The 127,641-nt window shown below is 53.9% G+C and overlaps 11 protein-coding genes across 15 annotated transcripts; 5 read left to right on the top strand and 6 right to left on the bottom strand.

Annotated features, from left to right (window-relative positions):
• The first annotated feature begins 7,169 nt into the window (after positions 1 to 7,169).
• RNF44 (ring finger protein 44) lies at positions 7,170 to 14,427 on the top strand. The gene is given in 13 exon segments (XM_054389218.1): positions 7,170 to 7,219; positions 7,221 to 7,372; positions 7,375 to 7,599; positions 10,992 to 11,172; positions 11,573 to 11,789; positions 12,292 to 12,459; positions 12,659 to 12,835; positions 13,041 to 13,202; positions 13,288 to 13,412; positions 13,578 to 13,665; positions 13,809 to 13,930; positions 14,017 to 14,116; positions 14,365 to 14,427. Coding segments are annotated over 13 exon segments (1,830 nt in total).
• A 4,058-nt stretch (positions 14,428 to 18,485) lies between these two features.
• On the bottom strand, positions 18,486 to 34,193 carry FAF2 (Fas associated factor family member 2). The gene is made up of 11 exons (XM_054389037.1): positions 34,131 to 34,193; positions 26,819 to 26,887; positions 26,271 to 26,405; positions 25,567 to 25,643; positions 24,426 to 24,564; positions 23,097 to 23,182; positions 22,925 to 23,016; positions 20,809 to 20,986; positions 19,910 to 20,081; positions 19,635 to 19,778; positions 18,486 to 19,191 (listed from the first exon to the last, which is right to left on the bottom strand). The coding sequence occupies exons 1-11, from the start codon at positions 34,191 to 34,193 to the stop codon at positions 19,009 to 19,011; spliced, it is 1,338 nt and encodes a 445-aa protein (XP_054245012.1). The 3' UTR covers positions 18,486 to 19,008.
• Positions 34,194 to 35,081: 888 nt separating this feature from the next.
• CLTB (clathrin light chain B) lies at positions 35,082 to 41,815 on the top strand. Of its 4 annotated transcripts, XM_054389434.1 has the most exons (6): positions 35,082 to 35,266; positions 36,937 to 36,983; positions 38,247 to 38,364; positions 38,659 to 38,770; positions 39,213 to 39,266; positions 39,745 to 41,815. In XM_054389434.1, exons 1-6 carry the CDS (start codon positions 35,083 to 35,085, stop codon positions 39,914 to 39,916), a joined length of 687 nt encoding a protein of 228 aa, XP_054245409.1. In that variant the 5' UTR covers position 35,082; the 3' UTR covers positions 39,917 to 41,815. The 4 variants fall into 4 exon arrangements, with proteins under 4 accessions (XP_054245409.1, XP_054245410.1, XP_054245411.1 ...); XM_054389435.1 differs by lacking the exon at positions 39,213 to 39,266; XM_054389436.1 differs by lacking the exons at positions 36,937 to 36,983; positions 38,247 to 38,364 and adding an exon at positions 37,317 to 37,337 and having other exon boundaries at positions 35,082 to 35,272; positions 38,665 to 38,770; positions 39,721 to 41,815.
• A 1,288-nt stretch (positions 41,816 to 43,103) lies between these two features.
• Positions 43,104 to 44,188, bottom strand: HIGD2A (HIG1 hypoxia inducible domain family member 2A). The gene is made up of 2 exons (XM_054389221.1): positions 44,044 to 44,188; positions 43,104 to 43,771 (listed from the first exon to the last, which is right to left on the bottom strand). The coding sequence occupies exons 1-2, from the start codon at positions 44,153 to 44,155 to the stop codon at positions 43,605 to 43,607; spliced, it is 279 nt and encodes a 92-aa protein (XP_054245196.1). The 5' UTR covers positions 44,156 to 44,188; the 3' UTR covers positions 43,104 to 43,604.
• A 225-nt stretch (positions 44,189 to 44,413) lies between these two features.
• On the top strand, positions 44,414 to 47,485 carry NOP16 (NOP16 nucleolar protein). Of its 2 annotated transcripts, none has more exons than XM_054389160.1 (5): positions 44,414 to 44,520; positions 44,726 to 44,840; positions 45,941 to 46,010; positions 46,758 to 46,864; positions 47,127 to 47,485. In XM_054389160.1, exons 1-5 carry the CDS (start codon positions 44,414 to 44,416, stop codon positions 47,268 to 47,270), a joined length of 543 nt encoding a protein of 180 aa, XP_054245135.1. In that variant the 3' UTR covers positions 47,271 to 47,485. The 2 variants fall into 2 exon arrangements, with proteins under 2 accessions (XP_054245135.1, XP_054245136.1); XM_054389161.1 differs by having other exon boundaries at positions 44,726 to 44,844; positions 45,951 to 46,010.
• A 1,410-nt stretch (positions 47,486 to 48,895) lies between these two features.
• On the bottom strand, positions 48,896 to 50,557 carry ARL10 (ADP ribosylation factor like GTPase 10). The gene is made up of 4 exons (XM_054389340.1): positions 50,372 to 50,557; positions 49,901 to 50,063; positions 49,513 to 49,688; positions 48,896 to 49,072 (listed from the first exon to the last, which is right to left on the bottom strand). Exons 1-4 carry the CDS (start codon positions 50,555 to 50,557, stop codon positions 48,896 to 48,898), a joined length of 702 nt encoding a protein of 233 aa, XP_054245315.1.
• Positions 50,558 to 51,587: 1,030 nt separating this feature from the next.
• On the top strand, positions 51,588 to 58,226 carry KIAA1191 (KIAA1191 ortholog). The gene is made up of 7 exons (XM_054389054.1): positions 51,588 to 51,615; positions 51,705 to 51,895; positions 53,257 to 53,383; positions 55,008 to 55,132; positions 56,251 to 56,357; positions 56,666 to 56,802; positions 57,219 to 58,226. Exons 1-7 carry the CDS (start codon positions 51,588 to 51,590, stop codon positions 57,425 to 57,427), a joined length of 924 nt encoding a protein of 307 aa, XP_054245029.1. The 3' UTR covers positions 57,428 to 58,226.
• A 2,154-nt stretch (positions 58,227 to 60,380) lies between these two features.
• Positions 60,381 to 68,192, bottom strand: SIMC1 (SUMO interacting motifs containing 1). The gene is made up of 10 exons (XM_054389373.1): positions 67,898 to 68,192; positions 65,788 to 66,482; positions 65,325 to 65,545; positions 64,666 to 64,735; positions 64,086 to 64,231; positions 63,446 to 63,625; positions 62,868 to 62,996; positions 61,765 to 61,921; positions 61,607 to 61,691; positions 60,381 to 60,726 (listed from the first exon to the last, which is right to left on the bottom strand). The coding sequence occupies exons 1-10, from the start codon at positions 68,190 to 68,192 to the stop codon at positions 60,509 to 60,511; spliced, it is 2,196 nt and encodes a 731-aa protein (XP_054245348.1). The 3' UTR covers positions 60,381 to 60,508.
• A 138-nt stretch (positions 68,193 to 68,330) lies between these two features.
• Positions 68,331 to 73,006, top strand: THOC3 (THO complex subunit 3). The gene is made up of 6 exons (XM_054389136.1): positions 68,331 to 68,513; positions 69,450 to 69,606; positions 71,578 to 71,782; positions 72,120 to 72,281; positions 72,373 to 72,473; positions 72,808 to 73,006. Exons 1-6 carry the CDS (start codon positions 68,331 to 68,333, stop codon positions 72,969 to 72,971), a joined length of 972 nt encoding a protein of 323 aa, XP_054245111.1. The 3' UTR covers positions 72,972 to 73,006.
• Positions 73,007 to 75,946: 2,940 nt separating this feature from the next.
• On the bottom strand, positions 75,947 to 76,984 carry CPLX2 (complexin 2). The gene is made up of 3 exons (XM_054389284.1): positions 76,954 to 76,984; positions 76,280 to 76,455; positions 75,947 to 76,144 (listed from the first exon to the last, which is right to left on the bottom strand). Exons 1-3 carry the CDS (start codon positions 76,982 to 76,984, stop codon positions 75,947 to 75,949), a joined length of 405 nt encoding a protein of 134 aa, XP_054245259.1.
• A 33,905-nt stretch (positions 76,985 to 110,889) lies between these two features.
• Positions 110,890 to 115,467, bottom strand: HRH2 (histamine receptor H2). Its single transcript, XM_054389237.1, has 2 exons — positions 114,365 to 115,467; positions 110,890 to 110,908 (listed from the first exon to the last, which is right to left on the bottom strand). Exons 1-2 carry the CDS (start codon positions 115,465 to 115,467, stop codon positions 110,890 to 110,892), a joined length of 1,122 nt encoding a protein of 373 aa, XP_054245212.1.
• Between the last annotated feature and the right edge of the window lie 12,174 nt (positions 115,468 to 127,641).

Raw genomic sequence — 127,641 nt, 5'->3', positions numbered from 1 at the left:
CAGGGTGCTCTGACATGTAGCTATTCCTTTGTCCCAGTGGCCTGCACTAATGTCCCCTGACAGGTACCAGCACACTGGCCTGCCCAGTGATGGGTTGCCAGAATTTGTGGGCAGGTGGTGTGTGTGTGTCACCAGTGTGGTGTGGTCGAGCAGAGCTTGCTGCAGCTGTGACTACCTCTGGAATGTGTCCTGGCAGTGGTAGGATGGGAACAATGTCATCTTTCTGCTTTCTTGCTGAGCAAAGGCAGGGGGAGGGATGTGTCTGGAGTGGAGGGAAGAGGTGCAATGGGTGTTGAGTGGCAACCGAGCACTGATCTTTGCTTTGTGGGCAGCGCTCTTTCTGCTCTCTGTTCAGATCTCACTGCTGCTGAGGTCCCTCTGTCTGCTTTCAGGAGCCAGGGGCTTCCCACTGCAGAGGAGAGAGAGGCTTGCAGGACAGGCCAGAGCCATCTGGAGCCCTGGCTGCTCCAGCCACTGGCCTGGCATGCTGGTGAGGGGAAGGCCATGTGTGGCAGGGCAGCAGCAGAGGGCTGAGAAGGGCAGGAAATGGTGAGCCTGAGCACTTAGGTCTCTGTGATGCATCTCTTCTGCTTCGTGCACAGGGAGGTCAGAGTGGTGGTGGCAGCTGCTCTTGGTTCCCAGTTGGTGCTTGCAGAGGGCTCTGTCTCCAGCCATCAGCTGTGAGAGCTGAGCCTTCTCCCTCTTTGCCTTGGAGTGAGTGGAGAGATATCACCCCAGCTGCATGCTGGGCTGCCTTACCTTTAGGGTGATGGCTGCATTTTTGGGGCCCCATGCTGGGCTCTCCCTTCACTGGAGGGGGAACATCACCACTGCCTCTGCTCCTGCCTGATGCAAAATCAGACTTCTGAAGCCATGTGTGGCAGTGACATTCCCTTGAGTGGTGAAACATACTGTCCCTACCTGCCGTGCTGCATGGCTCCCTTTTGCGTAAGGAACAAAGAATGGGGAGAGGAGACTTTGTGAGTCCCCATTGATTTGCTCTGTGGAAGCTGCCTGCTATGTGTTTGTGTCTGCCTGCCTGGGACCAGGGCTCTGTGAGGGGCATTGATCAAGCTGTAAAACTCAGAGCCAGCTAATGAAATAGGGACTATAGATTTTTATTTTAAATGGAAAAGAGTTTAGGGGAGATTTAATTATCCCTGGTTTATGGACCTCTTAGAGGAATGAAATAGCAGCCAGCAGGTAAGGCCTGACCTTCAGCTCGCAGCAGTTCTTCCAGGTGTGTGCAGAGCCAGTGAAGCCCTGCCAGCCCAGGACAGCAGCGGGAAGTGAAGCAAAATCGTTCAGAGCAGGAGAGGGGGAAGTCCTGCTTGTCTTGCCAGGTACCCCTGCTTCCTTGGTGGCAGTATCTGTTAATATAGCAGCAGGGCTGGCCCTGGGGAGATGGGCCCCCAGCCCGAACAGGGTTTGGTGTAAGAAGCTCTTCTTATCCCTGGGGCTTGGTGTCAACCTGTTCTTGCACAGGTGGACACTGGAAGCCCTGTGCTTATTGGGCTGTCTCCCTCCAGGTGTTGTTTCCCCGGGACTGTGGGCAGTGGGCTCTTGCTGAAGCCTGTGTACCTGCACAGAGCGTGTGAAGTTTGTAAATGAGAACTGCAGAGCACTGGGATTTGCTGGGCTTAGCTGTGTGTTGGACACAAGCTGTAACGCTGTCACTACAGCCACTCCTCCTGTGTGCATCCACCTCACCGTCACAGGAGGCTGGCTGCAGGGCACAGCTGGGGACACGGTGGCTGGGCAGCCAGTGGTGAGTGGTGCAACACTGGTTTTCAGCAGAAAAGCCTGGAGCTTTTGGATGCTTTTTTGGTTTTCATCTCTGAATTGAGGAGCTGCTGCATGGCGTTTTCCCACAATCTGTTGGTGAGCTGGAGAAACATGATTTGTCACCTGCTCGGTGTAGGTGAATGGTTGGCCAAGGGGTTTGCATGCCCACCAGGCAGGAGTAGCCCATAGAGTGCCAGTCTGATGTGTCCAGAGGCTACTAGAATGTCTGAAGAAACTGCTGGTGTTTTGGAGCCCTCCCAGAGATCTTCTGAAATTGGTGTGGCAGGAACTTGGGAGAGCCAGGTCCTGAGCCCTGTGGTCATAGAGCTGCAGGAGGATGTTGCATGGCTCCCTGGGACAGGTCAGTTCTGGAGGGGGAGCAGCATGGTTCTGTGCTGTCAGCTCACAAAGTTGCGGGGCACTGTCAGCCTGCTACCTCCCTGTGCAGCAGAGCCAGGGAGTTTATCCTTTCCTTTGCCCTTGTACCTGGAAGTCCTCACCCTTTCAGGCAGGAGCCATTTCCTGGTGAGCATGAGCAGCCCATGGGGCCTTGTGACCAGTACTGGATGTCTGGTTTTTCTGCTGTGAGGTGATTTGGGAGGGCTCCCAGCTTTACTGTGTGCATGGCAGAAGAGGTGAGCAGTGCCCCTGGCAAGCAGTGCTTGTGACAGGCCTTGAGAATATTAATTTCCAGCTGCAGCCTGGTCCCAGGAGACCTAGCCTCACTGGCTGTGGAGCTATAGCTGTGGGCTTTCCTTGGCTACCCTGGAATCCTGTGTTTTAGGATGCCCATGCTCTGGTTCTTTCTCCACCAAGCCTGGCAGTGCTGAACCACGATCCCCTCCAGCAGGTTGTCTTCTCTCTGCTGTGCTGGTGGGACTCCATGAGTGCATTTAATTTTGATCTGAGTGTTGTGTCTTAGTTGCTTTTCCCTCCGTGCCTGTGCTTAGGGAAAGCAGTGAACAATCAAAATCCACTGGCAAGAGCTGTAGCAGAGGTCAGCCAGCTCCTGTGCCCCAGGCTGCTCTGTTGTCACCACACAGTTGTGCTTCATGCACAAGAGCTGTCAGCTTGGAAATCATGTTTTTGCTCTTAAAACCATCCCTAGGCACTGGTGTGGGGTTCTCTGAGTGATGCTCTGGGGAGGTACTGCCAGCAAGCCTCCTTTGCACTTAAAGCAGTGGTCACTGCCCATTTCAGTGCATCAAGTAAGCAGCCTCCTGGCAAATGTTAAATAAAAAAATTTACTAAAGAGGGTAAATGGTTGTTGAAAATCATGAATTTTTCTGAGCTTCTTTCTGAAAATGATCTCTGCAGGTCGTTGGTGTTCCAGCAGGCTTCTTAAAATGCAAAAAACCCACCCAACCCAACTTCCTGACTGTCACCAGTGCTTTCAAGAGATGCTTCATTTCATAAGCGCTAACGAAATTGCTCTTTGCCATCTACCAGTTTCTAGCTCTGCCTCTATCCTTTCACTGGAACTGTGATGCCAGATGCTGCTGCTCTGCCCGAGCCCAGCCACGGAGCAGTGGGGAAGGTGTCTGGAGCCCAGCCCCTTCTGTCTTTGGCCACTTGCTTGGCAGATGCTGTTAACACTGTCTGCAGCTTGTAGAGAGTGAACCAGACTTGAGGGATGCTTGTGGAGAGGTGGCAGGTGAGCTGGGGACTCCCAGGGATGCTTTGGGGGATGGGTGCTGAATCTGTGATCCCTGGGCTGGCTCTGGCCTAGGAGAAATTAGCTATGTTTCGGGAAAAAGATGTCTGAAAGGAGAACTAAAACTTGAAGGGTAGAGGAGTATGGGGTCCTGAACTGTGGTGTCTTGTGGTAGGAAGGGAGGGGAGGACTGGGGAGGCTGCCCACACAGCAGATTGGGGGTGGATGTGGTGACGTTAGCTTTACTCTCCTCACTCAGGCACAGCTAAGCTGTGGAACCAGCTGCTGCAGGATGCCAGGTCAGATAGAAGTGAGCATGGTTCAACATGCTTCTGTCTAGGGGAGAAGATCCTATCCAGGAGAGCAGAGGACACAACACATTGCTTGGTGTAACTGAGCTTCCGAGATACCAGAGCTGGACCCCAGCTGCTTCACCAGTAGCATTTTGGTCGTGCTGTTGAGGTTGTCTCAGTGTTTCCAGGGCAAACAAAGGAAGGTGGAAATTATTTATCCTGTCCTGAGGAAACGAAGGCTTTTGCAAGATTACTGTATTTGCAAGTCTCTTCACTCTGCTCTGAACTTGCTGGATGGTGGTGCAAATTGTGGTAGGTGTCAGGTGTGGTAGCTGTCTCAGTGGTCCTGCTACAGGCTCCAGCTCTCTGGGGGGGAAAATGCTGCTAGTTCTCCCTCTGCAGTGCAGCTCAGCCTTGCTATTAGACACCAGAGAATCCACGTGGGAGAGATCGACAGGAAACTGAGTGTTATTAGTTCCGCTGCCTGTGCAGCTACTCGCTCCTCATGTCAGCATCCTCCACGTGTGTGTGGCTGGAGGCGTTTGACGGGAGTGCTGTCAGTCTGGGGGTGTGAGTGGGTGGTGTGTGATCACAGCAGAGGCGTCCTGCCTCCACTGCCAGCCAGCTCGGCTCCAGCGGGCTGCAGAGTGGGGAGGGAGCTCCCTCCGTCTCCCCAGCGGAGAAGCACTTCAACCCACCATAGCTCATGTTGTTGGGGTGTCCCTTGTCCTCTGATGGTTCTTGGTTGTGTTGGGCCTTGGGTAGAGTGGGCACACTCCTGCTGCACCCTCTTTGCAGCCTGGAAGCTTCTGGGTGCTTTCTGATGGCTTCTTCCCACTTGTTTTCTGGGCACTGGGGAGGTGAGAGAAGGATCTGGGGACTTTTCCTCTCTTCCTCTGTGGATCTGGGGGAGAGGCCAGGGATAGCGTGGAGGCAAGCTGTTGGCAGGCCTTATGTTGGGGAGGGGACAGGGCAGAGCATACTGCCAGTGGGAGCCATGCTCACACCACTCGAATCACCCCAGCTAATCCTGTGACAGACCTGACCTATATATGGGGCAGGGGAGGTGGCACGTCTGTAGCAGCAGATGGTGTCTTAGAGAGCCTGGGCTCGAGGAGACTTTGGCTATGATGCCCCTTGGCTCTCACAAGGGAGAGGATGGGCTGCCTGTTGGCTACAGAGCAGCCAGGTTCAGCTTGAGCAACCCCTGCAGGTAGAGAGCTTTCTAAGGCTGCTGCTTGGCACAGGGTGTCCTGCTCACCCAGGGTGTCACAGCGCTCAGTGGCTAGACTGAGCCCTTGTCAGTGGCCCAGACACACAGTCCAGTGCTGCTGACTGTGGCTGTAGCATCAGAGAAATGTTGCTTGGGCTCTTCACATGGCTCTTTCAGGCAAGGCTCCCAGACCTGGGGAGCATGGTGTTGGTGGCTGTGTGCATGGCAGGCATGGGCTGAGCCATTTCTACGTGCTCAAACCGTGCTTGCAGCTAGATGTGTGGTACCCATCTTCACAGGAGCTGGCCGGGCAAAGCCACACAATGTGGCTGGACCCAGCTCTGACACAGGACCCATACAGCCTGGCTGGGCAGGGAGCACAAGCAATGCCTTGCCAGTGAGCTGTACTCTGTCAATGGCTTATCCCAACACTGTACTGCGAACATCGATAGCTGCTGGCTGTAGGGAAGCTGGTGACGCTGGTGTGGTCAGGGAAGTGCCTGCACAGATATCCACCATCTGTGGTCTCTGCCTGCACACTGGCCAGGATCAGGCCTTGTCCTGGCAGCCTTGGAAAGGTGCGGTGCTGCCTCTGCCCACAAATCGTGTCAAAGTCAAAGTGCTGTTTTCCTCTTCTTCCCCCTAGTTCCCAGCTCTCAAAGCCAGGAGGCTGTAGTGGAGCAGACCTTGAGGGCTGTTGTTCAGGGCTGGATTGACAATTGAGTCCTTCAGCTGGTTCTTCCTGGGGTGCTTGTCTGAGGATGTGGATCTGATCCCGTTGTAGATCTGCCCTGTAACCTGCAGTGCCACTTAACATATTCTGTGTGTTCCCTACCATGAGGTTGGGAACAAGCAGTTGGCTGTGTTGCTGTTGACAGCTGTGGCAGCTTGCCCCAAGATGCACCATGTCCTGGGGCATCCTTGAAGCTGATGTGGTTCTTCCTGTGCACTTGGACTGGGGGAGGGGGAAGAGGTGAGAGCTGATGAGGTGGCCTTTGATAGTGGCCTGGAGGGAGCAGGGTACAGTATTGGGACCAGGAAAAACGGAATCTGACCGCTCATCCCGACGATGAGCCTACTGAATCGTTAAATCATGGCCACTGATCTGAGGTTTTCTTTGAAAGGGGTGATGCTACAAATTAATTAGCTCCCTTTTGGTTGTTAGCACTTTAAAGCTCGGCTGTCGGGGGAGGGCTGGTTTATAGGCATTACATCAGGGCTGCCGGCTGGCTTGCTTGCCTACCTGGGAATTTCCAAGTGTGTGTAGTAACCTGGGGAAGTTTGGCATGGATGCAGCATCTGGCTTTTAGTGGAGCTGCTTCTGACTGGCGTGGAGCGGTGCTGCCAATGACACAGCCTCTCGGGGTGCTGGGGGAGCCGGTGGCACAGCCTGTCAGTGTGTAGCTCCCAGCATCAGCCAGGCAAATCGCTCGGCTGACCTGCAGATGTGCAGGAAATGCTCCGAAAAGTTCCTACTTCTTGTTTAATCCAGAGGAGAGAGCAGGAAGCTTTTCTGAAGCAAAAGAGGATTTTCTGGTGCCCGGAAATTTGAACTGAGATGCCCTGGGAGAGCTGCATGTGCCTGGCAGGCTCACGGTGGGGGCGAGGGCTCTATATGCTGAGCAGGAGGGGAGCAGTTTCTTTCTATCCTCCCGTCCCAGTGCTGGAGGGTGGCAGGAAGCCGAGCTCCTGCCTTCACCTTCCCCCTTGCCCGGGCTTTCCTAGCCACCTGCCAGCATGAGCGTGGTGGCATGGTGCGGGCTGGGTGGGAACGCCCGGTAACACGGTGCTGCTGCTGACCCCATGGCCCACCGGGCTCACGGTGCTGCTGTCCGTACAGCTGTCCTCGCGATCCGCCGGCTCACGGAGCTGCAAGCCCGATGGGACGGTGCCTGGTGGGCTAGGAGCGGTGGTAGGCTGTCAGAGCCGCGGGTGAGCTGCTGCCTTGGCCTGGCCCCGCGAAGCCGTGAATGCCCGTCCCATCGCGGTGAGACGGCGCGGTCGGGACTGGGGCCTGGCCCCTCGAGGGCGGCGGGCCAGACGGTGCCCGATGCTGTCGCTCGCGGTGGCGGCAGGGAAGGTCTCGGTCTGGCCAGGCCGCCCCCAGGCCAGGCACCGTTGCTAGGGGCCCCCTCTCCGTGGAGACCGTCGCTAGGACACCGCCCCCGGGAGGGGGGGAGGGGGGGCACTGCCCCGCGTGGCGGCCCGGCCCCGCGCCTCCAAGATGGCTGCGGAGCGTGACACGCCTGGTCACGTGGGGCGCGCCGCGCTGCCCCCCGCCCGCCCCCCGCCGCCAGCCGCGCGCGCCCCCGGGGCCTCCCGAGTGTTGTGACTCGGTCCGGTGCGTCCCGCCGTCACCGCTGCTTCTTAAAGGGGCAGGCAACGCCCCGCTCCCCACTGGCCTGGCGGCGGCTACCCCGGCACGCCGCGGCGATCCCGCCGCCCCGAGCCGTGCAAAACAAAGAGGCACCGGAAGCAGCGGCGGCGGGGAGGGGGCCGGCCCGGCGGGGGGCGGGAGGCGGGAGGGAGGGAGGGGAGGGCCGGTGGCGGGCGGGGGGGGCAGGCCCGGGCCCGGCGTCGGCGAACAAAGAGCGGCGGGAGGGGGCGGGGGCGCCGCAGCGGCACCGGAGCGGCGGCCCAGGCCATCGCTGCAGGTAAGTGCGGGCAGTGAGAGGGGGCTGGGGGGGCGTGAGCGGGGCCGGGGCCGTCCCTCGGACCCCTGGCGACACCTGCTCTGGGCAGCGGCGGCGGCAGCAGCGGGGCCCGGCGACCGCCTTTGTTATTGCTTTTGTTTGGCGCCGAGCACATGGCCCCGGAGCGGCCGCTCTTAAAGCCACAGCTCCGCGCCCGGCCCGCCACCGGCGGGACTGTGCTGCGGCGGGGGGCGTGGGCTGCCGGCCGGGCGGTGAATCCGCGGAGAGGAGCTGCAGGCTTGGATGCCCCACTGGGGTGCTGTAAGGTGGGATGCCCCGTCGAGGTGCTGCACCCATCGGGGTGCTCCGGGATGTGCCGCTTGCCCCTCTCTATGCTGCCGAACTGGAGACCCCTGAGAGCTGGGCTCGGCTTTGGGGTCGGCCCGCCGAAGGGACTGTGGCTGGGCCAGCGGTGATCCCACTCCCGGGAGGAGTTGGCCGCGGCAGCGTGGGAACGGCGGGGAAGGGGCTGCGGAGGAGCTCAGGGTGCTAGGACGAGGCCGGCGACGGGTAGGATCGGGGTGACAGGACTCCCGGGGAGGCGATAGCGGAGCGGGCGGCTCCCCGGCAGCCCCGGAGCTCAGTTTTGCTTGAGCAGATGGCACCGGGCGTGAGCGCTGGCGCGCTGCTAACTTTGTTCTCGGTGGGGCCCGGGAGCCGCCTCGGCCCCCGCCCCAACGAGGGGCTGCCGAGTCCCCTTCGCTCGGGGGCTGCTGTCGCCTCCGCGGCGTCATGGTGACCCTGCCCGCGGTGCCAGCTGGCTGCCAGCCAGGGCTGCGAGGGAAGGAGCCAGGTGTGCCCGCCTGGGACAGGAGGATGGGTGCCTTGGAGGGGTGTGTCAGCCTCGTGGCTCTCAGCCACCACTGTCTTGGCCAGTAGAGGACATCTGCTTGTTGGAGCATGGGAGGTTGTCCTGGCATGCTGGGAGCCCCGGGGGTCCCACGAACCGGCAAGTCCCTGCATGGTTTCAGTGTCCTTGTACGGAGATGCTCCCAGTCCCCAGGGCCATCACTGCGGTGTCTTGGTCCCGATGGTGCTAGCCAGGTCATGCGGGGCCTTTGTGCCACGTGTGCTCTGAGAGCGAGGATGCAAAACTAGAAGCAGCAACACCTTGGAGAGCTTCTGGGTTTAAAGCCTGGGCTGCTGCTGCACCCCAGCCCACTGTCCAGGCACTCAGCAGCTGGGCAGAGTAGGGGGCAAACCTTGAGCAGTCCTTGAGCAGTCTCTTCCCCAGCAGCAGCTGCCGACAAGCTCAGCCTTTGACTTTTAGATTTTTGTCTTTCCTTTTCCCCCTAAAATGGGGAGAAATTTGTTTTGAGCTTCTGACATGGAATGGTAGTTGGGGGTGAGGTTAAGAAGAGACTTGTGTGTGGCACAGGGCTTACCCTGGTGGCTTACCACTGTGGTTCGTGATACCTGTCACACAGGTATGACATCACAGCTCCTACCTGCTGGGATGAGACACCCCCTCAGCTTCCTCCTGGGCCTGAGCAGTACTTCTTGGGCTCGGGGTGCCCTTCCTAGCTTCAGAATGACTCTGCCATGGGCATCAAGGAGAAAGGGTAGGGTTCAAGAAGAAGCTGCTCGGGGAGGGTACAGCACCAGCCTGCTGGCAAGTTGCATTTAGGGGCACATGGGATGCAGTGCCAATGTTGTGGCTGTAGAGGCTGAGGGAGGTTGGCAGAGGGGCCAGTGGGAAGGTGCCTGGGAGAGGCCTTTCTAGGAGAGGTTGGACACCAGAAGGCTCTGCTACCATCCATGGTGACCTGGACAAGCTGAAGAGCTGGGCAGAGAGTAACCATTATGAAGTTCAACGAGGGCAAGTGTAGGGTACTGCACATAGGGAGGAATAACCTCATGCTTCAGTACAAGTTGGGGGTTGATGTGCTGGAAAGCAGCTCTGTGGGCAAAGATGGAGAGTCCTGGTGGACAACAGGGTGACCAGGAGCCAGCAATGTACCCTCATGGCCAAGAAGGCAAATGGTGTCCTGGGATGCATCTAGAACAGGCAAGGAGGTCCAAGAAAGGTTCTGCTTCCCCTCTATTCTGCTCTGGTGAGGCCTCGTCTGGAGTATAGTGTCCAGTTCTGGGCTCCCCCGTTCAAAAAGGACAGGGAACTGCTGAAGAGGGTACAACAAAGGGCAACAAGATGATTAGGGAACTAGAACACCTGTCCTGTGAAGAAAGGCTGAGGGACTTTGGGCTTTTTAGCTGGGAGAGGGGAAGACAGAAGAGAGATCTTATAAATGCTTATATATAAATGCTTTAAAGGGTGTCAGGAGGATGGGTCCAGTCTTTTTTCAGTGGTGCCCAGTGCCAGGACAAGGGGTAATGGGCACAAACTTGAACATAGAAAGTTTCATCTAAACATGAGGAAGAACTTTAGGTTGAGGGTGGTGGAGCACTGGAAAAGGCTGCCCGGACAGGTGGTGGAGTTTCCTTCTCTGCAGTCATTCAAAGCCATTCTGTATGCCATCCTGTGCAACCTGCTCTGGCAAGAGGGTTGGACTAGATGTTTTCCACAGGTCACTTACAACCCCTGTGATTCTGTGACTCTTGACACACATGGAGCCATGGAAAAGCTCTGTTGGGACCAGGGGACCAGAGCCTGGGGAAGTTCAGACCCACATGCAGATATCTCCTCTGCAGGGCCAAGCTTTGCTAGGGCTGAGGGCCCAACTGTGTGGTGGGAGGGGGGGCTGTGGCATGGGGACACCAGCTAGGCTGGATGCAGGAGGGACAATGGGGCTGTGTTCCCATTGACACCTTGCCTGTGGTTAGAACCGGCCCCCCCCCCCCCCCCATAGTTGGGCAACGAGTAGCCTGGGATGATGTTGCCACCAAGAAACCCTTCACCACTTCTCTGACAAAATCGAGAGCTTCTCTCTCATTCGGTGGTCATGTCTTGCATGCAGTGGGGACAGCCTCTTCCTTGCCCTGCTGTGCCTGGAGCTGCATCTAGTCTGAGGAGGTGGGGTGGATGCAGGTCTAGGTCCTGGATCAGCAGGCTGAGCTGTCTGGGGACAGTGGGAGCAGCACTGGGATGGTTCACAGTCACTGGGGCAAGTGGCAGGACTGGGCCTGGGAAGGGTGGGCCTGTTGAGGGCCCCCACTGTTGAGGGGGCATGGCCAGAAGCCAGGCAGGCTGCAAGCTCCCCCTCCCCAGGATGACCATAGGTGTAGCAGCTGCCCTGGCCTTGTTTGGTGCTTTTCGTCCTTTCCCTCTCCCAAAGCAGGCTGTGGGGAGTGGGCTGGGGTGGTGCTGCCCAGGCCTGGGACTCAGGGAGAGTTTGGGACTCTGCAGCTCTGTGCGTCTCCAGAGATTGGGGTACCATGACCTGCTGTCCTCGCAGGATCCAAGGTGCTGGTGTCTTGCCCTGCCTGGAGCCTGAGGTCCCGCGTGCCCATCCGCTTCCTGACGTCACCAATGCGACCATGGGAACTGGCAGTGAATAGGCGGCCACCCTCTGCCCCTTTTAACCAGCGCCGTTTCTCAGGGGGACCCTGCAGCAGCCCTGACCACCTCCGGCGAAGGTACGGGGTGCAGGGTGATGCGGAGCCCTGTCACGCATGGTGTGTGGGGACACGAGACTGGTTTTGTGATCCTTCTGGGTCAGGCCACTGGCTCCTGAGAGGCTTGGGCAGAGATTGTAGCGGGGGAAGCATGTCCACCTGGCCCACCCCGTGGGTCCCTGGGGAGCAGGGGTCCCTTTTGTGCTGAGAACGCAGTCAGGGGGACACATTCAGGTTGAACAGAGGAGCTGATTATGGAGCTCCCCAGCCAGACCAAGAGCTTGGCCTGGCACCATGTCCTGAGCATCTCACCCTGGGAACTGGGCTGGCACTGACCTGCCTGTGGCCACTCTACAGTGCTGTGCTGCCCCTAGCCCGGGGGTCACTCCTGCTCTGTTTCTCTCCTGCGGTTGCCCCGCAGCCCCCCTGCCAGGCGTCAGTGGGGACGACGCGACCGACCTCTGGCAACCCTGCTAGGCCAGGATGAGCCCCAGCTGCACCCTGCCTTCCCCCAGCAGCCGCACATCCCTGTAGATGAGCCCCGCGCCTACGCTCTCCCCAGCACACCACCACGAATGCTTCACCCGGCTGCTCACCCGCCCCACCAGAACCCATTCATGGTGGATCTGCATGACCAGGTAGGTGCTGCAACCCCCAGCACCCATTCGAAGGGATGTTCTGTGGTGGCCCTGGGCTGTTGTCTGATGTTTTTAAGACATGCCCCTTGGTCCCCTCTGGCCAGTTGCTTGCTGCAACACTCAGCCCTGAGGCTGCCAGTGCTCTTATCCTCCAAGCATTTAGACCCTTGGGTCCTGGTGTACTGGGTATGCCCAGGGTGTTCCTTGTTCCCAGGGGCTGGAGAGAGTCCCTTCATAAGGTTGTTCATATCACCATTGTCTATGACAGCAGTGCTGGATTTGGGGCTGTGCCAGCCAGTGTGCAGGGAGCAAAGTGGGGTCCAAAACCCACTTCACCCCCAGCCTTCACTCAGCCTCGCTCCTTTGGCCATACTTGTGGAATGGAGGTGCTAGGTGGTTGTGTCCCAGTACCAGTGCTCAGCACCCTGCTGTCACCCTGTCAGGATGGGGACAGCTCAGCTAGGGCCCTATCCTGACTGTGTTTTCGGCATCTTGTCCTCAGGTGCACCAGGGACCTGTCCCTCTCTCCTACACGGTTACCACTGTCACGACGCAAGGCTTCCCTATCCACGCCGGCCAGCACATCCCTGGGTGCAGCACCCAGCAGCTCCCAGCATGCTCAGTGATGTTCAGTGGACAGCACTACCCGCTCTGCTGCCTCCCGCCCCCGGTGAGTCATGGTGGGGGACACCCACAGTGCATGCCTAGTGACAGCCTGGGCCATGGGTACCTGGGTCATGTGGGTACCCAAGCCCACTGGAGTGCAAGTTTCTGGAGGAATGGGTTTTGGAGGCCCTAGGGAGGGGACATGGATACAGCCATGAGTACAGTGGGTCTCTAACCCTCATTTTTCTCTCTCTACCCCACAGCTGATCCAGGCATGCGCCATGCAACAGCTTCCCGTCTCCTACCAGACATTCCCCCCCATCATCTCCAGCGACCATTACATTCTGCACCCTCCTCCACCGCCAGTGCCCCCCCACCAGCCGCCCCACATGGCTCCCCTGGGGCAGTTTGTACCTCTCCAAGCCCAGCACCCACGCATGGTGAGTTGTGGTGGGGGTACAGGCTGGGGACATGATGTGCTCCATTGTCCCAACAAAGACAACCCTGGGGTGTTGTCCTGCAGCTCCCATGGGTCTGAGCTGGGGGTGGTGGTGGGAATGCCTAGGGTGCCTCTGTTCTGCTAGTGCTGGGTTGGGGGGTGGTGTAATTTGGGACGTCCCTTCCAGCCTAACTGTTTCCCTCCAGCCTCTGCAGAGGATAGATAATGATGTGGACCTGCGAGGGGAGCAGCACCCCATTGCGGGCTTCACGTACCCCCCATCCCACCACGCTCCCACACTGTCCCCTTCTGTGCCACTGCATTACCTCTCCCATGACCCGCTGCACCAAGAACTGCCATTTGGCGTGGTGAGTCCCTGTCTGGTGGTTGTGGAGGGTTGAGGGGGATGCCATGGGGCTGGCATGGGTCTGAGTGCCCCATCTCTCTCCACAGCCATACCCCCACATGATGCCCCGGCGGCTGAACACCCAGCGGTACCGGCTGCAGCAGGCGCTGCCCCCACCACCGCCCCCTCCACCACCCCCTCCATACTACCCGAGCTTCCTGCCCTATTTCCTGTGAGTACCAGGGGGTAAAGGGTGGGACACGTGGGGCAAGGGTGGCACTGAAGGTGGGGGCATAGTCGTGTGGCATTGGCACAGGTCACTCTACCTCCCTTGAGATGTCAGGGTGGAGGTTGAGGTTTGTGGCTCCATGCTGACTGCTCCATCCTCACCCCTCAGCTCAATGCTTCCTGTGTCGCCAACGGCTGTGGGGCCCACAATCAGCCTAGACCTGGATGTGGATGATGTGGAGATGGAAAATTATGAGGTCAGCTCTGCTTCTCTATGTGGTGACTTGATGGGGAAATTGGTGCGGGGTTTAAGGTGGGCTCTACCAGGGTGGGAAGAGCCTGGAGGGGTGCTGGGGCCATACCTAAGCTGAGCTGAGACAGCCTCTGTGTCTCTTTCTAGGCATTGCTAAACCTGGCTGAGAGGCTGGGGGAGGCCAAGCCACGGGGACTCACCAAAGCAGATATCGAGCACCTCCCGTCTTACCGCTTCAATCCTGAGAGCCACCAATCCGAGCAGACCCTGTGAGTAAACCTGAGGCACAGATGCTGGTGGGGGTCCAGGGACCGTGGCTGCACAGTGGGGCTGTACTGACAGCTGCCTCTCTCAGGTGTGTCGTGTGCTTCAGCGACTTTGAGGCCCGGCAGCTTCTTCGCGTCCTGCCCTGCAACCACGAGTTCCACGCCAAGTGTGTCGACAAATGGTTAAAGGTACTACCCCTGCCTCTGCCTGCTGTGGGGAGTGGGACAGCTTCTTGAGGTGTTGTAGGCACACAGGGCCGTGCAGCACAGGATGCAGAGAGATCAGGGACCCAGCAGCTTGCCAGGCTGGATTGAGCACTGCCAGATGTGGCATGCTGTGGGGTGCTTCTACCTCTTGGCAGTGGGTTAGGAGAGGGCCTGGGTGCAGCTGGTGCTATAGGCTGCCTGCTCACTTGCCCGTCTCTCCTTGCCCACAGGCAAACCGCACGTGCCCCATCTGCCGGGCGGACGCGTCGGAGGTGCAGCGGGAGGCGGACTGAGGCTGGTGGGTGCTGTGCCGCACAATTCGCTAGAGGATGAGGACGCTGGGCCAGGGGTGGGGGCCGCTGCCCGCTGCTAGGGCCTGACCCTGCGCTTACCCCCCTCCCCAAAGCCTCTCCTCGGATATGGTGAGCATTGAGCAGTCCGGGCTCCTGGCCAGCCCTCTTCCTCCCTGCCGGGGCACGGACCCGGCCGGACGCCTGCCTGCTGCCCTCCAGGGGCCCCGAATCGTGTTGTGCTGGAGGCGGGAGGTGCGTGGCCGTGCCCCTCCACGCTCCAAAGACGCTGTTGCTCCATCACTTTCCAGGTCTTTGTACTCTGCTAGGGAATTAGTGATTCTTCCCTATGTCACTTCTTTTCCCATGGTAGGGTTTTTTTCCCCCATTTCCTTTCCTTTTCTGTTGAGGTTTTTGGTTCTGTGGCTGTTTGACTCAGTGGCGCGCAGGCAGCTCTTTCCCTCAGCGTTGCTCACAGAGGACGCAGGGAGGAGGGGGGGAGAGGGCGCCGTGGGTTTGATGCTGGCAGCACCCTGAGCCAGGGTACCAGGACAGCCTCAGGGGCAGCTGGAGGAGGTGGTGGGTGGAGTGCAGCCAAGGTAGGACACCGGCAACCCTGTGGTGTGGCTGTGGCAGGAATGCCTCTGTCCTTGCTCCTGTGCACAGTCTGGCGTGGTCTCTCCCACCTCGGCTGCTCTCGGGCCCCCCAGAGGGTTATGACTGCTTAGGGTCTTTACCTGATGGGAGTATGGTGCTGGCACGGCCCTGGCCCCTCTCCAGTTTCATTCCCCTGTGCCCAGCCAGCACAGCTCCAGGGGCAGGGCCATGTGCAGGCATGAGGCCTCTTGGGGGGACCGTAGCCCCGTCCCCACCGCCATGGGCTTGTGGTGGCCCTGGTATGCTGCCTGGCCCCCGGCTTACGTTGTTTCTCTGTAAATTGAAGCAGCTCCACGCCCCTGTCCTGCTGGCCGGACGGTGCGGCACGGTGCCCAGACAGTGGGCAGTGAGGGGCCGGTTGGGCTGTGGCTGGTGCCCCAGCACCCGGAGCAGGGGATTTTTATCCATAATCTGGTGGTGTGTTTTCAGTGCTACCCCCCGGCCCTGCCCTGGCTGATGCGGGAGGAGCTGTGAACAGTCCCCCTCCCCCACACTGTCATATCCCCGCCCCCGCTCCTGCGGGCCAGGGGGTGTGATGAGTGAGAGGCCGCTGCCATGCCCTGCCATGCCGCCCGGCTCCAGCACTCCCGCGTGGCCGTTGTTTTGCATGATTAATTATCGAGGAGGGTGATGGGGGGGCGACGGCGGGGCTTGGGGGGATGGCCGCCCTCCCCTCGCGGCATGCGTGTTGCCGATGCCTGGGAGCCTCCGTGAGCGGACGCCAGCCCTATGTAAATGTTCACAAATATGCATGCATGTCTGACCAGCTTGGAACGTGGTCTTGGCTACGTCTAGCCGGCTGTGGGGTGAGGGGGGTGGGGAGAGGGGTTTTTGTGCTCAGCTGATACTGCCATGCACTGTACTGCACATGTCCGCAACGCCACAGCAGGACCGTGAGACTTTCAGGGCCGTCCCCGCGGGCTCTGCGCCCCTCCAGGCGGGAGGCGGCGGCATTGGAACGGGAGGGAGGGTGCGCCCGCGGCGGCGGCGTGTGCAAGGGGACGGGGTGGGAAGGGTCCGCTCCCCGCGGGGCGGGGGGCAGGCGGCGGGGCTGGCCCCCGGCGGCAGCGGCCGTGGACGCTGGGGCTGGGCGTGAGGCCTGGGTCCGCACCCGCCAGGTGGGTGGGCGGGCCGGTGCTGCCCGCGCTGCCACGCCATAGGGCCGGAGGGGCGGTGCCAATCACCGGGCTGCTGCGGTAGGCCAGCTCTCTATTGGCAGATGGCCGTGCATCTCCGCCAATGGGCGGGCCTCAAGCAGCATGCCGGTGGGCCGGCACCGGTCTCCGCCCAGCCAGTCAGGCGCTGGGGGCAGCCAGCATTGCGTACCCCTCGCCTCCCTTTCGCTGCCTCTCCGGCGGCCGTCGAGGCCGGAGCTCTCGGCTCCGCGTCCCCGGGCCCACCGCGGTGCGGGCGCTGGCACCGCTGGGCTCGGTGTCCCCTGGGCAGGACCCTGGCCCCCCCTCCCCGTCCCTCGCTCAGTGACAGATAACCAAAGGAGTCCCCGTGCCGCGCGGCGGCCTCGCGCCCCCCGGAGACGCCCCCCTCCCTTCCCTCCCCATGTGCCCTCCGTCCCCCCGCGGTGCCCAGGGAGCCAGGAAAGCCTTACGGTCCTTTGACGGCGACTCGAAAGCTCACAGCTCGTGTGCTGCAGAATTTATTCCAATGAGCAGCTAAAAGTATCATTTAAAAAAAAATTACAAAAAAAATTACAAAAAAATACTAAAAAACAATTATTTAGGGTGTTTGTGATTGCTGACTGCGCTGTAGATACCACTGTTTACCAATGATTTCCTGTGGTGGGATAGTGGACTGTTTACTGTTCTATTATACCAGTCCCGAGGCCCTCTGGTGGGACCCCCTGCGGCTCCCCGGAAGGTGCTAGGACGTGTGTTCTGTGTTAGAAAGTTTTTATATATATATATATATATATAAATATATATATATAATTTTTTTTGCTCTGTTACTTGCACATTTTACAGTTACCTCATTTTTCCCATGTATGTATTTGAAAAAAGGCTAATATATAGAAAAAAAAGGTTCTTAAAGCTCTAAAAGTGTTTGTTTTTTTTCCATTCCATTGGAATCATATTGGTTTTGTAGCATTTAACATAACTAGTATGTTGTATTATATATATGTGTATTATACTGATTGAAATTTTTAACAGATTTGTACTTTTTTTAAAATGAAAGTTGCTAGTTCTGCTTGACCAAGTAGTGCAATCATTATTTTTTTTAATGTTGTGGCTGATTTTGAGAGGGATATTCACTAATAAATGTATGATGTATACCAACGCGCTGTGCCCTGGCTCTTGTCTCAGTGCTGGCAGGCAGGGGCTCCAGGGGTGGGGTGGCCCCTCTGGCTCCCCTGTGAGGCTCAGCCTGTGATCAGGGTTGTCAGCCTCAGGCCCTCCCTGAGCAAGTAGAGGGGAAGGTGCAGCAGCTAGGGGAGCCCTAGAGGTAAGGCGTGGAGGAGACAGGGTGGAAGCTAGGGCAAGCTTGTTGCTCCCTGCAAGGTAAGTACCTTTCCTGGATCCCATCCTGGGTGGTTCCAGCACATCCAGGAGATAGCTTCCCAACCTCCTCCAGCATGCCCTTGCCCAGCCAGGAAAGACAGAGCCCCTCTGCTTCACTGGCTGCATGGGAAACCAAAGGACATCAACAGCCCCAGGCTGGCCCTTTTGTGTTGAGTAGAACATACACAGCCACTGTACATGTGACAGAATGCACCATGGCCTTATTTGGCAAGATGAAGGATCTCTTCTCCCTGCTGAAAACATCATGCCAGGCCCTGGGACTACTAGGAAAGGAGGCTGCCTTGCTACAGCTTGCAGGCTTCAGGGGGCTCCCCACTCCTTTCTGTCCTTTGTGCAGACAAGCAAACATAGCTACCTGTCCTGAACAGAGGACTAGCAGGTAGGGGAGGTGTGTGCTCCTACCCCTCTCTCTTTGGGCAGAAGCTGGGAGTCCCACTCCACAGCCATGACCAAGCCTCTGTGGGGGAACAGAAGCTTACAGATAGCCTGCATGTCTGTTTTTCTACCTCTTAACTTCATCCTGGTGGGCTGACCCAGCCCTTTGAGCAAAACGAGGACTACATCCCTCCTACACCTCCTCACCCAAGCACTTGTGCCATACATGGCACCCCAAACCTGGCATTCCCCTTGCTGCGCACACTCATGTCTCTAACACCAGCAGCTGTGCTGGCACAAAGCCACCAACTCAAGGCCAGAATATGAGCATAACCCCCAAGTGCTGTGAACCAGAGCAGGTGGGACCCCCTCCTTGGTGCAGCAGGGAGGACAGGCAGAAAGCACCAGCGCAGACATGCTAGAGGCAGAGTTTATTACACTACGCAGGCTAAGAACCCTGGGCAAGATCCCACACGGGTAAGAATTGAACCAGCTCTTTATCAAAAAAGTTAATACTATCATCAACCCCATTCTCCTTTGGTCATTACAAAGCAAGAGAAATATTAAAAGAAAGGTATTTATACATAGAGGGAAGCTGAAGAGATTCTGTCCAGCCCTTCCCTCCCACCCCTCTCCTAGCACCTTCAGGTGCCTGGTGGTCTTCTGGCTGTCAGGAGCAGCAGAGTATCAAATCTTCACAAGATGTCAGGGTGTTGGGGTTTTATTATTATTGTCATCAATAAAAGCAATAGTTACCAAGAGCTGCCATTCCTGTTCCTCCCCAGGGAGGGTGGAGGGGCAACACCAGCTCCCCTCCCTCTCTGCCCTCCAAGTGCAGGGGATGGCCGTGTACATGGGCGTGTGAAGACGCTTCCTCTTGCCAGCGCACACGCGCAGCACAGCTGGCACAGGCGATGTGGTCTCTGATCCCTCATTTGTACGCAGTCTTTTAAAAAAAATATTGTATTATAATAATAATATGAATTTCTCTTTCCATTTTGCGCCTTCTGGAAAAGTGTCAATCGTCCGTGAGGTCCTGCACAAAGAGGACTTCCGTGTGGCTGAGTCCAGCCTCTTGCAGCGTGGGTGGGTTGGGCCACTCCTCTGTAGGGAGGCAGGGCAGGACACGGCGAGGGAAGTTGGCCTCAATCTGGAACTTTTCAGGGCTTTCCTTCAAGGAGAACAAGAAGTCGTGGATCACCTGGGAAAGAAACACAGGAATAACTGCCAGGTGGGGGAGCAGCGACACAGCCAGACTGCACCCCTGGCATCTCACAGGGGAAAGTTACCAAATTTGCACCATCACTGCATTGTAGACTGCATTTTCTTAGCATACATGAAACAGGACTTGTCACAGAGCACTTAGGGAGTCCTGACAGTTTCTGGCTCTTCCTACACCATTATTTAATAGGGAATAACAAGAGTCTCACCTTTTCAGAACGGAAAAAAAAGTAGTTTCTTCCATTTTTACCTCTAATGTCTCTTTTCTAAACTGGTGGGGACCAGGCCCCACGACACCCTCCTTACCCAGAACAACTGCCTGCTGAGGCTCTCAGCAGAGGTCACCATTTTACACAGTCCCATGGAGCCAAAGCCACCTGACCCTCTGCTCTGGGAAGTCCATCAGCTCAGCCCCAAGCTCACCGTCAATGACTGTGTGAAGTGGAATCGCCGCTCCACTCTGGAATCGTTAGGCAGCTTGAACACAATCTTGACACTCTCTGGGTCATCAGGATGTGGTTCAGGAGGAAGGCATTCGGACTTCCGCTCCTTCTCCTCCTGCAGTGTCTGCGAAGTAAGTAGGGAGTAGGAGTGAGGGGCATGCACCAAACCGACCTCTTTGCTGCAAGCACTGCTCCTGCATAGCACCTGCATCCCACAGGGCAAAGCAGTCACTACAGCAGGCAGTTTGCTCTCACCTGTCGCCGCCTCTCCTCTGCTAGCTTTTGCTGCTGCACTTCCTCCTCTTTCTTCTTCTTCCTTTCCCGTTCCTCCTTCTTCTTGCGCTCCTTTTCCTGGTCTGCACGTAAGGATGCCAGATATGCTTCGTCTTGCTGCTGCCTCAGAACCTGGGTTTGGTTCCTCTCTTCCCTGTAAAGTTGAGCAGGGAGAAGTCAGGGCTCACAGACACTGAAGTCAAGGCACACAGGCCAGTGGCAGAGCTGGGCAGTTACCACCTCAGACTTGTAGGAGCACACAGATCTGGTGCCACCACAAACTCGTAAAAGGCAAGCTGAATCTCCACAGTCCCTGGCACACAGACTTTCCCAAGGCTGGGTAGAAATTAGCTGAATGCAGACGACTTCTCACCCACTGCAGCTAGACAGAGCGGACAGACAGCACCTAAGCAGTGCCCAGGATTTCTGCCTCATACTTGAGACTCTTCCAAGGTTTTAATCTCCTTCAGGCACTACCAGAAACACAGTCAGAATTCAGGCCAGCCAACAGCCCTCACTCAAGACTGCCTGCAATGCCTCTGCTCCCATTTGTCTCCAGTTGGCTGCTGTCCAGCCTTTACCTGCAAAGCTCCAGCATGCTAAGGGTGTGCTCCAACTGCAGCAAACAGTAGAGCACTTACACCCATCTTCCAGGAGTGGGCCTGTGTGGGCAACATATCCAGCTCTCTGGCTATAGGGTGGCCTGAATTTACAGACCAATGATCCCACTGGGAAGAGGAAAGCCCACGGCCCAAGGGCTGTGTTACAGAATAGGAGATGCTGAGCTATCTGCTTAAAAATGGTGTCTGGAGGGAGGAAGAGGGCAAAGCAGAGCTTGCTTCCACAAGGTCTGCACTTCTGGAGCTCAGGTCCTGTCATACCTTTCCAGGCGTTCAGACACCAGGTATGTCTGGTTGGCATCCATGATGAACATCAGTTGATTAATGAGGTCATCAGCCTGGATGAGGCCTTCTAGCCGCCCAACTACTGTCATCCTGCGGTCCTTCAGCATAATCACGGCCAGAAATGGATATGTGTTCTCTCGCAGAGCCTGGGAGACTGGGAAACAGGCACAAACATCACTACACCTGTCCCATCCAGAAGGGTCAGCAAGGGCTGCAGCACAAATGATTTCCACCACCAGCAGCCTAAGAAAGCATCTTTCACAGCCACTCTCTTACAAGGCAGAAAATTCCTCAGGTTCCATTTTGTTAACTAAATCCTATAAATTAGCAAAGAGAAGAAATGGCTTGGAGCATGGAGACTGAGGGGGCAAAAAACAAGCCTTCAAGCAACAAAAAATGTTCTTTAATTCAAGCAGGAAGCAAGTTGCTCTGAACTTCCCTTCAGAATGGGATAAAAAGCCCTGGGGTTTAACTGCAGGAAAAGAAACACAAATTAAGCACAGGAAAACATTTGCTAAAATGATTAATAATGGCTGGACTCTAGAAGATAACTGTCATGGGGGAGATGGAAGAGTGTCTATCCAAAATCAGCTTATTTCTGCCAGAGGCAGGCTCTATATTAAGGAAGGGAACCAAGCAGATCAGGAGCTTTTTAAGTCACCATTCACCTGTGGCTGCTGACCACCTCCTTAAGACATGCATGGCCCATCACACAACATGGAGCAGTCATTACCAGCAGAGCCCTCCAAACCAAAGCAGAACATCCTGTGGAATTAATGAAATGCCACAATTCCTTCCAGCTCTGCTTTCTAGGCTGTGACTCCAAAGTCACTGCAGCAATGAAACAGCAATAAGTAAAAGAATGTCCCCTTAGAAAGACATTCTTTCATGCTGTTGACAGCTGGGAGCTGAATAATGAAGCCAAGAATGACCCAGATTTAGCACCTGAACTCCTAGCCTCTCCTACCATGAAATAGGAAGGGTCAGAAACAACACAGCTCCATTTGCAGCAAAACCCTACCAAAATGCTGTCAGGCCCAGTATCAACAGCTCAGGAAAGAACCACACTTTAAAGGACTTCACTGTGGATTTTCAAGGATATAGAGACAGGGTGTGGCATAAAGGTGACTGTCTCAGAAAGGGAAAGAATGCACCCAACAAGTCAGTTCTGGCCTCAGGCATAATACAAGCCAGTGCTAAGGGCACAGCTAGATACTTGTTTCTGCACTCAGTTTAATACCTGACTCCCATTAACAAGGCAGTGAAAAGAACCTCAATGCCCACAGCAAAGAGCACATAACTAGGGCTGCCTAGAAACATAAGGATCAGTAGAGATTAGGAGCAGAAAGTATTTCCCTGGGTCCTGATTCTGTCTGGCACAGAGTTGTAGCTGGTGCAGTACCATGCTTTGGATTTAGTGTGAGAATAATGCTGATAACAGACTGATGTTTTAGTTGTTGCTAAGTAGTGCTTATCCTAAGTTAAGGATTTTTCAGTTTCCCATGCTGTGCCAGTGAGCAGGTGCACAGGAGGGCACATGGCCAGGACAGCTGACCTAAACTAGCCTCAGAACATCCTGCTCAGTATATGGGGGGAGCTGACTGGGGGATTGGGGGGGATCTGGCAGGGAGCAGACTGCTGCTTGGTCAGCACATGGTGAGCAATTGCATTGTGCATCACTTGTCTTTTGTTTCTCTCTCCCTTTGTTAAAATTCCTATTATTATATCTTAATTATTATAATATTTTTGTCACTGTCACTATATTTTATTAAACTGTTCTTATCTCAACACTTGAGGGTTTTTTGTTGTTGCTGTTTTCTTGACTCTCCTTCCTATCCCACTGAGAGGGTGGAAGAGTAAGTGAGCAGCTGCCTGGTGCTTTGTTTCTGGCTGAGGTTAAACCACAACACCCTGGCATCCAAACGGGCCCTCTGAAATATCATGTGGACACCAACACACATTTCCCCACGCAATCCTGAAATATTTCTGCTTGCACAAAACCCCAACAGTAGTTTGGAATAAACATTTCTCAGAGAGCATTTGGCTTATGGCAGAGATGGAGATAGGTAAAGCCCAGAAGGGACACACTCACCTCTGTATCCCTCTGGTTTATTGGTTGAGCAAGCCCAGAAGAGCATTCTAGTATTTATGAGGGTGATCACCTCAGGTACACACAGTGTGTTGCTAGGAAATGAGAAGAGATTGCGTGAATGAAACTGCATTGGAAGTGCAAAGATAACTGTTTGGAAAACTCTCCTACCTACCGGCAGAATTCATCTGTGTCTTGATGGTCATCTCCATGAAGATAAACCAACAGGAAGCGCAGCTCCCGCTTGGCATCGTTCAGTGCCTTGGCATAAGAGCAGAGGAGGTAAAGTTACAGGGTCTCTATGCGAGAGACTTGTGGGACACAGCTCAGCAACATTCACATGGGCTGTTACTCTGCCATTAGTGGGGTGCTAATGAAGCAGTATTGGAAGATGAATCTGTCAGACCTTCTGATTAAATCTTCATTTAAAGGGTCTACAATGGTGTTCGTCCATATTCCTTTCAGTATGTGGCCTTGGACAACACTGAACTTGGAGAAAAGCCAGACTTGGCTGGCAGTGAAGATCCCTCCTTCACCCTCAGACTCACAGCAGCCAAGGCTGGGCTTTCCACTCTACCCTCTACAGGGGACAATCTTCAGACCACATTGAATGAAAACATTACTGAAAAAAAAAACCTCAATAATGCTCCAGGCCCAAACAAAACAAAACAAAAAAACAACATCAAGAAATCTTTTCACATCTACAGTCCCTGAATTCTGCCAACCCAAAAGCATTTAACAAGACCACAGGGTAACTGCACAATAGGCTCCCTGTTTCACTGCTACTCAATTTTGGTAGCTTAACCATTTAAGTTTTGATTCCAGGCAAGACTGAGTGGCCTAGAAGAGCTGTGGAGGCAGGGAGCTCCATTGCTGAGCAGTATGGAGTAGGCACAGGCTCCACATTCTTCCCTGGCACTCAGGAAGCGGTGCTGATCCAGACATCTGCTGGGGTGCACAGGAGGAGGCCCTGCCATTGGCCAGGCTGCATAAGAGACAGTACCCTGTGGGATGTTCCTCTTTTACAGAGCATCACCAGCCCAGACCTGACATAAGGAACTCTCGCATCCCATAGTTTCTTCACGGGCTCCCTCTCAGTTTTGAGGTCCCACACCAAGTTCTGGAGTTGCATCCTAATAGAAGCTCAGGCAATCAGTCCGAGTTTGTGGAACAGAAGGGCAGACTCTGGCATACCACATCAGTTTATAAAAACAAAAGCAGGACTACAAAGAATAGCTGTTGGCTACAGAGCCATACAGACGGCTGAGGAACAGTCAGAGCAGCTTTGCTTTCCAGCTTTGCAGGCTTGGCATATCATCAAGCCTGGCAGACACTGTTTTTCCAATCCACTTGTGTGCTAGCTGTCCATCACCCTGTTACAGTTTGGGGACAAACCTGGGCTTGTACATGAAAAACGAATTTTGCCATATAGGCCCTGATACCACGGGGCAAAGTTCCCACCCTCTATCTCCCCAGGATCTATGCACCAACATGTGACACTAACCTGGCTGTAAGTCCCCTGGTAGAAGACAGGGTGTATCCTCCCATATTTTTCCTCAAACATATGAATAAATGAAATAATGTCACCCACTGGGTCAGTGACCCGACTACGAGGATCAGGGCGTATAAAACGCAGAGCAAACCTAGGAAGGAAGCAAAGGACACTGGAAATTCAGTTTTCTTTTCCACAGTCATTCAGTGGTATTCTTAAGAAGGAAAAAAATAAGGTAACAGCTTAGACCCTCGAACATTTACAATCACAACCTAAACTGCCACCTGCTCCTAACTGGTACCATTGCTACAACAGCTCCCCAGTTAAATAGTATCTCACACCAGGCATCAGCAAGTGTCTGAATTCTGTGTGATTAACAGTTTTGATTTCCTCTGAAGCATCAAACTATGCCAACAGTTCTGAGAAATTTAGTCAAAGACAGGCTGCTAAAAGCCATGCGATTTTGTCCAGATAACTTTAGAAACAGCATTTCTGCTAATCCAAGACTAACAATTTCAAAGTGCAAAGAGCTGCAGAAAGGGAATGCTGCAGTAAGAATCCAAGGAAGAGCAAAGAAAATGTCATTCCTCTGAAAAAACTTAACTGCCAGATATCAATGTTTAGTTCTGATGTGCAGGAGTTACACTGAACATTGAAAATGGCTTTAAGAAAAAAAAAAGTAATACAGCAGTGGAAATCGCAAAAAAAAGATGCAGATTGCAGGACTGATGGATATTTACCACCTTTCAACACTCCCTTTTCTCTCTATCAATGCTGTAAGCAGGCACAATGAACTAACCCTTTGGGAGGGTAACAGACAACAGACACCACTGGGGAAAAAGCAGAAGTGTTTTGCTGAGTAACATACAGGGATTAGGACAGGTTAACCTGCTGCCCAGCCCAATGGGACTTTGATTCTGATCAAGCTATTTGCCCAAGAATACTGGACAGTCTGACACTGTTTTGCTCTTTTTCTCTGCAGGAGAATTTATTTCTCACTAAACAGTGTAAGAACTTGACAGAACTGCAGATAAAACCAGTTGAATGCATACATGGAAAATATGCTGTTAGATACAAAGATCTAAATGACAGAGGTACAGCCCAGTGTCAGATAGAGTGTGTCTAGATACAGTCAGCACACAACGGTACTTACCTAAATATATCAAGTAATGTGTAATAGGTAAATCGGAATGGAAGCATTATAAAGTAGTAACCCCATCCTAACAGGCCCTGCAATTACAAACAAACAATTAGAATGGCTTCCATGCCAGGAGGAGTGTCCATCAGGCAGAGCACACGCAGTACCACTGCAAAAAAGCTCAGCAACATTCCATGGCTTTGGACACATCAAACCAGGTTTCAGTGACTAATATGGTTCATTCAGAATTCAACATGACAAGTCTGAAACTGCCATCACTGACTGTTCAAGCAGCAATGCTTTTGCTCTGTGCTAATTTTCCTAACTGCAGCCATCACCAAGTTTAAACGTCTCACACAAATTGTTTTGTGAAGTGTTAATACAAGTAACTGATTCTGTATCAAGTTCATAGACATTTTAGGAGAGATTTAAGAAGAAAACTTAAGTCCTTTGTTCAAATTGATCAAAAAAGCTTTACTACACCAGAGCATGACATTCTATGACAAAGAAGGTCATCTCATACTGTGAATCACACCATGGAGAAAATATCCACAGTAGTAGTAGAGGCTGAAGAAATAGCTCTATGTTTTCAGAAGATTAAAAATGTTTAGAAAGGAGTTAACAGCATACAAAGAAAACAATTCCTTTCTCTGCTTGCAGGTTCTGTTTTTCACAGTTACCCAAGAAGCAGGACAAAATCCTCTGTAAGATAAACTTGCCCTTGGCTGTGGCCTTGAGACAACGTAGCTGTAGATCCTGTGGTCCGCTGTATTGACCTGCAATGGCCGTGATGGAGGAGGATTAAAGACACTTGGGACACCCTCTTGCTCGTTCAGTCGGTCCTGTACTGCTGCCTTTGACACAACAGCAAAGAGAAGTTACAAACATTTACGGAGGGCAGAAAGTATCTATTTTTATCCTTTGGACACTACCATTAGATATTATTTGTCCACAGCTCCAGAGCACTAGATGAGCACAACTCATTTCAGGCTGTAACCACCAATACTCTTTCCTGTGAGGAGAGCCTTCTCCACAGCACCCTACATGCACCAGAAGCTAGTGTGCCCAAGTGACTGTTCAGAGTCCTACCAACTCTGCTGGGTACTTCTGAAACTCCAGATCTGTCAAGATACTTTAATAAAGAGCTACTAGTGTAAATTCAGGGTTTGACAGGTTAAAACTTATTGGTAGGGCCCCTCCTCCCCAGAGAGTACTCTGTTTAATCCAGGTACTTGGAAACTGCTACAAATCTTCTTTGCAGTGGTACCTCTATGTTCCAGTTGTGCTGCTCCAGCGTGTGACGACATTGGTCCATGGACTCTATACCGGTCAAGTCCTAAGGAAAAATAATAAAAGCAGGTGAGTGCCAGGGCAGTGCTGTATTTTTACAACATTTATTTATTTGCAACACATGAGCAGAAATAGGAACTACCACAACACATCACCACATTCTCTTTCTTAGTGCTCTGCTCTTAGTCTAAGAGCACAGCAATCTGAGCCAACCCCAATCCATAAACACAGAGAGGCCTCAAACAGGCCTTTGCACTCTTCCAGCCTGAGCCAAATGAGCCAGCAGTGCTTAAGGTCTATTACAACCAAACTCAGTCAAAAATCTAACATAACACTGCCCACAAGTTCCACTCTGGAAGGATATGCCAGGCTTATGTCCTCTAATGTCACCTCAAAACATCAACTTTGAAGACAGGTAAACAATTTCTGAAAACCCACGATGACCATTACTTCACTCACTGCAAGCATAAATGGAAAACTACAACCAGAAAGAGTCAGGCAGCAGCGAAGGTAGTGTTTTCCAGCATCACAGGGGTTTCTGTATTAAATAAAAAGCTAAACAAAAAAAAAAGAACCTAGTTCAACAGACAGGACCTGAAACAGCAAACACAGTCCAAACACACTGGCAGACCTCAAAGTTGTTGGGCTCTCACATCACTGTTTGGGAAGGCTTATTTTAACCCCGTGCCAATGAGAACTTCTGCACAACAGATCAAACAACTGTATTTGTTTTTACAGAAAGCCACGTCAGCATCTCTAGAACACAGACAAATCTATGCTGAAGGGAACATCGTTGTCACTGTGTCACAGAAACATCTCTCCCCACACCACTCGCTGAAAGATGTTTCAACAGACATTTGGGGTCATACTCCACTCCCACCACCACAGCTGAAGCACTTCCCCAGGAAAACAAAGCCACAAATGTGCTGCCACCACCCTTTTAACAGCCCTTTGGATCAGTCAGTGAAAGATCATTACAGGTGACACCTTTGACAGTGCTGGCAATTTTGAACAAAACTACTGTTGTTTTAAAATTAAAATGAATAAAAATAGTATTTTTTAATAACTGGGCTCCAGAAAGCCAAGGAAACACTGTACCTTCAGAAATATCTAGCTTACATGCAAGACAGCAGTAGCAATGACAGTAATTGTCACAAGCAGTGTAACAAATTCAACATAATGTGCTGGTGATGTAAGGAGACTCTTGAAATATGACAATTTCTCCAGCAAGGTCATTTTTGACAAGAGAACTCCACAGATTCTTGATGCTTCATGCTCTCACCTTGTGGGTTCCTCCAGACCTGTCCCTGTCCTGCTGGGGTAACTACAGCGAGTGAACCAAGCTGAGTGAAGCAGTTGCTTTCCCACTGGACGACTGCACACTGATAGGCAGAGCCAGGCTACAAAGCTCCTGTGAGCTGAACTACACAAGAGCCTTTCCTGTCCTCTGCCTGCTGGTCCCACACATCTCTGCAGCACCCGAGAAGATCTCAGCCATGCAAGAATTTGGCAAGGACAGGGAACTTTGGCTCCCTGTGCCTGTCATACAGCGCAGTGTACCTCCTTCTGCCAGGGGCAGCTGATGATTGTGAACACAACGCAGTGACCTGATACAAATTCTGGTGTGTGGTTTCTACTATACCTTGTGCTCCAATGTATTGTTGGCTATCCTACTTAATTCTGCTTGTCATTCTCCCTATTTCTTGCTTCATTTCCATTTCTTGCTTCATTAACAAGATGACCATTTCAGAATGCATCAATTTTTTTTGGCTATTCCTTTCCCTGCCCCCATTCATACATTCCACACGCTACTTCTACCCGAGTCACACTGTGGACAAATGCCCTATTGAATTTCTGGGCTCAGTTCAAACTTTTGAGCATTTCTTGGCTTCTTTCTCACAAAGTCTCCACAGATCTCTACCTCCTCCCCAATTTACTGTGCAAAAATCACTGTTTCGTTCTGAACCAGACTGTTTGAAGTGTTGATGACATTATGTGACTGCAGTTGCTTAGGAAAAAAAAGCAATTGAAGCCACTGCCTAGTGGTATATAAATATTTATTACAAAGTGCAGCAAGCCTTGCAAGGGAGCACTACAGAAGGGAATTTCGTAGAGAAAATGAAGTTCTCTGAACTCAGCTGCTGCTCTCAGAATATATTTTATCACTCAGCTTCACAATTTAGTTTTAGTTTAACTATCTTTCTTTTAAAGAAGTGCTTCACTCAGTAAAATTTATGTTTTGTATTCTGATTTTTTTACCCCCAAACTCCTACAGAAGGCACTTCAAAGTCCTTTCAGAAGGACATCTTAAAAGGCACCTGTCATTTACTCCAAGGTTTGATTTTACAATGGAGTCACAATGTGTTTATTTTGAAGCCTTGGAAGTTTGATCACCATTTCTTAACACTCTGGCAATTTTGCTGGTGTTTGCAAAATTTACAGGATTCTCAAACTCATTCACACCTCTGTCTCTAAATGTCTGGATTATAGCTCAGCACTAACAAGGCTTGAATGTGAACATCCCCTCTTTTTTAAATTATGCTTTAGCAGTTTTAGGTCAGAAAGCAGCACCAATGTAGCAGCATGGAGAACTATCAAAAAGCCTTTAACAAGCACTGCAGAATTTGCAAAACCTACTGAGCCCCACAGAGACAGACCACAGACCAGCTAAGCTCACCCATTTCTGGCCATTGTTACAGCAACAGGCTCACTGCTGATCAGATCTGTCTTCTACAAGGACACCTCTTCACAGAGGTGAATCTACTTTTTTCTTAGCATCTTTACACATTTGCTCTCAACATGAAGCAGAAATGAAAAATCCACCCCAGCAGCAGCATGCCCTGTGCTCCCACCACTCTTCCGAGCAACAGAGCTGCACTATTAAACATCACCAGAAAATTACTATCTAAAAAGTAGCTTTTAAAACTGAACTTTGAGTGTTACTTTGACATGCTCCATAAGACAGACATGCTACAGTTCCAGGCTATTCCGGAAGATGTGTATTCAGAATAACTTGCACAAAATGTAAGGAACTGCAGGAAGAACTGCAGTTCAGCTGTCAGTTTTGACAACACTTGGTGGTGAACACTGATACTGTTCAGCAGCACTCACAACTATCATTCCTACTGTTATCTCAGCAGCTTCTATGGTCCCTGTGTCACCTTAGTCACAGAAGCAGACTAGAAACACCACATCATTTAACTGTACCAGATCTGGTAAATCCCATGGCTAGATGCAAACTACATTATTCACAGGCAGAACAAGCAAGCATGTTCTTCATATCCTTACAGCAAAGAAAAACAATATCTTCAAATCTGTCACTAACTGCTAGTTTCCTACTCCCTACAGTCTCTCATCAGCTCAAAAAGCATTACCTTACATAAACATAGTAAGTAATAAAAAGGCAAGGGTAAGACCACCACTAATTAAAATTTATCCCATTAAACTAGTGCTGTCAAGCCTTCAAATAAACGTAGATCCAAGCTCAAGGCAGCGGGTAAAATACTTAGAAACCAAAATATTAAATACCACAAATACCAGAAAAGTTCAATACTGTCTTCTCAAACACCACTCAAAGCAGAGTGCTTATCCTAAACCATATTGAAGCTGCTGCTGGATATAATTATTTACATCTCTCACCTTTGTGACTACTTAGAACACTAAAATCTTCTCAGTGCTGAAGTAGAGGAAACTGCAATTCCATACTTCAAAAGCAGAAGGAACACCTGAGTGGACAAAGGTTGCAAACTGGACTATACAAAACCATCCTCTCTGCAGATACACTCGTATGCTGAAACACAGTGCAAGAGATGCAAATCCACAGGGCTAACTGGCACTGCTCTTAATTCCCAACCCACTGCCAGATTCCAGAGAATTATGTTTCCACGGGTGAAGAACATCTGACTTCAAGCCAAAAAAAAAAAGCTTTACTGAGAAGGTTTCTCTGCACATTACAGCAAATGCCTCTGTGAGGGTTTTGATCGATATGCAATACACTGAGCAGGAAAGATGCCTGGAGTTTTTGTCTGCTCCTTCCTTCCTTTCTTTAAATTAGAGATGGTTTCAGTTCTAAGCATTTTGTTTTCCTCAGCTGAAGTCAGAGATGGTATCACGAGTTCTAACTTTTTCCTTTGCCAGTAGCACTCCATTACTTTACATTAGCATATTATAACATAAGACATCAGCCCAAGCATAATGGACACAGATCAATAACAAGATCCTACAAAAGCTTCTCTATTTCTTCCATCTCCCAAATGGAACTGTTACCTCCACAGCTTTCTTAAGCTGTTCACATCATGCTTCTCTCAACAGATGTCAAGACAGACAAGTCTTGACAGATGAAAAATTTAATGCTTTTATTCCTTTACATTAGCCAATGCTTCAGCATAAATGGAGACTGAATGCATGCAGAATTGCTTTGTTGCTTTCATTTCAAGGTTATTCCAATTATCTCTTCATATTAGTACTTTTGTTTTCTTCACTCCATTAAGCTGCTGTACCAGAGTGGCAGTTAACTGCCCTATTCCAGTCCTGTCCCTAGGAAAAATGACGTTACTTGCACCACTCTACCAGCAGAGCTATTCACTACCAAAACACATCAAGCAAACATCAGTGGAATTAATGCAAAGCACATATTGAGACTGTAACCCTGACAGCTTGTGCCACAAACAGGGCAGCAGGCAGAGTTTCCAGCAGCAGGATAAACAGTGTGGGGCAACAGCATCTTCATTCAGAACAGCTGCTGAGTGACTGGCAGTCCACAGCTCTTGCTCAATTCTTCCTTCTGCCTCTCCATTTAACTGCAACACTACTGAAGGCCGCCTGCTACTGCTTACCTAATCTTTTTTATCCCCATTCTCTTTTTTCCTAGTCCACTGTCTTACTTTACTCATTCACAGAAGCACAGAATAGTTTGGGTTGGAAGGGATATTAAAGATCATCTAGTTCCAACCTGTACCTTCCACTAAACTAGGTTGCTCAAAGCCCTTGAACACTTCCAGGGATGGGGCATCCACAACTCTGGGCAACTTGTTCAAGTGCTGCACCGCCCTCATGGTGAAGAATTTCTTCCTAAAGTCTAATCTAAATCTACCCTCTTTTGGTTTGAAACCACTGGCTTGTTGTTTTCTGTGGAAGTACAATGCTCTGCCACCACAAAATATTGTACATATTACTTATGATGGTGCATGACAACGAAAGTGTAACGTTATCTTGGAAAACATTTCAGTGTTTCCTGTCAAGACATCAGGAATTCCCAAATGCCTCACCAGCAAACTGTAGTAGTGTTCTGCAGCAACAGCAACACACAAGTTATTTTAGTGAGACTTAAATACTCAAACAGCGAATCTAGAAAAAAATATTCTAGGTGGAGTGATTTACTCTATCTCAAAGAAACAAGCAGGACCACATACTTGAGTCTCTTTCAACTAAGTGTGATGTACCAAAGGAGAAGGAACCACTAGTGAAGTCTGCCATTAGCACAGCCCTGGTAAAAAGCTAACTCCACATACCCCAGGGAACAGAAAAATAAATACCCCGGTATCGAAGCATTCTGGACTACAGCTTTCATATTAAGCTCTGGATAGTAGCTGTCTTCTAACTGAAAATTTTCCCCCTTTATAGTCTAAGGAGCATTTTCCTCAACATAGCTTTCTCCAGAGCTCAACAGGAAGCTGGACTAAAATGTGAATCTTTTCTTCTGGCTCCTGCTCCCTTCCCTCCAGCCCCCAGCCTGCTGACCATGGCAATACCAGGTAGTATTAGGGAACAGGATTCTTTAGTTTCACAGCTGCCCACAGGGTTTTGAAAATAGCAACAGGGACACTGTTATGTGCAGCTGGTCCTATCTGTCCAGATTCAGCAGATTAATGCACACTACAGTATCTTACAGCAAGAGAACGGGAGCTGGAGGACAGCTTTTGCACACGCACTCACACATATATAGATATACGTGTGAAGCACAAGACAATGGCTTAAACCTCATACACTTAACAGGGAAGTGGTGGTGCTGGGAAAACAATTGTTAACACTATCCTGCCTCCTTTGTCTTTAAGTTAAGATTGTCCAAACAGCTTAACTCATAGTAATGAGATAGAGGGGATGTCAAAAGTTTCTTCATAGCTGCAGTCATGGAAAACCACTGCAGTACATGAGTTACTTCAGGAGGCTGCTGACCCCCCCTTGGCTCTGAAGTAAAAGGCTTGGCAAGTCTCTGGAATGATAAGGAACACTTGCACTTATCTCACTGTGGAAGGCATGGCTGCAGGGTCTTTGAAGTCCCTTCAAACCCTGTAATTCTACAGTTAAATGCCCCACAAAAATGCTAAACACAGCTTTAAAAAAAAAAAAAAGGCAATACAGACAAAACACTGTTGAAACCAAATACTGTATTTGTAAAAGAACTCTGTAATCCAAGGGACACCACATGATGCCCTACAATTCTGAAACAAACCAAAGATATCTGAAGGTAATTTTCATTGACCACTATCTTTAATTGCTTCTCACTGAACAACACTAAGTATTTCAGCTCCACAGCACTGTTTTCTCCCCAGTAATCCACATCTGCAGGTTGTTTTTTTCATTATGCTATACAGCCCCAGGGCCTTGGCAAACCAAAGGTGAAGTGACCTAGCCTATGTTATGCAGCAGGCATCGAGATTAGATCATTACAATCCCCGCTGGCCTCCCCCCAAGCAGGCACTACCAAACCATGAGGGTTAGAAGTAATTTTTTGAGAAACCACATTCCAAAGAAACCCACTGGCCAATCCTCCCAAGACACCAGGAAAGGCTCCCATTCACTGCTAAAGACAAGAAGAGGATTTTTTTCAGGCTACCTAATTAAAATGGCCGGGCCGTACCAAGGAGTTAAGGCGGTTTATTCATCAGTCACTTCCTGCCTCCCCAGTTAGCGATGACAGAACACCATTCCTAATGAAGCACTCAGGGCACAAATAGCACCGGCCGGCCCCATAGTAAACCCTCAGCCCAGGGAAACTGAGCCCCACACAGGAGCTTCACTCGCCCCCGTGGGGCTCACTCTTGTCCCCACCAGGACTAGGGCTGCGTGGCTCTCTCCTCTCGCCCCCACTGAGTCCCGTCCCGACCCGACACCCCCGAACCGCTTCAGGCAGGGTTTACTCCGACTCTCAGTGAGCCCCGTATTCCCGGCCCGGCGCAGGCCGGCAGGACCCCAGCGCCGACACGGCGGGCTCAGCTCAGCCCGTTCCGTGCCCGAGCGCCGCCTCCTCCTCTCCCGCTAGCCGGTATGGGCTCCCCTCGACGCGGCACCTGGAACTGCAGCAGTTTCTCGGTCTGCTCCGCCGTCAGCTCCCGCTCCTCAGGTGCCGCCATTTTGCTGCCGCCTCTGACCCGCCGCTCCGTCACTCTCCGGAACTGACGTCTCCCATTCGCACTTCCGTCCCGGCTGCAGGAGGGGTGCGTGCGAGACGCAGGTTACGGAGCCAGTGGCTGTTTCTTCGTTGCGACCGGAAACGTTCGAGCGCGTTCCGGAGAAAGCCGAAATACTCTTGACCCTATCCGGAAATTCCCGAATACCCTCAACAGCGCTCGACGCTCTCGGGTGTTCCCCATGAGCACGAGAATTGTTCCGAAGTGTGCTGAAAGACGTTCGAAAGTTTCCGGAGCAAGACGGGAGGCGGGTGGTTGCTTGTGTGTGCGGGAGCTGGTCGCGCGAGTGGGGACCTGAAGCCCGACGGGGAACGTGGGCCGAAACCTCAAGAAAACTAGTTGGGTTTGCTGTCACAGGGGAAGCCTTTCAACTACCGTCCGGGTCCTTCCCGGGCACCTCCCGTCCCATCGGGTCTCATGTCGGACAGCGAGGGCTCCACCCAAGATGGCGGCCGCCAGCCAAGATGGTGGCTTGTGAGGGGTCTCGCGCTCGCACTCTCAGAAGCTATGAGTGCGCGCGTGGTCACCCACAGTGTGCGTGCCCCGGCACAAAGGTCCTGCGAGCCCAGACAGAAGCAGTCCCGGAGCCCTGGTCTCTCATTCTCGCCCCGCTCCCGAGCCTGCCCGACGGCCGCGATGCTAGCAGCACGCTGTGGCCCAGCCTGGCGAGGCGTCAGGAGGCGGAGAGCGGACGAGCCCAGAGGCCCGCCCCGCCAGTGATGTCACACGGCCGCCCCGCCTGCCGCCGCAGTGACAGCTCCGCCCGCACCCACTCGAGCCCAACCCAGCCGAGCCGCGTAGCCGGAGCGGGAGCGGGGCGGGTGGGCCGGCCATGGCTGACGACTTCGGATTTTTTTCCTCGTCCGAGGGGGCCGGCGCCGAGGAGGACCCGGCTGCCGCTTTCCTGGCCCAGCAGGAGAGCGAAATCGCGGGCATCGAGAACGATGAGGGCTTCGGGCCGACCGATGGCGAATCGGCCTCCGCCCCTGCCGGTCAGGCTGCCCCGCCGGAATCGGGTGAGCGCCGCGCTGCGCTGGGCGGGCACGGCCGGGGGCCCGCCTAGCTGCGTGCCCTGTGGGCATGGAGGAGGTTTCCTGCCCCACGGGTGTAAAAGAGGGCTGTCCCCACTCTTGCTAGGAGGGTAGGGAGGGATTTCCATCAGGCTGCACCCCCCGTGAGGCTGGGGTTCCCTTAGGATGCACCCCACGGGTGATGGGGTTCATGCTGCAGCCCCAGTGGGCAGGGAATGGGGTCCCCCAGTGGACCAGGCCTGCATCCCAGCAAGGGCTCTCCAGGGCCTGTACTTCATCCCAAAGCACATAGCGGTGGGGTGTCTCAAGCCTCAGTTTGTGAGGTGAATCTTGAGCTGGGACTTGCCAGTTGTGGGATGATCTCTTCCTTGTGTGTGAAGGCTGAGTTCCCTGGGTTGGATGAACCCTTGTCACCATGTCTCAGTAGCCCCAGTGTGAGAGGTACCCAGGTGGAGCTCAGGAGCAATGACAGCCCTGCCCCCACAGAAAGGAGAGCTCTTTAGGATGCAAAATGAAAGGCAAAATGGGGACATTGTGGTCCTAAACCCTGCAGGTAGAAGATGCTAATCCTGATCTTTTGCCTCCAGTCTGCAGGGCAGAGGCTCAATGTCTGCTCTCTGCATGGACTTGGGGAACTTGTCACAATTCTCTGGATCCTTCCCCTAACCCAGGCCCTCAAGACCTCCTTATGCTGGCTGTGGAGCAGTGGTTTCACCTCTCCACATGCAGGGCCATGGAAGGAGATCTGGGCCAGAGAGGTGTTGACGCTGCAGTGATAAATACAGTCAGACAGGCTGGATCTGGGTGTAGTCAGAGCTGCACCTTGGGGGTGAGCACTGTGGGGCTGGCACTTGCCTGAGCCGTGCTGTGGTTGTGTGGCTGGCTGTGCCTGTGGCTAGCTGGCTGGTAAAAATCCTGTGGTCATCTCTGGGGAGAGCTCAGGGCCTTGAATATGACTCCTCCAAAACCTCCTCTCTCCTGGCAGCAGACACCCCTGCATGGGGCTGGCCTTGTGACCCTGGTGTGCATCTCTCTGTGTTCCCCGGGGCTGGGTGGCAGATGGGGCTGTACTCCAGCTGTGGATGTCTATGGGGCCTCATTCCCAGCCCTAACCCTGCAGCTTGTCCCAAGGGCATCTCCCCAGGTGGGTTCTTGAGGACCTTGGCATGCATGCCCGCCCTCCTTTCCTGGGGGAGCATACTGCAGCGTTTCTATGGGCTCTGTCCCTGGCAGGACTGACTTTCCTTCTCAGTTCTGTGCCTCTGGGAACTCAGCCAACAAGCTCTGGGTCAGCTCTCTGCATCCATCGGCAGCCTCTGCCTGACACTTGCAGGTTGAGCACTTGCCTGTGTCCTGCCTTCTGCCTGGAATACTTTCCCTAATCTTCAGATAAGATAAAACACCAGTGAAAACACCGTGAAGACATAAATACCCCAAGAGGCTTGTCTGGGGGAGATGCTGGCTGAATTCTGCCAAGGACGTGAGATCATGGGGCCTGGCCCAGATGTGTGAGGTGGTTGTAGATGGGTGTGTTGGACTGGAATTGGCACAGACAAACTCCCATGAACTGATGTGCTTCATTTTGATGAACATCAACATCCTCTGTGGTCACTTGCAGCTGCCATAGTTGTGTTTTTCTGTTTCTTTTTCTCTAGCTGGTTTCCAGAATGGAGGAGCCACTGTCAATGGAGATGTCTTTCAGGTGAGAGCTCAGCCCCTTTACCCAGCCCACTGCTGCTAAGGGAGATTGAGTGGGCATGAGGCCAGCACTCTGCTCTTCTGCCCCCAGGATTGACCTTAGTTTGCTATGCAGCCACAGAACAGCTGTGGTCCTCCTGGAAAGGGCTGGGTCTCATGGGGGAGTCCTGGCTGCTCTATTCTTACTCCTTTTTGAAGAGAAAATTGGTCCCACCTCATGTGACCTGCCCCAAATGTATTTGCAGGTGTCTTGTACCCTGAAGGAGCACCTAGGCCCTAAGAACAAATGATAGCTCTTCCATTCCCCACAGAAGCCCCCATTCTTCAGCCTGGGTAGCTCCTGGAGGCCCCAAGGGCAGTCAAGAGCATCTCTTGGCAGACACCAGAACCAGGATGATGCTGCGATGGATTGCTTGCTTTACTGATTTCACAGCATCTTCCATTAAACCCACTTGCCCCATTGCCCAGAATGGTTTGTGGGGGCTGCCTGTGGGAGTCTCAGCTCCCTCTGGGAGCCCAAAGTGCACCTGTGCTGGCTACAAAAGTTGTGCCAGCATCTGACAAGCCCTTCAAGCCACGTGGTGCCCAGCTGTGTGGTATGTGCATTGCCTATGCCTGGTTTGTGGGATGATAATCACATCAGGAACAGGACAGACTTAATTAGATTGGGGATCTTGGAGCAAAGCCATAATCTCATTGCTGAGCTTGGTGTCAGGCTGGGCACCCTGGCCAGCAGAAGGTGTTAGGAGCGGTGCTGAGGCAGTGTGGTGCTGGGCCTGGCAGGAGCTGTGTGGGCAGATCAGAGGACTGATGGAGGCTCTTGCCTGCAGGCTGGTGTCCAGGTGGAGCATGGTACCTCCCTTGGGCCTGCCTCTTGCCTGGGCTTCATTCTGTCTTTTGTGACCAAGCCTCTAATGATGGGACCAGGGAAGCCTGTTGCTGGTGAGGAGCATTTCACAAGCCTGGTGACTGTCCTCTGATGTGAGGCCACCCAGAGGGTGTGAGAGCTGTGTTGGCAGTTAGTAGCAAGTCAAGAAGCAGAGTGCTGAGAATTCTTAGTGGGTGACAGGGCCCGAGGCTACAACAGCAGCTTAAGCAGTGCTTCAGGGACAATGTCTCAGATGTCCTAGGCTGTCACCCTCCTTACCTTCTATGTTGGCTTGTCTTGAGCGCTGAGAGTGTGGAGTCCTGCCCTGCTCAGAGCCCTTCAAGGTGGCTGGGCTGTGAGAAGAGCTGGTGCTGATGGTGAGGTGCTCATGTCCCGCAGGAGTCCAATGGTCCCACAGATGCCTATGCAGCCATAGCCAAGGCTGACCGTCTGACCCAGGAACCTGAGAGCATCCGAAAGTGGAGAGAGGAGCAGAAGAAGCGCCTGGAGGAGTTGGGTGAGACCTAAGGCTGTGCATGGCCACCTTTGTGACACCATGTGATGTGGCAGTCAGGGCCCTTAGGGTCCCTCACCAGCAGGTGATCCTGATGCATCACAGAGAGGTGTCTCATACCCCACACTGTGTGGATGCCCCTGCCAGAGATGCACTGTTCTTGGGGCAGTGATGCCTTTCACCCAGTACTTGTGAGGGCTGGGGACAGGCCTGGAGAGCTACAGCTGTCCTGTCTGCTGAGGGGCTACCCAGTAGGTTCCAGTCTGCCTGATGACATCTGTTTTGCTCTGGCCTTAGATGCAGCCTCAAAGGTGACTGAGCAGGAATGGCGTGAGAAGGCCAAAAAGGACCTGGAGGAGTGGAACCTGCGTCAGAATGAGCAGGTGGAGAAGAACCGGGCAAACAACAGGTATGCTGGGGTCGGCATGGCCACAAGGGCTGCAACACAAGCTGTTGTGCACCAAGATCTGCCTTCTTGGGATATCTGGGGGGCTTCTTTCTCCATAACGGAGTCCAGCTCTGCAAGGATGGAGCTTTGCCAGGCATCCAGAAACACCCCAGGGCTTTGAGCAGCTCCAGTGGCTGTGCAGACCTGCCCTGGCTGGGCCCATGCTGGGCTCACTCTGGAATCTTTTTGCCTCCTGCCCCCTACATGGGCCTCGCATCAGGCAGAGTCGGGGCACTGTCTCTGCAGTCCTGCTGTCACTGGCAGGCTTTCCTGGTGCTGTGTATGCTGTGATGAGTGAGTGAGGCTCTGCGGGAGGACGCTAACACCCTCTCTGTTTCTCTCTTTCTAACCCTCTGCCTGCCTGTCTGCTCTGCGCTCTTTCTCTCTGTGCCTCGGGGGCTAGGATCGCTGACAAAGCCTTTTACCAGCAGCCGGACGCCGATGTGATTGGCTATGTGTATGTGCCTCTTACGTATCCTGCCCCCACAGGGTCTGGGTGCTGTGGCCCCAGCACTGGCTGCCCAGCCAAGAGGAGGGGGGATGCTAGGAGATCCTTGGCCCTGGGAGGTCCTGGAGGGAGGATTATGCAGTTGGGTGTCTCTAGATGATGGAGTTTTAGGAGGTGGGTGGAGCTCCTGGAAATGCCCTTGTGGGGGCTGTTTGAAGAGGCAAAGCCCACAGGGTCTTGTGCCTTTTGGAGGATGACTCTGGGGGTGGAGAAGTCTTGGAAGCAGGCAGACATCCCAGTGCCCATGGATGAATGGTGTCTTAGGTGAATGCAGCCCTGAGCATCGAGTGTCTCTGGATCCCAGAGGACACTAAGCTCATCGGCTGGAGCAATGGGACAGGAAGTGGGGACACAAGGGGTTCCCAAACAGAGGGGAGGGTCTCGTTGGAAAAGCTTCTGTCAGTGACAACCCTCAATATCTCGGCAGGGCCTCGGAGGAAGCATTTCTTAAGGAGTCCAAGGAGGAGACCCCAGGCTCTGAGTGGGAGAAGGTGGCCCAGCTCTGTGATTTCAACCCCAAGAGCAGCAAGCAGAGCAAGGATGTCTCACGGATGCGCTCGGTGCTCATCTCCCTCAAACAGATGCCCCTGTCCCGCTAGCTGCCGCCCGGCACAGCCGGGAGCACAGCAGGGCATAGCCGGGCTCACCGAGCCAGGTGGCTTCGTGGGGCCAGCCCAGGAGGGGCCTCATCCTGCCTGCCCCTGCTACCTGGTGCACGCCTCGGCTGTGAGTCACCAGTTGTAACTCTCCCCATGGTTTTCCTTTGCTTAAAAGGTGCATTGGTCTCTTTTTACACTTATTTATTACTGTGGCATTTCCCTAGGAAGCAACACTGGGTGGCAGAGCTGAATTAGCCAGGGAACCCCAGCAGGAGGTTGTGCCCAAGGGCCTGACTGAATGGGAAGGGGAACTCCCCCCACCTAGTGTTCTGCACCTCACCCCTATGCTGGGAATAAATCTGCCTGTGGTTGCAGCATGGCAGTCCTGTATCTGGGCCTGGATCCTAGCCCTGAAAAACAATCCTAGGTGGGACGCTGGGCTGCTGCCTGCCTTTCCCATGGGGTTTAGAGCAGAGATGGTGCAGGGCAGTGAGGGTGGAGAAACAGCGCTGACTCAGCTCCACACTGTAAGGTCCTGCAGGAAGCACAGCTGCAGCGTGATGCTGCCAGGCCAGCAAGGACTGATGAATGTGAGTGTGGACACCCAGGCTGGGCCAGGACTGCCTGCAGTTGCCCCAAGCTCAGCAGAACTCTTTGCAGCCTGGCTTTGCACCCCAAAAAGCTGGCTCCCAGCAGCAGTTGCAGTATCCATGTCCCATCCATCCTGTGTGCCAGGCAGTGGGGTGGTGCAGGGCAGTGAGTGTGCAGGATGTTTTCTGTCCCTTCTCCAAGACCACCAGCAGTGGAGAATGTGGGGGGGCAGGTTTCAGGACCCTTGGCTCTGTTCTGCTCATTCGGATGGGAGATGGAGGTTGTGTGGTTGCAGGGAAGGAGGTAGGAAGATCTAGCTGCTATGGGGGAGGTCAGGCTCCTAACTCCAATCCAGAGCCCCAGGGCAGGACTGGGCAGAGCTCTGGTGCTGGGGCTTGTGCTGCCACTGGAAAACAACCTGCACATTTGTCTGCAGTTGCCCTGTGGCTTCTCTCTGAACACTGCTGAATTTGCAGACCTATGGCAGCGTGGCAAGATGCCTCAGTCCCGCTTGCTGCTCCACAAGGCACACACTTTCCACCCTAAACACCAGCTTTCTCTCTGTGTGGTGGGATTGGCACCAGACCTTCCAACTCTGAGGCACAGCCTTGGAAACCTGCCAAATTCATGGCTAGTTGGAGAGGGTCAGGCCTGCATTCACCCTGCTGTGGGGTAGCCTTGAGCTTGTGCCCCAGATCTGGTTTACCTGGGGCTTGGGAAGAGCTTGCAGCAACAGGCTTGTGGGGACATGGAGCAGAGCCCAAAAAACCATTTGCTTGAGCCTCCCTGCAGAGCCTTCCTCAGCTAAAAAGTGAGTATGCAGAACTCTCCTGCCCTTCAGTGATGGCTCCACAAGTCAGAAAGATCACCTGCTTTGCTGCTGCAGCCCTTGTTGGGTGAATGAGCACCCCTGTCTCTGGGCATGGGTGCAGCAGTGGGCCAGGAAGGGAAATGGATGTGTAGGGACTCACTGGGTGTTGGGTGCTGGAATTGTACCTCCTTGTCCACAGGGCTGATCACTCCCACTGTCCCCTGCGCTCCAGCACGCTAGGTGGCTGTGCTGTGGTGTGGGATGGATGCTGATGCAGGATAGGTTGGGACTCGGCTACCTACCTTTCATGCAGGACAGCAGGAAGCACCCTCTGGCTGCTTCCTGAGGGCAGGGAGCCCCATTGTGCTCTGTCCCTCCAGCCTCCACAGGCAGCAGGGCCCTTGAGTGCCCCAGCTGCCATGTCCCCGTGTCAGGCAGGAACAGCCAGCTCCTGGGGAGCCATGCCCACAGCTGTTCTACATCCCTTGGCTTTGGTATCTGTGACTGTTCAAATTACCTGTTACAATAAACCAACATCTCCAATCCTACAGGGCACTGTCATTTTTCTGCTTCAGCAGTGCACATGTGTGTTTAGGAGAACACCGAGCCTCCTGCAGAAAGGAGAACCACATCCTACAGGAAAAAAAAAAAAAAAAATGAGCAAGGGGAAGGGCCAGAGGCTTTGCAGTAGGCCAGGGCAGCAGGACCAGGGAGCTCTGCTCTGCCCCCAGGGACCTGCCAGCTCCTGCAAGTCCAGTCAGGCTGAGCTGCTCCCATCCGACTGTGCCTGTCTCCAGGCTGCACTCAGATGTGACCACCAGCTGCCTCTCACACCCCTGCCTCAAGCCTGGCTGGAAGTGCCAGCAAGGCAGCCAAAAGCAGCTTCTGGGAAAGACATGCTGAGCAGGCAGCAACTGGGCAAGGCAGGCAATGCTCCAAGCTACCCAGTGTCAAAGTAGAGCTCACCCTGTTCAGCACTGATGTCTTGCCTCCCACCCTTGTGTCTCAGCAGTCAGCTCTGGTAGGCCAGAGCCTTCCCTCTCTTTGCCCAGGCCCAACAGCACAGTTCCCTGGACAGGACAAACCAAGTGCTTGTTTGTGGGCAGTAGTGGTTTTCCCTTTCACCCCATCCTACAGAACTGCCTGTGAGGGCAAAGCTGGCTCAGACAGCTGCAGAGCCATCATGGACCAGGGAGGGCCAGGATGCAGGCAACAACATGCAGACATCCAGAGAGCCTGGAAACCCTGCAGGAACTTGCAATGAGGGACTCCATCAGGATCAGTGAGTGGCCTGTGCCCTGTCCCCTGCTCTGCCTACAGGCACAGGTACAGCCTGCTGCAGCCACACAACAGAGAGAGCCTATGGCCAGCATCCTCCTAGCCCTGTGGCCTTGCACAGGAGAGCAAGGCCTTGTTGCTCACCAAATACCCTCAGTACGATCCCAATGATTCAACACCAACAGTGGGACCTTGGAGCCACCCACCATGATTGTCATGATTCAGGTGAAGCAGCTCCCTCTGGGAAAGGAGCACTTGCTCAGCAGCCAGTTCCAACCCATGTTAAGCAGTGAGCTGTGCAGGAACTGCCCCCCAGCCAAAGCAGCTGCAGCACAACTTGGAGAACACGGCCAGGCCCCACTTTGGAAATGTGAGTTCTCATACTGTTTTCACAGGGAGCTGCATCTTTTGTGTCCTGTTTGCATCACCACAACTTTGAGGCACCCATGTCTGCTCCATTTCTTTCCTGCGTTCTCTTCTAGCTTCTCAATGCTCTGCAGCCTGGTATCAGCTGCAACTCACTTTATTACTCACCAGTTGCAATGAAACAGATTACATATTCTCCCCAAACAGCTGGTCTGATGCTTATGAACTATGTCCTGCCAGGATCAAGCCAGGATCAGAGCTGTTCCTTCCTAACCAGGCAGCTCATTTCTCAAATGTTGATGCAGCACCTGACTAAAGCCATACTTCAGTGCAGACCATGACCCACAGGACACCATTTTATGAGAGGTCTGCCAGGGTGGAGAGCCTTGGTGAAATGCAGCCTCCAGTACTGCAGGAGGATGAAATCTCAGGGATTTAAAAAATACCACAACCTAAATTTCAGGTTAATCACAGAGGTGTATTACCCTTGTTTCCAGTGCTCTGGAACACAGCTTCTCTGACACTGGCTCCACCAAGATATCACAACTGTCTCTAAGAAAACTCCATCTGCAACCAGAATCCACACTGACAACTGGGGCATGAGCACATCATCCATAGCTGCAGCATCTTTCTTGCATGACTTCACTTTCTAGATTTCATGGCTGTGACCACCATTCCTCCCAGGAGGGCCACGAAGGTGAAGCCCTGGGCCAAGACACGTGCCCGCATCATCTGCTGAGACCGACGGATGTTGCCTCTCTTGAAGCTGATCAGTCCATAGGTCAAGACGCCAACAGTGCAGAGGCAGCCTGCAGAGAAGGACAGAGGAGGACATAAGGACACTGAGCAGGGCAGAGGCTGCGAGGACCAGCTTACACCTCCCTCCCGCCTTCCTCACGACCTGAGCGCTGCTGGCTCGTTAAACGACACCTTCAAATAAGCAACATGAACTCGCCGGATGGCAGCCTCCTGGGGCTGGGTTCAGGAGGGGCGGATCATCTGCTCCCAGCCCTCCCCCGTAACCAGCCTCGACAGCCCCGGCCTTTCCTCCCCCTCAGCCCCCACGTCGTCACTCCCTCACCGAGGGGAACCAGGGGGTTCTCGCGGGTCTTGCGCAGGAATTTCTTCCCGAAGCCCTCCTCGCTGAACACCGGCAGACCGCTGGGTTCCAGCGGCGGAGGCCCGGCCGCCATAGCTGCGGCCCGCAGGAAAGGTGACCACCCACGACCCTGCCCGGCTATCGTAGCTCGGAAGTACCTCTGCGCTGCCGGCGGCCAATGGGAAACGACCACCGCTCACTCCCCACCCCTGCCGCGGGGGATGCTGGGGGTTGTAGGCAGCAACGGGAGCACCCAGAGGGCGGAGCGTCGGAGTGAGACTACACTTCCCGTGGTGCCCACGAGGCAGCCCGGCCCAGCGCTCGGAGACAGCGGCAGCAGCGTGGGTTCGCCATGCCGAAGGCGAAAGGGAAAGGCAGGCGGCAGAAATACTCCTACAACCTCAACCGCAAGCGGCTGTACCGCAGTGCCCGCCGCCGTGCTGCCCCTCGCATCGCCTGGTGAGGGCAGCGCCGGTGGCCACACAGCGGGGCGTGGGTCACTGCGTGGGTCAAGGGCGCGTGCGGGGGTGGGCGCCTCGGGTGCCCCGGCGGTACCTGTGCGCGTTCGGTGGGCGCTTGGGGGACGCTTGTCTGTGGCGAGGGGAACAGGCGGTGAGAGTGAGAGCGAGGGCAGTTCGTTATTTCCGTGTCTTTCCTCACACAGCTCGCACATCCGTCATGCCTGGGACCCGACCAAATCGGTGGCTCAGAACCTGGCCGACATGGGCCTGGCCGAGGATCCCAACAAGGCCGTCCCCATCCCTAAGAAACAGCTGCTAGTAAGTGCGGCTGAACGCCACTGGGGAAGGGGCAGAGGGCCTTGGCTACTGCAGATTTTCTGAGGAGGTGGAAGGTAAGGTCTCCTCTGCGACACAGAGGAGGACCACAAAACTGATCAGAGGGCAGGAGCACCTCTCTTGTGAAGAAAGGATGAGAGAGTTGGGGTGGTTCTGCCAGGAGAAGAGAAGGCTCCAGTGAGACCATATTGTGGCCTTCTAATACTTAAAAGGGGGCTTGCAAGAAAGATGGGGATAATATTTTTAGCAGAGCCTGTTGTGACAGGACAAGGGGTGATTGATTTAAACTGAAAGAGGAGACATTCAGACTAGATATAAGAAAGAAAGTTTTTACGCTGGCCCAGGTTGCCCAGAGAAGTGATGAATGTTTCCAAGGCTGGGGCATCCAAGGTCAGGTTGGATGGGTCTTTGAGTAATTTGATTTAGATCAGATGTCCCTGCAAGAGGGTTAGACCAGGTGACCTTTCAACTCAAACCATTCTGTTATGAGGCTGTTCTTGGGAAAAGCAGTGTGTAGAGCAGCCTGCCTTGGAACACGAATCAGGTAGCTCTGGACCAGTCTCTGTGGGTGGATGGGTTTCTTATTTTTATTCATACGCTTTTCTTGACAAGATCCTGTCATGGGAATGAGTTACAGTGTCACAAGAAAATAGTGGGCTTTGGAACAAGTATAAATTACTTCAGTCTCCTGGGAATTGCCGGAGAGAGGTGGGATTGGTAACCCTGCAGCTGAGTTGCTCCTGATAGCAACGAAAGTCTCTTTGTGTACAGCAGTGCCAGCCTGGCTTCAATGTGTCAGTGGGCAATGCTTGCAGGTGAAGGGTGGCCCCACTAAATGTCAGACTTGTTAAAGAAAAACTAAATAAAAAAAGCCAGGAGTGACCTAGTTTGACACATGTCTCTGTTCCACACAGTATTGCCAGCTTAATGGCATAAGTAAGGCTCTGTTTAAGTTAGATGAGATTTCCCAGTCCTTGCAGCCATTGTATAAGCAGTTTGGAGTTTTGGGAGCAATGTGTGGGGACACAGGTCTCTTCTAAATGGAGTTATTCTTGAGTTTCCTTCTTTCTCATTTTGCCCAGGGCATGGAAGTGGAAAGCGATGGACTGGAGCAAGGAAAGAAAATAGTGCGGAAGCCCTATGTAGTGAACGGTCAGTGCTGCTTCCATCCTTCCTTCCAAGCCCAGGGAGTGCTTCACGACCTGCAGCCCTGGCGAGTTTCCTGCTGAACCCTGCTGCTGCCCTTGCATTTGGGTCTCTTCCCAGTCCTCGTGTGTTATTTTATCTCTCATCTCTGTGCTGACAGGCTTCCTTAGCTTGCTGTATTGTACCATGGGCCAGGAAGCCTGTTTTTCAATTCTTGTCCAGGCTTGTGAGTTTGTAGAGGAGTACCCTCTCCCTGGCAGCAGTCAGCTGGGGGTTCCCAGCCAGGCCAGCAGCTCTGCCATTCCCTTGTGTCCTCTGGCTTACAAATTTCCTTTTTTTTATACCTGTGCTTCCCTTTTCACAATATATCTACCTGTTCCCCCAACAGGGGGGCATCAGGGTGACTAGAAACTGTGGCTTCAGGACCTTGTGTGTTGTAGTGGTGGGCTGAGCAGCTCTGAACAGTCACGTTCTGCAGCCTAAGCAGAAAGGCTCCACTCCTCATGGTGCGAGCTGGAGAGGAGACGCAGCACAGGCCTGGATGCTGCAGCCTAGATGAAAGGCTGTTGTCTTGTGTTTTCCTGCACTATCATGCTGGGAAGCAGCACTGTGTTTGTGAGCAGCTGAGCTGTATTGGAGGATCACCTCTTTTCTGCAATACCAGTAGGGCTTGGTCTGGGGAAGAGGCTGGGGATCTCTGAGGTGCTGCTTGCTTCCCTTCCCTGCTTCATGGGATCTCTGTCCTCTCTTTAGAGATGGAATATGAGGCCAGTCTCCCTGAGAAGAAGTCAAACACCCTTTCACGAGATCTCATTGACTATGTGCGGTACATGATACAGAACCATGGGGAGAACTACAAGGTGAGTATTGGCTGTCCCAGATCAAGGAGCACCGAGCCCTGGATCACTCCTGGATCTTCTGCAGGATTTGAATCACTAGTCCTGGATCCTGTTTCAGTCAACTGATTGTTAAGGGGAAGCAGTGCTTTGAAACTTGACCTGGTCCCTGTCTGAGTCAGGCAGTGATTACAGCTGGCCTTTGTGGGCCTTAGGGGTGAGGCTGGGCTGGTTTGGTGTTTACTCTTGGGGCCACTCCTCTGACTTACCTTCTTCTTTGTCATAGGAAATGGCTCGAGATGAGAAGAACTACTACCAGGATACCCCCAAGCAGATTAAGAGAAAAATCAACGTATACAAGAATTTCTATCCTGAAGAATATAAGGATTTCATTGCATCACTCAAGCCAGAAAAGATGGATGTGCAGTAACTGCCCCCTTTTCTCAGATTTGCCTCTAAGTGCAGGCTTGATGTGACCATTTCCTGAACCAAGTGGGGACTGACAAGCTGGTGACAGTCACTCTCAGGCTCAGTGTCTGCAAGTTGAGCTATGCAAATGCTCTGTTGTTGGAGGAAGGACCTCCATGAATCAGAGACAATTATAACCAGGCATGAAACTCTTGGCTGTGGCTTGTAGCATTGGGACTAAATGTATTGTGCCAGCTGCCACACAAAGGTAGTAGCACTTCTTTTGCCTTTTCAAAATAAATTAATATTTCACAGTATCACAGTATATCAGAGGTTGGAAGGGACCTCAAGAGATTATCAGGTCCAACCCCCCTGCCAAAGCAGGATCATCTAGGATAGTCTGCACAGGAACGCATCCAGGTGGGTTTTGAAAGTCTCTAGAGAGGCTCTATTTCAGGCAGGTGTGAGTGTTGTGTTCATGAGCTCTCACTTAGCACCATCCCACTTCCATGAACTCCTGGTGCCAACACGTGGGACATGGACACTGGGTGCTTGTCCCTCTCTGCAGCAGTGGGGCTGGGGACTAGCAGGGTGTTGGCAGAACTTGGGCCATTGCTGATTTCCCTGTAGGCAGCAGTGGTTGGAGTGGAGCCACATGCTGCTTCCTTCCCCTACAAACAAACTTTCTGCCTGGAGCTTGGAAGACCAGGCTGGGGGGCCCTTCCCTGCCAAGTAGCTGAAATCAGAGCAGAGTGGTCAGCCTCCTTTATTGACAAATGGAAGGAGTGAACGGACAAAAGGATTCATAGCAGACTCCACCTGGCAAATACCCCCTTTCCTTGATGTGCTCCCCAGCTTCCATGATAGGTGTTCCAGGACCCAGTGCTCTGTGGCCTGACCCAGCAGCCCCCTGCCTGCAGGTAGGGCATCCTGTGGTTCTTGACACTGGCTCCTTGCTCTTCTTCCTGAGGCAGCTGAGAGTGAGGGAGACCATGCAAGGGGAAATATGTGCTGAGTGCAACTCCTACCAAACAGCCTGATACTGCCTTCATCTTGTAAACAGGGTTTCGAATACAGAGTTTGTGGTATTGAAATCTCTGCTCAGCCCCAGTGGAGGGCAGCCTGAGCTGGTTATTCCCACTGGTGTGGGCTGTACTGGCGGTGCTGCAGTGCAGGCCTGCACTGGCAGCAACTCCTTATGTTTTTAAGGGAGGAGAGCCCATCTCCTGGGAGGAAATGTTCATGGCAGTTGGTGAAAAGGCAAGCTGGCTTGTTCAGTCCCATTCTTTTAAATCCTGCAGGGCTGCTGTGAAAGTGTGGGGCCCTGCCCCGTGCTGCACTTCCTGCTCATCAAGAGGTAAGAGTCATACTTGTGCCTCCATCCCAAGGAAGATTTTGTCCCTGAACTGGGGGAGGCAGCTGCCCTCTCCCTGTGGTCAGAGAGCAGAGCCTGCTGTTTGTGTTCCCTGAGGGCAACTGTACTACATCTCAACCCAAAACTTTGTGGAGTGGCAAACGCCCAGCACTGGCAGTCTGCTACCAGCAAGTCTGAACTCCAGAGGCATCTGCGTAACTGCTTCCATCCTTGCACTATGAAACTCTGAGAAGCCATGCCAGAGGTGGAAGCTTGTCTGCCCCCGTGTGGGCTCAAGGCTGAGAGAGGAGAGTGACCAGCAAGTTCTTCACATGGAGGACACTGTTGGTGGTGCTTAGGCTGGCCCAGGTTGCACTGGTGGGCAGGAGGAAGATCTCCCGCTGACCATTGACTGTGTGCAGGGCCAATTCCTCCCACAGCTCTGCTGTGCTCAGGGCATCACTTTTGTCCTGTAACAGAGAGAGGCAGCTGCTCAGAAGGGGAATGGTGCTGGGAGCCATGCTGCCAGCTGGAAGGGGCCCAGTCCTGCCTGCATGGTCCTGGCAGAGATTGTGCTCAGGCACAGCTGCCTTGCTCTCACACTGGAGTTGCTTTGTGCAGGCTAAAGGGAAGCAGCACAAGGCATGTGCCTGGCCACCTGCCTGGGTAACACATCTCCTCTTAGGGATTTTGCATGCTACTGCTGGGGTGCTGTCCCAAAACTCCTTAGCTGGGGTAATAGCAGCTGTGCCTCTCATGAAGACTGAAAAAGACAGGCCCCAAGAAGTAAGATTTTGCAAGAGCTAGTGGGTTTTGGATATTAGGATTTCCCCTTGGGGCCCTGGGGAGAGACAGCTTTGCTGGGAACAGCTAGAAAGTCATCTGCAGGGGCAGAGAGATGGACACCCACCTGCTTGTTGGCTAGCACGACCAGGGGCAGCCGGGGCTCTGCATCCAGCAACGTGTGCAGCTCCTCACGTGCCGTCAGCAGGCGCGACCTGTCCACCGAGTCCACCACAAACACCAGCACGTGGGCCTGGCTCAGGTAGTGGTGCCAGTATGCTCGCATGTTCTGGCTGCCACCCACTGTGGGAGAGGGGCAGGATTAGGCACTTGCATGAGTGTGAGTGGGTCTGCCACCACCCTGCAGCACTCTGGGGAACCACATCTCTGGTCACCCAGGGTGCTCCCACCACTTGGGATGCTCTGCATCTCCAGCCTGGTGCCAACAGGCAGGGGAGCCTCTAGGCCATGTAAGCTCAGATCTGGGGGACACAGTGGGGCCAGGCCAGACTTACCCTCCAGCAAGTCCATCTCCAGCCCCTCTACACAGAGCTGTGCAGAGTTAAAGCCGTAGGTGGGAGCGATGCTCTTCCTGGCTCTCTGGCTGCAGATGTAGTGTAGGACACTGCTCTTCCCAGCCCCGTCCAGTCCCAGCACCAGCACCTGCCGCCAGGGCACCTGTGGAGAGCACAGGAGGGGATGGGTGGGGTGCCAGTCCTAGGATCCTCTGACTCACGTGCTCGGGGGGATCCCGCTGGCCATCCAGAGCCTCCCCCTGGTGATCCCGACCCCTGGCCACTTTCCCGGCTGGACGGTCCCAGAGATGTGAAGAACCCAGAGGGATTCCGGTCCCATGCCCCGGATCCTCCCCCCTGGGCTCGGGGAGATCCCAATAAGAGGCTCCTCGTATACGGAATCCCGGGAATATCCCAACCCTTCTCCCGCCCCGCGATGGGTCGGTGGTCCCAGCGGGGATCGCCCCTTACCGTGTCACCTGGGGGTTCTCGTTCTCGCAGCTCCTGCAGTTCCCGCTCCCACCAGCCGCTCCAGTCGGTGCTGGTGCCCGCGCCACGGAAGTAGATCTTCCAGGCGATGAAGAGAAGGGAGCCGAGGGCGGCGACCGCAGCCACCAGGGTTAGGGTCAGATCCCGGAGGGCGCGGGACGGAGCCATGCGGCTCCGGCACTGTGCGGCCGCGGCGCAGCTGCGTCCCCGCCGCCGACTGTGTCCCCGGGCGGGGCGGCAGCGCCAGCTGTGCCCGCCCTTGACGTCACTGCCGCATTTAAAGGAGCCGCTCCGACCGTGGAGGAGGGACAGAATGATGGATGGTGACGAGAAGGGACAGAGAGAGAGAGGGATGGAGGAGGGGATGGATGGATGGATGGATGGATGGATGGATGGATGGATGGATGGATGGATGGGTGGATGGGTGGAGAGACGAGGGAAGGGTTGGTGGAGGGATGGTGGGATGTTAGGATGGAGATGGGATGAGGAGGGACAATGGGAAGAGGGAGGAAGGCAGCAGGGCGTCCCTAGCCAGTGTGCTGACACATGAGCCGCCCCGGACCCACACCCACCTGGCACCCAGCACAGCAAGCACCCACGGGCCCAAGGCTTGTGCCCGCTGCCTGTCAAGGCTTGTCACCAGTTCCCCCCAGCGGCGCAAAGCAGCCCGGCCTCAGGCCAGACTCCACTAGGAGCAGCTGCAGGGCCTTTCCTGGAATCTCTGTGCCCGGCTGCCAGCCCCACTGCCGGGGCATCGGTGGGCTGAGCTCCCCTCTGAGGCACCCATGCGTTTTGCTGGCAGAGCTGGTGAACTGTCAGGCAGGAGCAAGCGGCGGGTGTGCTGAGGAGGGCAAGGCCAGGCAAGATCACTGTGGCGGGCACGCCCGGCAGGAATGGGACTTCACAGAACCGGGATACAGTGTGCCCGCAGCGACGCACCAAACGCCGCCGCCCGCCCCCTGCTTGGCCCCGCCCGTTCCGGCAGCCCGCGCATCGCCTCGCGTGGCCTGGACTCCACCTCCCACAGTGCCTTGCGCGCCGCCGGCAGCTCTCGCGCGGCGCTCGCGCTGATAAGGGAGCTCAGCTTAGGGCTGTTGTCGGTAGCTGACCTCCGCTGGCGGCTTCGCTATGTCGCCGCTCGCCTTTGGCTCGCTGCCCCTCACCGAGCCTCGCTAGTCTCAGCCCGCCTGCCGCCACCATGAGCTCGCGGCAACCGGATGCTCCTGGTAAGCCTGCTCCGCTTTCATTCCCGCGTTTCTCCCTCCTGAGGCGGGTAGGCCGCGGCGGTGCTGAGCGCTGCCCTCTCTGTTCGCAGCGCTGGAGCAGGGCGGTGGGGCCCGCCCGGGCAAGATGTCGCTGCCCGTCGGCATGCCCCGCCGGGCTTTCAGCTACGACGATGCCCTGGAGGACCCGGCGCCCATGACGCCGCCGCCCGCAGACTTGTGCGCCAACGTTCTCTGGAAGCAGCCGGTCATCCCTGAGCGCAAGTACCAGGAGCTCTCGAAGGTATGGGCCGGCCGGTTGTCGCGGCGGCCCTGGCTAAGGCGTGCCACTGCAGCCTGGCCCTGCAGACCTGCCTGGCTGATGCACTGCACCGGGCAAGCTGCCTTCCACCTGCTGCATTGGAGACCTGCTGGGCACTGTTAGCCCTCGGGAGATGCCGGGCCCAAGGACCACGCTTGCTGCCTGGCCCTGTTATGGGAACACAGAAGTGTAGTTAAGATCAGGCTGTTTTGGGAGTTTGCTTGCATATGTGAGACTTTTCTGGGTGAAAGAAGAAACAACACAATAACAACAACAAAAAAAAACAACCAACCAAAACAAAGAAAAACCCCAAACCCAACCAAACAAAAAGCTGTAACCAGATATAATTAAACCAGAGCAAAACGATGGACTTATGTTGGATTTGTAAGCAAGTTCCCATGAGAAGTTGTGGATGCCCTATCCCTGAAAGTGTTTAGTTGGGTGGAATAAAGCTTTGAGCAATGTCATCCAGTGCATGATGTCTCTGCATGAAGCATGAGAGGCTGGATTAAATAGTCTTTGAAGATTTCTTCCAGCCAACAGTGTCCCATGAAATGTTTATGCTTTGAGTGCAGGACTAGCAGTTTTAAATTTAAAAGCTGTTTTCTATGTTTGAATTGAAGTTAAATGTTTTTAAAGGGAAGCAAGTAACTCTGCATCCCTTTGAGTTTAACTTCTACCATTTAACATAATTTGGGTTTAAAATCATTCTTGTGGAATGTGCTGAACTTGAAGTTATGCTTTAGTGCAAAAAGCAAACAGACAAGTTGGGGAACTGCATCTCCTGTGTCAGGAGGAGGAGGTCCTTGTTTCACAGGATTTCTTGTTTTCAGGCATTCATTTGTTCTCTGTTGCTGGGGTCTTGTGGTAGAACTATGACCACTAGATGTGTGAAGAAACTGATATAAAGATTGAGGGAGAAAGCACGACGTAAACACCAGCCTCTAACCTGTGTGACTGGTGTTCTGTAAATAGCTGTTTCTGAGCTCTCTGTGGGAGGGTGCTCTTGCCCAGTTGAATTTGAAGTCGAGTTTGCAATTATGAGAATTGAAGTAGATACCTTTTTTTTTTTCCCCCTATTGACCTTTTTGTACTTAAGCTAAGAACTTCTTGGCTTTGGGCCCAGTATGTTTTCAAATCTTCTGTTCGTTGCTAAGGACTGTAAGTTTCAAGCTCTAAACGCTCCTGGGCTGTAGTGAGAGCAGTGCATGAGTTTCCTCTATGGGATGCAGTTTACCTACTAGAGCAGCTTGGCCTTGTGTCTCTGAGTAGTCAAAGATGTGTCTTGGCAAGCTGCTGAGATACTTTCTCATCTTAAACCATACCCTGCTTCTTTCCCACAGATTGAGGAAGGGGATGCTAACATGAATGCACCTGCCATAACTCCTTCATCGTCCACTGAGAGTGTGAACAGGGTACCTGTGGTGAAGGCCAAGGCCACTCATATCATCATGAACTCTCTCATTACAAGTAAGAGCTCTCATCTCTAGTGGGGTGTGGACACCTGTGTATGCTCTACCTTAGTAATGCCTGAAGGGAACTACCAGAGTTCCTGGACGGATTGTGGGTTCAGACCACCTCTGCTCTTGAGCTGTATGACGATCCTTCTAGAAAAAAAACCAAGGAACTAGGGGATAGGCCAAACTTGCTGCCTCTGTTTCCAGGTGCTGGAGGTGGGTGGTGAGGGAGGAGTGCTGGGTACATTGTGTGCTGATAGGATACTGCAGTCCACACCACCTGGACCTGGAGTGCAGAGGTGGCTGTTACTCTGTTTGCTTATTAACTTGCTATTTCTGAATGGCAGATAAAGCTCCAGAGTTAACTGGCGTGGAGAGCTGACATACTGTGCTAATGGAGCACTTGCTGGCAGTTGTTAGTAAACAGCAGAGCAGCTGTCTTGCTAACAGTAACATTTTAAGTGAAAACAAACCTCATAAATCATGATGCTTTAAAATCAAATTGGGTCAGTTGTGTTTGCAGAGAAGACGTGCTGGTTTGCAATGAGGAATTATTCATGTGTTAATCTGTCCCTGCTGCCTCTTCTAGCAGCTGGGATCTGAGCTTCATTCTTTCCTCTGAGCTGTGCTTCCAAAGATGTCTAGATTTTTTTTTTTTTCAGACCAGCATTTTGGTTTAGATATATATTTGCACTATTTCAGTCATGGCTCAAAAATAACGTACACATCAGAAAATAACATCTGGGAATATGAATGGACTTCTGGAAAGCAGTTCCTGTTCTAGTCTAATGGTAAAATGCTAATCTAGTTAAAACTGTGCCAGGCTAAATATCTTGTACAGTAAGAAGTTAGGAGCCCAAACTTTCACCTCCTAGGAAGAACACTCTATCACAAGCTGGAAGTAAGCCAAAGTTCTCTAGGTTTCTCATGCAGTGCAAATAACTTTAACTGCAAATAACTTTAACATTAACATGGGAAGTGTTACCTCTTTCAAAGACATTGGGCTTTTCCAGTAATCTTTGTGCTCTACTTCCTTCTGACTTAATTCCATTAGGGAGTGAACATCTTATGCTGGTAGTGGAGAGGGGAAAAAAAGTGTTGTTTGTTTGCTTTTTTCCAGAACTGAAGTTGATACCATTGCTCATTCTGTATTTGGCTGAAATATTTTACCTAATCTGGGATCACAGGGAGTCTTCAACACCTGTTCTGCAAGGCTGTAATTGTCAGATTAGCTAGTCTGGGCAGCTTTCCAGAAAATTTTTTGTTGTTGTTGCCCAAAACTACTTTTGCATCTAGAGGGCCATTTAAAACCCAATTTATTTGAGTCTCATCCATTTAGAGAGTTGTAATTAGGAATGATGCAGTGGGTAAGATGGATTTAATTACAGATGTTGCATTTGTAATACATCTGGTGATTTAGGACTAATCACTCACTGTTCATTTGACTTAGCCCTATGACTCAGGATAGCTTTCAAGTGAGAATGTTCTTTTAGCTTCTGTCTTGCTGCCTTTATCAACTTACCACAACACATAGGTGTGAATGATGAAAAGAATCTTGTGTTTGGTTACTTAAGTCGCCTTTTTTTCCTGGGACAACTTGTGATGGTGTTTCTGGTATGTGCTCTTGTTCATTCCAGAGCAGACTCAGGAGAGCATTCAGCGCTTTGAGCAGCAGGCAGGCCTGAGAGATGCTGGCTACACTCCCCACAAAGGCCTCACTACTGAGGAGACCAACTATCACCGTGTGGCTGAGGCAGTCCATGTAAGGCTTTCAAGCCCATTGTGTTAAAGAGGTTACCCACTTCCATTTTAGAGTAGCGTTAGCCTTGATAGGTTTGAAAGAAGCCATCTTTTCAAGTGGAAACATCCTGACAGAACCTAGTTTCTTACTCTGCCTTTGAGTGGTGCCTTGCAATTGGCTGTGGCAATTGTTTGTCCCCAGAGAACTTGTGAACAATAAATTTCTGATCTGAAAGTTAGCAGATGAAGTTGGGCTTGGCCTCTTACTGGAAATAAAGACAAAGGTCTTGAATCAACATGTTTCTGATGAGCTTAGTTGACCACGGTGATCTTGCAATTGGAGTTTAATAGCAAACTCTCAGTGTACCTCCACAAGGTCAGTGCTTTGTAAACAGTGTTGAACTGTGTTAGTGTCGCTTGGATAGCCACAGGGAACGTCCTGAGAAGGTGCCTGTCTGGTTGGTGTTTGAACTGTAACTGCCCTTCAGGTGACTTCTTCAAAGTGCATTTTGTCCTGACTTGTAATGACTTGGTTCACATACACCCAGTTCCTGTTTATATGATGGTCAGGAGTACTCCTCAAAATGCAGTTCATCTCACAGTAGTGTTTCCATCCTGTTGGATATGAATTACTTCTCAGGGTCTAGTGCTCCTAGACCCTGTACCTTCTGAACAAGGTGTGGTCTTGCCATTAGTAGAGAACTTGTGGGACTGAAAGCTTTGTCACTCATTGCTGAAGACGAGTAGTTGCTGTGACATTTAGCCTTGTTACTGGGTAGTTGGACTGATGTGTAAGCTGGGTCTCCTGTGTCTTGCAGGTTCCCTGTGAATGCTGATATGGAAGCAGTGCAGTATTGCAGTCACTCTGAATTGCAGAGTGAGCTGTAGCTGTTATTTTACTTCCTCTGGCCTAGAGGATATCTTGAGCATAGACTTCACAAATGCTTGTATCTGACATGGAAAGATGCTCTAGGGTTATATACAAGAATTGCAATACTGGCTTTAGCTTTAGGTGTAATGACACTTAATATCCATTGTCACCTGTCATACAAGCAGTTGTTGAGCTTATATCAAAACTATTTGTTTCTTATTTTATATTTAAGCTCTGTTGCTTCCACATTCTGTTGTCTCTCCTTACAGAAGCTAAAAATGCAGAGTGGAGAGATGACAAAAGATGACAAACAGACTTCTTCTGCTCAGTCCACCCCAAGCAGCACGCCTCACTCTTCTCCCAAGCATAAAAACAGGTACTCTGTTCTGGCAGACCGCTGCATCCTTCACCCCTTAGACAGTCACTCACCGGTTGAGAAAGTTCTTTGTAGCATCTTCCACCTCAGCAGCCTGTAGAAAACCAGAGTGTGCTGTGGATTTGCACTGGATACATCCAGTTGTGGAATTTGAACATAACATATTTTCATCCTGGGTGGTAACAAATCTATTAAGATTGTTTAAATTGCTGCTGCTAACTACGTGTGGAGTTCCTGCCACAGTGAGGCCACTTGAAGTATTCATTCTCATGCCTCATCTCATACATATTAATGATTTTTTTTCCTAGGGGCTGGTTTAGACAGGGGTCTTCTGCTTCTATCTCTGGCCCAGACTTCGCAATGGAAAAAGTGGGGGACAACTTGCCGTCTGAAAGATGGAGTTTTTTTGGACCCAAATCAATCCAGAAATCCACCACTGATCCAGGTATGTCCTCTTAATCTTCTGCCCTGCAAGAGCTAGATGAGTACTGTCACACACCAAACTTGTAATTGTTTCTGGAGCCTTATCCTGCTTGCCTTGTTACTTTCTAGGATCACTTTTGTGATCGTATCATTTCTGTGCATAAACAGGCAAAATCTATGCCAAGAATCTGAAAGTAGAAATAACTTGCCCTGAGCTGCAGTGGAAGGGCAGGATGTGAAGGTGACAGCTTTTTACTCTGCTGATTGGTGAAACCAGGACTGGAAGTGCCAGCCACTGATGTGGAATTATCCTTAGATGAAATGAAGCTGCTGGGTCTAGTGTAGGCTTTCTGCAGTGACACTGCCCATTCCTGGCAGCAATGGAAAAAGGGCTTGGCTAGTTTTTCTGGCTCTTACTGTGATTTCTTCTTTCATCAGGGGGATTTACCATCCAATCCTATAAGGGTGCCCAGAAGCCTTCCCCAATGGAGCTGATGCGTGCTCAGGCTACTAGGATGTCAGAGGATCCAGTCACCTTCAAGCCACCCAAAATGGACATTCCAGTCACAGAAGGGAGGAAACAATCTCCACGTTCCCATAATATCAAACCTCGGGATCTGAACGTGCTCACTCCCACTGGGTTCTAGAAAGAATGCTTCTGGTGTCTTTAGTGAGCTACAGGGTGTCTTAGGTGCTGTTTCCCTGTTGTGTTGTGCTGCAGTAAACTAGGAAAGTCTCCCTTCCAGCTCTTCATCTCAGAAAAGGAAACAGTTGTGACTGTCCTTCTGAAGCCAGTCTTGGAAAAACTCCTGTGCTAGGGCCAAAGTAGTGCAAACCATCTTGTCTGCTGTCTTGCCCCAGTTCAGTCTGCTAGGCTGCACTAGATGTGCTTCCTGGCAGGCTGCACCACAGTAAAAACCTCGAACCGTATTTTGTGGGGCAGGACTGCATGTGGTGTGCAAGCAGGCTGGCTTGCCTACCTGTATTCTGATTGTCTTGTCCTGCTCAGTGCTGAAGTAATCTCAGGAGGATTGTGGTTCTGTCTGGCATATACAGAACACCAGCAGAAAGTTATGAAAACAAGCAAGGACTGAAAACTGCAGCAGTAACTGCCAGAAGAAGTTGCTCTAGGAATGTGTGAGTCAGCTTTACATGTGGCACTGTCTGTTGGTGCCCTTATAGTTCAACACCTGGTACTGCCTTGTTCTTGGAGCTTTATTAATGGAATAGTGATGATTCTAAGATGCTCTTGCTAGAAAGGCAGGGAACAGAATCTAATGACATCTGGCATTAGTGAGGAAGAATTGCTGCTCTTATAACTCCCTGTGTTCCTCCAAAAAGGTGGAAGTGACCAGAGCTGATGTGGCTTGAACCAAGTAATCCTCCTCTCTTTTCTGCAAAACAACACTGTTCTGCCTCCAGATGCTGTGGCACTCTGGTGCCACTTAAGTTTTTTTTTCTGGTAGCACCTTGTGTGAATCATGTAGAAGTATATTGGACACCAGGGGTGCTTCTCAAGTGGGTCATTTTTTAAAACTGGCATTAAATACATTTTTCAGGGCTAGGGGAGGACTGAGATCAAGGCTGGATATGCCTCCCTGCTATGATACAGCTATATGTAATGTTTAGCCTAGTCAGAACCAGTTTCTGGGAAGAGCTAACACTTGATTTCATGAGAAGTGGAAAAGGACAAGAAACTCTGGGCTACAGTATAATTCCTTAAGCATTATAGGCAGTGTTGCTCTGTAATCTTCACCTGTCCTGTGGCAAATGGGTCTCCTCTCTTGATCTCATAACTCTGTTGCAGAGCTCCCTCAGCCATCAGCAGGCTTTGTGTAGTGATGTGGTGGCACAGCAGCCTTGTCTCTGGTACTGGAAGCTTCTCTGTATCCAGGACATTGTGCAGAGGTTACTTAACAGGTGGTAACCATTGAGCTCTGGAGTTGCTGCTGCCTTAAACCAAACATTCCTCTCAGAGGGTGAGGTAGGATTGGCTCATCTCACAAGCTGCTGACCCCTCTGAAGAAGCACGTTTAGTGGCTTTGCATCTCTCAAGCTTCAACAGCACTGCCAGGGATGTGTTGTATTGAAAGTCTCCCACCCAACCGAGCAGTTTTCACTGTCACTACTCATTTGCACCTTGGCAATCAGTCTCGTTTGACATTAATTTATTTGTCTGTATTCATGTTGAACATGTGTGATTTTTTTTTTGTTGTTTATTTGCTTGTTTTGTTTGTTACAAGAAAATAAAACCCTTGTGAATGGAGGTCCTTGGTGTGTGTTAGCACTGGTGAAGCATTTGTGGGACTACTGTGGAGCTGAGGTTCTGCCTAATAAGGGTTTGGCAGCACTTGCGTCAGGGTAAACGTGAGCTCTAACACCCTTGACAGAGTAGGTTTAAAGCCACACTCAGCCTTTTCTTGGATTTGTGTAGGTAAATGTGAAATCTTTGTTTTCTTGAGCTGTTCAAATGGAGATTCTTTGTGTTTCTGAGCCTGCTTCTCTTGCAGCTTGTGTGGATTATGGAGGTGGCACACATGTAGGAGCCAGGCTGATATTTGCCTAGAGGTGTCCAGCTCCTGGTGGTGTGGCCATCTTGCCTTTATTTTCAACTGAAAAGTTCTGGTTTGAGTGCTGTAGTATTTGTAACTGCTTAAGTACTGCTGATAGAGCACATGGTTCTCCTGGGCTGGGGAGGTCTGAGAATTCCCTGTACTCCTAGAATGTTGGCACAACTAAAAGTCATGAAGTAGATACTGAAGCAGGCAGGTACCCAGGTACAGGCTGCTGCTGTAGCTCTTGATTACACAGGCTAATCTCAGTTTAATTTGGAAAGGATGAGAATAAAGTGTGGCTTCTTGGTGGGATTTTCATCCAAATTTCTCCATTGCACCCCATCGTCATTCTTGGGGATATGACTGTCCCTTCCTATGGACCTCTTGCTACCAGGCAGCTTTTTCTTGTCTCATGATCAAAATCTAGTCGAGTTAAAAGGACCTAACTGGAATATACACCTGAATGAGCTCACCGTGTTGGAGGAGCAGCTTTCTAGAGCAGGAAGCACTTGGAGTTTGCACTGTTGGCAATGCTTCTGACTACTGTGTACAAAAACTACACTTTTCCCTAGCTTATGCCTGGAATGGAGGGGAGGTGTCATGCAGATGAGTGGTTTGTTCCACATCTGGCAGCAGGGAAGAGGCTTCCTAAAATAGAAGGAACAAACCACCTTGGGCAAAGTCAAGTGTTTGGAACACAAATGTTCCTCCCCCGAGGACTGTCCAGTGTGGCCTGGGGATCCCTGTGCTGTGAATGCTATCACTGCAGCCTACACCTGCTTTTTTCTTAAATACTATCATACTTTCCTAAACACCACACAAGTGTTTGGGCATTTTGCTTGTTGTGCAAGCTAATGCCAGAGGTTATGGCTGCTTTAGTCTGATGCCCTCCCGAAGTACTGCTGATAGCTCTGCACTTCCTTTAGGCAGGGCTGGCAACACAATGGAAGTCTCAGCACATGTGAAAATAATTTATTTTTTATCATTGTACAAAGTGCCTTGAACTGTAGGATGAGACAGGTTTGAAAGGAAACCAGGTGTTTTTTACAAAGAAATGTGTAAGTGAGTCCACATAGTGTGACACTCGAGACTGCAGCATGAGATGAGGTTTTGATAGGGTTTTACAGAGGAAACATGAAGCTCCCTGTGCTCCCCCGCTGCAGTAGTTGTTTGTCAGGTAGCAGCAACAAGGAACAACTCCTGAAAGAAGCGCAGTTTCTCTGTAATCTGCAGGGGAAAGGGCTGCTCCAGGACCTGCTGCATTCGGCTGATGAGGTTCTGGATCTTCAGCTGAAGGTCCAGTTGGCTGATGTCGTCATCAGCTTGCACCCTGGGCTTGACCTTCTGAATGATCAAATCCATCCGGTCATTGAGTGAGCTCCGTAAGTGGCCTGCAAGAGGAAATGCTGGTGGGAAGAGGCGAGTCACAGGGGCTGCTTGACCTGGTTCAAGGACAGACTGCAGCATGCCATGGTGAGGAGCAGTTGGGAACTGTGCTCATTCTCTCATGGTTATCCTTGATGCTTCTGCACAAGACTAGCCTGGTGGAAGGAGGAACTGTCCTCTTCCTGGAGCTAAGTCTGCACACGGAGAGAGCCCAAGAGATGGGGAGGGAGCATCCAGAGGGCTTGTGGCATCAATTTCTCCTCTAATAGTGGCAGACCCATCAGCTGTCCAGCTGCAATGGGCTTAACTAGGGCTTCAGGCAGAATTAGCAGGCATGTGTGATGGTGGATTCCTCTGCATTCCTCCCTGAAAACCTGAACCCTAGGCTAAAGCAGCTGAACTGGGAAGAGGCTTTTGGGAGTTCTCAGGAGCTTTTTGTGACTCTGCTGCACTCCTGGGGTCAGAAATGCTTCTCCTTTCATTACTGCTATGGGTGATGTTACATGCCTTGTCTGCTAAGCACTGTGTGTGTTTTGGCATTACCATCACTTTGCCTTCTGCTTTTCCTCCTAAGCCATCCTATTCTTCTATCCACTGTGGGTGCAGCTTAGGCAACAGTGGGTACAAAGCACTCCTTATTTACTACAGGAAGTAGGCTATTACTAGAGGCTAAACTTGGCCAGGCAACTTGAGTGCTATGCTTGATGCAACATCACTTCTTTGCTCTGACTGCTGGGAATAGCTACTGGCATGGATGGAGGCACATTATCTTTCTAAGAATCAGTGGCTGTGAGCATAGGAGTGATGAGAAGAGGGATACTTTTGCTCCTCTACTGCAGCTTTTTAATGAGGTTGTGTCTATTAAGGTCAGAACAGGCTGCTTACCCACTATTACATTTTGGTAACTCATCAGCAGCAAATTCAAGTATTCTAGCATCTCATCCCATCTTTGCCATGTTGCTGTTTCATCCTGTGAGACAGTATTTAGTTGTTACAAGAGGTTTTCTCAGGAGAAAAGGCAAAGGAGAGGTGGAACAGGATACCTGGTATGGCAGCAGCACAGAGGAGTAGCTCAGGAAGTGCAGGATCTTGGCCAGAGACAAGGGCAAGGTTGTGGGCACATCACAACTATGCTGGAACAGCTGCTCTAGCAGTTTGCAGCGCAGGAGCTGGCTCTCCATAGTATTTAAGAAAGCTTCCCTGGAAGACAAAAGGGTTTTACTCTAGGGGAGACAGCATAGGCTGACCAGAGACAACTGCTCCAGCATGTTCCTGATCTCAATCTGATGCAGGTATGGGGTATCTGCAAAGGCTGCCCAGTGGCAGAGTGGAAGAAAAACCACTAAATGTGATAAAGACCTTCATTATGCAGCTCAGCCATGGATGTGTTTGTCTTTAGGTCTGACCTGTGGCAACTCAAGGTTGGTATGGTCTGTGAAGTAAGCTTAGCTGCCTCACTTCATCCTGCCCAGCAGCCTGTGTGGGAGTTTCCCATTCCTGCTGACTTGCAGGGAGCACAGCCAAGCAAATGCAAAGTGGGGTCAGCAGCCAGCCAGATCTCTGAGATTTGTCCTGGGAGGAGTGAGTTTGGCTTGACTAGACCTGGTGTGTGCTCAGGCAGGCTCTGCTAAAAGATTGTTTGAAAAGGTTTTCTGGGATTGGCAAATGTGGGTTTGAAATGTCTGTGGGTCTGATGGTCTTGCATCTGTACTTGAGCCAGTCAGGCCCTTGTGCTTTAGCTTCAGATGCTGCACTTCTTAGAGAAGCAAAACCAAAGGATGTCAAGGCAGAGCTGCAGAAACTGCATCATATTATCTGATAAGCTACCCAGTTGCTCCTGGGAGTCAGAGATGTGTTTGCCAGTACTTGACCAGGCTGATGCAGACTGCTGCTTTTCAGACCCTCTTTACAGTTTTAAGGTCCTGCAGCTTTAACAGCTGGGGCAAGCAACTGTTCTCAGACACACCAGCTGGTGATGTTCTGTTTCCATGGGATCTGTCAGTCCAACAGCCATGTGTTTGCTGGCTGGGCCATGAATGAGCCTGCCTGCCTTACACTGTGGTACTTCATGCATCCAGACTTGGATGTACAACGGGAACAAGACTATTGTTCACACAGGTGCTGCCTTGCATGTGGTCTCTCTCACCTTTGGCTCCTCAGAGGAATATTCAATATAAACGGGAATATCACATCTGCAATCTTACAGGAGCTGCAGTTGGGAGATTTGTCCACTTCTACTGCGATGGACAACATCCGCTGGAGCAGGAGCATCACCCTGGGTTAGAGAGACAGCACCAGGAGACATTACCCCTGGCTTACAAGTAAAGCAGTGGGGATGGTGCCTAGTTCAGCCTTGTGCCTTGCAGTGTGGGACACAGAGGAACACAGCAGGCTAGATTTAGTGTGGCTTTTGAATCCGATGCTCTTGGAAGCAGAGCTAAGCCCCAGATAAGCCTTCAGGAGGTCTTGGTTGCTGTCCTGAGTGTTAGTGGAGCAGCACAAGCCAACCTGAGCTGCGGGCCAAGAGCTCCAACCTTGTGCCATCTGCGTGTGGAGGATGTTTACTGAGCCACTTTCCTACCAGGTGAGGAAGTCTTTTGCTCACCAAGTCTATGTCTACTCCAAAGGAGAACCGACAACTGCAGCCTGACTTCCCTGACCTGACAAGGAGGGACTCTAGCTTCTCCCTGACCTGGGCCTAATGATAGGACTTCTGGGTCTTACTTCTGGGTGAAGAAAGTTGGTGGAGCCACCTCTGCATGGGCAGTGCTGGTCAGCTGTGGTGCAGATGAGCTGTGTTTGGCCCTGTCTTCTGGTGAAGAGGATGTAGTTTCTTGAGGCTGCTCCTGGGGCTCGGAGAAACCAACTCCTGTAACTGCTGCAACTAACCATTCAACCACCTCCCTGGGAAAGAAACAGGAATTTTAATGGAGATGGGCCCGGTTTTGCTGCATCCTGACCTCTAGATCCACTTAAAGCTTGAGGAAAGATTCCAAGGATGAAGAATATGTCCCACCCCCTTGCACAGATTAGGTAGTAGCTCTCTTGAGCAGAAGATTTATACACTTGTCAAACAGGACTGCTTCCTTCTCAGTTCTGTCCTGGGCAATGCAAATATGAGCTCATTTCTAGGAAGAGCCTGCTAGCCTGTGGCTGGAAGTACCTTGCATGAGCTCTGGTGGTTTGCTTTTGTAAACTGCTCCTGTTCTTTATACTTGGGCCCTACACTATACGCTTCCCTGTCTCCCAGGCTTGCTTCCTGGAAAGTCTGAAAGCCTGACCTGGAGTCATGATAGGTGTTCCTGAGCCCCTGCTGCTCAGCACCTGCTTAGAGAATAGGGGAGAAGGAGGTGGTGTCCCTTACTTGACGTTGTTGAAGCATGTGTCACACGAAAGCACCTTCTTAGCAATTGACTTCTGTAGCATGCGCAGCCTCAGGTTGTGCTGGAAGTCATCCTCCAGGGTCTGCACCACGTACTGCAGGAAGAGGACCCAGCCAGGGGGCTTCTCCTGAGGGCACATGGAGATGGAATGAACATGGTGACCTGCAGGGTGAGGAGTACCATGGAATTTGGCTGTCTTGGGTATGGGCTGATGTACGACTGAGTAGCTTCAGGAGAGGCTTCCCTGGCTCAGGCAATGCGCTAGGGCTGTAGCCAGACCTGTTCTACCACTAGGGCTATACCCCAGAGAGGATCTGTCTGCTGCTTTGCCTTCTGCAGATGAGACAACCTGCTTACAGCTGTGCAGCAGGTTAGGGAGCACTGTGGATAAATGTGGGATACCCAACTAGCTCCTGCTGCCCTCAGCAGCTGCTGGGACATGAGGGGCATGTTGGACTGGCCCATTCTGCAGCACAGCATGGCCACGGAAGGCCCAATGCTTACCCTCAGGCACCCTGTACTGGATGATCCCTGCCCAAGGTGCCATGTGGTGCCAAGTACCTGGTCCTCCATGGTGTACTTCAGCAGCATCCAGTCCCATCCCACTGTGGCAGCGTTGGCTGGATGGACCCTGCAAGGACAGCACTGTCCATTTCTGCTGAACTGCCCAACTGTCTGCTTGAAGGCATGGCAGCCCCTGGTCCTTCCCCAGCCCCTCCCAGCCTCAGCTGCTCAGGGCCCTGTCCTGCCTTCTCCTCTCCAGGTTTGTTCTCTTCCTTTTTCCTCTCCTGACCACGATTATATTCTAGAAGCACCAGACTGGGGGCATACTATATGGGGAGTCACAGGACTCAAAAATACTGTTCTTCTCTGCCAGAACCCTGAGGGCAGCAGAGGAACTCCTCCAGCCTGTGTTCTCCTGTTGCAGCCCAGAGCAGGTGTGCCTACCATGTCAATCAAGAATGTAATCCGCGCTTCAGGAGCAAGGCAAATGCATCCCTCTGTCCCAGAGCGCTCTCTGGTGTCACAGGCTATCCCTAATCCACCCTCAGACAGCTTAGGCTGTTGCTTGTGCTGATAACAGGAGTCAGGGGTGGGAGCCTCATCCTGGGTTCTAGGGGAAATTGCTCCCTGTTTGGGAGTGTGGACCACAGAAGGTCACCCTTATGCTAGGCAGGCCCCCAGGAGGACCTGGGCACCATGGCAAAGGAAACACATACATTTGGATCTTCATTAGCAGCATGTAGGTGTCCTTCAGCATCTCCTTTTGGTGGGGGTTCAACAGGATCCGTCTGATCAGGTGGGAGATGATTTCTTTGGGGGGATAGTGTTGGCAGGAGACGAAGTCATTCAGGAAATGCAAGGTGCCTTCCAGGAAGTTCTCCTCCATAGTGGTACGCACCATGTTCAGCTTCCCACTGGGAATGAGTTCAGTCTTCTGCTGCATACAAGACAAGGCAATGGGTGAAAGCTGGCTCCCCCTGACACAGAGGAACCCAGTTCTGATGTAGGGCTCACTATGAAGAGAACCACAATAACCAGATCCCAACTGCCTGGAAAAGCTTCCCCCAAAAGGGGGAGGCAAAGCCAGGGGATGCCCCATCTCCATCCTCTACTGCTGGGGCTGCTCTGAGCAGGCTCTGGCTGGGCTTTGCAGCAGCAGCTGCTCTAAACCCTGTTTACCTGATGCGTTTCTCTGTTGGGTGCCACACCTTGCAGGAAGAGGTGCTGGACGCCGCTACTCCTGAAATACTGCAGTTTGTTGAGCCAGGCCTTGCTGTCAGCCTTGGTCCTGGTTGGGGTCACTTGCTGGATTACTTCGTGTGGGGGTAAGTCACCTGCTTCCTGAAAAGGCCCTTGGGCTGTTGTGGGGATGGCTGGGGCAGGGCTTAGCTTCAGAGGGAGCTCACTTTGTTGGCATGGGTGGGGACTGTCTTTATCTGACCCACTGGCTCTGTCACTGCTACTGCTGTCCAGACTGGAGGGGGATGGGGACAGCAGGTCTGAGCCCAGCGGCATGCTGGCCAGAGAGCCCAAGTCACTGTTAAGAGTGGTAGTGCTGCAGTTCTCTTCTGGGCTGCAGGAGGAGCCACGGTAGCTGGAGGTGGAAGAGGAGCAGCTCTCTGCCCTGTCGATGGTGGCACTGGGTTCTGCAGGGTATGACCGTGCCACTGCCTCCATTTCCTGCACTGGGGTGGAGCAGAACTGGGGATGGGACATGTGTGCTGTTGGGGTAACAGGTGCCTGCCTGGGGTCCTGTTGGGGAGGGCTGCATGTATCCTCTGTCAAGTCGATGATGGTGAATCTGCTCCCTGGCACTGTGCTTGTGTCCTCGTAGGTCAGATCAATGATCTCCTGTGGGGACAAAGGGACCAGCACTGTCAGCAATTATGCCATCTGGGTGCCTTGGTCTTCCCTGGCAAGGGAGCTTTGCTATGGCAAATTGTTGCCCCAGCCCACAAGGAAAAAGGGGCTTATTGGCAAAAGCCCAGGAAGAGAAACCATGGGCATAGACCTCCCTTCCTGGCCAAGGGGATATGGCAGCTTGCAAGGTAGCAGACCCAAGCTCTGGTGTCAGTCTGTCCTGACAACAGAGCTGAGCCTGACTGGGGCTTTTGCCCACTCCCTCCAGGGCTCCTTATGGCAAACAAATGTCCTCTGCTCCAAACTCCTTGTCTTGGCCCAGATTGGGCCTGTCTGATCAGCTCCCTTTTGGAATGAGAGAATGCCAGGATCAAGGAATGCCTGATGGGGTGCCCAGGGAGGTCAAGCAGAGTGCAGTGAGTGCTCTTGCCCTAGGGGCCTCTGCCCAGCACTGGCAGGAGCAGAATAGGATCCAAACCTTGATACCCATCCTGCAGCTTGACCTCGTGAGCTGGACATAAGCATCAGGGAACAGAGGCACTTTCACATCCATGGTGTCATGAAGTCCAGGAGCCCTGAGAACCTGGAGACTCCTATCCAGGACTTGGTGGGTGAAGCAGCACCCAAAGCTCCAACAAGGTGCCTGTCTGAAGGACAGCAGGAGCAGGCTGGGGAAGGCAGTTGCGTGCACACCCCCAGGAAGCAGGACACGGCACTGATCAGGATCTCCACGTGCCTGGGAGGGGTCAGAGCCCTTGGAAAACCTGCCCCCTCAGTGTCTCAAATCTGGAATACATTTTGTGGACAATTTATTTTTATCCCAGGACTGCCACTTGCTGCCTTTTCTAAGGAGCTGCAAGCAACCTGGGGAGGTGGCAGATCCCAGCAGGTGTTGTGCGCTCGGGGGAGACAGTAGAGCTGAAGCCTGCCCTGCTTCCAGATGTCCCTGCTGCCCTGGACTCCACAGACAGTTTGAAATCTGCATCAGAACTGGAGCCAGTGCCTGGTGCAGGGAATGAACAGACTACTCCCCCCTGGCCTGGACAAACCATCCCTAGTGGCCTGCTGCCCTGAACAGCTGCTGCCCCAGACCACTGCTGCCCTGCCCAGAGGGTGGCTGCCCTGCCCCTCACCTTGGCCACCCTGTCATGACCTGGGATTGGACCCCCACCGGGGAGCTCCAACCCTGCCTCGAGGTGCAGCTGAGGGGTCCAAGCCATTCGGTGGCTGGTGACCGAGGTCTTCCTGGGGGTACAAGGCCACGGGGGTGGGCCACGCTTGGGGACCAGGCCTCTGCTCCTGGCGAGAGTGTCCGAAAGTACCCAAGGACCTTTTGGGGGAAGCTGGTGTGCCTTTGGGGGATGCGGCTAGGGCCAGGGTTATCCTGTGAGGGACGGGACCTAGGGCAGTGGGCTTCCCGGGAACACACGAGTGGGATCCGTCGCCCCGGGGACGCACGCTATAGCCCTCCATGCTTTCTGTCCCCGAGCGGCTCCCGTTCCTGCCTGCGACGGAAGCGCCGCCATCTTTGTAAGGGGCAGGCGGTGCCGCTCCCGGTGGGTGGTTTCTCCGTCTCGCCCCGGAGGCCGCCGACTCACCGCGGGGGGAGGCAGCGGGCGCCGTGGCGGCGTCTGGCGGCGGCGGCAGCGACGCTGGAGCGGGGATGGTGGCGAGTGGCTGCTTTCGGAGTCCGAGATGCTGATGAGGACAACGTTGTCAGCCATCTTGGCGCCGGGCGGTGGCCCCACCCCGCACGGGCAGGCACTGGCAGCTTTTGGGCCGGGCCTGGGGCGGAAGCTGCGTCAGTTAACGGCGGCGGGGAGGGGCGGTGGTAACAGCGGTTGCGGCGCGGCCCCGCCGCTATGGCGCTGTCCCCTTATGTGCAGGCCATGCAAGAGCTGTTCCGCGCCAACACCCGGAGCCGAGAGTTCCCGGCGCACGGCGCCAAGGTGCACTCGGTGGCCTGGAGCTGTTGCGGCCGCCGCCTCGCCTCCGGCTCCTTCGACAAGACCGCCAGCGTCTTCCTGCTCGAGAAGGACCGGCTGGTGAGCAAATCTGGCGGTTCGGTGTCAGGCACCGGGGAAGGGCTGGAACCGCCGCTACGGCTGGTTTTGGGGCATCCCAGGAGCCCATAGGCTGGGACTGATGATGCAGGCTGGTACCGGGGACTCCTTCGGGGCTGGTTCCTCGGGCTGGGGGCTCGAACCGGGAATGGGCCCCAGTGGGTACAAGGACTGGAAGTGGGGAGACTAGATCTGTACCGGGAGGGGAAGCGTCACTGAGGACCCCGCAGACCGGTGCCGGAGTCAGGGAGCCGGGACTGGAGTTGGTGCCTCCATCCTGGCCGTCTTAGGTAGAGAACGTGATGAAATGGCGGTGGGGCTCTTGGCTGAACTCCTGCCCCATCCAGTAACCGGCGGTGGAGGCGGGTAGAGATGCATTCATTCTTCTCGTTAGTGGCTGTCATGGAATCATACAACGGTTTGGGTCGAAAGGGACCTTAAAGATCACATAGTTCCAACCTCACTGCCACGGGCAGAGACACTTCTGCTGGACCAAACTGCCTAAAAGCTCCATCCATCCTGGCCTTGAACGTTACCAGGGATGATGCATGCATAACTTCCTTGGGTAACCTGTTCTAGTGTTTCACCGTCCTTACAGTAAAGAATTTATTTCTAATATTTAATCTAAATCTACCCTCTTTCAATTTAAAACTGATAAATTCTTGTCCTGTCACTACATTCCCTCTAGTGACAGGACAAAGGTGGGGAGTGCTTCCCAATCTTTCCTGTGGACGCCCTTTATGTACTGGAAGGCCACTGTAAGATTTCCCTAGACTATTCTTTCCTTCAGGCTCAACAACCCCAGTGCTCTTGGCCTGTCTTCATAGGAGAGGTGCTCCAGCCCCCAGATCAGCTCTGTAGCCCTCCACAACTGTTTGATCAGGTCCATGTCTTTCTTATGCTGTCCTCCCTCTCCAGGTGAAGGAGAACAACTACCGAGGCCATGGGGATAGTGTGGATCAGCTCTGCTGGCACCCCAGCAATCCTGACCTCTTTGTCACGGCATCTGGGGACAAAACCATCCGTATCTGGGACGTCCGTACCACCAAATGCATCGCCACTGTCAACACCAAAGGTGAGTCCTTTCCTTCCTTAGGTCTCAGCAGGACCTCAGCTGCATGGGACTTGTCTGCAGTGGCACAGTGCTTTAGGACTATGCAACTGGAGAATCTTTGCTGACTGCATTTATCTGTACTCATCTCTAAGGAGCAGCAATGAACACGAGAGCTGATTACTGTGGCACAAGGACTAAAGAAACTACTGAAATATGATGCTGGCAGCAGAAGTGTCCTCAGTGTATGCAGCACAAAAAAGGCGTGAACCTGTTGAAGTGGGTCTGGAGGAGGGCCACAAAAATCATCAGATGTCTGGGACACCTCTGCTATGAAGAAAGACTGAGAGAGTTGAGATTGTTCAGCCCAGAGATGAGAAGGCTCTGGGGAGACGTTATGGCTTCTCAGTACTTAAAGGGGTCTATAAGAAAGATGGGCATAATCTTTTTAGCAGGGCCTGTTGCTACAGGATAGGAGCTGATGGTTTTAAACTAAAAGAGGGGAGTTTTAGACTAGATACAAGGAAAACATTTTTCACAATGAAGTTGGTGGAACACAGGTTGCCCAGAGAGGTTGTGGATGCCCCCTCCTTGGAAATATTTAAGGTCAGGGTGGAGGGGACTTTGAACAACCTAACTGAATTGAAGATGATGTCCCTGTTCACTGCAAGAGGGTTGGACTAAATGATGTCATCTGGCTTTTAATGTTCCTTCTAACCCAAACCATTCTGTTTCTTTGACACTTGTGTCTGGAGTCTGTGGGCAGCAAGGCTGGAGGTTAAGGTGAGGCATCTTTGTAGAGAGCCATGGTGGAAGTAAAAGTTTGTGTGGATTCAGAACGTGATTATTTAAATTCATATGTTGGTTAACCCAGCTACCAGCTCTGCCCTTAGAAATCTCCAAATTGGAGTTGTTTGGACTGGAAATGAGATTGTAAGATGGCATAACTGCAACCTGCCTTCTAGAATCAGAATTGTTTTATTTGAAAAGACCTCTAACATCATGGAGTCTAACTGTCGACCTAATTTCACTGTGGCCATTAAACCATGTCCTGAAGTGCCATGTCTACATGGTTTTTCAGCACCTCTGGGGTTGGAGACTCCACCACCTCCCTGGGCAGCCTGTTCCAGTGCCTGACCACTCTTTCCAGACCTATTCTCCAGACCCTTTCCCAGCTTCATTGCCCATGGACATGCTCCAGCACTTCAATGTCCTTTTTGTAGCGAGTGGCCCCAAACTGAACACAGTACCTGAGGTGTGGCCTCACCAGTGCTGAGTAAAGGGGCACGATCACTTCCCTACTCCTGCTGGCCACACTGTTCCTGATACAGGCCAAGATGCTCTTTGTCTTTTTGGCCACCTGGGCACACTGCTGGCTCATGTTCAGCTGGCTGTCAACCAGCACCCCCAGTTCCTTTTCTCTCAGGCAGTTTCCATCCACTCTACTGCAACCTTGTAGAGTTGCATGGAGTTGTTGTGACCCAGGTGCAGGACCTGGCACATCAGGGTTAAACCTCATACAGTTGGCCTCGACCCATTGATACAGCCTTTCCAGTTCCCTTTGCAGAACCTTCCTGTCTGGGAGCAGATCAACACCCCTACCCAATTTGGAGTCATCTGCAAACTTACTGAGCGTGCACTCGGTTCCTCTTGGTTTCTGCTTTTTTAGGTCTCAAAGATCACTAGATTCAGAGGATCTTTGAGCTGACCTTGCTTAGTAGCTGTCGTTGAAATGGGAAGGGCAGCAATGTAATTGTGTTGGCTTGAATCTAGTTCTGTTAAGTTTGATTTTCAATAGCTGTACACACTTGCTGGACAGCTGGTGTATATGGTTTATGTGTCAGACTGCAGACCTGTCTGTCTTTCCCATTTGGGAGTGATTTTGAGTTAGTGAAGCAGACTGTGCCCTAGGATCAGGAATGAAAGCTGCCTGTCTGCTTAATTCCTTGGTTACTGTGTATCGTTGGGTGGAAGTGAGACCTACTGTCCTTCCAGGAGAGAACATCAACATCTGTTGGAGCCCTGATGGACAGACCATTGCAGTGGGGAACAAGGATGATGTAGTCACCTTCATTGATGCCAAGACTCATCGTTCCAAAGCTGAGGAACAGTTCAAGTTTGAGGTGAATGAGATCTCCTGGAACAATGATAACAACATGTTCTTCCTCACCAACGGGAATGGCTGCATTAACATCCTCAGGTAGGTGCCTCTGGCAGCTGGTGGGCAGGGTAGCTGGGCTGGCTGCAGCAGACATCAGTCTGCAAGCCCCTCTGCTGCTTTTGGGGAGCCAGAGTCTCACACCCCAGTGATTCCCAGCCCTCTGGTAGGAATGAACTTTTCTGGAGCTGAGGTTACCCCAGTTCTGGGCTGGGCTCCCTGAGAGTGACCTTGATGCTTTGCATCATTTGCTCAGCAGTCAAGGTTTCCAAGAGCATGGCCCTGCAGGAGTTTGGTTGGTTATAGACCCAGTCCCAACTGCTCTGCTTGTAAATAAACTTCTCTCACTGCTCCCTGCCCTGTCTGTTCATCTCCATAGCTACCCAGAACTGAAACCTATTCAGTCCATCAATGCCCATCCTTCAAACTGCATCTGCATCAAGTTTGATCCCATGGGGAAGTACTTTGCCACAGGCAGTGCTGATGCGTTAGTCAGCCTCTGGGACGTGGATGAACTGGTGTGTGTGAGGTGCTTCTCAAGGTAGGTACTGCTGTCCCAAAGTTGTTTGTGTCCCCTCTCTGTTGGAATGTGCAGGAGGTGACTCACTGTCTGCTTTGCTCTGTTGCTGCAGGCTTGACTGGCCTGTGCGAACGCTGAGCTTTAGCCATGATGGGAAGATGCTGGCATCAGCATCAGAAGATCACTTCATTGACATTGCAGAAGTGGAGACAGGTAATGGTTCTGCTTTTGGGGAACAGCAAGGGGAGAGTTGGATGGAGAAGTGCTGGTGGAGCAGGGGAGGGGACTGGGACAATCAGTCTGCTAAGGAAGAGCCTGGCTGTGCAGAGCAGAGCACCGTGAGGGGGAGCCTCTGCTCTGTGTGTGGCAGATGATTGTGTCACGTCTGAGCCTTGTCACCAGGTGACTAAAAGGTGCTGAAGCAGCATTTGTTCCTCCTCTGCCCTGCATGGGAGAGAAGAAGCAGGTGTTTGGCTCTGCTCTGTGCCTCAGGGCAGCGTGCAATATGGGGCTGGAGGCTATTTGATGTGACTCCTTTTCTATGCAGGAGAGAAGCTCTGGGAGGTGCAGTGCGAGTCCCCCACCTTCACTGTGGCCTGGCATCCGAAGAGGCCCCTGCTGGCCTTCGCTTGTGATGACAAAGATGGCAAATACGACAGCAGTCGGGAGGCAGGCACCGTCAAGCTCTTCGGCCTACCCAATGACTCCTAATGGAACCACACCAGGGGAGGCAATGTCTGCCTGCTCTCTGGGATGGAGGGTGCTTAGTTGCTGTAGTCAGGGCAAGGAGGTGGCTCCTCTCCTTGCCTGCTGGGCCGTGCTGTGGCCTTTGTCTCCGTTCTGCGTGCCACTCTCGGGAGCATTTGTGAAAAAGCAGCTTCTGTGCTGGGCAGGATGGGGGGGGGATGCTGGTATGGCCCCCCCTCATTGTCTGAGGGCTGCCGCTACCTCTCTAGTGTGTGTGGGGTTGTTCCAAAGGCGAGTGGCCAAAGAAAGTCACTAAAGGAGCCTCCTGTGAGAGGAGCTCTGCTCTGGCCAGGCTCTTCAGCAGTGACAAGAAACCTGACTGTCCTCTTGTTCCCAGCAGCCTGGTGACAAGGGCAGCCCTGGGAGAACAGCCATCCCTTCCCCTCCCGGATGTCTCATGGCCCCTCCCCTCACTGGCACTGCATGGGCAAGGTAGAGGGATGGGGGTTGGATGTTTCCTCAGATGGGGTTTTGGGGGTTTGTACGTGTGGTGTTTTTTTCTAATTTTGATAAATCTTCTTCCATAAAAAAGGTGCCTGTGGCTGCGGGCGGGCAAGGGGGAAGTTGCTGAGCCTACTGTCCTGCGAGCTCCTCTCCCTTCCCCTCAGCCCTGGCAAGGCCCTGTGGCCAAGAGGTCTGTCGAGTAAGTGTCCCCCATTGTCCCGAGCCTATGTCCCATGTTCTTCGCTGTTACCCCACCAGGGGGCGCTGCGCCCTCACGGTGGGATCAGTGACACCAGGGACATGCATGGTGGACGGCGACAGCCGCAGCGTCCCCGTCCCAGTCCACTAACCCTGCTCCCATCTGGCAGCACCCAGCGTGGACGGAGCAGGGCCACGGCCCCAGCTGAACACGCAGCTTATCACCTGCCATGGCTGCCAGCCCTGGGCAGAGCCCTTCACTGAAGCCCTGCCAGAGTGATGAGTAGCAATCCCCAGGTCCTACTCCCCATTAGAGCTGTGTGGTTTTCCTCCCACCTGTGCTGGGAGACAGTCACCACAGAGGAGGTGCTTGTGCAGCCTGCCTGCAATGGAGACCTTGCCTGCAAGATCTCAATCATTTCCTACCCTAATATTTTCCACTGACAGAAGCTTTTCCAGGTGACTGCTCTGCTGATGCCACCTAGGTAACAGCTGAGCTTTTTGCTGGTAAATGATGGCAAATGAATCAAAGCTGAGGCTGGTTCTGGATGGAGGCATCCAGGGCTGTGCTAAGCTTGGACTGCCAGAAGCCTTGCATTGCTGGGGGGCACAAGGTGCCCAATTGCCCAAGGCTCGCCTATAGCCTCATTCCCCTGCTCTTGGGGGGCAGAAAGCTGTGACCCACCAGAAACAGCCCTTGTACCCCAGGGTTACCACCAGCCGTTCTATGAGGGGTGTCCTAGAGTCGGGGATGAGGGACAGAGTCCCCTCTACCATGGGTCTGTGGGACAAGGGCTCACTAGCACCCATCTCTTTTATCTTGTTCCCAACCACAGAGAAGGTGCCTGGAGGGTGGAATCGGGGTGTGGAGAAGCTGCTGGACTGAGCAGGTCTCTAGGAGCTGCATGTGTCTTCTGTCACCTGTGATCTGGCTTGGTGCTGCCCAGGGTGGGCCCTGTGGCTTCCTGTGGCTTGATGAGCTGCCAGGTCTCACCCCTTAGGGAGATAGAGGGGTAAGGGAGCTAGCACAGGGTACCAGAAAAGCAATGCTTGAGAAGAGGCTGGAGCAATGTACAAATCCCTTTATTTTATTAGTTTGTCAAAGACTAGTTCGAGCAGGATGGTCACAGCATGTCTGCGGGGCCCTGAGCCACCTGCTGCCTCCCGGGAGAACAGCAGGGGGCTATGGCGGGGGAAGCACGGGGACGGGGGAACAAGGGACGGGCCAGGGTGAGGGCGTACCCCTGCACCTCCCCGTTGGGTGCAAGCAGCAGCTCCTGGGACATGGCTGGGGCACTTGCCCAGGGATCCCTTCCCAGGCCCAGGGGACCCGTGTGTCCAGCATCAGCTGGGGGGGTGGCTGGGCACTCGCAGCCTGGCAGCCCTCAGCCCCGTGCTGGCTTTATTGCAGGGGGCAGAGCAGGGGCCCCAGCAGCGTGACTGGGCGCCTCAGCTCAGTGCTGCTGGTGGCCCCAAGGGACAGTGTGGACGCGGGGGTCGGCGTGTGAGCAGCGGACACGAGGACGCATGGAGCGATGGGGCGCACCCTGGCACGGAGACACTAATGCGAGAAGGAGGGCCAGCAGGGACGAGACACGGACGAGCGAGCGGTGGGGACGGGGCAGGGGAGACGAGGCAGGGGGGTCCCTGCCCCGCGCGTGCCTTTGTACACGGTCGGCGGAGCGCGATGCCTGCTCCTCCCGGTGCTGAAGTATTGCAGTCTAACTGATATGGCTTTAACTATGGGGCCAGAGATGCGGGGAGGGGGGGTCCCCTCCAACCTCCCGATGCTAGGGCACACCGGGCAGCCCCGGGGGACCCCCGTGCCCGGGGACCGGGGATGGGGGGGAGCTGTGGGCAGGGCGCCTGGCTTTGTGCTTCGGGCTTGGCCCAGGGCAGAATGGGGCAGGGGGATGGCAGTGCTGGGGACGAGGGCAGGCGAGTGGAGGCCTGCCAGGGTCCCCTGGGAGGACAAAAGGGGCAAGGCAGGGGGCACGGGGAGCCACCCCGGGGAGGCTGGTAGGGCCTGGGGTGCCCCCAGCCTGCCACGAGGTTACATCAGTGCATTTGGTCCCGGTTCGCCCTCTCCAGCCAGGGCTGCTCCCCTTTGGCACAACGTGGTGGGGGGGCCCTGCCTGGACGGGACGGGGCGGGTTTTTGGTCTGGTCGGGGGAAAGGGCAAGAGGGGCTGGGGAGGGGCTGTGGTGACCCTCCCCGGGGCCAAGGGAACTGATGAAAGGGTCAGAGGGGAGAGGGCGCCCGTGCCCCAGCACCCCATGGCAGGGTTGGCGGTGCTGTTACTTCTTGAACATATCCTGCAGTGGGCCAGGCAGGTACTTCAGGACGGTGTCCAGGATGCTCTCCTCCTCCTCCTCCTCCTCATCTCCGCAGCCTGCCGGAATTGCCTTCTTGGGGCGCGTCAGGCTGCCCTCACATGGCTGCTCCAGCGCTGCTTTCTCCTCCGCCTCCTTCTCCTCCTTCTTCTTCAGCCCATACTGTGAAGATACAGACACTCAGCAGGGCAGGCAGTGGGATCTGACGCACTGTGCCCTACGCCGTCACCACTGCCTTGGCTCACCCTCATTCCTGTCCGTGTCAGTTTCCCACATGCAGGGGAAGCGTGTGCTCACCTTGTCGCGGATCTGCTGCCGGACTTTCTCCCGCTCAGCTTCCATGCGGGCGTGCTTGGCTTTCCGCTCCTCCTCCTGCTGGCGGAGGGCCTCCTGCCTCTCCTCCTCTTTCTTCTGTGCGTCGGGGTCCTTCTCCTCCTCGCCCCCCAGCATCTTCCCCATGTCCTTGGTGGCCCCTGCACAGCACAAGACCACTGGCTGGTCCCCAAGAATGCTGCAGCATGGTGCTAGCTGACGAAGCCCCCGCAGAAGCAGGGAGAGCACGGAGCCCCCCAGCAAAGACAACCAGGCACTGGGACATCCTCAGTGTCACCCATGGCAGAGTCGGTTGCAGATGGCCTCTGGAGGCTGTGGGATAGGGAGTACCGTGGGCTGGTTGTGCTGCCCTAGTTTGGTGTCAGCTGGGGGAGATGCCGGCAGCTCCTTTGGAGCTGGCACCCAGGGGATCCAAATGGGGAATTCCACTTAGTGGCGGGAGAGCCAGGATTCCCCAGCCAGGCGCTGCTGCTGGTGGGAACAGGAAGCCCCAGAGGGCTCTGGCAGCAGCTCCCCACTGTCAGTGATTCTCCCTGTGGCTCTGTCACCCCACCATGCCCCTGCCATTGCACTCCTCAGGATGCTGGGCCAGCATTGCTGCTGAAGAGGGGACTCTGGGGATAAAAGCACCCACTCACCGCCCAGCGCTTGCTTCATGACGAAGTCCATGGTGCCAGTGTGTGTGTGTGGCTAGGCCAGTGCCCAGCACTCATGCACTGTTGTCTGGGCTCGCTGATCAGGGCCACCTGTACGGGCAGAGAGGGACACAGTCAGGGTCCCCACAGCCCAGGCATGAGGTATCCACGCAGTCCATGGAGCTGCCATTCACACCCTCTTGCATCTCCATTCCCAGATGCCCAGATGTCTTCCAGGATGGGCAAAGAGAGCTTCTAGGGGTCCACTGGAAGTGCGTGGGCAAATCTGCCTGATGACAGCACCTGTTCCCCGCAGCTCCTTTCCCAGCATCTCGCTAACCTGTGGAGGGATCCCAGAGGGACTTTCCATCCCAGCACTGCCCTCGGTGGGGCAGCAGCAGCCCCGACGTGCCGCCTGGGGGCTGGAGGGATGGGAACCCATCACGGACTGTGTGCTCCTGCTTTGGAGAGGAGGGGACAGACCCTACCTGGGAATGCCAGGGCGGCACAGCCGGCCATGGGGCATTGCATGTGCGTGTGTCTGGCGCAGTGCATGTGCTCTGCAGAGGGATGGAGCAGTGGCTCTTGGCAGGTTGTGACAGTGTTTAAGGGTTGTAGGCAGCAGCGTGTGACTGTGTATGTGATCCCTGTGGGTGCTGGGGAAGGGTGACAGTGTGCAGGACAGAGTGAGTGTGTGTGTGTGTGCACCAGGTGTGTGGCCGGCTGCTTGTGTGTCCTGTGCATGTGTGAGCTGTGTGTGCAAGCTGTGCTTGGTCAGGGGTGTTAGTGGGTGGCTGCTGGCTGTGTTTGCATGGCAGGGGGTGCTGCATGGACGCCTGTGTGTATAAGTTTGCGGGGCTGCGAGCTGCATATGCCTGCAGGCTGTGCAGGGCTGCAGCCTATTTGCGAGCTTTGAGTGCTTTGCAAGCTCTGCGGATGCATGTGCAAGGGCTTGGGGTGGGGTGTGTGTAGGGGTTTGCAGCTGTGTTTGTATGTGCTGTGTATGTTTGTGTGTGCTGGGTGTGTTTGTGTGTGTCTATGTTTGTGCTGTGTATGTTTGTGCTGGGTGTGTTTTTGTGTGCTGGGTGTATGTGTGTGCTGTATATGTGTGTGCTGGGGCTGTGTGTGTGCTATTTGTGTGTGTGCTGTGTGTGTTTGTGTGCGTTTGTGTGTGCTGGGTCTGTGTGTGTCGGGTGTTTGTGTGTGTTGTGTATGCCCCTGCGTGCTGGATGTTTGTGTGTGTACTGGGTGTGTTTGTGTGTGTTGGGTGTTTGTGTGTGTTGTGTATGCCTGCATGTGCTGGGTGTTTGTGTGTGCTCTGTGTGTGTGCTGCATGTGTCTGTGTGCTGTGTATGTTTGTATACTGTGTGTGTGGGTGCAGGCTGTGTTAGTGTGGGGGAGCTGTGTGTGCAAGGCTGTGGGTTTGCAGACTGTAGGGGTTGGGGTGCGCACACAAATTTGCAGACTGTGCTCTGTGTGTGTGCGTGTGGGGGTGTTACAGGCTGTTTGCATGCTCTGTGTGTGTGTGTGGGGATTGCAGGAGGGAGGTGTGTGTGGGGGTGTGTGACAGGTGTGTGCCCGTGCACACTGTATGTCCTGTGTATGTCAGGGGGTTGCAGGCTGTGCTCACAGCCTGCCTGTGAAGGTTGCAGTGTGTCTGTGTGTGCACACACAGTGGGTGCCGCAGCCTCGTGGGTCCCCTCACCCTGGTTCCCCAGGACCCCACTGGGCTGCCGCGGGGCTCCATGAACCAGGACCTGGGGAAGTTTGTTGCTCTCAGGCCCAGGGAACCCCGCGGCATCAGGGTGGGGGGATCTTCCAGGCAGTACTATGCTGAGCCGCAGAGCCGACGGAGAGCTTAGGGAACACTGGGGACGTGGGGACACCGGGAGGTGCCGGGACACCGGTTCCGCATGGTGGGTGCAGGGGACAGCGGGGAATACTGGGACATGGGGAGGGTACCAGAGTACCTGGGTGGCGGGGGTGTGTGTGTGTGACACGGGGGTACATGGGGGAAAACACGGCGTGCAGAGACATACCGACGCGGTGGGGAGCGGGGCGGGGGGGGTGCGGGCACAGTTGACGGGGGGCGAGCACCGAGAGGTGCCAGGACACCGGGGCCGCACAGGCTGCAGCAACGCAGGGGACACGGGGGAGCGCCGGGAGGGCGGGGGACAGCGGGGACATGGGACGTAGGGGACACTCGGCATGCTGGGGACACCGAGACCGCAACGAGGTGAGGAGCCCGGGGGACACACCGCGGCGGTGGGGGGACACGCAGGCACAGGGAGGAGGACTCGGAGGGGGACCCGGATCGGGGGACACGCACCGGGGGCACAGGGGACACCGGGGACACGGGGGGAGGACGCGGGGGGGGGGGGACTCGCAAGGGCAGGAGAAGGGAGGGAACCGAGGTGGGGGGTGGGCGCGAAGGGGACGCGGTGCCGCGGGGACCCGTCACCCCCCTGCCCAGTGGATGCGGCGTGGGGCCCCGCCCGCTGCCCGGGGCCGCCCGGTGCCGCAGCGGCGGCGCTGTCCCTTCAGCACCGGCGCGGCGCGGCACTCACCGGCTCCGCCGCCGCTCTCCGCTGTCGCCGCTCCGCCCTCCCTCCCCGCCTCGCCCCGCCCCGCCGCGGCCCAGCCCCCTCCCGCCCCCGGCGGCACGCGTGGGCCCGCCCGGGGCGACAGCCCCCGCCCCGACACCTCACAGCCTCCTCTCCCCCGCACCGGGGGGATGCGGGACACACAGTCTAACCCCTCTCGAGAAACGCCGCACGACCCCCAGGAAAACGTCCCGGTACCCGGGAGGGAGCGGCCCGCTCCCAAGGATGCGGACGGGGCTCTTCTAGACCCCTCCTCGCACTCTCGCAGTGGCGGGATGGGGAGGGGAGCGCGTCCTGTGTGGGGTCAGTGAATCGCCTTCGTGGCAATTAATGGGTAAAGTGAGGCATTAATCAGACGGAGCCGCAGGGGAGCTGTGCCCCCGGGATCACACAACCCCATACCTGGCACCCCAAGCCGCAGCACCCGGTTCCCCTCCGCAGCGGTGTGAGGTGGCTGCGGGAGTTCAATTCAAGTTCCTGATCAATCACCTCGCCCCCAGTGCCATCAGAGACTTCAGCTTTGGATGTTTTTGTTGCTGCCCACCCCGGGGGAATCCCCGGGTGGAGGGTGATCAGGCAGGACCTGTGTGATAGCATCGAGGCCATGACACCCACAGAGCACTGAGCCTGCTTCAGCGAGGGGGTGCTTGGGCTGGAAATGGAGGGCATCACCCTGCCCGGCCTGCCCTGCATTTGTCTGAAGCGAGATGGGCTCTAGCAGCCCTTCCTGTCCCCCCTCAGTTGTGGGACAAAGCTTCTATGGGTTTTCCATCCTCATCCCAGTGCATGGAAAGGTGTTGGGACAGGTGTGTGCCCCAATGCCAGCCCTGGCGCCCTGCAGAGGGGCAGCCGCTGCCTTCTAATTAGTCCATCCCTTTGCAAATCAGATTAGCACTGCTCTGAGCCAGGCTTGGGGATAGCTGATGTTTAATGGTGAGGCGCGGGAGGAGCAGCCTTATGGGGAATTTTGCTGCTGTGGCTCAGAGAAGTGCTGGAGAGGGCCTGGGTGAGGAGTTGTTTCAGAGACCCTCCATCTGTGCGTGTGGGAGACTGTTGGGACCTGAGACAGGCTGCAGCTGCCTCCACACAGCCAGTGGTGAGGACTGTGGAGATGCTGCTGGTGCTGCTGGGCACTGCCAGGGCTGCTGCGGGAAGGACAGGGGTGATGTGGGATGTGGGGAAGCAGCAGGAAGCCATCCCACAGCCAAGGTGTGTGTGGGGGAGAAACTGAAGCCAGCAAGCAAGTGCCAGCCCAGCTTCTCCACAGGGATGCAACACCAGCAGACCCATGTGTGTGCCACCACTGTTGGCTGCTGCCACGGATAGGTCCCAGCATGGGAACAGCACATCAAGGATGTGGCCCTCTTGTTCATCGCCTCCTGCTGCTCCCCAAATAACCCCTTGCTGCACCTTGTCTCAGACAGCCCCGAGCCCTCAGCCTCTTGCCACCGTGTGTCATCGACCAACAACTCTTTTTTCCACCTCTGCTGGAAAAAAATGCCTCCTGTCCTTGTGCCTAGCCCTGCTTTGCCCACCAGCAGCTGGTGGGATGGGTGCGTGGGTTGCACGAGTGACCTGAGCAGGGCCTGTCCAACCACCCATCTGTCCTGCGGCAGCCCTGCTCCGGGCGCTGACGTCAGCGCTCTCGGCAGCCGAGCGGTGGGCGGGTGGCACCACTCCTATTGTATTAAAAATAATACAGCGGAGCACAAATTCATTACAGATAAGTGTGACAGCCAGGAGGAATTAACGAGCCCGTCTCTCAGCGCCTGACAAACGCCTCCTTTTGTTCCTGGGTTGGGTCCTTGAGTCTTTCAATCTTTGGAGATACCTCGGCTCATTAAACCCGTCCTCCTCCAGTAGCTCCCAGCCTGCCTGGCGACTGCTCCCAGTTATAAGCTGTGGTCAAACTGGGAGGGCCATCCCTTGTGCCAGCACCCAAACCTGCCAGGCTTGCTCTCCTTGGGGCTTGGTGGCCTGGAGTGTTGTCTCCAAGTGTGGAACCCCACGTGGGGTGCCAGGTGGCCTGGGGGAGGTGGGTGAAGCAGCCCCTGGCCCTGCTGCTGCAGGAAGCATGAGGCTCATGCAAGCTGCAGCCAACTGTCCCCTGGTGCTCCAGCTGCTGGTGCCAGTAGTGCAGCTGCAGCCGAGACAGGTTGGCAAATGCCTGGCTCTGCCCTGCCGGGCCCAGGGTCCCTGGGCTTCACCTCTGTTCTCCTGCACTGCACACCCCTGCAGACACTCCCAGACCCAGGATGGGGATGGGCTGAGGGGACACTCGCAATCCCAGAGCCAAGCTGGCTCTGACAGGTGATTGGAGGATAATCCCAGTGATGGAAGGTCACTTGTGCCTGGCATTGACACCCCTTAGGCACCTTTGTCTCCTGGCATGGTCTCAGGCAGTGTCACCTGCCAGGTGGCTGCCTCGGGGAGGCAGGAAGGGAAGGGACAGGGAGGGATGGGAGGGATTAGGGGGGCAGCACCATGGTCATATGGCAGAGAAAGCTCTCAGCACTGCCAAGTCCTGCAAGTTGCCTCTGTGTGGGATTGAGGTGGTAGCATGGCAGAGAGAGAGCCAGCACAGGTGCCAGGGTCCCAGTAGTGCCTGGGGAAAGGACATGTGGCTGGCTACCACTGACACATCACCCACTGCATCTGCCACCAGCAATGTCCGGCCTGCCCCACTGCTGGCATTGTCCCTAAGCCCCACAACCACATGGGGACCCTGCAAGGTCACAGCCTGTGTAGGCCTTTGCAAAGCTCCCAGGCAGAGGGAAACGTGTGCCTGAGTATCTGCACCTATCCCTGTGGCACTGCCAGCCCAGCCTACTGTCACCCATTAGCACAAGACAGTTATTTTACTTATTCTGCCTCCCCCCCAATCTCTGCAGAAAATAATTATTGGTCCTTCTCATCTCACCAAGGAATTAAAAGTGGTTAACTCCATTGCCAAAGGCTTTGTTATGTTGGTTTTTCCTCGGCTGCTGCACAAGGCGATTTCCACAGTGCCACTTAGGCAGCTTTTATCAGGTTGTCTTCTGAAGGTAATTGGGTTTTTCAGGAGCCTGTTTAAAATTCGTAACCCAGCCTCTTAAACAAAACAAAAACAGCAGCGGGGAGAAAGGGAAGAGGCAGTACAAAACATGCAACAGCTGCAGCCTCCAAGTAGCAGCTCTGGCCCCTTGGGACTGGCACCTGGAGGTGACAGGGATGGGAACAGACACCAGCATGCCGTAGCATCAGGCTGGAGCTGGACACTCCAGTGCAGCACCTGAGCACAGACTGCAGGAAGAGCCCTGGGACCCCTGCTGTCCCTTCCCCCTAGGGGGACCTGGAGTCACTCTGTTATTCTATGCTCAGGGAGAGCACGTGGTGCTCAGAGCCACACATGTCCGGGGCCAACACTCTGTCCCTGCAGCAAGTCACAGCCCTCCCAGCACCCACTCCCCAGTATGCCTCCATGCCGGCTACAGCATGTGAACATGGGTCTCACCTCAGGGCTGGCACAGGAGTGAGCCATGAGCCTTGGGGCTGGCAGGGAGGGAAGTGGGCTCATACTGTGGTTTGACCCTCCCTGGCTCTGTAGCAGTGCTCTGCCCGAATGTGGTTGGCAGGGAAGGCTGGAGGTGGCAGGGCTGCCTGAACTCACCATTGAGGGACAGAGAAAACTGGCCAAATCTGTCCCTGGAGCCACCTTCACAGGATGCCTTCTGCTGGTCTCATGCCCTAAGAGTCTCCCCAGCTCCAGGCGTTGCTGGCTAGCTGGGGCAGACTCCTGCCTGCTGCACCCCTCATGCCCTGCTCTTCATGGGCACAGCGAAGCACCCCTGCAGTCAGAAGGATTCTGGGCTGATGCTGTGGCTCTGCCTACTCTCCTTCATCACCATCACGGGTCCATCTGCATTAGAACCACAGCCCCGTTGACCTCGGTGTCGCAGCCCCATCTACATCGCTCCCATGGCCCTGCTGGCTTTGCTCCCTCACACCCATCTGTTCTCTCCTGAGAGGCTCCTGCCTGTGGGTGTTGGAGGGGTGCACTGGGCACCCCCAGCCCATCCCTGCCCAACTCTGTGCTGCAGGGCGCAGTGTGGGCTGGGGAGTGGGTGGTGGGGAGCTGCTGCAGCAGATGGTTGGCAGGGCCAGATCACAGCACCACACGCAATGAGGGATGCGTACATCCCCCAGTGGGGGCCATTGCAGGAGCTGGTTTTGAACTGGTGCTGGCAGGTTCCCAGCATGCACCTGCTTGTCCAGAGCATGGCAGGTGGTGTGCAAGCCAGGGTGGCTGCAGCTGAAGAAGGGAACAGGGCAAGAAGGCCAAGCCCACAGCTTCCACCTTCCCAGTGTGGCAGCAACCCGGGAGGATGCCAGAGAAGGGGTTCTCCCGTGCTGCTTTGCCCTCCAGAGCTCCCCAGAAAGACCATCTATGCCTTCATCTGTGCAAGAGACAGTGATGGAGGGGCTGAATCACCCAGCTAGAATGCCTGAGATGACAGGGACCCAGTTCCAGGCTCTAGCTAAGAAGCATCCAGTGTGGCCAGGATGTCAGCCGCTGCATGGCTGAGTGCCTTGGCTTTGCCACTGTTGCTGCGCCCTGTGATGGGGAATTCTGCTCACTCAGCCTCAGCTCAGGGCCACCCATTGCCCTGAGGTGTCCACATCCTATGAGCACTGGGGGATGCCGGGGAGGACCCTGCTAGTCGAGTGCTGCAGTGGTGACTCCTTGTCTCTGCAGCTCCGGCGTGCGTCCGATGCCTCTGTGCCATGCATTATTAAACAGAGGCACTGCAGCCCCTCACTGTTTATCTTGGTGTGGCTCTGTGGGGAGCAGGCTCTAGAGAAGCCATGGTGGCTCACTGCAGTCTCAGCTGGAAGATTTAGGTTTGCTGCAGGTCTGGCCAAATCCCCAGATGGGTTTCTGGCCCCTGGGGTTACTCATCTGGCCACTACCTACTTCCCTACCCCATGCAGGATGGATCCCACCTCTCTGTAAAAGAGCCACTGTGCCTTCAGCCTCGGTGCTATCCCCTGCACTGCTTTCTTTCCCACACAGCAGGTACTTAGAGCATTTACATCCCAATTGCTGTACATAAAGGCACACTTGTGCTGAGTCCACCCCATCAATATTTATGGCAGGCACGCACACCCGCACAGCTCTGCAGGGGCCGGTGCGGAGTGGAGCTGGGCGCAGCACACCAAGCACTACTTAGGGAGCTGACAAAAGCCCTCCTGAGCCTCCATGATGTCACCTTGTCCTTCCTCCTTGCCCAGCCGTGGCCTTTGGGGAAGGAGGCATCCTCTGCACATACTGATTTCCATCCCCGATGCCCTGGCAGAGAAATGCAGGGCCTGTGCAAAGCACCGATGATGGAGGTGGTTGGGACTGTGTGGGGAGCAGATACCTGAGGCCCCCTCCTGACTCTGTGCCAGGATGGGATTTGGGCATTTGCTCCCCAAAGAAAGCCTTGGAATGGTTATATCTGCCCTCATTTCACCAGTGGGGAAAAGGCAGGAAGAAGGACATGACCAGCTCAAAACTGGGCATCCCAGTCATAGCACAGCAGCAGCAGCCCCCACCCATCCTCTCTCCAGCCAAAGTACCCTCAGAAATAAGACCCTGGGTGCTGCTCCCCTGGGACTGAATTTTGTGCTGACACAGCTATTGGTTTTGCCAAGATCTTACAATTTCTTTGGGGCTCCAGAGAGCCTGGGGTACTTTAACCGCGTCTCTGCACCTCCAAGGCTGGGGAGAGGGAGGATGAGAGGAATGGAAATGCTGTCATGGAAGCTCTTATGCTACCCAAACTCCTAGTCCAGCTCTGGGAGAGCACCTGCCTTCCCACAGGGAGAAGGACCCATCACATCCTATGAGAGGTTAGGTTTGGGAGCTGAGATGCTCCATGCCCAGGGCAAAAAAAGCCAGCTGAGGGCCACAGCACTGGGGACACCCTGTCCTGTGATGGTGGCAGATGGCTCCATGGTGAGGGGTTCTGTGGCAGCGTGGGGGGAGACATCTGGGTGTCTGGGCTCCAGCCAAGCTGCAGCTTGGTGGGAGCAGGATGAGTCTGCACTGCTGTGGCTCAAGGCACTGGGAGAGGTGATACCTCTGCACCATGTGGTAACTGGGATGGGGGCGAGGGGGCTTGGTGCCCACCTTGGCTGAGATCTCCCCCAACCTGTCTGCATTTGGGGTTTCCGCTGCAGTGTGACGCCAGACGGGCACGGCGCCGCTTCAAGAGCTGCTGGGGTTCTCGCCAAAAAATTCATTCTTGGCTGCTTTCAGTGGGGTTTGGCTCGTACCTTTCCCATCTGGGGGCTTTCAAAGGAAAAAAAAAAAAAAAAGGAAGAAAAAAACCCAAACCCTGGCCCTGTGCCAGCTTCACAGTCAGTGTCGCTTGCCATAGTCCCCAGGAGGCAGGACTGCCCAGCATTCACCCCACAGCTCAAGCTGTTCCCCACTCACATGGCCTCAGGCTGGTCCTGAGCTGGTCCAGATGCCTCCTGCTGTACAGCAGGGTCTTTCCAGGATGCTCATGATGGACCCCCCTGGAGTCCATCCTGGAGGACCTGACTAGCTCTGCTGAGGGAGCCCCAAGTAGTACCTCTGCACCCCCAATCCCTCCCGTGGCTGTGCTGTGCCCCCTGTATCACAGGGAGTGAGATGGCCCCCAGGGAGCTGTGGTGTGCAGGGCTGGGGCAGCACTGCTTACCTTGGAGTGTGCAGTGCTGGCTGTTTGCAGTCTTCAGCACCTAATGCAGGGGGATGAGGACCTGGCAGGGGTGGCTGGACATTGCAGGGAGAGCAGCACCTACAGGAGACACCAACAGTAAAAGGATCAGATCTGTGGTGGGGCACCAGGACTAGATGAAGTGGACAAAGCAGAATGCCTTGATGGGTGATGGACACCACTGCCTCCTGCCCTCTCCCTCAACTCAGGGAACCCAGGGTGGGTCTGTACACCCCCCCACATCCTGCCCTCCAAGGATGGGAGCAACGTGCTGCCAAGAGTCACCATTTCGCTGCAGATGGGAATGCAGTGAGGCAGGCAGAGGGTGAAAGGCTGCAGAAGGTGGCAGCCCATCAGGGTCTTTGGTCCCCTCCTGGATCATAGACTCTACCTCCACTGCTGGCAGAGGGCTCCTGGCCATTTCTGTAGATGCTCAGCAGTTCATATGCCTTCATTAAATATTGAGAGGGCTCTCAACTCTTTGAGGGCTTTAAAATTCCACATTAACTCTGCCTTCCTCAGCTTCCACATGATGAATTTCTTCTTTGAAGAACATAACAGCAAGTTAAAACAAGTCACTAAAGTAAAAAAGCTCTTGCTCAGACTTTGCAGTTTGTGAAGGCCTAGTCTTGCTCTGGGCTCTCCACTTCTGCCAGACATCAGGAAGCTTCTGCATGGGGATCTTGTCCCTTCCCTGAATGTCCTTGAAATCCCCTTGTGATGCTTGGTGAGATGCAAGGGGTGCTCCTGAGTGTCACTGGCCTGGGCAGGGCTATGGAGAGACCCAGGTACCAGCATGTTGGTGCCATGCTGGCAATTTCTGCAGTGGTCCATCCCTGCAGTGCGGCTGGTGGCACTAGAATGGGTGCCATGAATGTGATTTGTGCTCTGTGACTCAAAGCCCAGGTTCCTGGGGAAGTTACAAATTCATCCTGACTTCAAGCAAAGGCTTTTCCTCCACCCTAGGGAAGGAGGGAGGCTTTGGCAAATTGGAGATAAATATATGACCCAGGGGAGCCAGGGGAAACATGGGCAAACAGCGACACTGGAGGAACAGGGACTGGGCTGGATGGAGCCTGCATTTTTAAAAGCATTACAGATCAGGGAGGTTTTGTCCCAGCCCCACGGGCAAGAAGACACTGCCAGCCCCTCGGCGCAACACCGTTTAGAGAGGGTGCAGGCTTACCCCAGGGACCCCAAGCTCTGGGGGCTATGGGGAAGGGGCAGAGGGTGCCTGGTAGAATCCTTGATAAGACCCCAGAACAGCAACTGCTTCCCTGGGAAATGCAGTGCTTAGAAACTCAGCCTGTAAAGGGCTCAGCAGCAGCATGAAGGTGACCTTTGCTGGGGACAACCACTGCCTCCTTCGGGACATGGGAGGGTTCAGGATTGGGGTAAGATGGCTGCAGAGTGCTGCAGGGATGCGTGCCGGGGGGGTGGCTTATTTCCAGACAGCTCAGTGCCAACGAGACAGGCTGGGCTGGGACAGGATCAGTCTCCTGCTTTGCCAGCCATGGCCCGGGCTCCAAATCAGCTCTTTGCTGGAACACCAGAGAGTGGGAAGAGCAGGGACCCCCTGCCCAGGTACCTGAGAGGAGAATGCAGAGGGCTGTGGGAGAGTGTGCTCCAGTCTTTGCAGGGTATTTATTTTCTGTGCCAGACCAAATTGTGGTTTGGGTTTTTTTCCTTTGCAACAAGCAGAGCCTGCCGGTTTCACAAAGATGCATCTCACCTGGACAGCTGCATGAGCTTGGTCTGTCTGACTGTCCAGGCAACCAGACACCAACTATAGCCAAAAGTCAAGGATAGGGAAGAGCAGAGCAGGGTGATGGTGCCAGGACATGCCCTGCTCTGGGGATTGTGGTGTCCTCAGGCTGGGATGCTTTTGTCTAGCTGAGGTCTGGACATAAGGCACAGTATTGAGGGAAAACTTAATGCTCAGGATGAGACCATTAGCTCTTCTGCTTTGGCACCTCTTGCTCTCAGCACTCTACTTTTATATCTGAGCTGGTCCAAAGACCTGCAGAGGAGAATGGGCTGGGGAAGGGGAGCAGTGGGGTGTGCAAGCTGGCAAACTCTGGGTCACATCCCAAAGTGCTTCTTCAGCCAGAAGGACTGGGTCACACCATCATGGGGCTCTGGGATTTGGCTGAGAAGAGTAATGTTTCTGAACCTCTGGTGAGTGTTACAGCAGGAGCAGGTGGCATCAGCTAGGGAGGGATGGACCTGCTGACCTGACTGCCTACAGGAGGAGCTGGCACTTGTGGTGCAGAATGGCATGGAAGAAGTGACAGTGGCTCCTGGTGAAGCACAGGGTGACCTAGCAAGACACTGGAGCCTGGATGCATGGCCTGGAGAGCCCATGACTGGACATGGCAGATGGTCCAAGTATCCATGGCCAGGAAGGCTTGGTAGAGCTGGGAGGGGTAGAGGGGAAAGCTCCTGGGACAAGTGAGCAGAGAGCTCTCATGCGAGAGCAGCCTGCAGGAGCACAGCTTGTTTACCCTGGCTGAGCAGGCCTGATTGCTCTCTATAAATACACCCGGCAAGTAAACACTGGGGAGGAAGAAGGATACTTGAAACTCGAAGATGATGCTGGCATAAGTACAAATGAGGAGGTCTGGCCAGGAGCATGTGGAAGCTGTGGGCAAGAGCAGAGATCCTCCATCCCAGGAAGGTCCTGCTTTGGGCAAAGGGGTTCAGGCAGCACATGATGTCCAAGGGCTTGGGCTTGGTGACAGTGGGAATGGCAGCAGCCTTGGCTGCAGTGGCCGTGCCCACCTCCCAGAGCAGACCTCTCAAGCTCAGGGTCACAGGGACATGTTGGTGCCCAGTGGTAGGAGCCAAGCTGTGCCATGCTGCCAGTGGTCACATCTCCAGGGGTTTTCTCAGCAGCACCAGCCTTCCACTGGGACCTTTCAGTTCCGGTGGTTAAACCATGGGTGGCAAGTCAATGCGGCTCCCATTGGTTCCTGACACATCTCCCAATAATTAGCACCAGGCCTGGCAGGCTGCACCTGGCAGCAGCCTCTGCAGAAACCCAGGGAAGAGCCAAGGTGCAAACCACAATCCTCCTCTAGCACCATGAGGTGTTAATAGCCCTGTCTGGTTGAGGTCACTTCAATACTAATGTCATCACACAAGGCAATCGAAGAAACAAACAGCCCATAGCCAAGGGAGACTGTGCCAGTTTGTCACAGCTGAGCTGCCTCCAGTTTTCCCAGGATGATGAGGGTTGGACACCCTGAGTAGTGCTGTTGCCCAGGGGCTGAGCTCCCTGTTTTCTCCAGCCTGTCCTGGCAACCATCAGGGTTCTGTGACCCCCAGGGAGAAGGAGGCCAAGTTTGGCAGAGGACACCTCTCTGTACCCTGGCCCATCTTTTCTCATCCTCTCTTTGCCAAACCCAGCACTTTGTCTTGACTTCTATCCTCCAGCTTCTTTACCAACCTCAGGTAGCAGCTGCCACCACCCGCAGAGCCTGCCTGGTTGCATGGAGAAGCCCTGAGCTGTCAGCCCTGTCCTGAGCGGAGGTGCCAGTCCCACTTCGCTGCTCTGACTCACCGTGCTGCCTGCCTCAGGCAGCAGCTACCCGGTCACGCTCATGCCATGCGGCTGGCATTGCCACTGTGTGCTGCCAGGCCTGGATCACAGCAGCCACGGCACTGGGAGCACGGTGAAGAGAGGGGCTGGAACCTGGGGCATGGGAGTGACCTCCTAGGGACAGTGCAGTGAGGAGAGGGATTGAAGCCCAGGGAACTGGGGCTGTGCAGCTGGGATGCTCCACGAGTCGTTGGACTTAGCCGTGGAGAGCAGGATGGAGGAGGAAGCCAGTGATGGGAGGTACCCGGAGGGTACCAAGAGCTTCCCACAGCAGAATGCTGTTTGGGGCCTCCTCGGGTGCAGACAGGGACACGGAGGGAGCAGGTCGCTTTCTCTCTCTGCCCATGACCCTACGCTGCAGGGCTCCCCCTCCACTGGATGGCCGGGCACGGAGGGATTGGAGGCGGGACTGCAACGTATAGCTCGGGGGTGACAGCCCCTCTCCTGCCATCCCCTCCCAATCGGCGTGTCCCCGACTCCCCAGCCCTGCCGGAGGGGCAGTCTGGTGCGCACCGCTCAGCCCTGCATCTTGCACTTGCACCCCGCACCTGCCTCCTACATCCCGCTCGCATCCTGCATCTCACCCGCATCCTTCCCCGCATCCCGCATGCCGCATCCCCGCGGCCGCCGCCCCGTTACATAAGCCGGCGGCCCCGGGAGGTTCGGCGGACCGGTTCTCGTGCCCGTGCCCGGCCCCCCCGCCCCGGGCTCTGCGGCACGGTGGGCCCGCCCCTGGCCCCAGCCCCGGCCCCGGCCCCGGCCCCGGCCCCGGTCCAACCCCGCACCTACCTGGCTGGGCTCGGCACGGCTCCGGTCCGCCCCGTCTGCCCCCAGCGTAGGGAAGGAACCGCCGCCGGAAGGGAGGCGGGAACCTTAACGGTACGGGGGGCGCCCCGGTGCTGGCTCCCCCTCTGCCGCACGGCCTCCCGGGCGGGGCCGGCTCCGTGCCCGCCTCCGGCCCGCCCCGCGCCCCCGGCGACAGCCCCCGGCCGCGGCCTTCCACCACCGCAGTTGGTAATTCCCCCTCCGGTACCACACGATTGACCATGCTGCCCAGCGGGTCCCCTTGGTTTCCGGTAATTTCTCCCTCGGTGCTTAGCTACTCACCTCGGGACCCCGACACTGCCCCTCTGCTATGCAGCCCACCCCCCACTACCCGGCTATGCACCCCAGCACCCAGCAATTGCCTCCTGGTACCTGGATATGTCCGTGGGCCCCAGCAGTTGTGCGTCTCCAGTGCCTGCAACAGCCAGCCCCGAGTATCTGGCTGTGCCTCTTAGTATCTCCCATTTCTTGGTAGTCCCTGCTTCCCCAGTACCCAGCAATTCCTCCCAGTACATGATAATTCCTCCTGAATCACCACGTGCCAGTGCCCACAGTCTAGCAATTCCCTCCAATATTCATCTTCTACCTCCAGGGCTCAGCACTTCTCTCCCCTAGAGTCAGTGATGCCCCTTCCATGGTGCTGCCAGCCCCCTCAGAGGACAGGACATCTCTGCATGTGTCAGGCTGCTAACTGTGGTCCCCAAATCAGAGACCCCCATTGCACCTTGCTCAGGCTGGGAATGGGGTGTATGCACCAGGGGCTGCAGACCCCAGTGGTTTTAAGAAGCTGAACTCTGCTTCAAGACGTGGCCCTTGGTGCAGAGCACAGCCAAGAGGATTCCAGAGAGTGACTAGACTCATCCTCTCCTTTTCCAGGCTTCTCCACTGGTTGCTGCCCCCACTTCCAGGCAGGCAGGCAGGCAGGCAGGCAGGCAGGCAGAGTACCCCTTTCCCTGGGCTTTGCCTTGGGTTTGCATGTGTGGATCAGCCTCTGCTAAGCCCTGAGGTTGCTCTGGTGTTGGTGCTTTCTGCAGCTGACTCCTTGTTTTTGCAGTGGGTTCAGCCATGGGGATGTCTGATCACCCTCTGAAAAATGAGGTCCTGCCTTTCTGTCCTGAGAAGAGGGTGCAGGACAGTTGTGCCTTAGAGCCTGGAAAGGGTTTTGCAGCATGGCCCTGGGGGAGTTTGCCGTTTGCATTTCCCACCCCAGGGAGTCCCTCTACAGGCACCATGGCAGGTGGGATGTGGGTCAGCAGGAGCCCTTACTCCCCTCTTCCCACCGGGGTCAGCCTTCCCTGCTCCCCGCCGTGCTGCTTGGCACATCACACAGCAGCTCTCACTGCACCACTCCTTGCAGGGCTGCTGCGGGATGGAGAGAATGATGAATAAATCAATCCCCCTTGGTGCTGAGGCAGCAAAACTTGGACGCAAGCAGAAGAGCAGAGCCGGGGCCGATGGCCTGACGGCTGGGGTGGCTCCACTTGTGAATTCCCCCCGATGCAGCCGGCACAGACAGAGCTGCCTGCAGCCAAGTGGGCAGATCCGATTGCCTTCTTGCCATGTTTTATTTATCAAAGTGCTCAATATGCAGGCTTGCTCTTGCTGTCCCAAATTCTTCCTGGATTCTCTTGCCTGGAAATGGGAGCAGCATTTTGGAGAGGGGCTGCAGGGCGCTGCCAGCTTCTCCTGGGTGTGAGGGCCACTGGCTTCTCTGCTTCCCCAAGTGGGCTTCCATGAGCTGTTGTCATCGCTCTGTCATACGACTGTCACTCAGCCTCCACCTTGCGGAGAAGACAGCCGCTCACTGCGAGCAGGACAGCACAGTGTGACCTTTCCTGAGCTCAGGGGGCACTTCTAAGGAGCAGCCAGGCTTTCATTATTCCTTCCGTGTTTTGCCAAGAGCATCAGTGTCCCAGCCTGATGCCAAATGCTGGAGGAGGCAAAGGTGATGCCTTCATGTCCATCAGAAGCTGGCTTTGACTTGATCCTGGCCAAACTGCAGTCGTGCCCACCGTCACTAGCCCAGTCCTGGCCCCCGCTCAGTTTTCTCCCTCACTTCCAGCTGCCTGCACTGAAGGAGAGAGAGCTGCAGGGTGCGTTTCTGCTGCCTTGCTGCTAATAAATAAGCCCCAGTAATAAGCTGGGCTCTGGCGGACAGGCAGGTAGTGGTAATAATCCCCCAATTAAGTGGACGAGGCAGACAGTTAAGTGCAGAAAAACCACAAATAAATAATAAGGAGAATAATTTAGGAGAAAGGAGGAGCTGGTGGCTGGGTCCCTCAGCCTTTCCCCTGGCGGCAGGCAGGGCCAGGAGCACTCTGGGAAGTGTAGTTCTGCCTTCCCTTCCAACATCCACTTCTGCAGGGATGGGAATCTCTGATTTTCACCCTCTTCGTCCCGCCATGCCAAGGCTGAGTGGTCTGTGGAGTGCCACTACAGCTGGACCTGGGGATGGGGAGCAGACCAGGATCATGTTTCTGATGGGAATCTGTGTGCTTGGGGCACCCCTGGCTGAGAAGGGTCTCTCCAGGGCTCTGAAACTGAGGAAGTCCCTCCTTGCCTCCCTGTCCTTCGGCAGAGGGTTCCTGGGACTGTCTCCCCATGCCATAAGCATGGGACTTGAGGGGGTGGAGAGGCTGTAGCTGCGGGCTGTCTGCTTTGCCTGCTCACCCCTGCCATGCACAAGTGAGCATCCCTGCTCTTCTGCCTCCTGCGAATGGAAATACTGGCTTGGAGAGCCCGGCTAAGGATGCACCATGGAGGAAATGCTGATGGTGGTGTGGCACAGGCTTCCTCCCAGAAGCGCGGATGGACACACAAACCGTAGCGAGAGCAAGAGCAAATGCCTGCCCAGCACTATCGACTGCAGCTGTGGGCTGTGCCTGCTTTACCACTGAACTCACAGGGACGATCAATACTTGTTTTTCTCCCCAGGCTTCGCCCTGCTAATGGGAGCCACAGGCTCTGTTATTTACTGGAGTGGGCAAGAGCTGGCTGGGCTGGAGTGGAACCTGCTTCTCCTTTGCATTTGCAGATTTATAATACCAGGCACTGAGGAGCCGCTAGCACTACCGAGGCTACAGGGACAGCTGACACTAGTCCCTGACTGGGCATGCTGGCGCTGAGGCAGCTGCTATTAGTCATAAGCAAACACTTCAGAGCAAAGGTCCCTGGGCTTGTGATGTGCAGGAAATCTGCTGCCTGCAATGACCAGTTTCACTTTTCCAGGCAGCCTGCAATGGCTACATTGGTACATGTTCTTCCAACAAGAAAGCTGGTGAGGGACTTTGTAGGGTGTCAGGTAATGATAGGACTAGGAGGAATGGAAAAAAAGATAGAAATGGGTAGATTCAGATTGGATGTTAGGAAGAAATTCTTCACCATGAGGGTGGTGAGACACTGGAACAGGTTGCCCAGGGAGGTGGTGGAAGCCTCATCCCTGGAGGTTTTTAAGGCCAGGCTGAATGTGGCTCTGAGCATCCTGATCTAGTGTGAGGTGTCCCTGCCCACAGCAGGGGAGGTTGGAACTGGATGATCCTTGAGGTCCCTTCCCACCCTAACAATTTTACGATTCTATGTAAAACAAGAGTAGATACTCAGCTCCATGGCTCTGCCTGTGCCACCACAGGTGCCCAGGAGAATGTATGTGCTGTGCACAGGTGGGAGAGGGAAGCTCATGGTTCCAGGGGCCAGGCTGTGGTGCCAGGCGACATGGTCTCATCCTGCCTGGTGGCAGTGCTACTGACAATGCCACTGCAGGGAGTTTTCCTATGCTGGCAGCAAAGCAGGGGGACTCAAGACAGGCACAATAATCCCCACGTGAAGTATAAGAAAAGAAGCTATTTAAGTATTACCTCCTCCGCCTGGCGAGCCTGCAGCCAGGCCCTTATCAGGAGAGGGAAGGCAGATAAATCAGCCATTCCCATTAGGGAGATGAGCTTATAACAATCACGTGGCACCAAATCTTGCAGGAAAAGGTGCCAGTTCCTGGTGAGAAGCTGATGAAGGGGATGTTGGGGGCAGCCAGGATGGATTCTGTTCATGGTCCTGCCAATGGCCAAACACAGGGCAGAGAGTGACTGATATCACCTCAGCTGCTGAGATCCCTGCCTGGAATTTCCTGAGGACAGCAGCACTTCCCAGAGATTTTTGTCTCTGCTCCTGTGCAGGCAGTACTTGGGAGCTGAAATCCTTGGGTGGAGGAGGGGGCAAAAAAATAGCAAAGGGAAATCAAAGAAATCAGGGCTTTGATGCTTTTGCCTTTGAATCCAGAGGCTTGCAGAGGCAGGCAGTGATAGGTGAGGGGCTCTGGTGTGACAGCAGGATGGAGGGACCAGGGTCCCTTTATCCCTTTTACATTTGTGAAAGCCAAGGCAGACCCCCACATAGCCACTGTACTATTTTGGAGGGCAGGCACTGCCCTTCATGGCAGACTGCAGGAGATCAATGTGTTTTTGAAGGGAAATGGGAGTTTTTTGCCCTGAAACAGCACGGGCGCCTGCTCCGAATGCTAAGCAGCTCCCTGGGAGGCAGTTTTGAAGCATAAAGGGCAGTGGGACACAGGAGCAGAGCACTCAGCTGCCTCCTATGGCCCCTGGGGACTGCACTGTCCCTTCCTGAAAGTCATAACAGAGAATTAAACATCCAGGAAAAAAAACCCCATGGACTGCAGCCCATGATCTGGGGATCTGGATGGTGGCATTTCCCCTTGGGAGGACATTGCCTGTTTCACAGTAGCCATGGTGGCATCTGCTGCTCGGGAAGCAGAGCTACCAGACCCACTCCTGGAGGATCATGTGTGGGGGTTGCAGCAGTGGCTTTATTTTGCAGTCAGCTGCTACTGGTGGGAACCACTGTGCTGGTGGGACAGCAAGGAGACAAGTGCAGGGGACCCATCCCAGGGGTGTCACTGGCTGTAGTCCTCCCAGCCTTGTTGCTGGCTGAGCTTGCATATTGCAGAGCATCCTTAGGGCTGACACTGCGGGAGTTTGGGGGCAGGGAGTACAGCAGTGTCAGCCCCAGCCTGAGTCCATGCATGGGGATGACGCAGAAGCATCTTCTGTGTCTTCAAACTGCAACCCCATGCCTAAGAGTATTGCAGGGCAGTGGGCTGGGACCCGTCTTCTTCCATAGATCCTCCCACCTGCTTCTGCCCATCTAATGGAGGTGATTTTCAGCTCCTTTCATCTGGAAAACCACTGGCAAAAATCATATAACAACTTCCCTGGCAGCAGGAGAGGTGAAGAGATGCACTTGCACATTCACAGCAGGTGATTGCCCGTGCTGCTAGTTGGAGGAGCATTGCTCCTGCTTGAGGTGCAGAGTAGTGCTTGGGCATCTCCATCCCCTGGACCCATGCCCAGATGGGCACTGGGGCATGCAACAAGGGCAGAAGTTAGCAAGCTTCTGTTGCTGCCTCTGCTTCAGCCTCCCTTGTGCCTGCCCCGTGGAGTTGACAGGCAGTGCAAAAATACTGCAGCACCTGAAGAGCAGACGCCTCATATGAAAGCATAAAACCCAGGGTGGTGCACATGCAGAGGTCCCCCTGTGCTGTGCCCAAGCACAACCTCTCTCCATGGTGGAGATGCCCGGGAGCATCTCAAGGTGGAAGCTCATTCAACTGGGGATGAGAGCATCACCATGGCAAGGCAGAGGCCAATATGGGCTCCTCAGGAGCTGCTATAATGTCATTCCAGGGGCAAATCACATTCCCAGCAGCCAAGGACATGTTAGGTCTTAATAAAAATAGTAATTCCCAGCAGATTGAACAGAGCGGTTGTTGCTTTCCCTTGCAATCCCTCGCCAGTGCCTGTGGAGAGCAAGTTGGTGTTGAAGGAGGCAGTGGCTGTGCTTGAAGGACGTGTCTCTGGAAGGCAGGAGTATGGAGAGCAGCTGCAAAGCCCCAGCTCCTCTCATCCTCCAGGGTGTGGCCTCGGCTCCTTGCCTGCCCATTCTCTGCCCCAGCGCTTACCCCAGCCACCCAGCCCAGAAAGCCGGAACTGTTTGTTTGCAGTTTCCTAGGAGAGAAATCGTGTTAAAAAAATTAATTACACACCTGAAAACAAAATCTGGCTGCTCAAGTGCACATCAGGGATAAATGGCGTGCTCCAAATTAGACAATTTACAGCTTGGATAAGTAGTGAAGGAACTCAGTCAGGCGTGAAAGCGGAGAGGGAGAGTGACATTGGAGGGGTGCAAGGCTTCCCCTCACCAGCTTCTCCATCCCACTGACCCCCTCTTCATTGCTGCTTGCTGAGAACCCCAAACTTACTCAGCACAGCTGGCTAGGATAGCTCCTTGTAGCCCTCACCTGGGGAGTTCAGCAGGGATTTTGGGTGAGTTTGAGCCATTTTAGAGTTTAGAGATGAGAATAACCCTGGAGAATGGGGCAGATGGGGCAGGTAATGGAGCAGAGGGATGGGCTGTGCACACCAGGGTAAGAGGGGCTACATGGGTCCTACTACCCCTGCAGCACTCCATCAGGCAGGGGTGTCCATCAGGGGGATGTCCCACTGCGGACTGTCCCCCGATCCCTCCCCCAGCATCCCCCAGCCCACACTGGCCTCTGCAGTCCTCCACCGCACAGTGCGTGGGAGGGCTGGCAGTGTGCTGCGGAGGAACGGGCAGCTCTCCAGGCTTACCAGTGAGAAGAAAATAATTTCTTTGCTTTATTTTTCCGTTTATGGTGTCCCAGCCGGGTCTGTGAGCACAGGGATTTAAAGGGGCTCTACCCTGGTGTCATCACCTCAGGTTAGTGGCTCTGGGGATGGTTGATACAGCTGGATCTGTGTGGTGGAGCTGAGCTCTCTGCCATGCACGAGCTGATGGTTGTGGGTGCTTCCTGTCTTGCCCATAGAAAGGGACTAGTTATGGGGACCTTTGCTGCCCCAGGCAATACCCCTGGCAGAGCTAGTGTGTGGGCAGCACTGACAAGAAGTGAGGAAGTGCCCTGTGCCCTTGACACTGCCCACAGGAGACCTGTGATTGTGGGACCCTGAATGATGTGGAGCTTGGAGCTCAGCAGGACCTCTCCACCCACACTCCTCCCTTGCCCCCCATGTTCTGCCCACCGGCTCTGGCAAGAAGCAGGATCCCCAGACTCCACAGGCTGCTGACATGTGATGGTGTGCTGGGCTGGGACCAGCCTCCCTTCTCCCCTCTCTTCTCAACTCCTACCTCTGCTCAGAGCCGCCTCGGAAACCAGCCAGCTAATGATGCGAGATGTGGAGCAGATGGGGGACCTGAGCTGTACTCCCCAGCAGTGGATTAAATATGCAAATGGATGTATAGCAACACAGTGTCTCTTGGCCTGTATCCTTTCCACCCCCGCCATGTGTATGGCATTTCAATTCCCCCTCCCAACCCCTGCTCATGGTGCCCTTGGCCTAGCCTGGAGCCACAAAAGAAGGGCAAAGACGGTTGGAAAGACACAGGGCTGGGGATAGTCTGTGCAGGGCTGCCTGCATGCAGGATGGTCCCTGGTTTGCAAAAGCTTCTCTAACCATAAATCCCCTCCTTGCTCCTGCAGGGCAACAGCAGGGATGATAAGCTGCAGTGGAGGAGCTGCATTTGCTGCACTGTTTCCTCTCTTCCTTTCTTGTGTTTCTTTTGCAGCATTGATGGGTACTGCCACCCCATGCCCTGTTTCTGGGAGAGATGCTGTGCAGAGAGGTGGGAGCTGGGCTGGGGACCCAGGTGTGCAGCTTCCTGGCTGTACTGGCCTGGGGGGCATTGCCAGCAGCTGCAGAGAGGATGCTCTGGGCTGCTGGCAGAGCCACTCATGCTCTGGGGAGCACCAAGGAGGCTGCCTTGCCTCCTGCAACACCTGTGACCACTTTTCAGCCTCGGAAAGGCTGCAAAACATGAGCTGGCAGAGGCAGGACAGTCTGCCTGAGTCCTAACCCACCTCCAAAACCTGCAGGGAGGTTTTTTGCAGTTGGGGAGGACCAATTCAGGGGAGTGGGAGCAGAAGGAATGTCCTGCTTCAGCCCAGTCTTGTGTCCATAAAACCAGCCCCGTCCACTAAAAAGCTGGGAATGACACAGCCTGCACCTGCAGCACTGCTCTTTCAGACCATCTCTGCCACCGCAGCGCAGTGCAGTGCCGTTATCTCCAGTGCCTGGGAGCGGGGAGCAGATTAATATTCATCACAAGGGAGCGGAGCATATGGAATATGAATAATGCTAATTGTGTCTGTATAGATTCAGCGTAAGAAGCTTCCGTGCATTAAAAGGGAGGAGATTAGTTCTTCTCCGAGCCGTTTCAGACTCATTTGTGAGGAAGGAGTTCCTAGCTGCCTGGCTGTGGGCTTTGAGAAGGGGGTGAGGATAAAACTTGTGTCCCATGCCTGAGTGCAGGAGAGGCTCAGGGATGTGTCTGGGCACCCCTCCCCCCCCGGCCTCTGCCTCTCAGGAAAATGAGTGATGGATCAAACTCAGTCACTGCAGATGCCAAGGAGAAAAAGGAGCAGCTTGTAGATATGTGAGCCTTCCTGCCCTGGGCTGCCACGGACAGAGCCTCCCTCACCTCGTAATCTGTCTATATGGGAGGTGGCTTTGAGCCTGTTTTGCCTGGGCTGATTTTCCACATGCTTGGCCCTGCTGGGGTCTTTTTTCCCTAGGGCCCAGATGCAGCAGTGCAAGGCTGGCAGATGTATCACACTCTCATCCTGGGTACATTTACCTATCCCTGGGGGCAGGCAGGTGCTGTGCGTGGCAGGGAGGGAGCTGGTAGGAGCCAGTGCTTTGTGTGTAGTGGGACTGGAGTGGATAATGAGGTGCTAGGGGCAAGAAAACTTCATGTCTTAAACATTCATCCCAGTTGCCTTCCGGGGATGAGAGTTGGTGCCCAGTTTAATCAAATCAGCTCATGGATTTAATAAGGTAAAGAGGAGAAGGCTCATGTGCTTGGCTGGGCAATGGAGACAGGTGGGGAGAGCAGGCTGGGCACTGTGGCCCCCCCCAGACTCAGGCAAGTGTGTACCCTTTTTGTGTGGCATGGGCTGTCATAGGGCAGTGTCACCTTAGTCATGGGGGACATGTAGGTGCAGTGGGAACAGGGTGCCCATCTTGCAGAGCATGTTGCTAAGCCCAGCCCCCATTCCCCTGTGACTGTGGGGAGCTCAGGAAGGCATGGGGTCAACATGCTTCTGGGAGGTTTTGCAGCTCCAGGAGAGGATGGAAAACACCTCTGCTCCCTGAGATGCCTCCTGGCACCCCTCAGCTGCAGGGTGAGAAATGCTCCACGCTTTTCCCTCAGCTCTCTAGGGCCAGCAGTCGCAATGATCTCAAACTTGACCACTGGCCTCTTTCTCCCCTCTCATCCCCAAGAACGTGGGATTCTTCTTTCTGCACTTTGATCTCTCCAATTTTTAGCTCATTCTGGCTGCCTTATAGGCACTAATCCCTCTGCAGGCATCGGGGAGAATCCACCTACACTCCATGCAGCAACCACTTAAGTCTTATTGTGTAAACAAAACCTCAGACACGAAATCCCTAATCCTTAATGGTTGAAGCCTCCAATACCTGTTCCCCCCTGTCCTGACCAACAGAGGCTGGAAGAGGGGGAAGGTCACAGACATGTTTGCTCCCATCCTCAGTCTCAGCCCAGATTAAACATTTGTGTATGCTTTCAACCTTGGGTTTTTCCTTTCTTCCCTGCAGTCCACATCAGTGAGCCGCCCCCGGCCCCCTCCCCACTCCGTTGCATTTGTTCAGCTTAGGGGATCAAACTGGGTGATATTTGGAGTTGGGATATTTAAAATGCAAATCTCTCCTCAATAGATAAGTGGAATTTGCTCCCTTTTATGAAGGGAACCTCTGGGGAGAGCCGAGCTCTGCAGCTGACCCACTCTGAATGTGAAATCCTGATGGGGGGGTGGGGGGTGGAGGGTGGGAATTTCACTGCCTCCTCCCCAAGCCCAGCACTTCTGGCCAAACCCTTGTGCAATAACAATCCTCATCACCATGAAAGTGCCTGAATTTCTCCCCAAATACAGTGGAGAGGTAAGAGCTGTGGAGCCAGCAGGGAAACCTGCAGCATTTTTGGGTTACAGCCAGGGAGGGAGAAGTCTCGGTGGCCACTGGTGTAATCCCAGAATTGATGTTCTCTTCCTCTGTGCCTGGGGTGCTGCTGATGTATCATTGTCTCTCCCTCCCAGCTTGGAAATTAAAGCTTTCACCACTTTTCTTGCTGCAAAGGAACAAATGTGTGCCTGGGAGAGAGATTTACACTTTGCTTTCCCTTTTGGAAATGGAGTGTGATTTTCCAGTGACTGCAGATGCTGGGCCTGTCCTCGCGCATTGAGATGGGTTGTTGCTGAGGGGAAGAAGAAGGCCTGAGCCTGCCTAGAGCAAACCAGCTGGGCTGCAGTTCTAAAGGGTTTGGCTGAGAGAAGGTTGGTGTTCTGTGTTGCCCCCTCCCCACTTCTGTAGGTGCCCCTCTTTTGTTCCCTCCTCCCTTGCTGTCTCTGCCTGGGCGTGCAGGCTCCCGGCTGGGCTGATTCACCTCCTGGCATGGCTGTGCTTGCAACCTGCTAAACTTCCCTGAAGGGAGGAGAACCAGAGCATCTTTAGGAAAAATCACACAATTTGCTGCCAACCCCAACCAGGCTGCAGCTTGTTTAGGCAATAGGGGGTGGGGTGGGCAGGGGGTGTGTAAACTGCAGCAGTACTGAGATGGAGAGGAGCAGCCCCGGGGGGAGAAAATCTGAGAGGGCTGGGGAGGGGTTCACCAGCCCTGAATCCAGGCATGGGTACTGGCTTCTTCCCTGCCTGCAGATGTCCTGCTTGCCCCCAGCCCCCAACTCTCCCAGCATCAATTTAAGAAAAGGGGGAAAAAATCATAAAGCAGGAAAAGTTCAGCTGATTCTTTGAGCTGGTCCCAGGCTCCTGCAGCAGCTGGGGGCTTCCTGCAAACCATGATGCACTGAGGAGTATGGGGAGCCTACTACGTACATTCTCAGAAGGGAGGAAAAGGGATTTGAATTTTAACTTTGATGCATAATGTGGTTTCTCTAAAAAAAAAACCAGCCTTCTTGGCAGGGACCAGACAACTTCCCACTAAATCTCCTGGAGGAGCATGTTGCCAGTTGCAGAGATAAAAACCTCAATGAAACACAATTAGCTCCCACTTGGATTAGCCAAACTTGCCTCTCACCTCCCACCCAGCCACCTCGTCCCAGCTGTGGGATGGGGACTGCTTGGCACCAACCTCCAATGTTCCTAACCCCACTGGGAGCAGGACAGCTGCTCTGTTCCAGAGGGAGGAAAACTCTTTCTTTAAGGGGAACAGACATGTGATGAATGCACAGAAGTCGGAGCACTGCAGGGCAAATCCTGCCATCTTGCTGAGGACAGCAGCTTATCACGGCTGGTTTGCTGTGGTTCTCTGTGGTTTGGAGGCTGGTGGGAGCCTGGAGCAGGGTCTCCGTGTTGTGTCCTATGGTCCAGTCAGAGCAGGGTCAGAGCACAGCACTGCTGCCTGCTTCCCTGCTCGGTGCCAAAGAGGGGAGGAGGGGGCAGCAGGGACTTACCTTCAGTGAAGATTGCTGAGAGTTTTTCTTTAGTCAGGAATATCTTGAATATTGATTTTTTAAAAAGGCTTATAAGACGGGCTGTTTTCTAGTGTTGGAGATTTTAGACTCAGGCATCACTCACAGTGGGAATGTCTCACCCTGTTTGTCCCTGATTCTCTGAGTATCACACTGAGCTCAAACATGTGTCAGCCTTGCTTGTGCCCCAGGCACCTTTTCGGAGCAGGCTCCCGCTTCCAGGCTGGGTCATGGTGCCCCGGAGCCAGGCTGGCAGGGAGAGAGTGCAGAGGAGGTGGAAGAAACGCCTCGGAGCCATGCCAGGAAGGGGAGTGCTCCTGGGACCCTGCTGCCGGAGGGACCGAGAGATGCTGACAAGGCTTGGCGGGTAAACCAGCCCTTTAATTAGGAGCTTAACTACCCGATAATGAACGGTGGACTTAGCTCAACCTTGAAGCAGGCCAAGTGAGTGAAGTGCCGTTGGGGAGGCAAGCGGGAGGTGAGCCGAGGGCACGCTTTGCCTTCCTTGGTGTTTGCAAATATCCACAAGACCTGCACATGGAACGAATAAAATCCTGCAGTCCCCTCGGTACCTCTGTCCCTGTTGTCCCCAAGGTGTCCCCCTGCACCCTCCTGCCATACCCACATCAGTCCTATCATCCTGCTCATGGCTGCTGGCACCCAGCTCCTGCCTGGGGAAAGGGCTTCTGGCCTCGCTAACATGCTTGGAAAGTTATGGGATGCCCTGAAGAACAGGATGGCTGCACATCTCATCCTGGGGAATGAGGATGAATGACTTAAATGCAGCCCAGAGTCGGCATAGCCTGGGGACATGGCACCAGCAGCAGGGATGCAGGATGGGGACCATTTGTCCCTCTGGCCATACAACATACCCTGTTAAAGAGTGGCCTGTGGGGTGGGCATTTCTGCTGGTGGAAGAGGGAGGGGAGTTTGTGAGATGGAAAGGGAGAAGGATTTCTCTGGCTTGATGTGTTTTGCTGCAGAAAAGCAGTTTCAGCTCCAAGGGCAAGGGAAATGAAACAGAAAAATGCTTTCTATTAAGCAAAAGGAATGGATAGCCCTGCGTAATAGTGCTGTCTGCAGGGGCTTCTCACTCCGAATTTGCATCCAGCATGGCCTCATGCCAGTTCCTAGAGGAAGCACTGATATAGTGAGATGGTGTGTGCTGCTGAAGGAAATGGGATGAGCTGCCAGCCCCACAGCCCTGAGATGGGGACAGCTGCATCCATCACCCATCCCATGAATGATTGGCAGTGCCCCGAAAGAGAGCAGGTGGATGCCCTCTTCACAGATCCCTGTGATTCACCAGGCAGGTCCCCTGAGGAGCCTGGGACCCCCATGATGTGAACTGAATCAGAGCCATGAAGAGGTGATGGAAAAGGTTTGGTCAAAATCCATAGCTAGTGCTAAGGGTGTCCTAACTGGTGGGACATGGGCAGTGCCAGCACATCCTCTCACCCTGCCTGCATTGGCATGGCCCCAGGGAACAGCTCCCAGCAGAGACCCCAGCCCTGGCAGGCACCCTTAGCCCAGGCAGGACACAGCTGCTCTAAGTGTTCATCAAGAGGTGCTCTTTACTCTCCCTTTGCTGTTATTTTTTTTTTCAAGCCCAAGTAGATGCAATGGGTGTGCAGCAGGAAGAAAATCCACTCTGGAGCTTTCCTGAGTAATTTATCCTCTGAGAAATTAATTATCAGCTCTGGCGCTGCATTTAATCAGCATCAGTCCCTGTGTGCCTGGGGTCAGAGGACGCTGCTGCCTCTGCCTCCAGCAGCTCTGGCTTCCTGCTGTCAGGGAGGAGATCTGTTGCTGTCGCTGGAATGGGAGCTGCAAGCAGGGAGAGAGGATCAGCAGGGAGTGTGTGGCTGCAGCAGCTGTGCAAACACCACCAGGGCAGCAGCACCCTGCCAGCCCTGCCTGGGTGGGTGCTGGGCTGCAATAGGGCAGCCCTGGTGCTGAGAGCAGCTCAGATACCCACTCATGGGCTGGGACTAGGAATATAGCCTGGGAGATGGTGGCCTGTGACCCAGCACTCCATCCTGCATCAGGGACAGCAAACCCATACAGGCAGCATGCACATGGGGGTGTGTGTGTGGGTGTGAGGCACACTGGGGAGGTGGATGTTGCAACGTTTGTTTGTTGAGAGGGGGGGAAGGGGGGCATCTGCTGTAGCAGAACTGCCTCTGGCATCCATCTCCCTGACAAATGGTGTTTGGTTTGGTGGTGGAGCCTTAATGAAAGCAGTGCTGGCTGCAGGCACGGGGAGAGAAGCGCCTGCTTGAAGGACACTCTGGGGAAGTAAGGAGAAGAAAAGGACAAAAGGATGTTGGATAAGGCTCTTGGCAATGGCCAGATGGCTTCCTTGCAAGACTTGTATCTCACTGCCTGATCAGGGGCACCTGACTCTCCATGACCAGCCCTACACTGGAATCTCAGGACACTAGGAGAAGGTGAGTTGCTGCAGGGGGAGAGGGTCTGGGGGTCCCCTTTAGCCTGCTTGCTGGGTGTGAGAAGGTGCTGGGTGGTGTGTGGGGTCTGGAGGGCAGAAACCTGGGAGTGCTGCCGCCAGTCTAGGCTGTGGGTCTTGGGCTGTCTGGGATGATGCTTTCCCAGAAGGGCCAGATTCTGGGGTGTCCAAGGCTGAACAGAGACAAACATGTCTCTGTTATGCAGCACAGGCAGCTCCAGGTGCAGAAGTGCCACCCCCTGCCTGGGGAATACTGAAGCCCTGGGGCCAGCAGGACTTCAGTGACTTTTTGGAGAAGGGGTGTGATGGGGGGCTTTGGGGATCTAGGACTGCTGCCCTGGTGGGGAGCCAGAGGTCCCTTGATATGGGGGCATGTTTCTGTCATACTTGTGCCCTCTAGTGGCTTTGTCCTCTCTCCAGTCCCACTGCCGTGCTCCTGGCCCCACAGTCATTCCAGCGTCATCCTGGCCCTCCAGCTTGGCAGTCACAGGTGGTAGAGAACCACTGAGCAAGGAGGGCTTGAGTCAGGCCAGGAGGGCACCTCAGCACTGTGTAAGGCCATGCCCATGCTCATCTCCTTGAAGGGAGGGCTTGCTCTTGGTTTCAATATGATTTGGCATGGAAATGTAATTTTTAGATCTGTGGGGAGGCAATGGACCCCAAAACCTTTCCAAAACTCTGGAATCCCCAGCCAAAGCTGTTGGGTGAATGAACCCAAAATACATTTTATTGCAGAAAATCAAATCTTGAGATTTCTAACACAAAGTTTCTCATTTTATGACTGCTTGGGGCTGTTCACTACCTTTCTGTCTCCCTTGTGTTTAATCACATGACAGCCTGGAAAAAAATCAACACACTTTCTTCTCATTCTACTGATGTTTTCCTTTTATCTAAAGGAAATAAAATGCTCCTTCGCCTCCAGTCCATGGCAGCCACTGCTTTCAGCTATGCTCCTCCGGGAGGGGATGCCTGGATGCCCTGTAGCTGCTCCTGCCTCCCATGCTCCCTTCCCTGCAGCCCCTCTCTGCATATTTTTGGACCCTGATGCAGCAAGGGTGGGAGAAGTGGTTTGGTGGGAGAAGCCCAGCCAGGCACTGCAGGTCCCTGGGATGGCTAGTGGGGCAGGGTGATGGTGGGGTCCCACATATCAGGGCATTGTAAGCTTCCATGTCTCCAACAAGGACAGGGGGATGGGGATGTCCCTGTTCACTTGGCAGCTGTCCCTGTCTGTGCTTCCAACACTAGCAGGAAGGTATTTCCTATCTAAGAAAACAGACATTGGTTAGGAGCTTCCTAAGCGGCTTCCCTTTCCTCCCAGAACTGCTGCATGGAGAGAGAATTAAATTCTCTTCTGTTGTCAGTTTACAGGAAAACAAAACCAAACATCAGCTGGAGAAGTTCCTGCTGTTGCGCTCCCAGGGCTGCCCCAGGACTAGGATTTGCCCATCACTGAGAAACCTGGTCAGTGGTCCCTGGGGGGGATCAGAGGGATGATTGATGTTGGGATTAGCTTGTATGGTGGCTGCTGCAGCAGTGACCTGGAGCAGCAGCTTCACTCTGCCTGTACTCACACCGAGTCAACTCATTGCTGTGGCCTCCAGACTGGTCCATGCACCGAGTGGTGTCAGACCCCTACCAGCCCAACGAGGAGCTCAGGGGCAGCATTGCTGCAGGCAGCACCACCACAGATGTTCTGCATTTTGGATTTCTCCCTTTTCCAGCCTCCTTAGCATTGAAATTAAAAGCAAGTGTTTGTGAATCGGTAGCTGTTCTCCAAGACCCTAATTAGCAAATCTTTGATCCCTCGGGGCTGCAATCTAATAATCAAAAAACCCCTGACACCCAAACAAGCCCCAAACCTTGTTTGATGGATCAGGAGTGCTACTGGAACAGTCGGAAGCAGCTCTTTCTGCTTAGTGTGGTAATTAAACACTTCAATTGCAATTATTTTTGCAATTAGGTAAGTCTCTAATTGTTATCATAGGTGGCAGAGGTTTGGGTGTGTGTTTGCCAGTTCTTCCTCCCCGAGCTGGTGTGAGGATGCTACAGGAGATTCAAGGCCTGCTCCTGCCTGGATGGTTTGGAGAACATGAATCCTCTGTGTGCTTTGCTGCTGGGACCCGGTTCCTGCCTTTTTGCACAGGAAGGTGCTGATGAGGTAATTTCTTTCTGCTGTGGGGAGTTCACCTCAGGGGTCTCCTATCTTGCTGTCCCCTGGCCATATGAGGGAGGACCAGGGTTGGGTGGGACACAATGCTGGCCAGAGCATCGTCCTTCTGTGCAGGTTTCTCCTGTCCACTGATGCTTTGGTAGGACTCAGTGCTGCCTGGGCTGGGTGCTGTGGGCAGCTGGGGCTGCAGCCCACAACCCAGGCCCTCCCTGCTCTCTGGAAGCCAGCAAATGGCTTTGCAGCCGCTAATTAGCAGGAGTGCAAGTGGAAACAAGACGCTGCGGTTGCTCTGGGAATGAGGGAGCTGGGGAACGAAGCAGACTCCATGGTGCCGGGCTGCAGGGGAGCGCTGCCCGAGCTACGGTGAGGGTTTCGGGGCACCCAGTGCGGTGCGGCCGTGGGTGTGAAGCTCCGTGGCGTGGCCGGGGAGGCAGGGGGTCGGGCTGTCCCCGGCAGCAAGCAGGGGGAGCTCCGAGCCTGCTCTGCCGCTGCGCCGCCCCCACTCCTGCCCCACCGGACGGGATTCGCGGAGCCGGCAGGGTGGCAGCATCGTGGATCCCAGTGTCCCCTGCTCCCCCGGGGCTCGTCACTCACCCAGTCGGTATCAGACCCCCCGCCTTGGCCCCGTGCTGGGAGCCACCTTCCAGGCGCCCTCACCCGCCGGGAGAACCCCCGAAGCCCAGAGCAGGGGCCCCCAAGCCCTGCCCTTGCCCAGTTCCTACCCAGGGCAGAGACTGGCATACACCAAACTGGCAGGGCTGGGGACTCAGCACCCTCCTTTCCCAGGGGCATCCTGGAAACAGAGGCTTGCCCATCCCTGCTGCGCCCTGGGGACACTGTGGGGTGCAGAACAAGCATGGGGGTGATGAGGGTCTAGCTTATTCCAGGATGGAAATTTCCATTCCACAGCGAAGGATGCTTGTTTGTTCTTCACTGCCAGCTGCCCCTTTCTTCCCACCACCTCAGGGACTAGGGGGTTGGGGATTGTCTATTTGGTCCTATAGGGCAAGGTGCTCTCTGGTACCAGCATTGCCCAGGGTGGATGCAGCCTGTGTCCTGGGGGTTTGTCCTCTGTGTGTCCAGGCTCTGTCTCCCAGCAGAAGGATGGAGATGGGACAGCAGGGTAGAGTGGGAAAGAACATGCTCAGGTAAATCAACCATTTCATTTCCCCTCTGTGTTAAAATAGATTTTTATACCTTTGATGACATCAGCACAGGCTCAGTGCAGAAAAATTGTGCTTTGGCAGTCTTAGTGTTGAGCTGAGGACAAAGCATGAGGAAAAACCTAAGCTTAGCGTCTGCCCATGGCTCAGCAGGCTCCAAGGCCTATCTCCTTCTTGCAGTAGGGCTAGGACTGTGCATGAGAACCAGACACAGAGAGCAGGGACAGCCTTGATGATGCCAAAGGCTCCCCAGAGTGGAGGGCAGTCTTGCCCCAGTATGGATGCTGCAGAGCTAAGAGTTCTGTGCTTGGACACCTGGTAATCAGGGCTGCTGACACCTGCTATGCCTGGCTTTCCTGCCACATTATCCCTCTTCTGCCAGGACCCCTGCCCCCTCTGACTAGTGGATTGTCCCTTGGACAGGGGACCAGAGAGGGCAGTGTTTGTTTTCCCCTTCTCCCTCCTAGCCTGGTCTGTCTGGCACCAAGACCTTGACCACAGCCCCTTTTCCCCCACCCTGTGCCCTCTCAACTTGACTCACTGCCCTGGGCCTGGGGAGGGCAACTCCGTCCTGGTCCTGCCAGGGTCATGTACTGCCTCCTGACCCAGCTCCTCAGGCACCACTCCCTGCTGGTGTGGGGCTTGATGCTGGAGGTGTCATGGCCCTGATGGTGCAGGGCAGAGACTCTTTTGCAGCTTCTTGAGAGCTCTTCAAACACATCACCCTCCTGGGAGGAAACCTGGGCAGGTGAAGGCTCTCCAGCAGTGTTTGGGGATGGAGCAAATGCCTTGTACCAGAGCAAGGATCCTGCAGGGGAAGACAAAGGGCTTTCAATGGCTTTGCAGGGTGCAGGTGGATCCTTTCCCCCTCCTTTCCTACTCTGCCACACAAAGGATGCTGCATTAAGCACCTGCTGTGCCTGGGCAGGATCACGGTGTGATGCTGTGAGAATGCTTTCAGCAGCGCAGGACTGTATGCTGAGTGCTGACATTTGGGCAAAGCTGAGCAGGCTCATGTCACTCCAGGACCCATCATCTGACATCCCTCTGAGTACTATTACTTGGGTTTGTGGCTTTCTTTGCTTGCTCTTCCCATTTGCTTGGGCCAGCCAACAGCAGTGGGGTTATCGCCTCTGCAAATAACTTGATAGGTTACTTGTTCTGGGGTCAGTGGTGTGCTGCTCCTGGGTGATCCTTCTCCCATGGACCCTCTCCCTGCCACTGCATGTGGTCTGGGGACACTTTCAGGTGGGTGCCCTGCATAAGGTGACATTTCCTGTTCCCACCCCCATCACATAGAGAGGATATCTGTGGCCACAGCAGGACCTCAGATTGCCTGCAAACCTCTCTGCCAGACTGAATTTGCTTTATTTTGCTGATTAGATTAGCAGCCTCTCACGGGATGGCTGCTATTTTGCCTTTGCCTCATGGAAACCAAATGTGTTTCAGAACATACGGGCAGCACAGAGGGGAAGCATGAAGCAGAAGAGCTGGAACTGGCATCCCCTCCACCCCTGCTGTCAGGCAATGACAGCAGCAGAGATGACCCAGCCTTGTGTCTGCACTGCTGCTGGGTGAGCACCATGGCTGCCTGGGAGGTTGTACTCTGCAGCCTTGGCATTTCTTGCTACTCCCTTCCATGGGGCAGTGCTGGTGGCTGTGGTGATGCCATCCCAGGGAGCAGTCTCTGTACTGTGAACTCTCCTCTGAGTGATGCTTATGCCATGGTATGTCACTGAAGGAGTCACAACCCAGAGGCTCTGGTGTGGTCATGGGGATCTCAACTGCCCTGTACTGTTCCTATCGCCTTCTCCATGCCTTTAGCTGTTCTGCTGATGGGCAATGGCATTTCCAGGGAGATTCCTGGGGAGTCTCTTCAAGAAGTGCAAGCTGATGCTGTGCCCCAGTGTGTGTGTGTGTGTGTGTGGGAAGGTTGTGCTCTCCTGGAGCAGCCCCAGCTGCATATATGGGCAGGCAGCACTGGGTCTCACCATCGCCACGACCTTGGCTAAGGTTAGCAGTGCTCAGTGTGCAGCAGGGACAAGTGTACCTAGCTTCCAGCATGTGGGTGACTGTATTTTCCCCCTCAGGGTACAGTCAATATAGGAGAGCCTGGGTTATCAGCATGCAGCACTGGAGAAGGAACATGTGGAGGTCAGGGTGACCTGCCTAGCTGTTCCTGAGAAGGGCTGCACAAAATGGCTCTCTGGAGCTGAGAGGCATCCCCATGCGTGTCAGCCATGTCCTCTAGCCCAGCACTGCTGGGAGAGAGCAGCAATGCCCCTCACCCTGGGAACCCTGCCAGCTGCTGGCAATTTATGTGGAGCTGATGCAGGCTTGCATGAAAATGAAGCATGCTGCAAATCCACGGTGTGAACACAGCTGTCTCTGCAGTTTATGGAGGGACAGGCAGGGTGCAGGCATCTTCCAGGGCATCTCAGGGTGGCTGTGTAACCCCACACCTCCAGGGCAGCTGCATGGGGGCACAGCGCTGTGCACCTCCCCTGGGCTTGGGGCTGGGTTTGGAGAGCAAATGGTGCTGGAGGGAGGAGTGAGGACATACCTCTGATGGTATCACCCTCTGTACCAAGGTGATGGGATGGCTGGAACAGGGAAAATGCAGCAGACACCAGAGCAGGGAGAGCTGCTCCCTCCTCTTGTTTGCACCCAGCAACCCCAGCCAAATACTCACCCTGCAGCCCTTGCCTCTGCTGTTGAGTTTCTCCCTGAGGAAACTTGTTGCCCTTTCAACCTCACAGGACTTTGGAAGAGGGCAGCCAGGAGTTGAAGGCTGGGAGACGAAGACCTTAGGGCAGCAGGCTGGCTGAGACTCATGGGAAAGCTCCAGTGCTGGAAAGGGTTAAATTTCATATGGAGACAGAAAGAGAAAAAAAGATTCATCCATGCCAGCCTGGTCAAGCCTGGCTTCGCTCTGTGGAGCACCAGGTAGTACCTGCCTGGTGCCTGCCCCTCTAGGGGCCAGCAGTTGTGGCAGGCATGCTGGGACAGGCACACTGTGACAGGGACAGTGATCCTTTCCTATGGGAACTGGCCTCTCTCTGCCCATACATTGTGGCCCCAGTCCTGTCCCAAGCTGCCCCAGCACAGCTGATGTGCACAAGAGGGTGATCCAAAGCCCCTCGCTCAGCACTGGTGTTTTCTGCCTGGTAGCATCCCATTAGTGCTGAATGCTCCTTTTGGGCTTTTAATCCCTCTGGACCTCAGGGACAACTTACAGCCATGCCCCTGGCTTTGGGTGATCTGCCTTGCCTGTGGCTGATGTGAAGCAGCTGTGTTCTCTTGCATCTCTGCTTGGCCTTTCACTCTCTACCCTACCTGCTCCTCACCTATGGAAATGCCTCCAGCCCTTTAATGGCTGCAGTGCTCACACAGCATTTTGATTTCTAAAAACAGTGATTACTCTGACTCCCAATCCCTGCTCCTGACACCCCTAAGACCAGCTGCAGTTTTCCAGTACTCCCACTCTTCTTTGCTGGTCTTCCCTCTGTGCCTCATAACAGGAAGGAACATTGTTATTAAGGTCAGCAGTTCAAAACACTGCCAATTACCCTTTATCCTTATCTACCCTGAATGATCCCATGGAGCTGCTCTGAGCAAAGCTCTTTTGAGCTCTGGCCATTCTTGTTTGAGGGGTTAGGAGTTTTGGAATGATTCATGTAGGTCTTTCTGTTAACACAGCTGCAGCAGACCACTGGGAAGATTTTGGAGGGAAGGGAGAGAGGAACCAGTTTGCTTCATGCTGGGGGTGAAATTGGCTGCCAGGCTTTTGGTGTCCAGGTAAGTCCTGTGCTCACCTGTCTCATGTGGTATTAGCTGATCCAGGCCATCTGCCAACAGCAGATGCCTACATACCTGTGGAAAAAAAAGGGTTGGAAGGGGCACCATGTGATCTGACCAGCCTGATCTAGTGTGAGGTGTCCCTGCCCATGGCAGGGAGGTTGGAACTAGATGATCCTTGTGGTCCCTTCCAACCCTGACTGATTCTATGATTCTATCCTTGATGCATCATTTTTGTGCAAGTGAGCAGGCTTAGAAGAGGAATAATAAAAGCAGTAACTGCTCGAGGAACTCTCGTCTGATTGTGAGCAGAAACTGCAGCATTGGTGTTGTGTAGGATGGGAAGACGACCTCCAGAATTAGGAAGGTCAAGAAATGTCCCTTCTCTCTTCCTCTCTCACTTCCTCATGCATTCTGTGTCTTGTGTACCTGCACTGTTGGGGCACTGGCTGCTGGTCAGCCTCTTTCCTCCAACCTCACTCACCATTGGGAGCAAATCTAGCTGGAAGACTCCCTGGGATTGATTTTAGTGGTGGGGGAGCTTCACCCTGAAGGGGTGAGGACAATCTGGAGCCATGCACCAGCTCCCTGCACTGGAGTTTTTGCCAAGACCTTCTGACACTGGGCAGCTGCATGCTGAGAGTCTGGGGATGGAGGTCCCCTGGCTGCTGCTGACCTCAGTGTGAGCTTTGGATACAACTCCTGTAGCAGGATCAGGCTGTCTGGAAAACCGAGGAAGGACCTTGTCCATGTGCAAAAGCCATGAGGGGGAAAGCTGGGGAGTCAGTGACCCTGACCTCTGCCTGGGAAACATAAATCCATTTTTCTTCCTCTTTTCTTTCCCTCTGTTATTATTCTTCCTTTGTGGTAAGGCATCACTTCGAGAAGCGGTTGACATTTTTCTTCTTTTCTCCTCAGCTGCATAGGGAAGTCTTGATGGCCTGTTCCCCATTGCCAGCTCTCTCTGTCTGGCTGCAGATTCCCGGTTTGCCCAGGAGCTGCACTTCTGTGTGAGTAAACAGCAGAGCTCACTCTTTGTCTCTGTATGTTTGCAGAAGCATCTCTACCACTCCAGGCACCTGCTCCCCATATGTTTTTAAATACAACCTGCAACTAAGTTTACCAAATGCTATAGCTCTGCACTCTTTATTAGCTCCCCAGATAACTGAAAGTGCTGCACCAAGAGCTGTGTTCTTCTATCTGTTCACACTCATCCACCTCTCTATATCCCATGGGGCAGAGTCCCCTGCCCCAAGCTTTCTCTGCCTCAGGTAAAGACACATCTTAGCCTTTGGGATAGCTCTGTCCTTTGGTTCACCTCCCTGTGTTCTCCTTTGGGTGGCTTGAGACTGTGTTTCTGGGACGGGATCAGGCACGTGCCACAGGAGAGCACAAGTGCAGCTTTGCTGGCATGCTGGGAACAGGGAATCAAAGGACTCTTTTATCTATGGATGGAAAGTTTCTGAGCTGCTTATCAGGGGCACTGTCTAGAAGGATAAGTCTTGGGAGCAGCAATTTGCACTGTGGCAGCCAGTGTGCTTCTCTGTTTTCTTTGCTCTGGTGGATGAATGTCTCTGGGTGAGGCAAAATGGCCCAGTCCTGTGTGGATGTGGATGCCCAGAGAGGGCACTGGTGCCACAGGCTGGCACAAAGCTCACCTGCTTTGCACCTCTTCTGTTCTCTCATAGCACCCCTCAGAGGGGCCTGATGCCTGTGGTATGCTTGGGGTGATGCCAGGGGAATTTTTGGCACTAACTTTACATGGGTATATGTATTTCTGAAAACATTTGCCAACCTAATTTTGGCTATTCTTGCTCCTTTCCAGAGATGGGAAAGGAACTTGTTCTTGGCTGATGTACTGCTGATGCAAAGTGACAGCCAAAATGCTGAGGGTGTGTGGCTCAAAGGGAAGGGAAACTGAAGAGCTGCTCTGCTGGGAGCTGGGGACACAGATCTTGCTCCTGGAGGGACTTGCAGCCTGACTGCAGGTGCCTTGACTCTGTGCCCCAGGGCTAACACCCTGTTGTCCTCCCTTGGGATGGGCAGTCACCTTTCCTGAGTCCCCTGCAGTTCTGCTATGTGCCCAGGCTTTGCTGACCACCCACCACGGGAGAGTGGGTGTTTGGGAGCAGATACAGCTAATGGCTGCACCCTGTTCTGTACAGCAAATCCTGATGGCAAAACTGTTGCCATTACCCAGTGAGGCCAGGCACATTTTGTGCTCCCTCCAAACGGGTGGTGGTTGCAGGGGTGAACAGCTGTGTGAAGCTGGAGTAGCTGGACCCACGCTGCCAGCATGGAGCACCAGACATGCTGGTGGTGATGAGTGTGAACAGCTGCAAAGAGCAAGAGTTGCCTGGGCAAGGGTCTCCTGGCAGGGCATCTCCCAACTGCTTATCAGTTCCTAAACAGGGTGGGGTCCCTACCTCTGCCTTCCTGTCTGAGGACAGACCCACCAGTCTGAGGATGGACCCACCATCAAAGCTCCACGAGTAAGAAGGCTCTTACCTCTTGAGGGCTCCATCAGTCAGCAAGATTCCCTTCCCGTTCCTCATCTCCAGTTTCAGGGGTTTACCCTCCTGCCTGCCCTGGCCCTGCCTGCAAGTCCTGCCCCTGGACTGGGCCTTCTGGAAGGGAGGCAGGCAGGAGCCCCTGGGGCTCCCAATCCTCCAGCAGTGCAATAAGTGTTGGTATGCCACCCGAAAATCCCTGTTGAGTGTCCCGTAGAGGATGGGGTTCAGGGCTGAGTTGGCGTAGCCCAGCCAGAGGACAATAGACATGGGTGTGCCTTTCACCCTGCTGTCCCCCCACATCCCCCGGTAGGTAAACACTGTGAAATAGGGGAACCAGCACACAATGAATGCTCCCAGCACCACTGCCAGCGTTATGGTGGCTTTGTGCTCTTTCACCATGGGTGGCATGGGGCTGTTGCTGCTGCAGCACCATGTGTGGTTTATTCTCTTGGCTTGCTCCCTTGCTATCTTGAGTATCCGATAGTAGGTGATGCACATGATGACCAAAGGAATGTAGAAGGTGAGCAAGGCATCCACTAGCCCATACACAGGGTTCACCTCCAGCGTGCACTCCTTGTTGCAGCTGGGGACTGTGTTTTGGACTGCTGTCCCATTGGTGTTCCAGCCCAGGTGGATGGGTAGGAAGGAGACCATCAGTGAAACAGCCCAAATAACAACCAAACCCACAGTGACCCGGGGAGGAGTGACCACCTGACTGTAGCGGAGTGGGGTGGTGACAGCAAAGTAGCGGTCCAGGCTGATCATGAAGAGGTTGAGGATGGAAGCCGTGCACAGCATGACGTCCAGGCTCATATAGACGTTGCACAGAGTGCTGCCGAAGGGCCACTCTTTGGTCAGTTCATAGAAGGCAGAGAATGGCAGCACCAGGAGGCCCAGCAGCAAGTCAGTGACGGCCAAGGAGACAATGATGCAGTTTGTCAAACTGCGGAGCCGGCGGTCAAGGGTGACTGCCAGGCAGACCATGATGTTACCACAGAGAGTGATCACGATGAGGATGGTGAGGCAGGCTCCAACCAACAACTGCAAGGGGAAGTCGATCCTTTTCTGAGAGCTTGTATGATTGTAACATGCATCCATAGTGCAGTTGCATAAATGGAGCAGTCCTGCTCTCACCAGCTCCAAAGCTGCTTGGAGTGAGCCTCTACTAGGCAGCCCTAGAGCCCTTTCCAAAGCAACCTTGGGCCTGCAATGACCTTGGAGAACGTTGCAGTCACTTCACGTGTTCAGGCTTGTACAGTAGGACTGACATGGTCTAGGGAAAGATGTGACCTGCTTGTGCCTGTTGGCCCCGTCTCGTAGCTTGGTTCTGCAGCCAATCCTCTGTGGCAGCTTCTAGTGGGTCTCAACTACTCTTCTTCTCTCCTGCCTTCTCCTTTCCTCTGAGCAGCTGTGGGGCCAGGTCCTGTGAGGTCTCATGTGCCTTGTGTGCTTGGTGGTGATGGTGGCCAGCGGTGCTTCAGCAGGGGCAGAGCTTTGCTGCCTCTCAAGGACAACCTGCAAAGAAAGCACCAACTCAGAGTTGCGGTGGGCAAAAGTCCTTTGAGCTGACCCTCAAACTCCTCTAGAAATGGGGCATCTGCACTTCCCTGGATGCTCCAGCCCACTTATACCTAATTTGGAAAGTCCCTTGGCAGCCAGGGAAATATATTCCTGCCAGCTAGCCTTCCCCAGCCCATGTAACATAAAGACAACTTCATCAGTCCCATTTCCAGCAGCTGAAGGGCAGCAAGGAGGTTTGTTTTCAGAGTTTGGATGGAGCTGCTCCTGCTGTGGGACAGGGACACACAGTAGAGAACATTCCTTGTAGGCTTACTTTTTATGACTATTTTCTGTCTGGATGTAAGCAATTAAAAAGGCGAAGGTAGAAACAACACAGCAAACTTCTCTAGCCTCCAAAATAGCTGTTAGCTGCTGATTATGTTGGTCTCCAGGACCACGGTGCTACTAGATTCAAAGGGGCTTTGGTTCCTGTGTGATTGCAAGCAACACCCATATAGGGAAGGCACCTAAAGGGAAACTGAGGCATTGCAGGGACAAGAGAGAGGTGATTGGAAACTGCCTGAGGGGCCCAACAGCCTTTGCTGGGACCTCCATGGAGCTGCCTGTGCTGCAGCTGTGGTCTCCTGCCACGTGTTTCCCAGGTGAGGTGATTGGTCTTCCCATCCTCCCTGATGTGCTGGTGGGAGAGAACTGTGACAGTCCCTAGGGGTGGTGCAGAGTCAGCTCCGCAGGCTCTCTGCAGCCCATAGAGTGGCAGTGAAGCCTTCTGTGGTGGTGCTCAGGCTTGTGTGGGAAGGTAGAGCTGTTTTTTTTGCAGGGTGCAACAAACTGCAGAGATGGAGCAAGCAGAAGAAACTCAAAGAAAGGAAAAAGTCCAGGCTGGGCAGAGGACAAAGGTGGGATTTTAAAAGTAAAAGTTGCCCTGCAAGAACAAAGTAATGCTGTGGAGCAGGCTGAAATACTCTTCAGATGATTTATGTCTTTGATTCAAGGTTAAAGGCATGGGGGCCAAGGGAGGGAATACATCCAGAAGACTGTGTGAGTAAATAACCACTGACTGCCAGGAGCCATACAATGCAGAGGTGGGAACTGGACTGGTGAGATTAGGGATGATACCTGCGGCCCTGCTGCTTCTGAAGGAATTGAAAGCAAACGGCAAGTGATGAACTGGCCTGTGGGGAGCCTTCCACTGAGCAAAGCACACTCACTGCCAGACAGAGGGTCCTCTGGATTTGGGTGCTGGGATTAAGGCTGTCAGGAGAGGGAAGCAATGTTTTCAGGCAGGGCGGCAGCATGCGGAGTGGTTCCTTACCTCCTGCTGCAGCGCAGGCTCTTGCCATGGAAAGCTCTTTGTTCGCGCACAAAAGGAGCGTGGAACAAGCTGAGCGCTGCATGCCCGCTGACGGCAATGACAAGAACAGGTTGTTCTCAGAGAAGGGTATTTCCAAGTGAAAAGGATATTTTTTTCATTGCTCCCAACGTGTGGAAATGGTAGGACAAATTATAGGGGGAGTAGCACACTTAGAAAATGCTGTGGGTGGATCGCAGCCTCCTACGTGGCTGCTTCACCACACATCAACAACCTGCTTCTGCCACCAGCTTTTGTAGCTCATGTGGGCTCTGCCAGGAGTCAGCTTGGGCTCTGTGGGTAGGTCCCAGCTCCGAGCACACTGAGGATGCTTGGCACCTGCGGTGGTGCAGGGGGTACCATAGGGCAGCCCCCAGTGCACTCCTGCATTGCAAACCTGGCCAGAAGTAGTTTTGTTTTTCTGACAAGCTCAGGGTGAGAAATGGGCATTTTCTTCCTGCCCCTGCCCCCACTGTGGGCAGGGAGTAGAAAGTATTTCCAAGTGAGATATAGAGCCATAGGGCTGAGCTGTGGAAAGAAGGAAGCAGAAGTCTCTGAATGAAGGGGAGAGAGGTGTCCCCATCCCTGCACAGGAGCCCAGGTATCACTCCAAAGCCCTGATGGCTCTCAAAGCCCTGGCACAGGCACCCTCCCTGCACACGTGAGCTCCAGGGTTCAGCTGCCTGCAGATCCTTGGGACATGTTCCTCCATGGGACAGGGCAAGACCTGCTACCTGCCAGCTCAGACACAGGATGTTGCAAGCCTAATTGTGGTGGGCATGGGAGAGACTGTCCTGTACTTCTTGGCCAAATTATCTCATGGAAGTGTTCCTCTGAGTGATCACAGCCTCTGGACATGGCTTTGCAAGAAAAGCAGGCTGGAGGGCTGACACAGATGGGTGGCTGTGGGGTCAGCCCACTGTCATCAGAGCGCTGTCCTCAGTGCTTGAGGCTCTCTCCTGGAGCTCTGACCTTCTGGGACTCCACATCTGTCCCTGGCTTTCTGCCCAAGTCACTCACAGCCATCTTTAATGGCAGGTCCTGTGCTCTCTGCTCCTGTTGTGTTTTGGCAGAGCAAGTTAATTTTCTCCTTGATATATGAGTGGACCAGCTGTTTCCCATGGCAGCCTTTCTAGCAATAGTCTGAATAGATGATACCATTCCAGCCCTGTCTCACCAGGCAGCTTTTATGTTTACCTGATTATCCTCATTATCACAGCCTGGACCTGTTCCTGGTTCCAAATCACCTTCCTGACAGTGACGGACTAGAGCAGGGCATTGCTTCTGGGTCATCATTCTAGTGCCTTTTCCAAGAGTGCTGGTGCTCTGATGGACACTATCTCAGCTGTGGAGACTTGTCAGGTTGCATTTGCTTTGTTGCAATCATCCTGGCATTTCCTAAAAGCCAGATATTTTTCCTATTTTTTTCCCCAGCTGCTTAGAGTAACAATTTTTGCTGTTAGTCCCTAAGCATATGAATTTGTGCCAGCCCATTGTGTTTCTGTTCATCTTTGGATCCTCTCATTCTTCTCCTGTAGTCCCCTGGACAGTTCAAAACTTCTCCAAAGTTTCTCACCAGTGCATTTTCCTAGAGAAGCTCCCATTTTCTGAGCCAAGATCACTAATGAAAACTGTTAAATAAAATTCATCTGTAGGCTGATCTTTAAGGAACTCTATTAATAGCCTTCTCCAGAGCATTAATGATCCCTCTGTTGTAATGTTCTATCATCTCCCCATTAGCCTCCTTACAATCATCACAGTAATTCCTGCCTTCTCCTGCCTCAGCAGGTAGTTTTTGCTCTCTTGCAGCCTGTGTTACATTCGATCCACTGTGTTCCCATTTCAAATGCCAGCTATCTCCTCTAGGGAGGGGGCTGCGATTTCTCCCTGTGAGGTTTCTGTTGCATTTTACCCTTTTCTTCCTCCTCCCCATCTTTCAGCATCCTTTTCTTCAGCATCATTTATTCCAGCACTTTGTGCACTTTTGCAGCAAGACTAATGGGATGCAGTGTGGCAGCACAGGTGGTACATTTGCTGCTCTCTGTTTGTGTGCCTCCACTTCTGCTTTAATAGGTTTGTTTAAAACCTCCTAAAAGCCTGGGCACATCAACACCAGGAATGGATGCATAGGCAGAAAAGAGCACTTGGCAAGTGCCTGAACATGGCAGCCTGTCTTTGGGAAGCCTTTTCCACTACCCAAAAGGGTAACAGCACCAATGGCTGGGGGCTAAGGAGAAGCTCCTGTTAGCTGCGTCCTGGGGACAAGGCGGCTCTGCTCTGAGGCAAACCTGAAAAGTGACTCTGTTCCTGTGTTAGTTTCTTTTGAGCAAAGTGCTGGCAGAAGTCACTTAGGAGCAAAGCAAACTCCCTGGCCCTGCAGACCTTGCAGCAGAGTGTCTTGGCTTTTTCTAAAATGATGCCCAAGTGCTTCCAGAGATTAAACATCTGGGCATGCTGTGAGAAATACTTCAGACAAAGCTGTGAGATAGGCAGTAGAGTGGGGATTTCTTCTGGTCTGAAAAAGGATGTTTGAGGTTCGATGGTGGAGAGTGGGCTGGGAGCTGCAGTGACCCTTGCAAAGGTCTGGTTTGATTCTCTGTTAGAGCCATGAGCCTGCCTCACAATGGGACACGACCACATTTGCCAGAGTTTGGGCTTGAAGGCAATGTGGAGAGGGGACAAATGTGAGTGGTGAAGAATCTAACTTGCTCTGCTGCCCATGGAGAACTTTGGTGAAGTTCTGGTGTTGTTCCTAGCTTATGAGTAGCTTTTCTGGAAGGGCTGAGCTGCTTCCCATGTGGTGCTGCATCATGTAGCATTACCCAGTACACCTCTGTCCCTGCACCCAGTAAGTCACATCGCCAGAGCTCTTGTTTCCTTGTCTCCATCTCTTTCTTGCAATTGCTCATCTGCCCTCTGCCCCCTGGGGCAGGGCTGTTGGGTGTGCTGCTAGTGGATGCTCACCCAGTCAAGGTGCCCCAAGTGTTCACCTCAGTGTGTAGACACAGCTCACCTTACAGGTGCACAGAGACAGTTGTAATCTCATTTTTGCAGAGCCCCTTTGCAAACTCTCAGGAGCTGTGGGGGGATGCCAGAGTCCCTCCCAGCTGCATCCCCAGACACTTTTGGCCCTGATTCTTTGTATCCCCTGGAGCCTGGTGCTCTCTCTGCCCCATCTCAGCCTGGACCATGACTAGTATCAGCAATTTCTACATCCAGCATGAGCAGAAAGGGTTGAGAGAGGCAGGATCCAATTCCCATCATGGCCACCAGCTCTCCATCATGCTCTCTGGGATGATAGGATTCTGAGGGTAGGAGAGAGTTTGGGACCCCTGAAAACAGAAAACTCAGAGGTATGCAGAAACCAGCAGGAAAGAGTATTTTGAAAGTTTGTTTTGCAGAGAATGCCAGGGGAAGGTGGAACTGACAACAGAGGCACTTGGATCATAGTTGTGCTTGGAGCTCCATGCGTTCCCAGCAAAAGTCAAAGGGTTCAGCTTCCTTTTGAAGCCTATTCTGGCTGGAGGACAGTGGGCACTGCATACCCCTGGGGACTACCCACCCTTCCTGTGCCAGTGCTACAGCCCAGCTTGAGGATACCCTGCCCCATGGAGCCCAACCCCTGCTCCAGCAGATCCCACAAACTGCTGCGGTGGGGAGAGCTGGATGGAGGCGCTGGGGGTGCTCAGGGTAAGGGCTCGGGCAGCTCGGTGCGAGAAATTGTCTTAGCAGCAAACCTCGTGGGGAGGCTGCTTGGACAGAGGTACTTTAAACCTGCAGATGCTTAGGTAGGAGAGAGCTCTGACTTTGTGCCCTGGGCACACTCCACCTGTGTCCTCCCTCTGACCCCGACGTCCTCTGCTCCAGCAATAGCGTAAGTCCCAAACTGACTCTGCTCCAGGCACAGCAGGATGATGATGGAGCAAGTGTCCGATGTGTGACAGCCTCCTGCTCTGAACCTGGGTGGCCCACTGCAGGTTGCGTAGCACACCCCAAACTCAGTGAGGACCCCCCAGCCCCTCTGAGATCTCACCTAGAAAGTTATTTACCACCTTAACAACGAAGTGAAAAGTAAGGCAGAAGCGTTACCTGGGAAGGTGCTGCTCTCCCTCAGCGCCTGTCGCAGGCGGGAGCCCTCGGTGGCTGCGCTGCCTCCAACTTTCCCGGCTCACGGCTCAGAAGCTCACGGCGCTGCGAGCGGCGGCTGCCTCCTCTCCGCCCTTCCTCCCTCCTCGCCTACCAATATCCAGGCAGCGGTGACTGCAACATGAGTCAGACGACAAGTGGGTGGGATCAGAGCTGTGAACTCCGACACCGAGGTTATCATCCGGCAAATTTGAAACGCCGAAAGTGAGGCGTACGCCGGGCACGCCGTGTGCCGGGCTCCACCGAGCCGTGCCAGGTACAGAGAGGGGTGCGGGATGCCTGCTGCCTCCTGCTGCTGCTTCCTTGTGTACTGCTATCACCTTCCTCGCTTCCTTGTGTCCTACCGTCCCCTCGCTTGCAAAATTAAGGTTTTAGGGCCCTTGCTGCTTCCTCACCATGGGCAAAGCCTCCCTCTTGAGTGTCTCTCTGCTGCAGGCACCGATTTACCTGCTGCTGTCACTTGCTCCCAGCACAAACCTGGCTCTGCAGGTAGTGTGAGCTCCCTGAGAACAAGCACAACTGAGCCTGGAGCTGGGTCATCTGAGATGGCTCAGAGACTGCAGGGTGGGTCAAGGCTTTTGGCTTACATTGGGGATAGACGAAGAAAAAGGGGGATAGCTGCAAAGCAGGAGGAGGAAACTGGAGCCCAGCCAACGATGGGGTACAAATTTGCTCCCTGTGCAACTCAAGGCAGCAGGAAGAGCCCATGGTGATGTTCTGGTGGTTCTGCACCATGGCAGGGAGAAGTTTCACATGCTCTTGGTCAGTGACAGGGATTCATACTCTGGGCTGGGCATCTTTCCTGCAAGACTGCACTCACCTCTGTGGAAAATTGTCCTCTGCATGTCTGATGGTGGAGAGAAAATGACAGTGACAGCTCTTTTCTCTCTCAAATCTTTTATCTTGGGTCTCAAATAACAGCTGTGAACCACCTGTTTCCCTTTTTAGGTCTTCCTCTTGAGCTAAGCCTGTCCCAGACTGCCAGAAGAGCTCCAACAAAGCTTGGCCACCACCTTGGCTCCACACAGCCCAGGGACAGCAGCACCAACAGTGATACACTGCAAGTGAGGTTCCTCAGTCCCCATCAGCCACTTCTGAGCCCTGAGCAAATAGCCAGGGACTTATTGCAGTCTGGATGTGGCCCTGGGCTCCTCAAACTGGAAGGAAGTGGATCCTGCTTCTCCACAGCTAGGCTGAGCTCCCCAACGCCCTGCACTGGGAGCTGGGAGCACATCCCAGCCTCCATCCCTGCCAAACGGGGATACCAGCAGCACTGGCACACAGACCAAAATGCCTTTGATGTGTGAATCTCTGCAGACCAAAGCACAGATCCATCTTTAATAAGCTTATGATCTGCTGAGCTGGAGAGTTTTCCCACTGATTGGCAGCCCTGTGATGTGTCTGCGTAGCAGAGCTGTGAACTGGCTGTTGGGAGGCTCTCAAGTGGCTGGTGTGTGCAGTGTGTGACCAGGGAGGGATCCCTCCTGCAAAACAAGATTAAAATCTGCTCAGGAATGTCTGCGTCTGCTAAAGCTACTGGAGTGTTGATTTGTTCCAGAGCCTCTCACTTGGCTCTGCTCTTGGAGAGATCTTGCATCTGGAAGTCCCAGGATGGGAAGAGTGGTGTAAGGATAAAAGTCTCTGTCAGGACTGGGTCCCATCTCCAGCCCTTTTGCCCTTATGCCTCCAAAGAAAGGGTCTCATGGGGTAGGCTCTGAGCTCAGCATGCTTCATCTTGCCAATGCCAAACCCCCATGGGCAGTTAGCAGAGAGAAATGGTTGCACCAACCACACCCAGCCACTGGGACTGTCACCCTGACCCATCTCACCCAGAGACCAGGGTGGTGGCTGCAGCTGGGGCTGGACTGCTGTGGCTGTGCCCAGGCTGGACTCCTCAGTCCCAGCTCTGCAAAGGGACGCTGTGGACAGTGTGCTGGGGTTGCGGTGGTAGAGTGGCCTAGAGTTTTCAGGGGCCTCTGGATCATTGGGAAATCCACTGCTTCTGCAATGTCCTGAGCACAGAAGATCCTCAAAATCCGAGCTTGGCTGTATCCAGAGCTGAAAGGAGCTGTGCAGGGGTACTGGTGCTGGCATGGGCTGCTGTGCACAGCACATTTGCAGAAGCAACCTGGGAAGAGGCAGATGGAATACCTGCAGAGATCATGGCTGGAAAACAGCAGAAGTGGCAGACTCTGAAAAAGAAGGAGGCACTTGAAATCCATCAGAACCAATGGCCGACCCTCATGCATGCCAGGGCAACGTGGCCACCTTGACCAGGCTCACCAGAGACACTGATAAACTGAGATGTTCTCCAAGTGGGCTGTGATGAGCTGTGGAGTAGCAAGTCAGGAAATGGCAAGAAGAGGTCACCCTCTGTGTGTGTGTGTGAAGCAGCAGTTATTAAAGGCTACAGCAATGCTGGGAGCTGGGAAAGTGCAAGAGAAGCCAAAGAGAGTCTGAGACTCTAGGAATAGGAATATGTGAGACTTGGCAAACATGGGAGCTCCTGAAAAGCCTCAGATGGTGAAGCTGTGCCTGGAAGGTGGCAGCCAACCTGGGAGATCATGTACGGCAGCTCAGCTCTGAGAACAGCACAGAGGCACAGCTCTGCACTGCTTCCCCAGCCTGGGCTGGGTGTAGAGAAGTCAAAGAAGGAGGGGGAAAAGAAGTATAAAATACCTAGAAAACAAAGGATCTGTGTGCAGAGCAGCTCCTTGGGCAGTGCAGGATAAGAGAAGCCAGTGGGGTGTTCCACTGGGCTTCGGAGACATTTATGTAAACTCTGGCAGAAGGTGCTAGGTGAGGGAAATGGGACTTGTGCTGAGTTGATTCCTCTGGGAAGATCAAGAGTAAAAAGCCTTGAAAAGGTCCTGACCCCATCAGACTGCTGCTCTTCCTGGCTGAATGGGAGAGGCCAGTAGCTTACTTGAATCAGCTGAACACGTTTATTTCCAGTGGGTTATACATACGTGGTGACAATAAAAGACAGAGACCTTCCTTATGTGTTAATATGCTTTTTTCTTTTTTAAACAAATAATCTCCAGTGAATTCCAGTGAAATCATGTCCTGGATAATGGTAAATTGTAGCAGAAATCTCTGATATTCTATGCTGGGACACTTGTGGGAAATAAATATTACAAGGAAAGGATGTGTAAAACAGCTGCAGTGAGACCAACATGTGGACTAAGTGGCTGTGCAAGGAACCAATCCTCCCAGCACACCAGGAAGCTCCTCATGGCAGTGGGAGACCCTTGTTGGGCTCTGGTTGAGCTCCAGAGTAACATCCTGCTTATGTATACATTTTTGGCATGCCATAAGTCCTGGCTATTCCAGAAATATCTCTGTCCAAAGGCATCTTTCCTGTACCAGGACACATGTACTGGAGAAGGATGCTGAGGCCTTCCCCACCCCCTTGGTTGCTGTGATGCTGATCCCAAGCAGGCTTTAGCAGGTTTCCATCTGCTGTGACACAGCGTCAGACTATAGACACAGTCTGTGATATGTTTCTGAAGTTTCTTAAGAGAAGAGGATGTTAGAGGTTTATTTCCAGGTTGCAGGTCTATTTGTGTTATCCAATGCTCTCCAAGCTCCAATGAGGACTGGAAGTTCTGGCTGACTTTGCACTTGTGTGGAGCATCCTTCGAGCAGCTGAAGACTCACATGCTCTCCAGTATGTCCAAGGGCCAAGGACAGTCCTCGATTTACTTGAGCACAGCTGTTCATAAAACAAACTGTGCTAGGCAAAGAGCACTTTGTATGACACCAGTACAAAGATTTTTTCATCTCTCTGACATACTGTAAAGAAAAAACGGAAAGGCTGAGCTCTGTGGGAGGAGGTGGCAATCATTCCCCCCAACCACAAGGCTGGAAGGGGAGTGGGAGCCTTGGCACAGTGGATACCCACCCACTGATGTACATGAGGTGTCCCCGCCTGCAGCCAGGATAAGTGGGTCTTTTATGGGCTTTAGAACTAATCCTACCAAAAGCAGTTGTGCATGTCCTTGTTTTCCAGATAAATATTTAATCCTCCTCCAAACAGTGCTGAGATCATGGTCTGGGTGATCTCTTGTGGCACTAGGTTAATTTGGGGCTGTGCAAAGCTGTTGCCCTCTTTGGGCGTGAAGGAGATTGAGCTGCCAGCTGCTCTTGATCTAGGAGCAGGGTGGGAGGATGGGATGCTGCGGGCAGCAGCCCTGCTCAGACCCCTCCCAACATTTTTGGGTCAGCAAGGTCAGTCAATTACTGCAGGAATGAGCTGTCTGATTTCAGCCTGGGGCCAGTGAAATCTGGTGTGCTTACAGAAGTGCTGGCTCTCAGGCTGTGTGGTTTAGGACATCTCAGGGCTGGAAGCCAGCTCCTACCCTGTTGCTTTGCAGGGAAGGATTGCCTGCTTGGCTTCCAGGTGCTTCTGCAAGGCTGGCAGGAGGCTGTGCTCCTGGACCCGGGGCAGGAACAAACAGATTAGCAAAACGCTCCCCTGCAGTGGCCACCATGGGGCTGGCAAGGAGCATGGAGCCTGGTACATGGACCTGGATGCAGGCACTGCCCAGGCAGGCTGCCGGCTGCTGCTGACAGCTGACACCCTGCCTGGCCCCCGTGCTGTGCCCCTACCTGACCTGCCAGCACGGGCAGATTGGGCACGGAGAGGCCCTGCAGGGACTGAGGGTTGGAAGCCAGTGTGGTGCTGAGCTGCTCCTAGCACGAGATGAGGAGCTGGACACCAATGTGGATGTGCGGCACCAGAAGGCCTTTGCATGCAGACCCTGACAGTGAGGGCCACCTGGGGAGGGAGCAGAATTGCATCACTGGAGGCTCCTCACAGTGATGTGGGCAGGCTCAATCAGACCAGGACAGCAGCTGTGACACCCTCTCTGCCACATGCCATTCCCCTGTGTCAAACTTCTGCAAGCTCCATCTCATGTCCCACTGCAGGTAAGTTTGTAAAACTGGGGGCTGTAGCTGCAGGATGCTGCTCCCTGGCTTGCAATGACATTGCAGCTGCATGTGTGAGGGGAAAAAGAAGCAGAGAATCTTTCTGCCTTGACCCACAGTATGAATGACTGCAGGTGGGACTTCTCACAATCCCAGCCTTGATCCTGCCTGATACCAGCTTCTTTCTTGTCACCCCTGTGTAAGAGGACCTGGAGCATCTAAAAGGGTAAGCAAAACCAACTATGACCTTCCTCTTCATGGAGGCTTTTCTGTCTGAAATGCTCCAAGGAAGAGGAGCACAGGTGATAGAGGCCTGGAGGGAATGTCCTCTGAGAAAAGACTGACACGATTTGAAAGAAGCAGAGATCATAACTTTCACGTATTTCCATGGGGAAGGAGAGTAGGAGCTTGCTACTCCTGAGAGGAAAATAGCAGTCAAGAGCTTAGACTGCAAAAACTAAGATTAATTTAGACTTACTCATCATAAGGATGGTCATGCACTGGAAGGAATTTCTTAAGGAAGTTTAGGTTGGGAAAAGTTGCAAAGTCAGCATGGATTTGGAGCATCTGCAAGAGGCAGCAGCCACTGCAGCACCTGTGCAATACTTCCACGTTCTCTATTCACACAACCCTTAACCACCATATGCTTCCGGGACCATCAACGTGGCAACGCCCATAGTGGCAGTCTATTAATAGTCACCCATGAAAAAAAATGAAATCAGGCAGTGAAACATGCTTTTGAGCCTTCCTTCTGCAAACCACAAGCTGAGGCTTGTGACAGGCACTGGGTGACAGCTGTGCTTCATGGAGAAGGGCAGACACTGCTGTGCTCAGGATGGGCTCACCCCAGGTGGACTGGTCAGGCACATCCTTGCCTCGGATGGGAAAAGTCACTGTGGTGAAGCAATAAATTCCCAAATATACATTCCCCCCCCCCTGCCCTTACACAGCCTGGAATGAGGCCAAAACTGTAGGGCTGGAATCTCTCTCTAGACAATTAATTATTGCAGAGACAATTTGTTAAGCAAGAGAGGCTTTTAATTTGTAAGAGCTCATCTATTCTTATTGTATCTTTTAAACTGAAGGAAGTGGAGCTGATCAAAATAGTCTTGAAACAGAAGATTTTAATTTAGAGGCTATGTTCAATGTGCTGACAAAAATAGGAAACTGCTCTCTCAGAAGAGCATGCTCCCCCCAAAACTCAGAAGTCTGCAGGGAGTGCTCCAGAACTGCTCAAATAATTATAAAACCACTCAAATCTTCTTGTGAGATTCAGCTGGACTTGCCCAGGAAAGGCAGGACTGTCCCTGCTGCTGCCCAGGCAT

The sequence above is a fragment of the Indicator indicator genome, chromosome 18, assembly GCF_027791375.1.
Source record: "Indicator indicator isolate 239-I01 chromosome 18, UM_Iind_1.1, whole genome shotgun sequence".
NCBI classification, from domain to species: Eukaryota; Metazoa; Chordata; class Aves; order Piciformes; family Indicatoridae; genus Indicator; species Indicator indicator.
This window is presented reverse-complemented; position numbering and strand designations above follow the sequence as displayed.

Bases quoted from the DNA above. Each gene is read 5' to 3' on its own strand.
- CLTB (XM_054389434.1), top strand. From the start codon at position 35,083: ATGGCTGACGACTTCGGATTTTTTTCCTCGTCCGAGGGGGCCGGCGCC. The intron at 38,365-38,658 runs GTGAGACCTAAG...CTCTGGCCTTAG, and splicing joins GAAGCGCCTGGAGGAGTTGG to ATGCAGCCTCAAAGGTGACT. The intron at 39,267-39,744 runs GTATGTGCCTCT...ATATCTCGGCAG, and splicing joins GCCGATGTGATTGGCTATGT to GGCCTCGGAGGAAGCATTTC.
- HRH2 (XM_054389237.1), bottom strand. From the start codon at position 115,467: ATGGATGCATGTTACAATCATACAAGCTCTCAGAAAAGGATCGACTTC.
- HIGD2A (XM_054389221.1), bottom strand. From the start codon at position 44,155: ATGGCGGCCGGGCCTCCGCCGCTGGAACCCAGCGGTCTGCCGGTGTTC. The intron at 43,772-44,043 runs GTGAGGGAGTGA...CCTTCTCTGCAG, and splicing joins GAACCCCCTGGTTCCCCTCG to GCTGCCTCTGCACTGTTGGC.
- THOC3 (XM_054389136.1), top strand. From the start codon at position 68,331: ATGGCGCTGTCCCCTTATGTGCAGGCCATGCAAGAGCTGTTCCGCGCC. The intron at 72,282-72,372 runs GTAGGTACTGCT...CTGTTGCTGCAG, and splicing joins TGTGTGAGGTGCTTCTCAAG to GCTTGACTGGCCTGTGCGAA. The intron at 72,474-72,807 runs GTAATGGTTCTG...TTTTCTATGCAG, and splicing joins CATTGCAGAAGTGGAGACAG to GAGAGAAGCTCTGGGAGGTG.
- ARL10 (XM_054389340.1), bottom strand. From the start codon at position 50,557: ATGGCTCCGTCCCGCGCCCTCCGGGATCTGACCCTAACCCTGGTGGCT. The intron at 49,689-49,900 runs GTAAGTCTGGCC...CCTCTCCCACAG, and splicing joins GGAGATGGACTTGCTGGAGG to TGGGTGGCAGCCAGAACATG. The intron at 49,073-49,512 runs GTGGGTGTCCAT...TCTCTGTTACAG, and splicing joins TCGTGCTAGCCAACAAGCAG to GACAAAAGTGATGCCCTGAG.
- NOP16 (XM_054389160.1), top strand. From the start codon at position 44,414: ATGCCGAAGGCGAAAGGGAAAGGCAGGCGGCAGAAATACTCCTACAAC. The intron at 44,841-45,940 runs GTAAGTGCGGCT...CATTTTGCCCAG, and splicing joins TCCCTAAGAAACAGCTGCTA to GGCATGGAAGTGGAAAGCGA. The intron at 46,865-47,126 runs GTGAGTATTGGC...TCTTTGTCATAG, and splicing joins ACCATGGGGAGAACTACAAG to GAAATGGCTCGAGATGAGAA.
- KIAA1191 (XM_054389054.1), top strand. From the start codon at position 51,588: ATGAGCTCGCGGCAACCGGATGCTCCTG. The intron at 51,896-53,256 runs GTATGGGCCGGC...TCTTTCCCACAG, and splicing joins AGTACCAGGAGCTCTCGAAG to ATTGAGGAAGGGGATGCTAA. The intron at 56,803-57,218 runs GTATGTCCTCTT...TTCTTTCATCAG, and splicing joins GAAATCCACCACTGATCCAG to GGGGATTTACCATCCAATCC.
- FAF2 (XM_054389037.1), bottom strand. From the start codon at position 34,193: ATGGCGGCACCTGAGGAGCGGGAGCTGACGGCGGAGCAGACCGAGAAA. The intron at 26,406-26,818 runs GTACCACTGCAA...GTTGTGTCAAAG, and splicing joins AGCACAACTGGAACATAGAG to GCAGCAGTACAGGACCGACT. The intron at 19,192-19,634 runs GTGAGCTTGGGG...TTTCTTTCCCAG, and splicing joins ACTTCACACAGTCATTGACG to GTGATCCACGACTTCTTGTT.
- CPLX2 (XM_054389284.1), bottom strand. From the start codon at position 76,984: ATGGACTTCGTCATGAAGCAAGCGCTGGGCG. The intron at 76,456-76,953 runs GTGAGTGGGTGC...TGTGCTGTGCAG, and splicing joins CATGAAGCAAGCGCTGGGCG to GGGCCACCAAGGACATGGGG. The intron at 76,145-76,279 runs GTGAGCACACGC...GTATCTTCACAG, and splicing joins GGCAGCAGATCCGCGACAAG to TATGGGCTGAAGAAGAAGGA.
- SIMC1 (XM_054389373.1), bottom strand. From the start codon at position 68,192: ATGGCTGACAACGTTGTCCTCATCAGCATCTCGGACTCCGAAAGCAGC. The intron at 65,546-65,787 runs GTAAACAGGGTT...TCTTGTATGCAG, and splicing joins CCAACAGAGAAACGCATCAG to CAGAAGACTGAACTCATTCC. The intron at 64,232-64,665 runs GTACTTGGCACC...ATGTGCCCTCAG, and splicing joins AGTACACCATGGAGGACCAG to GAGAAGCCCCCTGGCTGGGT.